The sequence below is a fragment of the Mustela putorius genome, unplaced genomic scaffold (genome assembly GCF_011764305.1).
Source record: "Mustela putorius furo isolate JIRA1106 unplaced genomic scaffold, ASM1176430v1.1 tig00003896_pilon_pilon_pilon, whole genome shotgun sequence".
Lineage (NCBI taxonomy): Eukaryota > Metazoa > Chordata > Mammalia > Carnivora > Mustelidae > Mustela > Mustela putorius.
In genome coordinates this window covers 656,154-800,332 of record NW_025422045.1, presented here as the reverse complement: position 1 = coordinate 800,332, position 144,179 = coordinate 656,154, and the positions used below count along the sequence as shown (strand labels likewise).

The 144,179-nt window shown below is 36.2% G+C and overlaps 2 protein-coding genes across 6 annotated transcripts; one reads left to right on the top strand and one right to left on the bottom strand.

The window, feature by feature from the left end:
- Positions 1–25,860: 25,860 nt before the first annotated feature.
- Positions 25,861–65,281, top strand: MNS1 (meiosis specific nuclear structural 1). Of its 3 annotated transcripts, XM_004779205.3 has the most exons (11): positions 25,861–25,967; positions 26,812–27,033; positions 39,652–39,779; positions 48,419–48,521; positions 50,819–51,048; positions 51,825–52,041; positions 52,143–52,250; positions 58,017–58,274; positions 62,759–62,884; positions 64,213–64,320; positions 64,437–65,281. In XM_004779205.3, the coding sequence occupies exons 1-10, from the start codon at positions 25,965–25,967 to the stop codon at positions 64,303–64,305; spliced, it is 1,488 nt and encodes a 495-aa protein (XP_004779262.1). In that variant the 5' UTR covers positions 25,861–25,964; the 3' UTR covers positions 64,306–64,320; positions 64,437–65,281. The 3 variants fall into 3 exon arrangements, with proteins under 3 accessions (XP_004779262.1, XP_004779261.1, XP_012904740.1); XM_004779204.3 differs by having other exon boundaries at positions 64,213–65,281; XM_013049286.2 differs by lacking the exon at positions 26,812–27,033 and having other exon boundaries at positions 25,871–25,967; positions 64,213–65,281.
- TEX9 (testis expressed 9) lies at positions 62,725–129,077 on the bottom strand. Of its 3 annotated transcripts, none has more exons than XM_004779201.3 (12): positions 128,910–129,077; positions 128,715–128,806; positions 121,503–121,566; positions 119,504–119,583; positions 113,854–113,899; positions 112,805–112,887; positions 110,957–111,135; positions 108,042–108,124; positions 107,457–107,630; positions 94,379–94,513; positions 65,966–66,100; positions 62,725–65,129 (listed from the first exon to the last, which is right to left on the bottom strand). In XM_004779201.3, the coding sequence occupies exons 1-12, from the start codon at positions 128,976–128,978 to the stop codon at positions 65,052–65,054; spliced, it is 1,218 nt and encodes a 405-aa protein (XP_004779258.1). In that variant the 5' UTR covers positions 128,979–129,077; the 3' UTR covers positions 62,725–65,051. The 3 variants fall into 3 exon arrangements, with proteins under 3 accessions (XP_004779258.1, XP_012904743.1, XP_012904744.1); XM_013049289.2 differs by having other exon boundaries at positions 62,725–64,685; XM_013049290.2 differs by lacking the exon at positions 94,379–94,513.
- Between the last annotated feature and the right edge of the window lie 15,102 nt (positions 129,078–144,179).

Here is a 144,179-nt window from a genome sequence, read left to right as displayed (position 1 = left end):
CCCTTCTTGCCCTTGTCTCCCCCCTCTCGTTTTACTTCTCATCAGGATTTGACACAGCTGACCATTTCATTCTTGGAAAATTCCTTTCACATCCAAGACATGATTTTCTTCCTGTCTTGCTGATGGCTCAGTTTATTCTGGTCATTCTGGCTTAAAATCCTCTTCCCAGTTTTAAAGTCAATGGTTCTCAGTCTTAGTTGCACATTAGAATCTCAGGAAGCTCTTTATTTTAATTTCTTTTAAAGATTTTAGTTGTCTGAGAGAGAGACTGCATAAGCGGGGAGAGTAGCAGGCTCCCTGCTAAGCAAGGAGTCTGATGCAGGACTCGATCCCAGAACCCTGGGATCATGACCTGAGCCCAAGGTAGATGCTTAACTGACTGAGCCACCCAGGCATCCCATGGGAAGCTTTTTAAAATCTCTTGATACAACTCAAGCTGTCCCACAAAACCAATTAAATTAGAATCTTTGATGGTGGGTCCAGGTTCAATATTAATTTAAAGCTCTCCTAATGATTCCAGTGTTGTAAACCACTGTTGGCAAGTATTAGTGTTCCATGGAGCTTCGTCTTAAATCTCTTCCTGTCTTTAGCTATACCCCTCATTGCATGGGTTTTAAGAGCATCTTTATTATGTTGACCTATACTTCTAGCTCCAACTTCTCCTCTGAACGATAAACGCACATGTATAACTGCCTATTCGAGATCTCCACTAGGAGGCAGACATCTCAGATTTAGCAGGTGCAAATGGAAATTTTGACTCTTGTCCACCCTTCCAAATCTATTCCTCCCCAGTATCCCCCATCTCAGTTGATAGTATCATCTGTCCTGTCGTTCTGGCAAAGACCACTTGGCAGCTATATTTGACTCCTTTGTTTCTTTCTCCCCTCCCCTCCCCCTCCATCAAATCCATCCCCCACCCCTCCCCACCCCCATCCCAACCCTCAGCCTGGTGTCCAATCCACCCCCCACCACCCCCCAATCCCGACGTCTGGTCCACCACAACCCCACCCCCACATCCAATTCACGAGCCCCCCCACCCCACATTGAATCCACCTCTATGACCTGCTAGTTTTATTTCTAGAATCCATTCTAGACCCAACAACTTTCCTCCACCTTTCTCAACCCCTCCCTTACAGTCTTTTCCTCATACAGCTCTTGAAGGGATCTTGGAGAACATACATCCTATCCTATTCCTTCATCCAGAAAAAGGTATCTTGTGGTTTCCTATGGCATTTAATACAAAATTCAAGCTCTTGACTTAGGCCTCCAAAGTTCTGCACGATGAGCTCCCTTCCTGCTACTCTTCCCTCTTTCTCATGCTCCCTTCATTTGCTCTGCTCCTGCTCCACACTATTCTTGCTGTTTGGCTAGGATGCTCTTCACCTAAGTCTTCCCATGGTTTGATGATGACCGTTCAACTTGTGCTCACATCTTACCTCTTCAGAAAGGTTTTTACTGACCTAGTCCCTTCAGGCAAAAAGATCACCGTGGTCCCCATCTGAACCTTGCTTTATTCTCTTATTAGCTGAAATGTTTACTTGTGTTCATGTCTCTGCTCTCCCCCCGCCCCCCGTAGAAAGCGGGGACCTTGTCTGTTTTGTTGCCAGTTTGTCTGCCGGCTCTCTGGCACTTGGTAGGTTCTCAATAATTATGTGTTGAATGAATTGTTAAATCCAGAATGGAAATTCAAACTGCTAGTGAAGCCGACTGTCCTAGCAGATCGTCACTGTGAGGCGGATGAAGTATCTCAGCATGCGGCATGATGAATTCAAGACTATTAACAAGTGTATTAGGGGAGTATCTGGCTTAGTCTTTGGGCAGACTGTCCCCTACCACCAACACCCCCCAAACTCCCCTTCTTCCTCTACTCATGGTATCTGAAATTCTCCCCTTGGCAATTTAGATTCATTGAATTGAAAGGTCTTCACCTTCTGTACAATTCTCTACTAAAAATCAAATACTTTCAGCATGTGTCTGTTGACTAAAAAGATACAGGAGAGAAGATTTTTTTGAGAGACCAGAGCAAGAGCCGAGGGGACGAAGCACAAAGGGAAGACAGAAGATTGTCATACTAAATTTTCTTCATGATGCCATAATGCCTCTGACTGTGCCCTTTGAGGAAACTGGTCATATAGAAAGCTGAATGGCTGTCTGCCTTAACAAGAAACTTACTGTTCTTATTTTGTTTCTGTTATTCTGTTGGGACTAGCAACCTCCTAATTTATTTCTCTCTGCCCTGTGTACTTCCATTCTCAATCCCCAGTGTAACTTCCTGAGTGTGGGGACTTGACAGTTTGGTAGTCTATCTCTAACGCTCTTCTCCCATCTGATTTGTCTTTCTAGCCTAGTAAATCAACTGGCTCGACCTAGAGACATAAGAAAGTAGTTCTGTACCGGGGATTTAAAAATACCTAAAAAATGTTATTAAATGCTGGTTAAAAACCTGTTTCCTGATTATAATACTTATATTTTTAATAACCTGTTAGGAACAATGAATTGGATTTCCCTAGTGCTAAAATTTGGGTTCTCTAAGAAGCAAACTCAGAGATGGAAACTAGCAGAGTATTCATTAGAAAGTAGGTATGCTTGGGATCAACAGTTTGGGAAGAGAAGGAGGTAGGCCTGGGTAGCCAAAAAAACTGAGCTCAGTGCAGTCTCAATGAAGGCCTCTGCTCACCCTTTGGGGAGCTCCTCAGAGGAGCTGAAATGGCTCTTTGCAGTCAATTCCCCTTGCAGTGAGGAGGCTAGGCTTTTGTACTCTCCCTTCAAACAGGCAGTGGATGCAAGCTGATCCTGGGTGAAGAAGGTTCTTTGTCCAAGGGCGACTTCTGGACCAGCCCTACCACTGAGCTCTGCCCACTGACTACCTGAAGACAGGTCTGGGCAACCCCACACAGAATCCATTGCACCTAGTGGTTTCATGTTGATGTCACTTTTTGGTTGCTAACATTCGTCTTAGAATCTATTGAAAGACAGTTGAATAAATTATGTACTGAGGGTCTCTACTGAATTGGCTCTACTACTGAGAAAGTTTTTCGTATCCACGCTGTGCTTCTGAAATACTGTAACTTTTTCCTAACATATGTTATAATGATATGTAGATAAGTTGTTGTTTGTTGATGCCATTCTTATTTAACATTCTGTGAAACATTCACAGGAAGCATCAGGGTCTGGGATTATTTCTTAGCCATCTGCAGTGGCCAGTCCGGCTGACTAGAAAGGTAAAATTCTACTCTCATTAATCCTGCATACTCCACTGAATCCAAGTCCCAGGAGTTTTCCTTAAAATAAATAAGCAAATAAACAAAATAAATCCCTCAGCCTGGACGATGTCAAAGGAACTAATTATTCAGGCTTCTCATTATAGTTTTGTCTATGTAAGGACTGTGGATTGGGGTCCTGAGTAAGCATAATTGAGAATTAATATGTTCTGTGCCTTAGAGGTGGGGAAATAAAACTGAAATGTCCCACAGGAGGAAAAAAAAAATCTTTATTGTGTAAGTGAGACAATAAGATCCATGATTGTAGACTTCATTGCTCAGGCCTAGCCAGCAGATACAAACAAAAGTATCCTTTTTCTATGGTGGTCTTTCACATGAACAAGATTGGTCTCTGAAATAGGACTAAATTACACCTTACCTTGTTCATCTCTCTGCAGAAAGTTGGACATGAAAGAACAAGGAAGTTATACTTAGTATATTCTGCATAGGTCTGAGCAAGCATTAAGCAAATAATTCTTACCAGAAATGATATCCTTCCTTACCAGAAATGATATCCTTGTCTGGGGCTCCAACATTGTGGTTGGGACCTGGAGTTGGTGCCAGTTGGCCCTTAGGCTCCTCTGTCTCTCTCTCCTCTACTTTTTCCAGCACCTGTGGTTGATGAGGGTCATCCACTGCTTCCTTGCACCTTCAGTTTATTGTTGAGGAGGCTATGTTCCATGTTGCATTTGGATGGCAATATAGTCCAATGGCTTGACATGTGACGCTCAAATCCTGGCTTCATCATTTAAGCTTTATCATTTTGGGCATCCCAAATTATCTTCTCTGGCCCTTAAAGTGGCTCTCCTCTAAATTAACAATGACCACAGTGCCTACTAGAGAAGAGTTTCTTACATATCCTACTCCTTTTCTAGTTGACTCTGTTCCATATTTACCCAACAAATGTTTATTGAATGCTCACTATGAGCGAGCTATCTAGTAAGTGAATATTGTAAGTGGAGGTAAAAGGAGGATAATTTAAGGTTAATAAGCAAATATCTTTAAATCTATCAAATATGTGTATGTTTTTTCTGCTTTGCATTCATGAGTCCAAAAGATCTCAACTCTGTTCCTTAGAGTTGGTACCACATCTCTACAGTGTTTTAGTAAAATTTGTACTATCTCTGACATGGTATCATGCATCCAGTTCACACATTTGTCAAGTGATGCTGAAAGATTGTTCTAGTTAGTAGTGGAGACAATTAATCCCAAGGGCAATGTGATCACCAATAATGTAGCTTCTCTTATTTGAAGAAAGCCAGTAACAGGTATGAACTCAGTCTGAATAAATGAAACAACTTGTGGAATTTTTTTTCCAGCCATCAAGATTTAAGAGACTTTGAGGAGTTAAACATTATTTCTTTAAAATGAAATGCGAGGAAGTCAAGATGAAATAGAAAAAGGGAAAGATGGAATAGTCAGAAAAGAGAAGTTAAAATGGAAATTGGTACCTCTCTGAAATTATAGCTATGTTGGTAAAAGCTTTGGTATCTTGTTCTACTATAAGTGAAGAGAGTTTCTAAAATATAAAAGTTTTGCTGAAGGTAGCAGGAAAGGTTAGCATCCAGTAGAAATTGAGAATAATCAAGGCTTAGTTAGGTATTTTATAATTTACATGTCATTCCTCTATTGGTCCTTCCAGCCTGCTTCATTTTACTTAATGAATCTCAATTTTTTTATTTTGGCTTTTACTGTGAAGGCTGTGAGAGAAGTGCCAGGGTCCCACCTCTGCCCTCCTGAGTCAGACCATCCAGTGAGTCGAGCTCATTCATCTATCCATTTTTTTTTTAATGTATAAAATAAACATAACATTGACCATCTTAACCACTTCTATGTGTACAGTTCTGTGGCATGAACTATATTCCAATTATTATGTAACCATCATCACCATCCACTTGCAGAAGTCTTTTCATCTTGAGGAACTGAAAATCTGTGCCTATTAGACAACAGCTTCCCACTCTTCCCACCTCCCCACAGGTTGCTCCCGGCAACCACAATTATACTTTGTATTTTATGATTTTGGCTACTCTAGGTACCTTATGTAAGTAGAATCATATAGTATTTGTCCCTTTGTGATGGGCTTATTTCTCTTAGCCAAATATCCTCAGGGTTCATCCATGTTGTGGCATTTATCAGTTTCATTCCTTTTTTAAGACTGAATAATATTCATTATATCTATATACCACATTTTGTTTATCCAGTCATTCATCAATGAGCACTTCTTCTACCTTTTGTTTTTTGTGAATAATGCTGCTATGAACTTGTGGTACAGATATCTCTTGAAGACCTTGTTTTTAATTATTTTGGGTATATGTGTAGAAGGGGATTGCTGGGTCATGTGGTAATTCTATTTTTAATTTTTTTTTAAAGATGTTATTTATTTACTTGAGAGAGAGACAGTGAGAGAGAGCATGAATGAGGAGAAGGTCAGAGGGAGAAGCAGACTCTCCCCATGGAGCTGGAAGCCTGATGCGGGACTCGATCCCGGGACTCCAGGATCATGACCTGAGCTGAAGGCAGTCGTCCAACCAACTGAGCCACCCAGGCGTCCCATCTATTTTTAATTTTTAAGAAAGCCCCAAACTCTTCCACAGTGGCTATACCATTTTACCTTCCCATCAAGAATGCACAAGGGTTCTGATTTTTCTGACTCCTGTATATCTTTGCCAACATTTGTTTTCTGGTTTGGATTTTTAACAAAAAATAGTAGTTATCATACTGAGTGTGAGGTGGTATCTCATTGTGGTTTTGATTTGCATTTCTCTAATAATGAGGGATGTTGAGCATTTTTTTCAAGTGCTTATTGGTCTTTTGTAATTCTTTTTTGGAGAAATGTCCATGTGAATACTTTACCCATTTTTAAAATTGGATGCTTGTTTTCTGTTAAATTGTAGAAGCTCTTTATATATTCTAGGTATTAACTCCTTATCAGATATGATTTGCAAATATGTTCTCCCATTCTCTAAGTTGTCTCTTCATTCTGTTTTGTCCTTTGCATAGAACATTTTAATTTTGATGTAGTCCAGTTTGTGTTTGTTTGTTTTTTCTTTTCTAGCCTGGGCTTTTAGTCTTCTTTCTAAGAAATCATTGTCAAATCCAGTGTCTTGAACATTTTACCCCTATGTTTTTCCATTTTGCACCTATGTTTTCTACAAAGAGCTTTATAGTTTTGGCTCTTAGGTTTAGGTCTTTGATTTATCTTGGATTAATTTTTGTATATGGAATATATGATGTAAGTTAAGGATACAACTTCAATCTTCAACATGTAGCAGTTGTACTTAAGTTCCAGAGATATTTCTGGTGTTTGTGAACCACTGTGTTATGTGATATCCAGTTATTTCACCCCTTCTCTAAATACTAGGTCAGTCATTTGTGGCCCAAAAAAACCTTAAAGGATCATGCACAGAGACAAATACTTGTACAAAGTTCACATATACTAACTAGATTATGCTCACTATTTAAAGTAATTTAAAATGTGAAATGACTGCAACCCACAATGATGTTATTTCCCTATTTTTTTCTTTTTTCACATCTATTGTTCCAGATAGCCCATACCCCCACCCCAAATCAAGCCTAGAAATAAGCACTTAAAAAGTGATTCTGAACTAGTTGCATAGCTGCATCTCTGGGGAAAAAATAATTAAGCCACCAATTGGGAGACATTTCTGTAACCTAGCCCACACCGTAGTCTCACAAATGAAGCTTCTTTAAAGATGAGCTCACAATCCAAAATTACAAATATTCAAGGAAATACTCATCGACCATGAGAGTTGGCAGAAAAATCTAATATACTTTATATAATATTATCAAATACACTGCATTTTGTTTAAACTTGTGATTTTAATTCCATCTTCTGTTCCTTTAAAAGAAAAATAAAGTATTTGCTATTTTAACACTGTAGGTTTTGATCAGTGTACCCAAGGTTAATTGAACAAGAAAGTATTCTATCTAGGTTACAGGCCCACCCATTCTACCCACTTCCACAAAACAACCAAATAAGAATATTATTAGAAATATAGCGATGGAAATTAACTGATTAATGAGGGGGAAAAAACCACTTTATCTCCAAATGTAGAAATAAACTGATAAAATTTAAATTTCCATTCAGGATAAAAATTCACAAACAAGGGAATAAAACACCTATATGATGAATTTCACTTTATAGTATGTAACCTTTATACTAGGCGTATACAGTATAATCTCATTCTATTAAAAATCTATACATATATATTCTTGTAGTTCACAAAGGTGTTAATCATAAGTTCTAATAGAAATATAATGTTCTTATATTCAGTTATCTATATATTCTCACTTTATACACTGCATATATAGTGATTTTGCAATAGTAGAAGTAAAACCAGGAAAAAAAAATTGTAGCAAACATCATGCTTACAGGTTAGATGTCAAACATTTAAGTCAAGGATGCCCCGTTAGTTCTTTAGTTCTATTTTATTTGAAGTTATAGTCAGTTCAAATAAAGGAAGTAAAAAGAAATGTTAAAGATTTATTTGAGAGAGAGAGAGAGAAAGAGAGCATGAGTAGGGGGAGAGGCAGAGGGAGGAGAAGCAGATTCCTTCCCAAGCACCAGAGGCTCAATCCAGGACTCCGAGATTATGACTTGAGCTTAAGTCAGACACTTAGCCAACCGAGCCATCCAGGCACCCAGGGGAATAAATTTTCTTAAACAGTATAAGGAAAAAGGGGTGCCTGGGTGACCCAGTGGGTTAAGTGTCTGCCTTCAGCTCAGGTCATGATCTCGGGGTCCTGGGATTAAGCCTCATGTCAGGTTCAGTGCTCAGTGGCGAGCTTGCTTCTCCCTCTCCCTCTACCCACCCCCTTATATTCTTGCTCTCCATGCTATTTCAAATAATCTTTTTTAAAATGGTATTAGGAAATAAAAAGATGTTTCTGAACATAGAAAAGTCAAGAGGATCTACAGATAAGTGATTACATTTTAAAATGGAATTCACCTAGACTGGTGGATATAAAGTCAATATACAAAAATAATTTTCATTTCTATAAAGCAGAAATAAACAAAATTAATAGTGAAAAAGACATGGTGCTGTACATCTATTTGCCACCCTAGATTCCCTCTTCACCTTTCTCTACACTGGTAGTACCTTGGGATACAGACTACAGTGACAGGCTCCCTTGCTCTCCTGCTTCTCATTCAGTTTGGCAGGTGGTGGTCCCAGCAGGAGATCCAAGCGGGGAGGAAAAGAGGATGGGGATTATATTACCTCATCTCTCTTCCTGTGGGGTTGTTCTTGGCTGGCTGTATCCCTCTATCAAAGGTCACAGGTCCCATCAGAGGGCCCTCTCCACATATCTATTTCAGTCTTTGCATTCTGGAAAATTGCCTTCTTCCCATACCTTTAAGTTTAGGAGTGGTAAGTGTTCTCTAACATTTCTGCCCCCAGGTACAGCAGAATCCCTGGTAGTTGGCTTAAACCCTGCCTACGTCTTTGTAAATGACCTAATGTGAGGATGTTTCCTACTGGGACCTTCAATGATATAAATATTGTTTATGACAGCAACAAAGAATTTAACTGGAAATAAAAAGAGGCAAAATTTTAAAGCTTAAGTAAAGGACATATTTAAAAAGCTATTGAGTTGTACCCTGTACATATAGGCATTGGTTTTTCTTCAAATTGATCCATAGACTTGATGAAATTCCAATCAAATTGCCAATAGTTTTTTTTTTTTCATGAGACTTGACAATGGAAGTCTAAAGTTATATAGAAGAATAGAGGGCAAAGAATAGCCAAGAAAAATTTGAAGAACAGTATATCAGGTAAAGTCTTGCTCTACCAGGTAGTGAGTATTACTGTAAACATGTAGTAATTAACACTAAAATTAGCACATTCTAGATCAATAGGGAAATATAATGGTACTGGGACAATGATTATTCATATGGACAAAATGATAATAAAATTATACACCTATCTCACATTATACAGAATGTATAAATCCCAGGTGAATTATAATTGGATCATGAAAAGCTTTATGATCTCACATTACTAAAAGAGTATTTAAATAAGGCCCCCAAAACTCCACATTAGATGTAATTGAAAAAAAATCCGATTAATCTGACTACATTGAGTTTTAAAATTCCATACATTAAAAGTCATTTTAGAGAAAGTAAGCATGTAAGCCATGGCTTGGAGAAAACAGTAGGTGTACATGTATGAGCATCGTGTGATCTCACAAACATGTGTATTGAAGAGCAATTTAGGAAGTATGGCTCAGTCTTGTTAAACATGCAAAATACCACATTTTTAGAGTATTAAAAGTATAAAGATAAGCATGGGAATGATAAATGCTATTAAATATAGAATAGTATTATCTCAGGGGGAGAAATGAGACCAGAATATGTACAGTGGTGCACAACAATAGCTTCCACAGTTTTTCTTATTTCAGTTTTCTTAGAGAAACGTGGGTGTTTATATTATTCTCTGAAGCTTTATGTGGGAGATATTACTGATCCAAAGGACATGACAAAAGAGTAAAAACTAGATTATCAGGAATCAAGTCCAATCAACCAAAAGTTGTGGGATTTAATTTTTAAAATCGAAGCTAGATACAAACTGTTATATTTAAGAAAAAAAATAGGAAAATAGCAGCATTGTTGAAATGAATAGGCATAAAAAAAAGTAAAATACTTCCTTATTAACTGGAAATCAAAACAGATTTGTTTTGGGGGGGGGGTAGAAAGTTAACCAAGAAAGATGTTTTTCTAGTAATAATTCAGTGTTGACCCAAGGTAAAGGCAATGCAGTAGGAAAACAAAAGTAAGAAAAACACAATGGGATTAGATGAAGTAGGTGTGGATACAACTAGAGTCCCTGATCCTTGAGCACTTCAGAAATTGGTAAAGAATTTCACAAAACCACTCGTATTCATTTTATAGAATTCTGGTAGAGTGCCTGCCAAGGTTCTGAACATAGAAAAAAATCAGCACAATGACAGTTTTTTAAATAGAAAAGAATGGCTTTTGTATTGTAATATGTCCATCAGGTCAAATTCCTTGCCCAGAAAGCTATTGAACCTTTTGTGAAAGCATTAATTTGCAAATCTTAAAAAATAATGTTGGACTTCAATTCTACATGAGTTGGCTAAGATTAAAATCTGTCAGTTGAATCTAATTTTCTTCTGTGATGGGTCTGTTAAAGGGCAGCGACAGTGTAATTAATTGCTCGAGGCTCAGAAACCCAATTAATCTCTAAGTTGACTTTTATTTCATAGAATGTTAGTGCTAGAAGAGGCCTCAAGGATTATCTAGCCCACCCTCTTCATTTTATAGAGGAAGAAACCAACATCAGGGAGGTCAAATAACTTGTTCAAGGTCAAAGATCCTGTCTGTCTTTGCCAGTACATCCTGTATGTAGGTTCAGAATTGCATCCTTTAAGCTTGTATGGGTTTCTTTGCATCAGATCATAAGATATTATTTGAACACAGGTTTCTCTTATTCCATAAAATGCCTGGGAACTCCTCTCATGGGTTTCTAAGCCTAAAAGTTTTTAAAATTTGGAGCCTGTTCCATAATGATTATACAGCCAAGGGAGAATGGGGGTGTGGGCAGTGTCCTAGTCTGCACATTCAACAGGGGATTTCTAGAAAGAGGAGCAGCCATGTGTGGACTTGTGGGAAACTAGGGGCCCCAGTTTGGCGGTGGGAGTGACCCCGAATGCTGGTGGTACCATGCAGGCTATGTCCTCTCTTAGGGATTGATGTGCCTGATTCTGAGATGTAAGTAGAAAAAGTGGGCGTGTGGAGTCTTTTTAGAGAAGACATCTGTAGAGTCACGAAGCTAACAAAGATGACACATGAGAAGATCAGGGACATGAGACAGCCGCTGTAACTGTGGGAAGCAGAGTGGCCCTCCACGTGTCAATGTAGTCATCATGGGGGTGCTCTGCTCCATCTCTCTTCCAGGGAAGCTGCTTCAAGGAAAGCCATGGTCCTAGAACCTCCAGTTGCTGCATATCAGGGTCTACAGCCCCATTTGTGCTGAGCCCATACTCTGCCAAAGCTGCTCCCAGACAGTGCAGAGCATGACCAGGGGATTAGAGTCGGGATTTTTTGACCCAACATGGGACATCCTTAATGGGAAGGCTTTGCTTGAGACTCCCCACTGGCCTGGCAGAGACTCCATCAATTGTGCTGCAGTTTGGGGCTCATCCTCTTTCCCTTTAAAGGTGTCAGACCAGTGTCTGTTCTGAAGGCTCTCCATGCCTACCTCTACTTCTCCCTCCCCTTTCTCCTTTATAGACCTTTCCCCAAGTAAACCTCTAGACCAGCCAGTTGGGTCTTGATCTGTATCACAGAAGACCCTACCTGATGCAGAGTATAGCAATCACCCTGGTTGATGTCCAGGAGGGATTAAAAAATTACTTGAGAAAAAAATTGGGATCCTGTTCTGCTGAGGGGTGGTTTAGTAGCTATAGTTTCTGTTTGGTCATTGTAGTTATCATTATTACAATTTCTTTTTTTTTTTTTTTAAAGATTATTTATTTATTTATTTGACAGAGAGAGATCACAAATAGGCAGACAGACAGACAGAGAGAGAGATGAGGAGAAGCAGGCTCCCTGCTGAGCAGAGAGCCCCATGCGGGACTCGATCCCAGGCCCCTGGGATCATGACCTGAGCCGAAGGCAGAGGCTTAACCCACTGAGCCACCCAGGCGCCCCATTATTACAATTTCTTAATTGTGCTCCTTCATGATGACATGACTTAGGATATATGTATTACAGTGAAATTTACTTCCAGGAGGGAAAATCCATGTTTCATAGACTCTAAGATATACTTTTTTACCCCATTTTCATCTTTCTGAAAAAAGACTTAAAATAGATAACTACGGGGCACCTGGGTGTCTCAGTGGGTTAAAGCCTCTGCCTTCGGCTCGGGTCATGATCCCAGGGTTCTGGGATCAAGCCCCGAGTTGGACTCTCTGTTTGGTGGGGAGCCTGCTTCCACTCTCTCTCTGCCTGCCTCTCTGCCTGCTTGTGATCTCTGTCTGTCAAATAAATAAATAAAATCTTAAGAAAAAAGAAAAGATAATTGCCACAGTTAAATTGAAGGTTTTTTTTTTTTTTAAGATTTTATTTATTTGACAGCAAGAAATCACAAGTAGGCAGAGAGGCAGTCAGAGAGGAAGAAACAGGCTCCCTGCTGAGCAGAGAGCCTGACTCGGAACTTGATCCCAGGACCCTGAGATCATGACTTGAGCCAAAGGCAGAGGCTTAACCCACTGAGCCACCCAGGCACCCCTTGAAGGGATTTTTTTTTTTTTATGATAAATAAAATACTGGGCATTCTACCATTTATGGTGTCTTAGATTCAATAAGAAACATTAGCTCAATTCAGGTCACCAGATGCCAGGTACTATTATAGATCCTAAAGGTCTAAGGAGCTAGATTATCCTTTGTGGGTTATTTTTTGGCTATTTCTTAGATTCATCTACTATGAAAGGAAAGAAAATCCTAAGGAATATATGATAGGTATACTGTGGGTAACTATTGTTATGTGTATATCACTGTAGAAATAACTAGAGATCCAAAGAGGCATAAAAAAATGTCAGGGAGGGGCGCCTGGGTGGTTGAGTCACTTAAGCATCTGATTCCTGGTTTTGGGTCAGGTCATGATGTCATGGTCATGAGATCAAGCCCAAAGTTGGGCTGCCTCTCAGTGGGGGGTCTGATTATTTTCCCTCCACCCAACCCCTGCTTGCACACACATATTTTCTCTCAAATTAAATAAATAAATATATTTTTTTAAAAAGTCAGAGGACACAAGAATATATGCTCTTGTCACTTCTGGCTCTATTTACTCTTTTCCTCTTTTTTTTTTTTTTTTTTGCAACTTTTACAACTGATGTTTCCTTACTGGAAACATTATAGGCCAGAGCTGACTTGTGGTCATTCTGTCATTCTCCCAGCAGTATCTTGTATAACGAGATCTATGTGTTCAACACCTTGAGTGTTGAGCCTCATGTTGATACGTGGTTAGAAATCCCAAGTGAAGGACCAGGCCAATTCAACAAGCTTATCAATGGTTTCCTGGGAAAGAGGTTATAAGTAAGGATCTGTGGTCTGGATTCCCCATGAATTTCTCTGCTTATCTAAAATTAGATTCTCTGGCACTGACTACTTTCAAGGTTAGATTGAAAAGATTATTTCCTTTCTTTCTCCATGTAGCCTTTATGCTTGGATCAGTTTCTCCTAGCATTCCCCATATTTCCAAAATCCTAGAAAAGAATAAATGGGGATCACATTGATATACTGCACCATAATTACTGGATTGCTGTAGTTTGTGGAAAATACTTCAAACATGTTAGATTCAGTGATTATTTGAAAAAAAAAAAAAAGATATTGTATGAAATGATGCCCTAGATATTGTGGAAAAAATTCCATAAAATGAGAAGTTTGCTGTAATTCAGAAGTTAGAGGCATCTCCCTGAGATTGGGAAAGAGAGGCAATGGGATTTAATTCAGTAGTTTTTAAACTTTTTTGACCTGGACCCATAGTTAGAAACACATTTCATATCATGATTCAATATTTTCTTCCTTCCATCCATCCTTCCTTCCTCCCATTTTTCTATCTTATTTGTGATCTACATTTTAAAAAATACTGGACTTGGGGCACCTGGGTGGCTCAGTGGGTTAAGCCGCTGCCTTTGGCTCAGGTCATGATCTCAGGGTCCTGGGATCCAGTCTCGTGTTGGGCTCTCTGCTCAGCAGGGAGCCTGCTTCCCGAGCGCCCCACCACCACCTCTGCCTGCCTCTCTGCCTACCTGTGATCTGTCAAATAAATAAATAAGCTTAAAAAAAAATACGGGACTTTATGAAAGACCATGAGCTGGGGAGGCCGACTTGATATGAAACGCTGTCCCACGACTGGCCCCTTCCATGAATCTGGCAAGTTGCTACTTTTTTTTTTTTTAAGATTTTTATTTATTTATTTGACAGAGAGAAATCACAAGTAGATGGAGAGGCAGAGAGAGAGAGAGAGGGAAGCAGGCTCCCTGCTGAGCAGAGAGCCCGATGCGGGGCTCGATCCCAGGACCCTGAGATCATGACCTGAGCCAAAGGCAGCGGCTTAACCCACCGAGCCACCCAGGCGCCCCAGTTGCTACTTTTGAATCTTATTTTCTTCATATGTAAAATGAACTGGTTTGTCTCGATGATTATATTACATATGAAGTGACTGGCATGTAGTAGATGTTCAGTAGATATAAGGCAGTAGGAAAATGCTTTCTAGATGTTTTGCACTGCATTTCCTTGTACCCATTGTCATCTGTCATCTCAAGGTAGGGTTGTTGCAGGATTTCTGGGCCATTCTTGTCTGTTATCTCTCTTAGTGAACTGATACAGCCTCTCTTTCTGTCTCGCTCCCCCCACCCTCCTCTCCTCTCTTCTTTCCTGTCTCCTTCTTCTTACCCATAATTCCTCTCTGTTTTCTGGCAACGACCAAGCAGGGCTGGGTCTTAAGACAGTGGAAATAGTCTTGCATCAATACTCCTCTGCCTTGCCTCATATGCTCACAGCCAGCGTGGGTTCTTTTGCTCTCCCTCCTCAGGGAGCTGCTGTCTTCATCTGCCATTCCTCCTGAAGGGTTATTGTGTGCCTCTTTCTCTCCAGTATCTGGCGTGGATGCTCAGGTTCTGAGTGCCCAGTCATTCTCCTTTCCTAGGAGGCTGCTCAGGCTCTCTGCAAATTATCTCTCCTGGGTCTGACCCACTAGCCTTCCAGACATACTCACATTTCTCTAGGTACATAGCTGATGTGCTATTATTTATTTAATCACTTCCTTATCATTGCATACTTGCATTACCCCCCCCTTTTGGGCTAAATTGGAAAATTCCACAATGAATAAAATAACTCATTTAGTGGTTTAAATTTTGGGTCTAATTAATTTTCCATTAGAAAAAAATGATACAAATACACCAAATTTGATCAAATTAGGTAGTTTTTCCAAAGTTAAGAAGTGAAAAAAGAACTTTCTAAAGGTAGCCCACATATATGTGTATTTATGTATTAATATGCACATACATATTGTATAAGATCAGAGATTTATAATTCAGAAAGAGACTCCTCCGTACTTTGCAATGAATTGAACATGGGCATCTTTGCTTTATCACTAACCAGATTACAGTGTCTCTACACCAAATGACAAATCCCTAGCAATTTGCTGTTGCATATCCTGTTTATATATACATGATATGTATGTGCCAATCCCTCATTTTAATACAAATTTATATCACTTTTCATTCATTTCTGTTCCTGTACCTGTTGTGTCTGAAACGTCTTTCTCTTATGCTTAGAATGTGGCAAAATGCACAAAAATGGGCAATTGAGGCAATTACCTATATGAAGATAATAATTTTTTTCAACTATGCGGTATTTTATTTTATTTTTTACGTAATTATTCTACTGAACATTGGGCTCAAACTCAGGACCCTGAGATCAAGAGTCACAGGTCCTACCAACGGAGTCAGCCAGGTGCCCCTGACCTACATGGTATTTTAAATAAAAGTGGCTTTCAAAAAAATTACCCAGATAAAATTTTATTCATATCCACAGTGAATATGCATTCCTACTGTGTAGTGTCACCCAACCTTGGAAATGCATGTATAACATGTCTATAGTTACTTTCCAAGGTCGCTTTGGAATTTACCAAGTCAGCTATTTCCTATAGAATTGGTGAGGATGAAAGTGCAAGGATGAAAAGCAAGAGAGCAGGGAAGGGGACCACTAATCTAGGTTTAAATGGGGTGACAAGTCATTTAACGATGTCCTTTTCCTCCCCCCGCCCCACAAACAGTATTTAGCGCTCGATTCTATCATCACCTTGTCAATGTGATTCCCAGATTATGGTGGCTAAAATATCCGGGAACAGATTTTACTGTCTCAATGAAACAATCAGATTCAACATATGGAAACTGGCTTATTCTGAATCAACCAGAAATAGTCACTTCCTAAGTGCGTATCACAGAGAGGAGAAAGTAAGAAAGGAAGTTATATACAATGAAACCATTAAATGCAGATTTGCCACAAGGCAAGATGGTAATGCTTGAACATTATGAAGTGTAGAAACTGCACAAGCACATTATATTTTAAACACTTCATCTACTTAACAAACTATGTACACTCTTCAACTAAATAAGATGAATTGAGATTCAAGAGGCAGCACCGTACTGGCAAATCTCATCCTAAAGGCATCCATTAATATAAATCAACAGTAGCAATTTGGTTTGATCATTTATTTGCAAGAATCATTAAGGTTTATTAGCATAATTATTCCCTGTGGGATTTCATGTCAAGGAAATGAAAAATGGCATTATCAATATTTAAAAGATAAGTGTGTAATGTTCAGAGTACTTAAACAGTCATCTGCAGGTGGTGTCCAGCTGCAGCAAATTAGATTAGATTTGGGCATTTTTCTGAATGAAAGAAAAATTGCTTTGTTTTAATTGCTTCATTTTTTAAAGTAATACAATTTTGTAAATTTCTATGTATGGTTAGAACTTACAGTGTATAGCTATAATGTGCCTTATTTCAGATCAGGAACTATGTTATGTTCAATCCTGTTATAACTATTATTAAGAAATATTAATCATATAACCCATCATCTATTATTATTATTATTATTGATTTTTAATTTTTAAATTTTTATTAACATATAATGTATTATTTGCTTTAGGGGTACAGGTCTGTGAGTCATCAGTCTTACACAATTCACAGCACTCACAAAGCACATACCCTCCCCAATGTCCATCACCCAGCCACCCTATCCCTCCCCTGAACCCCCCAGCAACCCTCAGTTTGTTTTCTGAGATTCAGTCTCTTATGGCTTCTCTCCCTCCCCGGTGCCATCTTGTTTCATTTTTCCCTCCCTTCTCACCATGGTCCCCTGCCCTCCCTCTTAAATTCCTCATATACGAGAGATCATATGATAGTTGTCTTTCTCTGATTAACTTACTTCGCTTAGCATAATACTTTCTAGTTCCATCCACGTCATTGCAAATGGCAAGATTTTGGGGTTTGTTTCTTTTTACCCACCATTTATTAGGAAAAGCTCTTTCCTTTTCATACACAAGACTTTTAGTCTAGACCTGTGGGTGAAAAGCTAAATTCCAAAGGGAAATAATGCTGAGAGGGCTTAAATCCTTCCTCAACAATAAAAAAGCATTTATGATAATGATTTATCAGGAAAAATAATCTTTAAATGTAATGATGGTTTTTTTTTAAAGCCATACAATGGAATATTATTTAGTGATAAAAATAAATGAGCTATCAAGCTGCAAAAACACATGTAGGAATCTTAAGTGCATAAACAAAGTGAAAGAAGTCAGTCTTCAAAGTCTGCATACTGTGTGATTTCAACTTTATGACTTCTGGAAAAGAAAAAAAAAAAAAAACCTGCAGAGATAGTGAAAAGATTAGTGGTTTCCAGGGGCTTGGGAGGGTGGAGGGAGAGATGAATAGATAGTCGGTCCACAGGTGATTCCCTCGCTCCACAGGTGATTTTTTTTTGAGCAATGTAACTATTCCGTGTGATACTGTAATGGTGAATACACAACACTGTGCATTTGTCAAAACCCATAGACCTGTATAAATAGAGGGATCTGGATGTCAACAATGGATTCAGTTAATGTATCAATATTGGTTCATCAGTTGTAATGAATGTACCACACCTGTGTGTGATGCTAATGACAGAGACTGTGTGAGTACGCGGGGGGCGGGGGGAGGACGCATGGAAATCACTGTCGTCTATCGACTTTTCTGTAAACCTAAAACTGTTCTAAAAAGAAAAGTTTACTTAAAAAATGTAGGCTATTTTTTCAGGTAAAATAGCTAATTGTTGCAGTTTATAAAATTTGTCTTCAATTTAGGTGAACATTCAGTCCAAAAATCTTTCTCCCTGACAGATCCCTTACTAAATCACATAAATTATTGTCGAATCTTTCCACAATGTGTGGGCTGGAAACAAGAAGATGTAACTAAAATTCCCTTTAGAAATAATGGTCCTATTGGGGAAGGTGTGTCCTACAGTGAGTGCTATGAAGTGTGTAAACCTGGTGATTCACAGGGCTAATAATACATTATATCTTAATAAAAAATTAAAAATTGAAAAAATAATGCTCCTCAGAGAAGCAAGAAATAATGGAAAGCACACATTTGCTAAAATACTTTCCAATGTTATGTGACATTTCCCAATTAGGAATTAGCAAATTCGGGGCACCTGGGTGGCTCAGTGGGTTAAGCCTCTGCCTTTGACTCAGGTCATGGTCCCAGGGTCCTGGGATCGAGTCCCACATTGGGCTCTCTGTTCAGCGGGGAGCCTGCTTCTCTGTCTCTCTCTGCCTACCTCTCTGCCTACTTGTGATCTCTATCAAATAAATAAATAAAATCTTTAAAAAAAAAAGGAATTAGCAAATTCTACTCTACTAAACCTGTTATACTCTGAACCTGTCCTCCTCATCTACCCTCACCCAAGGAAGCCCAACCTTTTGGGAAAGTGGTTATGTCTAGAAATGAGTAGCAGGCTGTCTGCTTTCTTCCTTCCAGGTCAATTCACACAGAACACCAAGAGGGAAAGGTTGTGCCTTCCGTTCCTCTCAGACAATATTGCCAATGAGTAGAGCGGGAGACATAATATTGATATGCAGCCATGTGATCAATCACCCAAGGACAGAGAGAGGAAGAAAAGGTTTGCAGCTCCCAGAAGTTCTTTCAAGGCTCAAGTTCACCTTTTCACCCATGATTCGTATTCTTTTCCTCACCATCTCAGTCTTTACCACTTAGAAATCTTCCTTAAACTCCTCACCAGAATTTCCTTCAACATGAATGTTGCAACAAAACAAAACAAAACCAACAAAAAAGCAACAACAAAAAACCCATGAGTGTTGCACATTTTAGCTTGTTTGTGTATGGCCCTACGTTTCATCACTGTTTTCTTCGTTAGTACACAGTGTTCTCATTATAACGCCATTACTTTAAGGTAGGGGGTCCCTTTGCCAGTGCAATAGGGCGGGCATTATGAGTATTCTTAGACCAAGAACTTGAACTCTACCAGTTCAGGCTCCTGTTAGTTTTTCCAACACCCCCCCCACCCCATCTCTTGTGATTAAAAGCATGCCAACCATTCCACAAAATTCTTTTGTCTCTCATCTCATAATTTTTGGTCATCTGTATGGTTTTACCTTAGTTTATTTCTACTGATTAAATGCAAAGCTTTTCCCTCTTCTGACACACTAGATTCCCTATCCGAATTATCCTTTTGAACATCCTAACACTCAAATACACTGCATTCTAAAAATATTGTCCATCCTTCAGTGTATATTTATTAAGCTATACTATGTTCAGGGCTCTGTGCTAGCCATATTTTGGTAAATTTAGATAATTATTAATGCACTTAAACTATTGCTTATGCATGTGTGTTGTTCTGAATTGTTAATTCTAAGTTTTAAGAAGCAAATGGGATTGATTTATTTAGCTGCCTAACTAAACAGATAATCTATATATTGATGAATGAAATACTTTGTGCATTTGATTAATGAAGTAGTCTTTACTTAAATATATTTCCCTGAAAAAATAAATATATTTGTGTTTTAGAAGTCCATTGCATATGAGAAAACTTATATTTAGTTACCAAGTAACTAAGCATTTAATGATCCGATCTGTACCCTGTTACTGTTTTTAAGACATTTATATTTATTGATCTGTGAGCAGTTCAGGTAAATAATATTAACCCGAATTTATGTATGCAACCAAAAAATCTGTCATTTGGTTGCTAAGCTGTCTATTGGATTGTGTTAGGCAAATAAGGGAAATGAAGAAATCCTAATGTGTCTACACTTTAGTGGAGTCTTTTTGGAGAATTCTCCCATTAAAATTTTACAGAAAGGTATGGAAATATTAGTAGCATATTAGTAAATATAGTGCACTGGCAGCTAGTTGACCATACTCAAAGTTGGCTGATCTGGTTCCCCTCAAAAAAGCTGCTCCAGTGATGTATGTCAGGCCTTGCATTCTTGCAGCCTTGTCTACATTTTTAATTCTAGAAGTATCTGAAAATACAAAAGGCATGCTCCTCCAATGTGGAAATGACGTGACTCTGGGAGCTATTACCATGTTCAATGGGTATTTTGGAAATCAAAACTGAGATTAAAAGTTGTGATAAGAAACTTATCTGTGATAAGAAACTGTGATAATGCTAGAAATTAGGAGGAAAATGTGAGAAAGGAAATCAGGTTTTCTACTCTACCTTCTAATCTATAAAATCAAATATTGATGTAAAAAAGGCAATTAATGCTACAAAAAGCTTTGTTTTTTTAAAAAATATTTTATTTATTTATTTGATAGAGCAAGCATAAGCAGGGGGAGAGGGAGAACAGACTCTCTGCTGAGCAGGGTGCCCCATTTGGGGCTTAATCCCAGGACCCTGGGATCATGACCTAAGCCAAAGGCAGATGCTTAACTGAGTCACCCAGGTGGCCCTGCTTTTCTTAATCATTTTCACCCATGAGATTAAACAGAGATGGTGGTTTGTTAGGAATTGCATTTAGCTAATAATAATAGAATCCTGAGTGAAGAAGAGGACACAGAGGCTTAGATAAATTAGGAACTTCCTCTTCTTTCACACAGTTTGAGGTCAGAGTCAGGCAGCCCAGGGCTGATACAGTAGCTCTGTGGTCATGAAGAACTGAGGCTCGTTCTACTTTTCTGTTCTGCCATCCAGAGCATGTGTTACCTCATCGACAAGACGACTGGTGGGGTTTCGGTCATCACACGCTCTTATTAAGGCAAAGACCCACACATGCAAAGGCCTTCTGGAAGGAAGAAGCTCAAAGAAGTCTACACATGCAAAGACCCACACATGCAAAGGCCTTCTGGAAGGAAGAAACTCAAAGAAGTCCATTTTGGCTGAAGTTTGAAGAAGAAACCTGAAGAGGTACACATACAAGCCTTTACAGCCCAGCTTAAGGGTTTTAGACTTTTTAAAAAACAGCAAGAAAACACAGTGAGTACTTACCATTAAGGAAAGTTTTTCCAATTTATGAGGCCCCACAACTAGTTTGCCGAAACCCACCTAACACTGAGACTGGACAAGAATAATGGAGAAGCCCCTCTTCCCACCATGCACCAAGAGCAGCCATCTCCTGTGGAGTTGGGGTGGGGAGCTGGACTGTGGAGAGAGACAGTCTCTGACATGCCAGGAACATAGGGAAGACCTTAAGCTGAAGGTGAACCAGGAACATTGAGAGAAGCCTTCTGGAAAACTAGCTCCAGCATAAGCACAAGATAACATGGAAGATATGTGAAGACAGCGGTGTACTGAAAATAACCATAGCAATACCAAGTTCAAATCCAGCTCGACTCCTGACTGCATGGGCTCAACCTCCTCCACTAATGTTACAGCAGGAGAATAGGGGTGTTTATTCCAGGCCTAAATACGCTGTACCTCAGTCTCTAGGTCTGGCATTCAATCCAACATTATGAAACCCATCAAAATTCAAGGAAAAAAAAAAACTAAAAAATGTGTAAAAGGGGCACCTGTGTGGCTCAACAGGTTAAGGGTCTGACTCTTGATTTCAACTCAGGTCATGATCTCAGGGTCATGAGATGGAGCCCCATGTCAGGCTGCATGAAGGTGGTATATACATATATATAGCACCTCTTCTATGTCCATTCATCTATGGATGGGCACTTGAGTTGCTTCTATACCTTCGCTATTGTAAATAATGTGCAATAAGCATAGGGGTGCCTATATCTTTTTAAATTGGTGTTTTGGTGGTGTTGTTGTTTTTAAGTAAAATACCCAGTAATAGAAGTCCTGGATTATATGATTATATGGTAATTCTATCTTTAATCTTTTTGAGAAAACTCCATACCATTTTCCATAGTGGCTGCACCAATTTGCATTCTGACCAGCAGTCCGTGAAGGTTCCTCCTTCTTCACATCCTCAACAACACTTGTTATTTCTTGTGTTTTTTTTTTTTTATTTTAGCCATTCTGACAGGTGTAAAGTGAAGATTTAAGCTTCCATGTTATGAAACTATAAAGAGAAGAGCAAATTAAACCTGGAGCAAACAGGAAAGAAAATAATGATGTTAAGAGGAGCAAACACTGGGATTGGAAGCAAACAAACAAACTATATACACATAACCAAAAGTTTGCTCTTTGAAAATATAAGTAAATTTGATAAAATTCTGGATGATGAAGAACGTCTTAAAAGTAATTTCTGGGTAGACCTTTCTCCTATGTGCATAACAGTAATATAATTTTAGTCATTTGTTCATTTAACAAATATTTATTTATCATATATGATATACTAAACACTACTCAGTGTTCAAAACAAAACAAATTGTTTCTGACAGCCCAGCCAGCAAAATTTTAGTTAAAGGCTACTTTATAAGAAGCTATATATAAATCATGTTTTTTGTGGAATTCTTGTTGAAATTTCTCGTCAAACAGGATTAAATGCTTTCAAAATGTTTTGCACTGTATCCATATGGTCAATTTGGCTTTTCTAGTAACTGGATTTATATGATCTGCCAAAATACAGAAGCTTGGACAATTACCATCCCCCCTTCCCAACACACAGTCCTCTTCTAATGTATTGATTCTAAGATGAAGTCCACAAACCCAATAGGATTATCTATTTACTACTAATTTCCTTGCATTTCAGTTTGGGAAGTGTCTCTTGACTTACATTCAAGCTCTCTGATTCTCTCCACAGTGTTGCCCATGTTCCTATAAGCCTGTGAAGTGCACCCTTCATTTGTTACATTGTTTCTTATTTTTAGAATTTCCTTTGGATTATTTCAGTTGCCATTTCCCTGCATACATTACCCATCTGTTGAACCTATTTTCCATCAGATCCTTTAACATATTAAGCATAGTGATTTTATATTACTGTTTAGTAATGCTCCAAATCTGTGTCATAGCTCAATCTAGTTCTGATGCTTATTTTGCTTTTCAGACTGAGTTTGTTCTTGCCTTTAGCCTTGCTGTTCTTTATTGAAAACTGGCTGTGGTATCTTGGGTTATTACCCAAGATTGAGGTAAATAGGGATGTGAGGGTTTTTATTCTGTGACTAGGAGTTGGGTTGTGTTTAATATTTGCTGTAGCTCTTCATTCCTGTAGCTTTTAATTCCTCTAGTGTTTTTGTTTTTGTCTTCTGTTGTCTTTGGGTTTCTTTTTTTTTTTTTTTTAGATTTTATTTATTTATTTGACAGAGAGAGAGAGATCACAAGTAGGCAGAGAGAGCAGGGGAAGCAGGTTCCCCGCTGAGCAGAGAGCCCCATTCGGACTCCATCCCAGGACCCTGAGATCATGACCTGAGCCGAAGGCAGAGGCTTAACCCACTGAGACACCCAAGCGCCCCTGTCTTTGGATTTCTCTAAGCATTCCTTGTTAGTGTGTGTTTGCGGTCCTTGCAGCTATCCTCAACTGTTATTATATGGGAACACTGATGGTGCAGTGGGAAAGTGTGGGAAGAAAAGTATTCTATCATTTTTTTTTAAGATTTTATTTATTTATTTGACAGACAGAGATCACAAGTAGGCAGAGAGGCAGGCAGAGAGAGAGAGGGAAGCAGGCTCCCCGCTGAGCAGAGAGCCCGATGTGGGGCTCAATCCCAGAACCCTGGGATCATGACCCGAGCCGAAGGCAGAGGCTTTAATCCACTGAGCCACCCAGGCGCCCCGTATTCTATCATTTTAACATTAAACTTCTTTTAGTGTCCTGTGACCTTCACAAGTGTTTCTTACCTCCCTCCTCTCTACTTACGAGAGACAGAAAGGCTGGAGGAGGCTGTGGTCAGAGAACTGTCCTTGCCCTGGGTGGGATATGGCTTTCCTAAAGTCTTTTCTTCTGGAAAGTAGGCCTTAATTAAGGAGAAGGCTCTGGATGTATTTGACAATAATTATTAATCTTATCCCCCTGCTAGAGCCACAAGAGATCTTCCTTTGTTTTTCATGGTGAGAACTTGCTGGAACTCCTGGAAACAAAAACCATAGAACTGTTGGTGCCTCCCAAGACTGCAGTCTCCAGTAGCTTCACTCACCCTATGCCCACCCAGTCTCCAGGAGTTCATCAAAATTACCATTCAAGCATTCGTCCATTATGGCTTCAGAGACTTCTGCTCTAAGTAAGTGGGTCTCGGATATGACTGACTCCCCTCATCTCTCCATATTTCAGGGTTGTGGTGTGTCCTGTGACCTCAGTTCTGTGATGACTCCAAGAAAAATCATTAGTTTTTCGTTTGTTCAGCTTCTTCCGGTAGTGAGGATGGAAGGGATAACTTCAAGTTTTTACATTTTGGAGCTAAAACTGGAAGCTCTCTTTATCTCTTTTAATCTTTAAGCAGACATATTGTTGCATATGGTGGACTTCAAATCAGGTAACACGAACTAAGTCAGGTTCTCACACTACCTTTAATTGTGGTGGTGGTGGTGTTTTTAAGATTTTATTTATTTATTTGACAGAGATCACAAGTAGGCAGAGAGGCAGGCAGAGACAGAGAGAGAGGAAGGGAAGCAGGCTCCCTGCTGAGCAGAGAACCCAAGGTGGGGCTGGATCCAAGGACCCTGAGATCATGACCTGAGCTGAAGGCAGAAGCTTTAATCCACTGAGTCACCCAGGTGCCCCTCTGTTGTTGTTTTTAAGGGATTTCTCTGTCCTCTCTAAAATGAATTTGTTTTACTAATTTCCCTGACCCATTCCTATTCTTTTTTTTTTTTTAAGATTTTATTTATTTATTTGACAGAGAGAGATTACAAGTAGGCAGAGAGGCAGGCAGAGAGAGAGAGAGAGAGAGAGAGAAGCAGGCTGCCTGCTGAGCAGAGAGCCTGATGCGGGACTCGATCCCAGGACCCTGAGATCATGACCTGAGCGGAAGGCAGCGGCTTAACCCACTGAGCCACCCAGGTGCTCCCATTCCTATTCTTAAATGCTTCCATTTCAAATGGACTTGAGCGTCTACCGGCCAATGAAATAAACTTGATCACTGCTGCCTCCATCTATCTGCTTTCTCACTGGCAGCTGGATCATGTGTTCCACGGCAGAGCGTCCCAGTGACCCATACATTTTACAGAGTTTACCAACATCTGTCGGGGGTTGAGGTGAAGGCGGCTGCAAGTACACGCTACCCAAAAAAAAAGCCTCCCAGTTACCTAGCTAGAGGGACGGTGACCGTGCCTCCTCCTGCTAGAGATGCAGCCAGCCCTCAACACGGGCAGAATGGGCATCGAGGGCACAGGATGTTCTGAGTAGAAAGTACTTTGGCACAATGTACTAGACAGGAGTTGGCGTATTTCTGTGTAAACCGTTTCCACAGACCTCCCCTTGACTCCCAACCCCACCCAAATCACAGAATTCAGCCGCTTGAGGGAAATCGCGAGCGCCCCTATGCACTGCAAAGTGCTTGCGCCAGGATCCGGGATCTGAACTTCCCGCCTGTCTCGGAGAGCTGGAGAGGTGGCCTCCTAGCCAGCCTCCCAAGAAGCTCAGTGCCGATTGGCTCTTGCTGCGCCCAATGGGAGACCGCACCCTGCGCAGGTGGGCCCTGCGCGCTCTGGGGAGGCGGCAGTTGCCAGGAAACCGCGTAAACACCGGAGCTCTCAGCCCGCAGTCGCTTTTGCAGCCAGCGGTGGTGGCGGCTGGATCCTCCGAGCGGGATTTTCCTCTGCCAAGATGGTGAGCCTGTCGGGGGTCTCGAAACTACTTGTTTATCTATTGATCTAATTGTAGTTTAGAGCCAGGCTGCATCTAAAAATAGGATTTGGAGTGCCTAATCCGAGAATTAAGTGGGAGAACTGGTTCAATTTGCTTTCAGAAGCCTCATGTGCTATTGTTTAAGCAACGCTCGCGGTGGCTTCCAGCCTTTTTCAAATTTTCCCCAGACTCTATTAGATCTGCCCGATGAAAATTTTGTTTGGCAACCCCCCACCTCCCCCCCCCTTTTTTTTTTTTTGCCATATTTCTGGAAATTTGGGAAAAGATTAAGAACCTTGAACAAATAAGTGGGAAAGAAAGTCCAGGAGAGAGCAGATGAATTAGGTAGCAGCAGATTGACCTGTTAAATCTGTATTAGGAAAACCTGACCGGCTTCTTTCTGAATGATACTTTCTGGCCAAGGGGTAAAGGAGGTGCGGGGGTGGGCGTAGCGGGGAATGAGGAGAGGAATTCCGCGTGTTGTGGTAAAGAGCTAGGTCTATAGAGCTCACCTGCGTGTCTTTGAATACTAGTACTGCTATTTATTTAAGCCGAGGAACCTTGGGTAAAGTTGCTTTTACTTTTCATGTCTCAACTATAAGATGGGGAATAATAAAAGTAATTTATTGATATATCAATTATGTTTATCTACCGTATGTACTTTTTTATTGTGTTACATTTCTCTGAATTTAGGAAGGAAGCCAAAGGACCTTTGTTTATTCTGTTATCTATTTTTGTGCCAGGGGCTTGCAGCGGTATACTTTTAAAAATTAGATATTGGGATACCAAAGTATGCGTACTTCCCCCCTCCACCCCCCCATTACAGGCTTCTAGAAGGCAAACTTTGAGCTTCAGTGAAAGGCATCAGAAACAAGTAGATACAAATTACTGCAAACAATTACATGTCCAGTCAGTAAGAAAGATACAAAATCAAATCAGGGACCAAATGGTACAGAATGAAAATGATGACCTCGTGGAGCGCAAGAGATTCCTCAGATTATTACAGGATGAACAATTTGAGTTGGATATGGAAGAGGCCATTCAAAAGGTACATTTTACTATTCATTGACATTTTTTTTCTTTGGAAATGGTGAAAACAGCTGCTGATGCTGGAATTGAGTAGATAATAAGATCAGGTAAAGGATGTCTCATCATAAGTCAGACCAATGTAGTGGTAAAGAGCTCGGTTTTTGGAGTTAGACTGTATGATTTTAAATCCTAGTACGGCTGTATGTAAGCGTGCTCTGGAGCCCTAGGTAAACTGACTTTACTTTAATGCCTCCTCTATAAAATGGCAATTATAATAGTATCCGCTTTGTAGGAGTTTTAATAATTAACGAGTTAGTACATGCAAAGCACTTGGAATTGTGCCTGTAACAGAGTAAGACTCAACATTTTTTTTGTTTTTTAATTTTTTCACAAACATGAAATCCATGATTACTGACTTCCACAGTTTTGTTCATATAAGTAAAATTCAATTACTTTCCATAAAATTCGAAAGACAAAAATTTAAGAGTACCTTTTTTGAATTTACTGAGATTAAACATGTACATTATTCAGTGGTAGAAAATGAACATGTATGTATTAGGTATGATTTACTTATTTTTGATTTTGAAATACTGCCTTGAAGAATTCAAGTACAGTATGTATATAATTCCTAAAATATGGAGATAATTTTTATGTGGAAGCTTCTAAATATTTTAAAGAATGAGTGTGGTAAAAAAGGGAAACCAATTAGAAATGAGTTCTCATAAATGAAAAAGTTTCTCTGATATTTCAGAATTTTTTGAGTTCCTGCTGATGTTCAACATTTTGTAGACTATTGTGAGGAATAGCAAAAGCAACTTTTTAAAAGTGGTATCCATTCCTCTGAGTTCGAAATTCATAAGGCTTAGACATGATTTTTCAACTCTGAGCAATAAGATCCTAGGGATTATATATTTTCCTCTTCTTTTTATTCTTATTTTTTCTTTAATTTTAAAGAAAATACCAGATACCATATCACCTCTTTCATGTATATTTCAGTATGCATCTTACAAAATAAAGATACTTTCTTACATAGTAGTAGAATAATGCCACTATCTCAACTACTAAAATTAACAGTAAATTCTAGGTATTATTTAATGCCATTCCATAATCAACTTTTTGTGATTGTGTCAAAATCTGTTTTAACAGTTGGTTTGTTTTAATCAGGATCTAAATAAGGTTCATACAGTATATTTGGTTGTTATGTCTGCTAGGTACCTCTTAATCTAAAACGGTCCTGCCCTCTTTTTTTTTTTTTTTTAAAGAATGGGAGAAAGAGGCTGGGGGGAGGGACAGAGGGAAGAGGTTAGAGAGAATCTTAAGCAGGCTCCATGCCTAGTGCAGAGCTGATATGGGGCTCTATCTCACAACCCTGAGATCATGACCTGAGCGGAAATGAAGAGTCAGATGCTTAACTGATTGAGCCACCCAGGCATCCCTATCCCGTTTTTTTTTTTAACTTCATGTTTCTAACTTGTTAAAGTAGGCCAGCTGTTTTTTGATATCCTATATTCTGAATTTGCCTGTTTGCTTTCTCCTTTGTTCATTTAATTTGTTTCCCTAATGTCTATATTTTTTTCAAAATGGAAGTTAATCCTAAAGGCATGATTAGATTTAGGTAGAACTTTCTGGCAATCACTCCATAGGTGATGCTATGCTTGATATTGTACCACATCTGCAGGCACATGATGTGTCTGCTTGGTCCACTTGTATTGATGCTAGTGTTGATAAATATGTACATTCTAGTACCTCTACTGAGGCATTCTGGTTCCTCTGTTGTAAAATTCCTGATGAACCTTTCACCTGTGGTTTCACCAATGAATCTTTCCTTTCATTAGGGGTTGCAAAACACTGATTTTTTCTAATTTTGTTATTCCTTTCACATTTGATTAGCTGAAATTCCTGTGTAAAGAACTTTCCCGCAACAACTAGGATTATTTGGTACCTGAAATATAGTTATTACTGGAAAGGGAGACATATACTTAACTTTCAGAGTTGGTGTTCTGGTCACTTCCATTGGTGTCTGTCAATGTTGTTTTTAAAAGTTTTCTTTAGTTTTTGACTTTTTCTTTTTGTAAAAAATCTTTATGGACTCATGGGTCTTTAATACTTGAATTAATTGCCTTTATTATTATTTTTGATGCTCAAATTGTCCCATCTTTGGCCAATGGATGCTTTTATTGGTTTTGTGACCTTTTAACAAGATTCCTTTAATCTATGATAGCTTCCTTCCTTTCTGTCAGAACAAAATGCCTGGGCTAGTGATGGTTAATTTTGTGTGTGGACTTTCACTGGGCCATGTGGTGGTCAGACAGATAGTTGGTCAAACATTATCCTGGGTGTTTTGGGATGAGATTAACATTTAAACTGGCACAGTGAGTAAAGCAGATTGTTCTCTCTAATGTGAGTGGGCCTCATCAGATCAGTTGAAGGCCTGAATAGAAAAAAATGGCTGAATAAAAGGAAATTGCTCCTTCCTCCTTCCTGACTGCCTTCTGATTGGGACTTCAGCTTTTTTCCTGCCTTCATACTTGAATTGAAGTATCAGCTTGTTTTGAATTTCAAGCCTGTCAGCCTTCAGATAGGAGCTACACCATTGGTTCTCTTATTTCTCAGGCTTTTCTCCTTAGACCGGAGCTAAACCACTCTCCTGGGTCTCAGGCTTTATGACTGACCCTTCAGATCTTGGGATCACTTGAGCTGACTAATTATCCCATTTATTTTTCTCCGGCTAATGCAAGGCTCATTTTGTGAATTTCTTGCTTCACACCTAGAGTCAGCCTTCATATCAAAGAGCTCTATTGTTTAGTGGAAATAATATTTAGAAACAATTTCTGAGATAAATTTAGATTTATAATGGAGTTGCAAAAAATTGTATAGAGAATTCCTGTATACCCTTTACCTGGTTTCCCTTTATGTTAAAATCTTACATAACCATAGAAGAATTATCAAAATGAAGAAATCAGCCTTGGTACAATATGTTTTATTATAGGATTTATTCAGATCTCTTCAGTTTTTCCCATTAACTTCTGTTTTCTGTTCCAAGAATACAAACTGCCTTTAGTTGCCTTGTCTCCTTACTCTCCTTATTCACCAATGAATCTTTCCTTTCATTAGGGGTTGCAAAACACTGATATTTCTAATTTTGTTATTCCTTTCACATTTGATTAGCTGAAATTCCTGTGTAAAGAACTTTCCCGCAACAACTAGGATTATTTGGTACCTGAAATATAGTTATTACTGGAAAGGGAGACCTATAAGTAAGAGTTTTTTACTTTTTCCTGTCTTTCATGACCTTGACAACTTTAAAGACTACAGTTCATTTATTGTATGAGTTTTCTGTGGCTGTTTAACAAATTACCACAAATCTAGTGGCTAAAAATGTTTATTACCCCACCAAAATCTAGACATGGTATGTCATTGGATTGACTGCTTCGCCTCACAGGGCTGAAATCCAGGTGTTGTCTAGAGTGCATTCTCCTGAAATCTTTTAAGCTTATTTAAGTTGGCAGAATTCATGTTCTCGTAGTTGTAAGACTGAGGCCCACATCTCTGAGAGATTGCTGACATTCCCTGCCACATGATCCTCTCCACAACATGGTAGTCTGCCTCTGGTTTTCCAGTTTTCTTCTTTGTGTTGATTTCTAGTTTATACCATTGTGGTTGGAAAAGGTGCTTGATATAATATCAATCTTGAATTTATTGAGACTTTTTTTTTGTGGGCTAACATGTGATCTATCCTGGAAAGTGTTCCATGTGTACTTGAGAAGAATGTGTATTCTGCTTTTGGATGAAATGTTCTGTATACATCTATTAGGTCCACTTGGTCTAAGTGTATCCCCCAATGTATTTAAGGCTGATGTTTCCTTACGGATTTTCTTATTTCTGTCAGATGATGTAAGTAAGGTGTTAAAGTTCCCTATCATTACTGTCATTTCTCCTCCTTTCAATGTATTAATATTTTCTTTATATATTTTGGTGGTCCTATACTGGGTACATATATACTTATGAACTTTATATCTTCTTGCTTTATTGACCCTTTTATCATTATGTAATGCCCTTCTTTGTCTTTTATTAGTCTTTGTTTTAAAGCTTATTGTGTTCGATATGAGTATAGCTATACCAGTTTTCCTTTCTTTTCCATGGATATTGTTTCCCTTGTGGTTTGTTCTTTCTTTAGTGTTGTGTTTAGATTCCTTTCTCGTTTTCTTTTATTTTCTGTAAGTTTTTGCTTTGTGGTTACCATGGGCTAATTATGTTTATAACATATGTAACATCCTATGAATAGAACAGTCTATTTCATCTTGATACCAAATGAAACTTGAACTCATCCAAAACTCTACGTTTCTACCACCTCCCCCAACATTTTATGTTTTTTTTAATTTTTTTTTAAAGATTTAATTTTTTATTTGACACAGAGAGAGAGAGATCACAACTAGGCAGAGTGGCAGGCAAAGAGAGAGAGAGAGGAGGAAGCAGGCTCCCCACTGAGCAGAGACCCCGACGTGGGGCTCGATCCCAGGACCCCGGGATCATGACTTAGCTGAAGGCAGAGGCTTTAAACCCACTGAGCCACCCAGGCGCCCCACATTTTAAGTTTTGATGTCACTTTTTACCCCTTATTTTATGTATCCTTTAATTATTGTAGTTTTAGTTTATTTTACTATTTTTGTCTTTTCATACTAGCTTTATAAGTTGATTTATCCACCACCTTCACTACATTTTTACCTTTCCAGAGAGATTTTTACTTTCATATGTTTTCTTATTGTTAATTAGTACCATTTCTTTTCCGCTTAAAAGGTCCCTTTAACATTTCTTGAAAAACCATTTAGTGGTGCTGAACTCCTTTAGAGTTTGCTTATCTGAAAAACTCCCTCTCCTTCACTTCTTGCTGGGTAGAGTATTCTTGGTTGGAAGTTTTTTCCTTTCAGCACTTTGAGTATGTCATGTCACTCCCTTCTGGCTCGCATAGATTTGTTGAACAATCTGCCTTGTGGGTTTTGTTTTGTTTTGTTTAATATATAACAGATGGCTTATATTGCTTTTAAGTTTTCTTTTTCACTTTTGACATTTTAATTATGATGTGTCTTGGTGTGGATTTCTTTGCATTCATTTTATTTGGAACTCTCTGGGCTTTCTAGACCTGGATGTCTGTCTCCTTCCCCAGGTTAGGTAAGTTTTCAGCCATTATTTCTTCAAATAAGTTTTCTCCCCCTTTCCTCTTTCATTTCTGTTGGGAACCCTGTAATACAAATACTATTTCACTTGACGTTGTCTCATAGATCTCTTACTTTATCTTCAGTTTTTTAGAATTCCTTTTTCTTTTTGCTGCTTTGTCTGGGTTAATTCCAGTGCTTTGTTTTCCATCTCTCTGAGCCGTTCTTCTGTTTTATCCAGGCTGCTATAGAATCCCCCAGTGTATTTTTCAGTTCAGTTAATATATCCTTTGGCTTTGATTTCTGTTTTATACTTTCTTTTATTTTATATCTCTTTGTTAAAGTTCTCACTGTTCATTCTTCTCCTGAGTTCACTGAGCATCATTATGCCTATTACTTTGTATTTTTTATCCAGTAAATTACTTATCTCTGTGTCATTAAGGTATTTTTCTGATGTTTTGTCTTATTCTTTCACTTGGAACATATTTCTCTGTTTCCGTGTATTGTTTGGCTGTGTTTGTTTCCCTGTATTAGGCAAAACAGCTACTTCTTTCAGTCCTGGAGAAGTGGACTTATGTAGGTGGTGAAACTTCTCATTCACCATTGATTAGTTCTTGGTTGTCTCTTGAACCTTTGTGATTGTCCAAATAGCCTGATTTATTCTTGATATCTCTCTGTTGTTGAGGGTGTGTCAAGACCTGCCAGTGTTCAAAGGAGGAGGAATCGTATTCAGCACCTAATTTCAGGCTGAATGGAAGCCAGACTCTCAGGCAGCAGCTTTTAATATATGCAAATATATGCAGTCTTATGGGGCCACAGCTGTAAACCCTGCTGGCCTCCAGGTCTAGAGACGGAGGTGTGCCCTGGGCAACAGTTGCAAAACTCAGGACTCCAGATGAGAATATAAGCTCCTTTCTGGGAGGTCTTGTTGAGCTGCAGTGAGCCAAGGGGAGGCGTGATCATAATGTCTCCCCACTTATGATCCCTGGGGGAGTGCCTGCATAGCTTTGGCTTGTGTGGGAAACCTGAAGCCTGTTTGTTAGGCTGGAACTCTAGGATAAGGCAGCCTTTTTCACAGGGAGACTAGGTGTGTCTTTCATTCTGAGGTCTGTGCAGTGCCCTGAGGGTGTTGGCCTGCCAAGTACTGTCTTTCTGATTGTTACAGTCCTTGGAGCTCAGAACTCCAGCCCCTCGACCCTGGTAGCCTGGTGAACAAGGGGCAACCCTGTTGTACTTGGCATGCTTCTGCCCCGAAAGTGGCACTCACCAGCTTCAGCAAGGCAGTGGAAAGATGCCTGGACTGCAGGTGTCTGAAGGCTTCAATGATTACTGCGGGAGAGCGCCCTGTATCTGTGCCTATACTGGCCCCAGGTTGGTGGCAGGAGAATGCCACGACTGCTCCTACTTGTCAGCCCCGGCCAGGGAGTTAGGGGATGGCTATGACTGCCTCCATTGTCTAGCCTGCCCCCACTGTCCAGCCTGGGGACAGCGCTGAGACCACTTGCTCTCAGCAGCCTCAGTAGGGGGTGGGACGGTGCAGTGCCTGTGCCCTCCTACTCTGGGGGGAGTGGTAGAGAGCACACAGAAGGAGTCTGTCTGCCTTGCGTCCATCCCTGCTAGAGCACCAACTGTCCCTTGCTTCTTGAGCAGATTCCCCCAGACCAGCAAATGAATTTCCTTTACATAAACAGCAGATGATTTTCAAATTGGTGCTTTTGTGCTTGATTCTGGGATGAGTGAGACTGCAAGTGGATCTTTAAAAGGAGATTCTCAGTTTCCCATAGTACTTTGGGTCCCTTGGATGTCAGCCCTCTTTGTTTTCTAAACCAGACATTTTTTGTGCAGCTCTGAAATGTTGGGGTGCCTAATGTAGGCAGCAACCCCCCACTCCTCTAGCAGAAGTGCTGGACTGGTGAGATCCCTCTCTACGTGTCTCCCTGCCTAGAGGAGGTGGGTTTTTTTGTTTTTGTTTTTGTTTTTGTTTTTTGCCAGGACCATGTCTCTGTCCCTTTACCCCTCTCCATGTGGTCTTTTAATCTTTTGTTGTAGGGAAGCAGTTCTTTGGTTTTCAGATCCTTTTCAGAAAGAAATTGTTAGAAGATGCAGGAGAGACATAAAGTGTCCCCCAAAGTGAGAAGGCACTTTGAGACTGAAAACGAAGTAGGCCACTCCATCCAGTTTATGCAGTTTGATTTGAGATAACTTACTGAAGGGGGATTTGGATGGAGGACTAGTCACAGCAACTGCATAGTTACTCTCTGCCAAATCCAGACCTTGGTCCATAAATTTTTTTAGAGCAAAGGGCACATAGAAGGGCACTGTAAGATCAAAGGGTCCACACACACCTCAGAGGGAGTATATGCATCTAATTGACAGCTAACTTTTAATTAGATCAGGTGGCCCCACCTGTTCATCAGAAAAGGGAAAGACTATGTTATCTCTAATAGATTCTTAGCCTTTGTGGACATTTCTAAGGTATGTATATTCATTTCCAAGAGGCCAGAACATGTAGCCCCAAGAGAGGTCATTGAGCAACCACGAAAGATGGAGGGCCAAAGATGGAGTATTGTCAGCCTTTCTACAGAAATGATCCATATGTAGCTGTAGATTTTGTGCATCCATGAGGGGAGATGAGTTCAGGATCTTCCTATGCTGCCATCTTGGACCCTCTGATTTTTAATACAGTTAATTTGACATATTGTGTGTTCTCTTATTCCCCCCACATCTAGTTTGTTTCTTTAAATTTTTTTGTGTTGAAATAATCACAAATTCTTGGAAAATTGCAACAACAGTATGGAGAGGTCCACTTGTGCCATTACACAGAAGCTTCCCCCAGTGGCTACATCTCGCATAACTGTAGTACAATATCAAACCTTAGAAAATGACAGTTGTACAATATGCGTGTATAGATTTGTCTGACTGCCATGTCATTCAAGATCCAGAACCAATCCATCACCACCAAGACCTCACTTCATGCTGCCCCACTGTAGTCATATACTTCCTTTAGCCCCCACTATGTCTGATTTGTTTTCCATCTGTATAATTTTTGTTCTTTCAAGACTGTTATATAAATGTAATCATGTGTGAACCCATATATGTGTGGAATTATATGTCTGTGACCTTTAGAGAAGGTTTCTTCCATTCAGCATAATGCTTTGGAGAGTCATCCAAGTTGTTGGATTTATCAATAGTTAATTCTTTTTTATTAGTGAATAGTAGTGCATGGTATGAATGTACTGGTTGATTTCTTTTTAAATTTGCATGTTATAAAATTATTCTCTTTGGTATATACTATGGATTTTGACAAATGAATAGATTTCAGTTTCTACCATCACAGTGTCATGCAAACAATTCTATCACCTCAAAAGTCCCCACATGCTGCTCCTTTGTAGTCAACCACTCACTTACCTCTTTCCCCAGTCCCTGGAAACCACTGATTTCTTTTTTGTCCCACTAGGTTCATCTTTTCCATAGTGTCATATTTTTGGAATTATGCAATATGTCACCTTTTGGGTCTCACTTCTTTCACTTAGCAAACCAAATGTAAGATTCCATGTTGTTGCATGAATTACTCCTTTTAGTGCTGAGTGGCATGGTCAGACTCTAATGTATTGGTGTACCAGTTGTTTATCCATCTGCCTGTTGAAAAAAATCTGTGTTGTTTCCAGTTTATGGCAACTGCAACTAAAGCTGCTATAAGCTTTTATTACAAACTTTAATATGAAAGCAAATTTTTATTTCTCTTGGCTAGATATCTGGGAATAGGATGGTTGGGTCATATGGTAGGTGTTTGCTTCATTTGGTGAGAAACTGCCAAACCATTTTGCAAAGGCGTTGCTTTATTTTGCATTTCCTCAAGTCATGTATGAGAACTCCAGCTGCTTTGTGTTATCACCAGTACTTGCAGTTGCTTTTTGTTAACTGAAATTATTATTTAGATAATTATGGAGTCATCTGCAGTTGTAAGAAATAATACAGAGAGTCCCAATATACCCTGTACTAATTTTCCTAATGGCACACCTTGCAAAGCTACAGTATAATATCAGAAGCAAGACATCAGCAATGTCACAGTCCACCCACCTTATTCAGATTTCCCTTTTAGTTGTGCTCATTTGTGTGTGTGTGTGTGTGTGTGTGTGTGTGTGTGTGTGTGTGTAGTTCTGTACAGTTTATCACATGTGAGGTTTGTATATCCAATGCCACAGTCAAGATCCGGGGGAGTTCCATGACAAGGATCCCTCATTTCGTCCTTTCATAAACATCATCATCTCTTTCTTGGATACACCTACCTCATCCCTGACTCTGGCAACCATTAATTTTGCCATTTCAAAAATGTTACCTGTATTACTCAACAATAACAGACCAAAAAAAATCCTTTAATGGGTAGATGATTTCAATAGCCATTTCTCCAAAGAAGACACACAAATGGACAATAAGCACAAAAAAAGATGCTCAACATCATTAGTCATTAGGGAGATGCAAATCAAAATCAGTTAGGTGCCCCTTCAGAACCATGAAGTTTGTGTGCACGTGTGCTCGCTTGCTTTCTCTCTCTCTTTCTCTATTTTTTTTTAAAGATTTTTAAAAATTTTATTTATTTATTTGATAGAGATCACAAGTAGGCAGAGAGGCAGGCAGAGAGAGAGGGGAAAGCAGGTGCCCTGCTGAGCAGAGAGCCTGATGCGGGGCTCGATCGCAGGACCCTGAGATCATGACCTGAGCTGAAGGCAGAGGTTTAACCCACTGAGCCACCCAGGCGCCCCATGCTATATATTTTTTTAAAAATTTAAAAAGGACATTAAATGTTGACGAAGAGGTAGAGAATCTGGAAGCCTTATACATTGCTGTGGAAATGGAAGATGCTGTGGTGGCTGTGGAAAGCTCTCGGGCAGTTCCTCAAAAAGTTAAATGTAATTGCTATGTGACCCAGCAATTCTGCTTCTAAACATACAGCCGAGACTACTGAAAACATGTTCACACAAGAACTTATACATAAATATTCAAAGCAATACTATTCACAGTAGCTGGAATTAGCTGTTGACCATGACGCAAGTGCCCATCAGCTGATGCCTAGACAGACCACATGTGTTCTAGCTATACAGTGAGTATCATACCGGCACAAAAGGGAATGACGTTCCCATACATGCTGCAACATGGTTGAACCTTGAAAAAGTTACACTTTTTAAGTGAAAGAAGCCACAGGCAAGATGGCCACAGATTGTATGATTTCATTTAAATGAAATATCTAGAATAGCAAATCCATAGAGACAGAAAGTAGATTAGTGGTTGCCAGGGGCTAGGAGGTAGGTGGACGGGTGAGTGACGGCCAACAGGTATGGAGTTTTTCTGGGGCTGAGGAAACCATGCTGTAATGTTAAAAACTTACACAAACACACACGCAAAATCCCACAAGTAGATGTTTATAGCAGCTTTATTCATAATTGCCCAAACTTGTAAACTACTAAGATGTCCTTTAGTAGACGAATGGATCACTAATCCAGACTATCGAATATTATCCTGTGCTAAAAGAATGCACCATCAAGCCATGAAAAGACATGGAGAAACCTTACATGTGTATTACTAAGTGAAGCAAACCTGAAAAGCCTTCAGACTGCATGATTACGACTATATACCAACCTGGAAAAGGCAAAATTCTAGGGATTGTAAAGAGATCAGAGGTTGTCAGGGATTTGGGGGAGGGAAGGATGAATAGGCAGGGCAGAGGATTTTTTAGGGCAGTGAAACTACTGTGTCCTTAAACGTTTCTCATACCCACAGAATATACCACCAAGTTAAACCTACTGTAAACCATGTACTTTGGGTGATTGTGTCAATGTAGGTTAGTTGATTTTAACAAATGTACCACTTGGTGGGGAATATTGATAGTGAGGCGGGGCAGAGAGAGAGAGAGAGAGAGAGAGAGTGAGAGAGAGAGAGTGTGTGTGTGTGTGTGTGTGTATGCGCGTGCACGCACGGGCGCAGCAGGTATATGGGAACTCTGTTAATTGTGCTCAGTTTTGTTGTGAACCCAAAGCTGCTCCAAAAATAGTCTGTTCAAAAAAAGTCCTGAAACTAGATAGTGATGATTGTTATGCAACACTGTGAATATACTAAAAAACCACTGAGTTATGAATTGTGAAAGGTGAATTTATGCTATGGGAATCAAAACTCAATTTTAAAATAAGGAACATGTTCCAAGAACATTATATAAATGGGATCAGACAATCTACAACCTTTTGGGATTGTTTTCACTCAGCTTAATTCCTAGGAATTCATCCAGGTTATTGCTAGTGTCAATACTTCATTCCCTGTTGTTGCTGAGTGCTCTCTGTGGTATGGAGGTACCACAGGTTATCTGCCTAGTCACCTGTTGAGGTATGTCTTTTTCCAGTATTGGCTGTTTTGAATGAATCTGCTGTAGACATTTGGGTACAGGATCTTAAATAAACATAAGTTTTCATTTCTCTGTGCTAAATGCGTGAGTGCAGTTATTGAGTCATATGGTAATTGCATGTTAGCTTTATAACAGACTACTGAACTGTTTTCCAGAGTGGGACTACCAATTTACATTCCCACCCAGGAATAGGTGAGAAATGCAGTTTCTCACCAACATTCGCCTTGCCACTATTTTTTATTTTAGCCATTCTAATAGGTCTGCGGTGGTCTATCATTTTAATTCGCAGTTCCGGATGGCTAATGATGTTGAACATCTTCTCATGTGCTTATTCTTTCTAAACACAGAATTTAGTTAAGCCTCTAGATCTTTCTACCACTTTACAGGAGATACAAAAGAGAAGCAAGTTGAATGGTATCCTGGGGAAACAGTCAAATTTAGGATGTTTTGGGACATTCTATGGGCTACATATACTAATTTCTACAACAAATCAATGGTTTGAGGAAAGAAGTATGTATATGGGACGACTGTTATGGAATGAAAGAGACATAAGAGAAATAATAGCTAGATGCAACATGTGGCACTTGTTTGGATTTTGATTTGAAAAAGCAAACAAAAAGTACCTTTGAGACAATTGGGAGAACTTGAAAACGGACAAGGCTTTAGACCTTACTAAGGAATTACTGTTTGGACATGGTAAAGGCATGGTTGTTACATAAAATGAAATTCTTTTCAGATAGAGATCAACACTGAATTGTTTACATGGTAATGACGTATCTAGCCTATGTTTTAAAATAGTCTAGCAGAAAAGAACAAAGGAAAAAATGAAATTGGAGTGGACAAGTAGAGAAAGAAGACTGGAAAATTATGATAGTTATTAAAAGTGAGTGATGGCTAGCTGAGCGTATATTTTAATATTCTTCTTACTATTGATTAAAATTTCCAGGGTAAAATGTTTAGAAAAGCACTTATTGAAATAGTGTTTTGTATTTTAAAATAAAACACAAATGTTTGTTGCTCTGAAGCTTTGATGAAAAACATCTGATTCTGGAGGACAAATAACTGAAGTTACTTTAAAAAAAAAATTCAGGCAGAAGAAAACAAAAGATTGAGGAAACTCCAGCTTGAACAAGAAGAAAAATTGGCTATGGAATTGGCGAAACTAAAACATCAAAGTCTAAAGGATGAAAAGATGAGGCAACAAGTAAGAGAAAACAGGTATCTTGGTTTATATAAATTTCATTTATTTTGTCTTTGCCTTTAAACTTTTATCTAATGAAAAAAATTTTTTTCTTTATGTCATTGCACTTTGTTAATATTTTGTCTGGAAATACTTTGTTTTAAATGCTATGTATATTCATTTGGGAAAAGAAGTCGTATTCAAAGAAGTGAAGTATTTAAGGTGAAAATAAATAGTAATTGTTTCTTTTTTTAAAATGACCTAAAAAATAGACTCATGAGGGGCACCTGAGTGGCTCAGTCATCTAAGCATCTGACTTCGGCTCAGGTTATCATCTCGGGGTCCTGGGATACAGCCCCACATCAAACTTCCAGCTCAACAGGGAGTCTACTTGTCTCTCCCCCCACCCCCCCGCCAACCCATGTGCTCATGCTCTCTTTCAAATAAATAAAATCTTTAAAAAAAATGATACATGAATCTTACTCTTAAGTGAAACCTTAGGGGATACATAATTTAATTTTCTACCCAGACATAAGTTTTCTACAGTATTTCTGGCAAGTGGATGGTTGGCTATGGCTCAATACCTCTAGTAATTGGGATAGAAACTTCTTTTTTAATTCAGGCCTCAATTTGAATAATCTTTTTTCCCATATTGTTTCAAAACTAATTTCCCTGTAACTTTCATGCATTTATTTCAGTTCTGCTCTGATGAAAATCATATTTAGTTCTTATTTAGGATATCCTTTCATATTTATGAATTCCCCAAATGTTTTCTTCTATAAGATAAATATCCTTCATTTGTTCCATATATAATATGATTTCAAGTTTCTTCACCATCTGGTTTTTCTCTGTAGATGTAATTTACACAATTATTGTTCTAAAATATTGCCCTCATAATTGTGTATAATGTTGCAAGATAGTGCTTTCTAGTAGTGGGACTGTTAACTACATTGTTCTAGAATATATTTCTTAATATTGCTTAGAATGGAATTGCTTTTTGAAGCAGGCATGCCACACTGTTGACTAAAACTCAGGGCTAACTAAATGCTCATTCTATAGTTATATAGTTGAATATATTAGAAATTTACTTTGATAATTGTTATGTATTATCTTACCTGAGCTGGACTTCCGTAGGATATTATATGACCTGTGGGTGAGCTTCAGGGATTTTGAGCTTCACTAAAGTATATTTATGTGTTTGACAAATGTACCCATTGTATTATAACTTTGATCACATTCTTTAAGGGATTACTAATATATTTTTTTTTAAAGATTTTATTTATTTATTTGGCAGACAGATCACAAGTAGGCAGAGAGGCAGGCAGAGAGAGGGAGAGGAGGAAGCAGAGAGCCCGATGCGGGGCTCGATCCCAGGACCCTGAGACGATGACCTGAGCTGATGACCTGAGCCGAAAGCAGAGGCTTTAACCCACTGAGCCACCCAGGCGCCCCAGGGATTACTAATATTTAAAGGGTTAAATATGAAGGCTTACGTCTTCATATTATTCTAGTTGCAAAGTGTCTTTTTGGACATTAAGTCTCTAATCATTGTTAGCTGTTCCTCATGGGTTTATGTTGTCTGGAGATGAAATAACTATTTCATCATGTATTTGTCTAATTCACTGATCTAAAAATTAAATAGAGGAATTTTCTACTTCTAGCAATTTTTAGACAAGGTGATTCAAATAAAGGCTTTTTCTGAGAACAGAATATCTGGAGAAAGTATAAAAGTAAGATCTGAGAGAGGAAGGAAACCAGAATGGTAAGCTTGGCATTTGTAGTTACATTTCCCCTGGAGGTTCTGCTGATTCCAAAAGGATGGCTGAGAGGTCAATAAGCATATTGCATATTGCAAGGTGTCCAACATCATTTTACAAGTTTTATGCTTAAGATTTGTACACTTTAGTGTATGTTTTACGTCACTAATACAGAATTCAATTAGATTTTATTAGATAGATACAGATGAAGAGATAATGTTAGTTAGTGGAAAATATCCAGAATAAAGCACAGAGAGACAAAAGGGTAGAAAGATAGAAAAGAAAACTTAAAAGAGGTAAGGTCTATGATGGAAAGTTCTAACAGATGTATAATTTTAGTTGTAGGAGTAGAAATAAAAGAGGATGATGCAGAAGCAGTGTTTGAAAAGACACTGGGCAAGAATTTCCAAATATGATAAAGGAAATAAAGCCACAGGTTAAAACACAAAAAATGACGAAAAGATACCTATACTCATCCTACTCAAACTTTTGAAAGGAAACAATAATGAGAATCACAAAAGCAGCCCCACAAAAGACGATTACCTTCACAGGAGCAGCAATCAGAAGTGTGACTGAATGTGAAAGCCAGCAGTGAAAACGAGAAGACCGGAGATTGAAAGGGCAAAGGAAAGTAATGGCCCATCTAGAATTCTGTATTTTGTGAAAATTTTCTTCAAACTTAAGGCAAAAGTCATTCAGTTGAGTACTTTTTCAAATAGAATATGCTGTTTCTAAGCAGTGTCAAGACTTCTAAGAGTTTTTCACTTTGTGCATAAGCCATGATAGAATTTTGACTGATACAGAAATGGACCATTATTCCAATTAGTGTTTTCATCTGTGGATTGGCAGGTCTAAATTCAAGAAAATGTTTACTGTGGTACTCAAAATATATCCTAAGTTATTGAAAGTCATTTATAGTAAGATTAAGCTCCTTAAATTAAAAGAAAGAATTTTTAAAACCCAGGGTCAATTTTGAAAGCTCATTGAAAATTTTTTTTTAAATAATTGAGTTTGAAAGTCACAAGATTATTTTGTTATTTGATTTTTGAACACATGATTTTTTTTTAATCCAAGAAAATATTTAAGACACTTGCTCACTGCTTTTAACTTGAAATGCTTTAACTCTCTATTTTTAGAAGTCTTTTTTTTTTTTTTAAGATTTTTAAATTATTTATTTGACAGAGATTACAAGTAGACAGAGAGAAGGGGAAGCAGGCTCCCTGCCCAGCAGAGAGCCCGATGCGGGGCTCGATCCCAGGACCCTGAAATCATGATCTGAGCCAAAGGCAGAGGCTTAACCCACTGAGCCACCCAGGTGCCTGAGAAGTCCTTTTTTTAATTAAAGCATGAATCAATTAATAATTACACATGTGATTAACAATTTTAGTCAATTATTTAAAATTATGATTAATTGTATAATTATAATTACACAATTTATAATTACATAATTGGCAACTGTACATTTATCACATTGTTAACACATAGTTTTACGAAAGGAAAGAAGTTTCTCATGTATAATTTGTATTTAAGTCCCTTATTAAATACATAACCAGTTCCTTGCTGATACCAGTACAATTAAAACAATCAAAGGTTTATAGCAACCTAGTGAATGCTGAATCAAGAAAAAGGCAACTTAGAAATGGTAGCAAAGTTTGTGGTATTATTTGTTTTACTTGTCTTTGCTTCTTCCCCTCCCAGCTCTGAGGCAGTCTAGAAGGCAGTAGTAGCTCATATTGTATCTATCCCTGGTTCTGGAGAGAGCAGAGCAGATCTTATTAGAAAATTATTGTATATGTATGTTTAACCTACTTGGGAGATGCCTGAAGGATTGACACAAGATGCCTATCTCTATTTCACATAACTCCTAACTCAGGCCAGAAAAGCATATTGTATCTCTGATAATATGTATCAGAATATGTAAGGGATCCCTACAATTTAACAGCAAAAGACAATGCAGTTCAAAAATATGCGAAGTACTTAGAGATTTATTCAAAGTAGACAGACAAAAACACTCAACATCCTCAGTCATTAGGGAAATTGCTAGGATAGCTGTAATAAAAATAATGGAAATTGGAACCCTTGGACATTGCTGGTAGGAATTTAAAATGGTGCAAGCACTGTGGAAAGCAGTTCAGCGATTTTCAAAAAGTTAAATATACAATTACCATATGATTTAGTAATTCCAGGCCTTGGTGGGTATCCACAAGGATTAAGTCTGAAAGCAGACTTAATCAGATATTTTTACACTAGTGTTTAATGCAGCATTATTCATTATTCATAATAGCCAAAAGGTGGGAACAATCCAAATGTCCATCAATAGATGAATAGATAATCTTTGATATAGATAATATCATTCAGTTTTGAAAAGGAATGATGTTCTGATACCTGCTACAATATGGTTGAACAATAAAAGCAATATGTTAAGGAAGTAAGCCAGACATAAGAGGATAAATACTGTATAATTCCACTTATGTGAAATACTAGTACAGGTAAATTTATAGAGACGAAAAAGTAGTTAGACGTTACCAAGAGTTAGGGAAAGGGAAGAATGGGGAGTTATTTACTTAAATGAGTACAGCATTTCTATTTAGAATGATGAAAATTTCTGGAAAGAGTGATAGATGGTTGTAGAATATTGTGAATGTAATTAACATCACTGAATTGTATACATAAAATAGTTAAAAATGGCAAATTTTTGTTTTGTGTATTTTACCACAATAGAAGTTATAGGATTAAAAAAAAAAGCTTATATGGTTTAGCTAAAACTGTTACTCAAGAGTCATTTATAATCTGAAATGACTACTAGAAATGAAGGCTCCCTCTGGAATTATTAGAAAATGAACAGCAAATTTCCATCTGGAAGGATTACAAAAGAATATAGAAGAACAATAAGAGCAGAAACAAATACAAGAGGGTGTAAACATAAAGTAGAATCAAAGCCAAGAATTGTGCCTTAAAAAGGCTAGTAAAATTGATAACCCTTTACAAGAATGATAAAGTAACAGAATTCATGAATAACCAATTTTTTTTTTAGAATGGATGATAGGATATCACTATAGATCATACAAAAATTTGCTAGATTATAGGATATTGTGAACAATTTGATACAAATATGGAAATTTAGATAAATTCATAAATAGAACATTTTACCAAACTGGCACAAGTTGTAACAGAAACCTAAATGTTTCTATAACTTTTAGACTTTTACATCGATAATTAACCTTGTTCACAAAGAAACCTATGTGGTTAGGTGGTTGATGAATTTTACCAAACACTCAATAACACCAGTCTCACATAGTTTTGCTGAATGGGAAAAGAGGGAACACTTCCCAATTGATTTTTAATCAGGTCAGTACCTGAATAGGGTTAAAAATTATAGACTAATTTTTCTCTTGAATTTAGCTATTGTAATTAGAAATTAGTATCAAATCCAGTGGCAAGTGAGAAAGATATTATTACATCTGACCAAATTTTAACTTATCCTAGGGAATCTAAAGTGGGTTTAACTAGAAAATCAATACATGCAATTCATCCCATTAACAGAATATCATAGAAAAACTATATGAGCAGAAAAAGCCAATTGATATAAATCAATTTTAAAAAATTTTAAAAAGGATTAGGAAATGAGGAATAAAATGGAGTTTACAATAACATCATACTTAATGGCAAATGTTAAACACTTTTTAAGAAGACAGGGATGCTTGCTATAATACCTTCAACTCATCTTTGTATGGACATCCTAGCCAGTGCAATAATGCAAGAAAAGTAAATGAAAGGTGTTAGGATTGGCAGTAAAGAAATAAAACTTTAATTATTCCTAGATGATATCACTGTGTATGTAGAAAATCCAAAAGAATCTATGTATAAATTATAAGTTCAGCAGTGTTTTTGGATGTGAAGTCAATATTTGTATTTCTTCATTAATTGTATTTCTATAGATTAACAATTAGAGAACAAAATTTTAAAAAATAATTTGTACAAGAGCATAAAAAATAAATACCTAATAAAAGAGGTATAAAACCTCAACACTGAGAGAAAACAAAAAAATAAACCATTATTGTAATTTTTTTTTTTTTTTTTTTTTTTTTTTTTTAGTTTATTTATTTGAGGGAGAGAAAGAGAGCATGAAAGGGGAGAGGTGAAAGGGAGAAACAGACTCCCTGCTGAGCAGGGACCCCCCCCCCATGTGGGGCTCCGTCCAGGGGATCCAGGATCATGACCGGAGCCAAAGGCAGTTGCTTAACCAACTGAGCCACCCATTCACCCCCAAAATAAACCATTATTAATAGCTTTTAAAACCTAAATAATTGGAAGGATATACCAGCTTAACTGAATTAAAAACTCAGTATTGGGAAAATGTCAATACTCATTCATAGATTCAGTATAGTCCTATTCAGAATTTCAGCCAGTATTGTTTATAGTGACACTTGAAGAGCTGATTCTAAAATGTACATAGAAATGCAAAGTACCAAGAATAACTAAGATGATCTTTAAGAAGACCAAAATTGGAGATTTATTCTCTAGGGTGTGAAAAATTATAAAGCTCCAATAATCATGATAATATTCTGTGGTTTTAGCACAGAATAAACAAATGGATCAATGGAATGGAATGGAGCCCATCTTCTCACCCAGAAAATTTAAACCCTAATGGCCTAAGGCATCCTTTATCTGTAGTGAATTAACTAACCTCCTATCAATCTAAAACAATGCCAACTATATACGGTCTATGAGAAAATTAATATACAGTTACTCAGTCTTCCATGGGGCTAATTTCTTTTAGGGAACCCCAGCTGAGGAAGGATGGGATATATTCAACAACGGATCCATGCATAGATGTACACTTGAACTTTATGACATTGCAGAGAACTGTCACTGTTCTGGTACTGCAGAGCAATCAGAAATGGAGAGTTTTATAAAATGGTACTGGATCAATTCAATAGCTATATGTACAAAAATGAACTTGATTTTCACCTCACACTACATACAAAAATCAATTCTTGAATGATTGTAGTCTAAAAGTCAATAGTGAAACAAAGTTTTGAGAGACTAATATAAGAAAATGCCTTTATGTCTGTGCAGTAGGCAACATTTCTTAAAACATGACACAGAAGTCATGGACAATGAAGAAAAAGATTGGTGTATTAGAATACTTCTCTTCATCTAAAGAAACTGAGAGTAAGTACAGACTGGAATGATACATTTGCAGTGCATAGAAGCAACGAAAGACTTATATCAAGAATTTATAAATAACTTTTATGCAGCAGTAAGAAGTAGACAATGTAGTCTAAAAACAGGCAAAAAAATATTGAACAATAACTTCACAGAAGATGTAGGAATGACTCAAACTTATGGGAAGGTCTCAGTTTTAGGAAAACAAATTAAAACCCTAATGATATATTACACACCCACAAGAGTGGTTAAAGCGAAAAAGAATGACAAGACTAAAGAGTGTTACTAGGATGTGTAGCAGTGTAAGCACTAGGAGTATGAAGCTGTGCAAAGCATTAGAAAGCTGGCATTTTCTACTGCATTGGAACACAGCCTACCCTGAAATTCAGATGTTTCACTTCTAGGTAAATATCCAATAGAAATGTGTGTACGTGTCCTTCAAACAAAAGTCACTTATTTGCATGTTAGTTTTTGGAATTTGATGGACTTTGCCTCAGAGAGGTAATTTTATAAATTTGTGATTGGGTTCATATGTTGGTTTACAGATACTAATACCTAATTCCAACAAAACCCCTTATAAATATATTGCAGTCTATTAGAGTAAAATATGTAGATTAACCTAGAAACTTAATCCTCATTTAAATTATTATTTTTTATGAAAGAAAGCGATCTTGTGTCATATACATTTATACCTACAACAGTAAGGGCAAGAAGGACACATCACAACACCAAGAATAGCTTACCCATGAAGACTGTCTCTTTGGAGGTATAGGGTACTTATAAGTTGTTTATAATTAGGTGAGTGCCTTTGTTCTAGAAAGAATTAAGATGTGTTTGGGGCATCTGGGTGGCTCAGCTCAGGCCATGATCTCAGGGTTGTGAGAGCAAGCCCTGCACTGGGCTCCAAGCTCAGTGCAGAGTCTGCTTCAGACTCTCTGTCCCTCTGCCTCCCCACAACTCTCTCTTTCTAAAATAAATAATACATTTTTTTTAAAAAAAGAATTAATTTGTGCATCCAAGTAACCATCTAAGGACCCTTCCAACTCAGAATTCTCATGTTCAGAATTCTGGCACATTGAGAAGTTATATATGGCAGATTGTTTTCCACTAAAGCTAGGGAAAGAATTCATTCAAAAGCAGTTTAGAGATTATCTGAGGGCAATCCTCATTTTTAACAGATAAGCAAACAGAGAATTGAAGCAAACTTGCCCATGGTCATTCCTCTTCATCATCATTATCAAAAAATATTCATAGAATGTTTATATTCTATATTCAATTCATAGAATGTTTACTCTGTAACAGGTACTTTTCTAAGCTTTTTATACACATTAACTAATTCCCATAGCTAACCCTTCTACGGGTAACAAAACCGAGGTATAAAATTTAAGTCATTTGCTGTAAAGCACTCCACTATAGTTCTTTTAGCTCAATAGCATTAGTGGCTGGACAGAAGTTTTAACCAATATCGATAAACCATCTTCTCTAAGTGACTCTGGCAAAAGGATTTTTAGTGATGATTATTGGAAATAAAAGGGTTGTTTTGTCTAGAAAATTAATTATAATACGTCACTTCATATGCATTCTGAGTTTTCTTTGGGTGAAGGGAGGAAAGGATATTGTTTTCAAGGTATTTAATAATATCTTTGACATTTAGGAAAAAAGTTCTTTTAAACTTCAGATCGAGACTTCTAAAATAGGAAGAAATATGGTCCTCAATTTTATATTTCTTTCTTTCTTTTTTTTTTTAACAGTATTGAGCTCAGAGAATTGGAGAAAAAATTAAAAGCCGCTTACATGAATAAAGAAAGGGCAGCCCAGATTGCAGAGAAGGATGCCATTAAATACGAGCAAATGGTAATCATGTTTCTGGTCATTATGTTTTCTGTATTTTTAGCTTCATTTAGGAAACCACAAATAGACCAATTTTGTGAAAATTGTTATATATGATAAGGAATTTACACTGCTAGTTTTCTTAAATACTTTTATACTTTTCAGATACTTAAGGAACTCCTAGATTATTTAATAGTGAGCCTTGTTTAATTTAATATTAGAACCTTTCAGAGACCCAAAGAATGAGGTTACTGTTTAGAATGGTTATACTCAGTCTGAGCATTCCTATGGTCTCACTGATTATTCTTTGACAAATCAATATAGTACAAATTGTTAGTGTGATCAATATATTTTAGAATGTTATTAAATTTTTTATGTGTTAAATGTTTTAAAAATTGAAGTGTTTCATAATTTTAGGCAGGAAACATGCCTGTTTTTTAAATATCTCCCTCTTCTTTTTCTATTTTTATCCTCCTTCTAACTCCTGACATACTGCCAAGTTAGGGCAAGATTTATTCTTGGGCAAAGGAGTTTCAGACACGCTTACCAGTGGTGTTATACAGTAAATATAGAATAGGGTTTACTGAGTTAATACTTCCAAGCAGGGTGCACACCATCATTTGATGGCTAGATGGTAGATGAAGAGGTCTGACTGTTGATTACATGGTTTTGTAAGTTCCTTCTGCTTGTTTCTCTATTATTTAGAGCATTTTGGTGGTAGAGTTCCTTCTCTCCTAGATCCCTTTCAAAGATATTATACAACTATTAAAGAGAAGAGGTAGGGTAAATGTTCTGGCTTTTAAAGTTGGTCTGAATATATTTTAGGCTAAAAAAAAAAGCTGCAGAAAAATCGAGTTGGACAATAATACATACCACAGACCATTTATTTAAACCTGTATGTGTACATCAGCCATGTGTGGATCTCAACACACATATATGTTCACATACACATACAATTAGAGGAATAATATCAAAATACTTAACCAGCGCCATGTGATAAAGTCATCTACTACGATGAGATGCTGGCCCCAGTGATCTGTGTGTGCGTGTGTGTTCGTGCGGGAGAAGTCGGGAGCTTTGCACGGCAGGCTCTCGACTGGCATCGCTTTTGGTGAGACAGGTTGTAGGAGAGCATGAGGAGACTTCATTTCCTAAGCCACATAGTTCTTTTCTAAGCTTGAAGAAATAAAGTAGAACATAAACAATGTACTCTTTGGCTAGTAGTTTGCAGTTTTACCCCAATACTTGAGGTTTATCAAAGCAACTGTACATTTTAATCTGACTCCTTAAAGAATTTTCTCCATTTTCTAAATAAAATTGGTTCATAAAGATTAAACTCAAATAGTCCTAGAACTTGACTATGTGTATGGCACCTACGGCAATGTGTACATAAATGTTTTTATCATTTCACATTTTTTTTTAAAGAACCTAGTACAGCATGTGGTAAGAAAATAGAAGCAGAGAAAGAGTTTTGGTCAAGTCCTATTAATAGTGTATTTGGTGTGAAGGCATCAGTTGGATCAGGAATAGCATTCAGCATTCATAGTTTAATCTGCTTCTTCTTGTCTGTTTGATGCTATTAACCATTCTAGTGTTTGGATTGTGATCATAATGGTAAAAGGTAACAAAAATTGCCTCAATATATTTAATTTACAATTTATTTGGTTACTGATTTCAAAATGCTCAAAATCAATAAGAGGTTTAACCTAGTTAAGAAGCAAGATTGTCTCCAACTCAGAGGGAATTGTCTTGAGTGAGTGAATTAAAAGCCACAGAAAACAGACACAGTAATATACAAGGCTCTTCTAAGTTAAAGTGATTATAAAGGGCATTTAATAAACGAGAGATGATGGACTTCAAGGGCCAGAGGCAAGAAGGAAAGTTTAGGTTGGGAAAATAAGAGTTGCTCAGAGCTGTTTAATAGCAGACCTCTATGAAAAAGAGTACCAACCTTGTTGTAAATGCACCTGATACACAATGACGTTAAGAATTGCCTATATGCTTTTAAATAAAAGAAAAAGGGGACTGCTGCTTTTTAAACATAGTATTGATTAGGTACTTCTAATTTTATTTGCTGTTTGTCAAATGTGGAGTTACTAGTTATCCTTTTCCTGTATTTCCTTGAGACCTACTTGAAGGAATGGGAAAGCCTCTTTAAGGTTTGACTCATCATTCAAACCCTTCAGGTGACAGTAACTTCCCTTAGATGAAAATGTTTTATGCAGTAGGCTTTATAATAATCCATTACATCTGTTTTGAAATATTCTATCATACTGTGCTCCCATTTGAAAATGGAAAGATGAATCTTGTTTTAATAACAGAAACGTGATGCTGAAATAGCCAAAACCATGATGGAGGAACACGAGAGAGCAGTAAAGGAAGAGAATGCTGCGGAAGACAAACGGAATCAAGTAAAAGCACAGTATTATCTTGACTTAGAGAAACAACTTGAAGAACAAGAGAAGAAAAAACAGGAAGCATATGAGCAGTTACTAAAAGAGAAACTCATGATTGATGAAATTGTTAGGAAAATTTATGAAGAAGATCAATTGTAAGTTTATCCCAGCTTTTTTCCATGTCTAAACATTGAGATTCGATTGATCTTAAGCCCGTTTTGAAGACATAAAGCAACTGAACAGTGCCTAGTACGTAGTAAGTCCTCAGTAAATGTTATAATCATATAAACTAGAACTCTTGTTTATCTTTGTAAGCATGACAGTTACCTGATAACAAATGTTTATTAAGTAACAAAATGATGAAACCTTTGTTTTTCTTAAATATGCACATATCGTGTCAGAGGACTTGTATTCTGATCATTTCTTGGCTAGACAGTGGAAGTGCAGGTTGTTGGCCTTTCTGAAGTGAGATGCATAAATAGTTTAGAGGAGAGGTATAAGTAGTATTTCACTCAGAAGATTCATACCTGTCATTATATTTAGTGGTACACAGTGGATACTCAAAATGTTTGTGGTATTAATGAATGAATAAACTGTAAGTAGAAAAGCTGTGGGGTGCCTAGTTGGCTCTGTCATTTAAGCATCTGACTCTTGATTTCGGTTCAGGTCATGATCTCAGGGTTGTGAGACTGACCCCATGTCAAGCTCCAGGCTCAGTGGGGGGTCTGCTTGAGATTCTCCTCCCTCTGTCCCTCGCTCTGTTCATCTGTGCGCACGTGCGCGGCGCGCTCTCTCTCTCTCTCTCTCAAATAAATAAATAGGTAAGTAAATAGAAAAGCTGTTTTTGCCCATGTTATTATCAACTGAAGGAAATGACACATTTTTCAATATTATTTCTATTACTATAAAACTACTCATTATTGCTTTTTAGGGAAAGACAGAAAAAGTTAGAAAAAATGAATGTAACTCGAAAGTATATAGAAGAGTTTCAGAAAGAGCAGGCTCTCTGGAGAAAGAAGAAACGTGAGGAGATGGAAGAAGAAAACAGAAAAATTATAGAATTCGCCAACATGCAGCAACAAAGAGAAGAAGATCGGATGGCAAAAGTTCAAGAAAATGAAGAGAAAAGACTACAGCTTCAGAACATGGTAATAAAATAGCCACTTCTTTAACACTAGAGAAATTCTGAAATACTTGTTTTAGAATTTGTTTCCTATTAACGTTTGTGTGTTTCTTTAAAATTTAATAGTTGACTCAGAAATTGGAAGAAATGCTGCGGCAACGTGAAGATTTGGAACAAGTGCGACAAGAATTATACGAGGAAGAGCAAGCTGAAATATATAGGATGAAACTAAGAGTAAGTTTTGGAAATGGAAAGAATGATTAACATAGAGCATATCACTTTGAGATGAAGCAGTAGAAAAATGGTAGATCTAAATCCAACTATATTGGTAATTATAGTATGTGTAAATAGTATAAACACTAAAATTAGGGGCACCTGGGTGGCTCAGTTGGTTAAGCGTCTGCCTTCAGCTCAGGTCATGATCTCCAAGCCCTGGGACCGAGCTCTGTATCAGGCTCTCTGCTCCCTGCTTCTCCCTCTCCTTCTGCTCCTTCCCCTGCTTATGCTTTCTCTCTCACTCTGTCTCCTTCTCTCTGTGAGATAAGTAAATAAAAGCTTTTAAAACAAAACAAACCACCACTAAAATTAGAAGAATTTTCAGGCTGGATAAAAAAGCTAGTCCTAGGCAGCAGTTAACAGCGTAAAAGGTGTGATTCAACTGTCTCCCCTGTGAGAAACACAATTTAAGTATGAAGACATATAGTTTAAAAACAGAAGGATGGGGAGAGATTTACTAATCACTAATCAAAAGCAAGTTAGGGTGGAAATCATGATGCCAATAGGATAAATTCATCTAGAGGCTGGAACAGCCCTAAAGGTGGCTGAGCCTAAATAAAGCTTCAAAATGGATGAAATAAAACTGAAAGGAGAAAGAGACAAATCTATAATTATAGTTGAAGATTTCAATATTCCTTCTTATTAGTGTATAGAATAGTCAGAAAACCACAGGAAACAGTGTTGAATAATATCGTATTCTGACCTCATGTCAGGATGATGTGCCAGTTTTCTAACTGAGTTGTTAGTTTATTGTAGAGTTTTGAGAGTTGTTTATGTTATTCTAGTTACTAGTCCTTTGTCAGGTTTGTAGGTTTACAAATTTTCTCTTATCTGTAGCTCGCCTTTTCATCTTCTTACAGGGTCTTTCTCCAAGCAAATTTTTTTGGTTTCTATGAGGTCCAGTTCACCAATTTCAATTTTTATAGATCATAATTTGACATCAATTCTAGGAAGTTTTTGTCTAAATCCTGACGAATTTTTTTTTCTAAAAGTTTTTACTCTTACATTTGTATCTGTGATCTGCTTTCAGTTAGTATTTCTTATAGGGTATGAAACTTGGGTCATGGTTTTTGCTTTTAGATGTTCCGTTGCCCCTACCAATTGTTGAAAAGATTTTCTATCTTACATCAAATTGCTTTTAGAACTTTATTGAAACAGTTAAGTATATTTGTATGGGTCTGTTCCTGGACCTCTGTTTTGCTCTATTGATCTATGTATCTATCCCTCCATCCATACCACACAGAATTGATTACTGTAGCTATAGTCTTCAAATTTACTTTAGCCTTTCCATATATATTTTAGAATAATCTTATCTCTATCTACAAAAATAGCCTTCTGGGATTTTGATAGGAATTGCATTAAATCTGAGTATCCATTTGGGGAGAATTGACATGTTCACAATGTTGAGTCTACCAGTCCATGAACATAATACGATTCCCATTTATATTATCTTTGAATAGTTTCCTCAGTGTTTTATAGTTTTTAGTATATAAATCCTGTATGTGCTTTATAGATTTATATTTAAATATTTCATTTTTTTGAGCAATTATAAATGGAATTTGTTTTAATTCCAGTATCCATGGACTCATTATTAGTGAATTAACTTTATATTGATCTTGTATCTCATAACCTTCCCGTATTCACTTAGTAACTTGTAGGAGTTTTTTTTTCCCCTACATAACCAGTCATGTTTTCTGCGAGTAGGGAGTCTTCTTTTTTCTTATCTTTATCTTTTTAATTTACTTTTCTTGCTTTATTGTACTAACTGAAACTTCTAGCTTTGTCTATCACTATGTTGAATAAGAGTGACGAAATAGACGTCAACTCTCTTTGTTGCCTATTTAAGGGGAAAGCATGCTGTTAACTGTACTTTGTTTTGTAGACAGATGTTCTTTATTAACTTAAAGTTAAACTTAAGTTAACTTAAAGTTCTCTTCTATCCCTATTTTTCTCAAGGTTTTTATCATGAAGGTTTTGTCAAATGCTTTTTCTACACTTATAGATAAGATCATGTGCTTTTTCTTCTTTATCCTGGTGGATTACATTGTTTTTTTTTTTTTGAATACTGAAACAGTCTTCATTCACTGGAATAAATCCCACTGGTATATAATTTTTAATGTATGGCTGGATTCTATTTTCTGATATTATGCTAAGGATTTTTTTCACTCATATTTATGAGGAATATTGGTTTTAAGTTTTCTGTTTTTATACTGGTGTCAGGATAATACGATATTCATAAAATAAAAAGGGAAGTTTTCCCTCCTCTCCTATCTTCTGGAAGATTGTATAAAATTGGTTTTAATTCTTCATTAAACATTTGGTAGTATTTTCCAATGAAACTATCTGGCCCCGGAGTTTTAAATTATTAATTCAATGTCCTTAATAGTTATAGGGCAATTCAAATGATCTTATTTCATATTTGGTTAGTATTAATGACTTGTGTTTAAGGAAGTTATCCATTTTCTCTAAGTTGTCAAACTTGTGTGTGTAGAATTGTTCATACAATTCCCTTATTATCCTTTGGATGTCTGCAGGGTCTCTAGTGGTATTCCATGTTTCATTTCTGATATTGGTAATGTGTTTCTATTTTATGGTCACTCTTTTGGTTTTTCAAGTTACTGACTTTTAATATCGGCTTTCATGAGGTATAACTAACATATACACTTGTAAGATATTTAAAGTATACAGTATATGGTGATTTGATAAAAGTTTACATTGGGAAATGATTCTCTCCATCTACTTAATTAATATCTATCATCTCACATGTTTATCTTTGTGTTGAGAGCATTTAAATTCTACTCTTGGCAAATTTTGTTATACAATACAGTGTTATTTTAACTATAGTCACTATGTTTTACATTAGCTCCTCAGAACTTATTCATCTTATAGCTGAACTCTGTACCCTTTTACCAACCTCTGCCTATTTTCCCTGCCCTCCAGTTTATTATTTTCTGTCTTATTATATACAAAAATTAACTGAAATGAATGAGACAAACAAAAAAACTGAAACTACAAAATCTCTAGAAGAAAACACTGCAGAAAGACCTTATAACCTTTAGAAGAGTGAAGATATTTTAGTAGTTTAAAAAGGCAAGACCCATAAAGGGTCTTTTCCATAAAGGAAAAAGTTGAATTGGGTTTCATCAAAACTAGTAACTTCCTAACACTTAGGAAAATGTAAATGTAAGCCACAGTCTGGGAAACAGTATTCCCTACATGTATCTTACAAAACCTTTTCTTGAGAACATAGAATGTTTATAACTCAATAATAGAATACAAAGAACCCAGTGTTTATTAATGAACAAGAAATCTGAACAAACATTTCATTAAACAAATATGAGTAGCCAATATACAATAAATTGTTAGCTTTTAGTATTATTTTTAATATTTTTCAGCTATATTAAAACAGATCATTTTAGATACTGTTTCATCAGTGAGGAGGAAACCAAAAACCACGTATTGATATAAAAACCAATTGCATATATATTCTTAATGACTAACTGCATAGAAGAAATGTAAAATATGTACATTTCTTTTTAAAAACAATGTAATCGATTTATATATATCTAGTATCAAGTTACCCAAAAAAGTTAAGGAACTAAAGTGTGGTGGAGTTGGTGGGGGCTGGGAGTTAACACCCTTGGGGTAATTCCTCAGCCAAGAGGGGATAGAAATTAAGGGATGAATGCTTCTTCCTGTCAGCCTTGTGGACACACCTGAAAGGTGCTCCATGCATTCCTCACAAGGTCTTGGCAGGATTAAGCCACAGTTGCCCGCATAGTAACCAGTTAACTGATGTACCCATGTGTTGGCTTTTCTTCCTTCTCTATTTCTCTCTGCTTTTCTCTCACTGATGCTTCCTGAGATCTTCTCTCATAAAATATGTATACACAAATATTTGTGTAAGGCTCTGCTTTCATAGGAGAACCCAGACCAAGATACCTCTAAAAGTTTCCAGACTCAGAGTAGTTTTACAGCAAATTATTTCAAACCTTCAGTAAATAGCTATTTCTTAAACCACATTATGGGTTGTAAAATTATGCAGTCCATATTACTTATATGTATAAAATCCTGATCCAAACAGATCTAAGAGTACAGGAACACTTTTCTAGTAGAAAAAAGCAGAATTGTGTTTTGTTTTGTTTTGCTAACACTTCCCTGATTTTTACCCAGATGTCTTTACCATTACTAAAATTTGTATGGGAGATGGGTCCCAGGAGATGTCATCAATTCATTTGATTCAATGTGTGTTTTCGGTGTATTAGGTATTATGATAAGCTCTGGAGGAATTCAAAGCTGAGACAGTATCTGCCTTCACTGAGCCTTCTGACTTCTATATCATACATGGCAGATGAACACAAACTATAATATCATAACACCGTGCCCAGTATCATAAACTAAAATAACAGATATGATACATAAAATTTTTTTAAAAATGCCCTCTAGAATTTATAGTTAGTGAGGAGATAGGGCACAGGCATATCAAATAAAATTAAATGTTGGGAAAATTGAATGGTATCAAAGGCCCAAAAGAGAATTCTAATTCCTAAAAGGAATTAGAGTGATTAGAAAAGACTTTCTGGAGGTGAGATCTGAACAGATTAGATAGAGGTAAGTGAGGACAAAGAGGTTGAATATTCAAGATAATGAACAGAGTTACCATCACTGATATTCCAGACTGATTCACTTAAAACCCACTCCTACCCTTTTTGTCTTACTTTATTATAAAGACTATAAAATTGAAAACACATTTCTCTTCTTTTAGCCATAATTCTTCATACGACCTACGTAATCTCCGGTTATCCTTGCACTTAAAGGTGTGAAGACAGAAGTAGGCGAAGTGAGGTTGCAAATCATACATAGAAGACTGGGTCGTTGGGAATAGTTTTGGTAGTTACCATCATGGAATTTGAGCCATGATGGTTAACTCTACAAAAAATAGATGGTAACCAAGATGGCAGCTGGTTCCCTGGCCCTCTATGCCATCTGCTGGCCTGTAGTAAATCCCTTATAGTTTGTGTTACATGTAAAACCCTGCTCACACAGCTGTTGTTAAGGCAGTATTTTGAATGCCTTGAGGATATGGCTTACCTCCTGGAAATTGTGTTAGAATTAGGCAAGGCTGGTTACAGTGGAGAAGGAATTAAAATTTATATCAGTCCTAATTGGATAACAATAAAGCAAAAATAGAATCTAGATGTTAGATGGATGGTCACTGTAAACATTTTTCAGTTATGTTTAAAATTTTTTATTAATAAAATGTTAGGAAAATTAAAGCTTGTAGGAAAAAACTTTAACTGTGCCAAGTAATTTTGAATTTTCCCAAAAAACTTGTGATTGTCATTTCTAGATTGCTATTCTGAAAAATATTTACCAGTGATTTGAACCACAGTTTCAGGCAAGATTCTAGAATGATTCATAGTGGGTAAATAATATTTCACAGATTTAATAACCTCAGGTGTGCAAAAAAGTTTTTATATCAGTTCCTTCCAAAATATATATAAATTAAAATTTAAAAAGAAAAGAAGGCAATCCATAGGTAACATGTCCTTTATCCAGTGAGTCTTAAAAGGATGGGGAAAAGTGTTATCTTGAAAAAATTAGTTTTTCAGTTTTATTTCTTATTTTAACACTGCACGCAACCAAACTCTATCCACCCTTTCTTTGTAAATCTGCTGTAAAGAAACAGTTACTGAATTAATATTTATATGGATTGTTGTTTAGGAGGAAGCAGAAGAGAAATTGAGAAAGCAAAGGGAGTTGAAGCAAGATTTTATAGAACAAATGGCCCTGAAGGAATTAGTACTCCAGGCTGCGAAAGAGGAAGAGGAGACCTTCAGAAAGGCTATGCTAGCTAAGCTTGCTGAGGATGATCGGATAGAACTGATGAATGCTCAGAAACAAAGAATGAAGCAACTAGAACACAGGAGGGCTGTGGAAAAACTCATTGAAGAGCGTCGCAACCAGTTCCTTGCAGACAAAGTAAGAAAGTGTTCTGTTTTTTTAATTATCACTGAACCAACAATCAGCTCATCTGTTCCTCCACTAAGCATTTAACTGAGACCCTTGCTGTTAGGTTCTCTGTTTACTAACATATGGTATAGACATTTTCTGACCAATCATTCCTTAATGCATCTAGAATATATTTATTGATGCTTTCCATTGTGCTAGACACTGGTTGGCTGGTGTTGAGAACATAAATACAACTAAGTCCATGATATCTATGAGTTTATGGTCTTGTATAAAAATATATAAAAGCAATCATTATAAAGATAGGCCATGTACATGTGATAATAATTATATAGGTATGGGCATCTTGGTATGGTAGAGGGGACACAGATCATGAATGCCCTGGATGCTATTTTAAGGAAAGTGTTCTTTATCCAGGTGGACCCACTGAAGAATTAAGTAGGCTACATGGTTAAGTTCTGCACTTGGAAAGATGACTTGAGTAGGGATATTGGGGTAGAGTGAGGGGAGTAAGACTGGAGACAAAGAGACCAGTTAGGACATTACTATGGTAAGTCAGTGAGAGGTGGGGAAAACCCATGCAAATGGAGAAAGGGGGAGATATGAGGGAGATAGCTTTGATGGGGCTTGGTGACTAGTTAGGTCTGGAGAGGTAAGAGCAGGATTATGGCTGCTGCTACTACTACTAAATAATACTACTGCTACCATCTTCAGTGAATGGGTGAGGTCCTGAAGAAAACAAAGAAAAATGGATTTCAAGGGGATATATAATTCCATTTTGTCCACATTAATTCTTAGGCCCCAGGGGGAGATTTCTTAGCTGGCAATGTAGATTTCAGAGTTGGAGAGGGAACTAGATTTGTGCCTTTGGACACATATGTTTCATTCATAAACCTGAAATAATACTTAAATAATCTGCTTCACTAGAGTGTTGAGCTATAAGAACCAAATAATATATAAGTACTCTGTAAGTACAAATAGCTCTAAATATGAAGAATACAGATTAGGCATATGGTAAATATTTGATTAATGGAAGTGGTAGCAGTTAACAATGGAAATTTATTGTTTACATACATCATTCACTATTCTAAGCTCATTATAAGCAAAGTGATAACTTTAAATTTTCAACCCTGTGAGTTAGGTATTATTCTACCCCCATTTTAAAGATGTGGAAACTAAGGCATAGAGAGATGACATATATATTGCTCAAGGTTTCACAGCAAGTAAGTAGCAGAGAAGGGATTAATAAAGTTACTTATGGTAATGAGGATCTCTTCCTGTATGGGTGGACAGGAAGAAATCTTGAGATATTCTTGTAATAACAGATACTGACCTGTTAGGCATGCTGCTGAGTGTTGGTGAAGGAAACAAAATAAAAATTAATTCTGGTAGCTTCTAGGGTAGTGCAAAAAATAGGGTACAAATTTGTAAAAGACTTGATTATATATAAAATTATACTAAGAGTACATTTCCTAAATGTACTATGTAAACATTTATAGAATTTGGTAGTTGTAATTTACTAATTGTGCAATATGGTTGACCCATGAACAGCACATGGGTGAGGGGTGCTGAACCATCCCCCTCACCCAGTCAAATATCCACAATTAACTTCTGACTCCCCCAAAACTTAATAACCTACTGAGGAACAGAAGCCTTACTGATAACATAAAGATTCAATTAGCACATATTTTATATATGTATTACATCCTACATTCTCAAAGTAAGCCAGAGAAAAGAAAATGTTATCAAGAAAATAATAAGAGAAAATACATTCACAGTACTATATTGTATTTATCGAAAAAAAAATTACTGGTAAGGGAACCTGTGCAGTTCAAACCTGTGTTATTCATGGGTCAACTGGACATTTCTGGCAGAACTATGTGGGTTTACCTGGAAATACATAAAAGATGAATAAAGGCAGAAGGCTATTCTAAGTTGGCAACATATGGAAATACCACAACCAGAAACTTGAATGATAGGCAGAGGAGTCTAGATAAGATACAATAGGAAACTGATGATCTTTAGCAAGAGGAGAAGGTAGTAATTCAAGAAAGAGGTGATGAGGACCTGGAATAGGTTCACAAAGCAATGGAAGCAAGAAAGGGAAGAGTTTAAATATTTTTAAAGTAAGATGAGACTGGTATAGCTTTTTTGGACCATGCAGGGTAGAGTGGAAGAGGGAGTCAAAATAACTCCCAAGGTTTTAAATATTAGAAACTCAAAGACTACCAAATGCTGTTGTGTTATGAGGTAGAACAAAAAAGATATAATACTTCAGTTTAAATCATGGTGTGTTTGAAATGAAAATGCAAATTGAAAATATTCTTAAGGCAGTTGACCCAGAAGAACAAAGCTTAGGTCAAATTTTCCTACAAATACATATCTCACATTAAGCAGCACAGAGGTTCAAGCTAAGATGATTCCTCCAAACAGTAAGAGGGCCAGTCAAGTCTTGGTGAACATTCTTACTTGATGGTAGGAGGAGGAGGAAGAAAACAATGACATGACCAAGAGATGGTTAGAAAGGCAAGAGAATCTGGATGGTGTATCACAGAAAACCAAGAGAGATCAGCTCTGTCTTTTGCCTGCTCCATGAAGTGTTAAGATACTTTGGCTCGCCTCTCTTCTTACTTAACGTCACACCATAGTTCTGTTGCCATATTTCCAGATGTCTAAATGACAAAGTTGGAAACAATTTGTCTTAATTTTCTTTAATGTAAATATTCCTAGTATGAAGCTGTGTGCTTCAAGTGTCTAAAATTGGGTCACATCCCAAGGCAAGGGTGGATTTTCATTATCATGGAACATGATAATCCTTTCCATTATAATCCTATGAGGCTCTAACTGATTTCTAGATTTTGAAGATATTCCTAAATAGGTATCTATAATACTGTCTAGCTTTTTAAGAAATCATATGTTTAGGCAGACAAAAATCTGAAACTCCCCAGGAAGCAGTTTCCTACTACCAGCTATTCAGAATTTGTCCTAAATGGACAACCTGGTTTCAGAGTTTTCTAAACTCTTTATCCTAGTTTAGTATAAAAATATTTATTAGGATATTTAATGTGTTTACCACATCCTAAGAAGAGAAATCTTGTATTATACCCAAATTAGAGACTATACATCATTGGACAAAAATTTAACAAGTGAGTTTTTCTCACAACATTATAGAACTTTCTTGTATCTCCTTTTTATAAGGAACACATCAGTTAGAATTAGGTTTGGCTACAGGTACAGAGACCAAATTTATGGTGTCTTAGTAGATAGTTTATTCTTTCTCATAAAAGTCTGTATGACCTATCTGCTTATATTCCGTTGGCAGAAACCAAGTCCTATTTTGACCACACCTGACTGTAAGGGAGCCTTAGAAATGTAGTCTTCAAAACAAACAAACAAAAAACAACTCAGGTGTAACAATTCCATGGCAGATTCTGTTACCCTATTTGATCTTAGAGGTAACATAAATAAGGGCCACTCAACTCTTTGATTCAAAAACAAGATGGATGAGAATGTCTTTTCTCAATTAGCTGTTATCAATGCTATGTCTGATTCTGTAATGCAGATAGTATTATAGTAGATGAAATACTTTCATGAGAAGCCATTACATGTTTAAGTGGCACTGGAAATGGCTGTGTCCTAGCATTCCCGTTTTTCTTCATTGGTAACTATGAAGAGTTATTAGGTTATGTAGAAGCTGGTCTCCCATTGTAGGAAAACAGACATATTCTTTTCTAGTTTACATGACTTTGATAAGGACTGGTCTGAAAAAATAATGAGCCTAGGAAACGATAGTTACTACAAAGACACGCTTAACATTAACATTACTTTAGGTGGGAATTCACCACTTCAGTGGTCTGCCTTTAGCACCCTACCCTTTCCAACAGGATTATTTGGGTATGGCTCCATAAGAGTTCTTTTAAGCCCTAAAACTTTTTGTTTTTTTTTTTTTTTAATTTATTTGACAGAGATCACAAGTAGGCAGAGAGGCAGGCAGAAAGAGTGAGGGAAGCAGGCTCCCTCCTGAGCAGAAAGCCTGATATAGGACTCGATTCCAGGACCCCGAAATCATGACCTGAGCTGAAGGCAAAGGTTTAACCTACTGAGCCAACCAGGTGCCTCCCTATTTTGTTTTATACAGTAAACTGCCTTCAGCACTGGGCATATGGTTAACATTATATAAATATCTGAATAAATTAGGAGATCCCTTCTTTGAAAATGTTTTCCTTGGTAATGAAGGTATATTGTCCTAGAAATATATACTTGCCTCCCTAAAAACCCAGTCATGACTACTGTTTTTGTAACTTTAAAAGATAGATGTTGTATATATTGTATATATAATAAATATAAGATATATCTATCTTCAGAATATGGTATATTCTGAAGTTAGTATCAAAAATAGTTCATCAATTTTGTCTAATTCATTATGAGAATAGGTTTAATGACTTCTTAAAAGATTAATGTATGCTGTGACAATAAAATTTTATTTACATTTCCAGCAACGTGAACTAGAAGAATGGCAGTTGCAGCAAAGAAGACAAGGATGTATTAATGCAATTATAGAAGAAGAAAGACTAAAACTTCTCAAAGAACATGCTACAAAATTACTAGGCTATCTCCCTAAAGTAAGTGAGATTTAACTCAAGGTATAATCTTCCTGACCTCCAATAGTGGGGAAAATTACATGGTAACTAGGATTTCAGAGAGTCTAGGTTTTGCTTACTTCTGGCTGTTCACAAAGCAGCAGTAGGATCTTAAGCAGCCATTGACATCTGTCTCTAAAATGAGAGAGTTGGTCTTGGCACATTCTTAGAAGCAGGTGCTAGATTTTCTGAATTTCAATTCTAGAAGTCTAAAACTAAACTACTTGAAATCAGTTGTGATACTTTGTACACTAAAGCTGATGACATACAGGAAAGTCTTGTAATTGGTAACACTGCTAACAGACACATGCTTGAAACAAGTCTGAGACAGATCTGCTATCTAATGGGAAGTTTTAAATAAGTACTAGGGAACCTGTTTTTGAAAGTACTTCCAAAAGATAAGATTTTCATGTATAAGTGAGATACATTCTGACTATAAATGAAGTAACAACTGAGTTTCATAAGCCATATAAACATCTGGATGCATGTAAATAAAATTTCCATCTTTTAAATTTAGAAATGTCATTCGATTTATTCATCTGAAAGAATCAAGTGCTTATTTTTTAGTGCAGTGCTAAGGAGGGAGAAAGGGGATTGAGTAATTATTGCTTGTCCAGAGGTTGTTACAGTCTAATTGGTTGATAGGATTAGTTTAGTCTTCTTTTTAAATTAATACATCACCTTATAAGTTCTGGAGAGTCTGGGATTTAGATATTTTTTAAAAGTAAATGTGGAGATGGGGAGAGCCTAACAAACCTGATATATCCCCAAATGACCTAAATTATTCTTTAGGTCCTTTAAATTATAGAAGCAAATACTTAAGAGGCTTTTACTGTATAGTATAAGGGAAAAGAAAAGTAAATAAAAGCATGGAGAATTTCAAAGGGCTTGGTTAAATGGTCTAATTCCAAACTTGGAGCCTTTCCTGCAAGACTGAAGGTTTGCTGATCAGCCACAGAATGGAGGCAAAAGCCAGTCTCATCCATGAGCCTGGCAAAGCTCAGTCTCTTCACCCTGACCTCTCTCATTCAGCCAATCCTAGCAGTCGTGACCTGCAGTAGTAAGGGAGAAGAGCCCAGATTCCTATTACAAATTCCTACACTGGAGCTGATAGATACGTCAGGAAATCAAAGAATATTCAGTATATATATATCAAATCATAATTTTAGAGAACAGTGATTTTTTTCATAAATGCATTAAATTACAATATCTTAGAGCTTTAACTTCATAAATTTGTAGTCTATATATTCGTTAGCATTTGGTGAACTACTCTAGCATTTGAAGTAACCCACAAAATATTTTTCTTGTAGGGAGTATTTAAAAAAGAGGATGATATCGATATGCTTGGTGAAGAGTTCAGGAAAGTATATCAGAAAAGGAGTGAAATTTGTGAAGAGAAATGACACCATCAAGATTAGGTAAAAACTAGATTGTTTTCACCACTAGATGTCATTGTAACTTTTGTTTTACAGTTAATCCTGAATCTTAAATCTACTTGGATTTTCTAAAGTGTCTCTACTTCATATTTTTTTAGCTACAAAATTAATTGCTCTTAGTCAAACTCGTTCTTGTACTGATAATTTGAAGATCTGAGTTATGTACCACATCACAACAGTCCATGTATATATAAGTACGTTACAGGCCAAACCCAGGAGACTAACTTCTTCATACTACTCCTGCTGCTCAGAACTTTTTCTGCATCTCCATTCGGACTACAGTTCCACTGGTATTTTAGGAACTTTACTTCCAGGATTTGGCCAGCCAAAGTATCTTTTTCTTTCTACTATAAGGAAAGAGAATAAGAGTGAGGAATTTCAAAGTGCTTTATTGTCAATGAAAACTTAAAAACAGAATTTCTATAACATAAACTTACCATTTATGAACTAGAGCTGAATCTCCAGTACTTTAATATAAAGTACTTTATATTAAATGGCAAGTGGGTCACAAGAAAGAAACAAAAGTTAAATTCCTATTATTTTACATATCAATTTTGTATCCCTTAAATCTGAACAGGGAATTCACTGGAATTACTTTGATTTCATTACCAAATGTCTTCATTACTTAGAGTAAAAATAGTGCATTAAAACTTAAAATAAAATATATATGGGTCATACAGTTAGACATACAAAGTCTATATAAAGTAGATAATTTATGAATTTCCCCATTCAAGTGCCTTCATAAATTCCTCTTCGGTGAAAGACAACATCTTGGCAGCTTCAATATGCATCTGTTTGTAACAAATCAATATTGTTTTAGTATTAAGCGTAGACCACAGAACAACAGGAAATTGATAAAAGTGTGTACATATATATGCTATCAAATTAATAAGGTCTGTTGGAATGTGTACTCAAATTCTAATAAACATGATATTTGAAATTACATTCAGTGGTCAGCTTGTAAAAACTTATTTTGTCCATGGTGGTTACTGAACCAACATGTTGAGAGAATAACAACATTTTAATTCCTTGGCAAAAAGGGAGTGTGGCAGAACCATGACTCCGTATCTTTTCACCACCATGTAACTTTGTGGACAGAAGGAAACAGTAGTTGGGATTCAATTTTCAGTCTTCCCTGTTTCAAGAGGCAAACTAATCCCCTAAGATAATAGTTATTCTTGTACGTACTTTCTTTAATTAAAGAGTATCCATACAGTATTTCTAGTCGCATTTGCAACATTACTAATATACTTGCATGAAAATATCCATTTGCTTGGATGACACATTGTATATAAATCTTATTATGTATGTTAATAGATAAAATTTTGTGCCTAGGGGCGCCTCGGGAGATTGAGGGATCTCTCGATCCCTCAGTGGGTTAGGGCCTCTGCCTTCGGCTCAGCTCGGGATCCTGGGGTCCTGGGATTGAGCCCCACATTGGGCTCTCTGCTCAGCAGGGAGCCTGTTCCCTCCTCTCTCTCTGTCAAATAAATTTTAAAAAAATCTTTAAAAAATTTTGTGCCTACGTGTGTCAAAAAACGTATCTAAAGTAGAAATAATAACTGTTTTAGTAGAGTGGCCCAAATAATACCTATGATTTAACTGTGTTTTTTAAGGACAGACTCACCTTCTGCCTTTTTAAAACATCAATTAATTTTAACTGTTTCTTGAACCCTATCATTAATTCTCCTTTTTGTTTTTCTAGCTTCTTGTTTTCTGATTTTAGTGCTTCAATTTTTTTGTGTTCTTCATTGGCTATATCCTGCAAAAAGAGAAGAAACTTCCATATAGTCTTCAGTCTTTACTGGAAAAAATTATTAAAAATATTGTCACATTAGTAATAAATATCTTTAACTGAAATATAAAAATTTTGCAAATTTTCTTTTTTGCATTACTGAATAACTAACATTGATAACTTAATGATCTCTCAAACATTTTAGAAATAATTCAGTTCTAATTCCAGTAATGCCAGTTTGTAGTAGACCAACTCTTCTGGGGTTAACAAAAACATATTTGAAGGTATAGATGAATAATCAGTAGTAAGCAGAAACTGGAGGTGATAATGCTCCTTGAAAAAAGGGAAATATACTGGCTGAAGTCCATAGTCAACTGGCTTTTTTTTTTTTTTTCTTCTATAGTCAGCTGGCTTCTGAGAGCACTTTCTACTTCATGGGTTCATAGGAGATGGACCTCGAGGAAAAAGTAGCAGTCTTACTGGTTTGAGAAATGAGAAAACAGGGTTGCCAGGGTGGCAGAAATTTTCAGTTGACAAATCCTAGAAAGAATGGAGCCCTCAAAATTTCCTCAAATCCCTGGTAGACACTTAAATACCCCAAATACCCCGTGGGCAGGGTGAGACCCCTAGGAACACATGAAAGGCAACAGCTATGGTCTAAAGAGCTGAGCAGAGAATTCAGCCACAGGCCTGACAAGGGAGAGAGAGTTTGTGATCTTAGCAAAAATTATCCAAATGAGCTCAGCATCAGTTTGGACAATGGAAAAGAAGGACAATGAACTTTGGTCATTAGAATTTAACAAAGTACAGGAAGACCTTATACTTAAATAAATGTTAAGCCTTTCATGCAAAATGGCAATGATACCAGGAGGAAATCTGAATCTACATACATATATAAAGTAACAGAAATAATAACATAAATATTAGTAGACTTCTTATTAAAATAAATCTCTTTAAAAGATAATTGATAGTGATGTCACGAAGATGGCAGACTACAAAGTTCCGGGCCCTTGTCCCCCAACAAACACACATGGACACACTGAAGACACTGTAGTGTTGTGAGCAGTATAGAAGCCAACTAAGCAGTAACAGCCAAGCAAACACCTAAAAAGCCATATTCAAAAATGATAGGCAATTTCATGGCATTTATGCTCACCCTTTTCCCCCTTACCCTCCTGGCATAATGGAAGGAAGCTTTTCAATTCGTGGAAAGAAGAGTAGAATTTGCCTGTAATGGTCTGACTTGTTTGGGGATTGCCTGAGGGACTGTCTCACCTGATTCAGAGCACTGATGGAATGGTGACACAGTTTATGTATCAGGCTGGAGGCTGCTGGAAGCAGTGGTGGGAACTGCTGCACATAGGGCCTACAGAGGGTCTGCATAACCATGAATGTCTAGGTACAAGAGATTATGGGCTGAGGAATAAAATGCAACATTGAAGGCCCAGAGAAGAAGCAGGGCTGAGACTCCTAGGAAGTTAAACATTTAAATGACAGGGTAAAGAGCTTTAAGACATACAGAAAACAAATCAAAACGGTAATGGGAAGTTCTTCCCCATCAGCAATAACTGGAAATGTAAATGAATTAAACTTCCCCTAGATTGTATTTAAAAAAATAAGATTGAACTGTATATTGTCTACAAGAGATATAAGGACATACATTGGAAAAATGAAAAAAGACACTGCATGCAAATGGTACCCAAAGGAGGACAGGGGGGTCTATAATAGTATCAGACAAAATAGACTATAAGTCAAAACAGTTATGAGAGACAAAAAGGCCATTATGTAATAAAATGCTTCATTCACCAAGAAATTACAACAATTGTATATTCACCAAACATCAGTTCCTAAATATATGAGGCAAACATTGACAGAACTGGTGGAGGAAAAAAAACCTCGGTGATTATAGTAGACTTCAATAGTAGACTATAGTATAGTAGACTAGTATAGTAGACTATAGTAGACTTCAATACCCCACCTATGGATATAAGAACAGTACATGAACAACCCAGCAGACCAACTGGGCCCAAAAGATGTATATAGTACATTCCACCCAACAAAAGCAAAATACACATTTTTCCTTTGTTTCACCCCTAAAGATTTATTTATTTGAGAGAGAATGTGAGCATGTGCAGGGGTGAAGGGCAGAGAGAGAGAGAGAGAGAAACCCAAGCAGACTGTGCTAAATGTGGAGCCCGACAGGGCTCAATCTCACCACCTTTAGACTATAACCTGAGCTGAAGCTGAAACCAAGAGTCAACACTCAACTGACTGTACCACCCAAGTGGCCCCAAATACACATTTTTCTTAAGTGTACATGGAACATTCTCCAAAACAGATCACAGGCCACAAAACAAGTCTTAGTAAATTCTAAAAGACTGAAGCCATACAAACTTTCTGTTCACACTAAATGAAACTCAAAATCAACATCAGAAGGAAAACTGGAAAATCTATAAATATGTGGGGATTAAGCAATATACTCTTAACCAATGTGTCAAAGAAGAAATCATAAGGGAAGTTAGAAATTATCTTCAGATAAATGACAACTAAAACACAATGTACCAAAACTTACAGGATATAGTGAAAGCAATGCTAATGTGAAAATGTATAGCTACAAATGTTTATGTTAAAAAAGAATAAAGATCTCAAATCATAACAACTAAAGAACTAAACTATAGAACTAAACCCAAAGCTAGCTGAAAGTAGGAAATACTAAAGATTAGATCAGAGATAAATAGAGAATAAAATAACAGTAGAGAAAAATCAATGAAACTAAGAGTTGGTTCTTTGAAAAGATTAACAAAATTTACTTTATCTAGGCAAAAAAAGATAGACTCAAATAACAGCAGAAATGAAAGGGGATATTAAAACTGACTTACAGAAATAAAATTGTAAATGGGACAGTAGACATTACAACTAAAACCACAGAAATAAAGAGGATAAGAGAATACTCTGAGCAATGATACACCAATAATTGGATAACCTAGATGAAGTAAATTCCTAGACACTACCAAACTACTAAAACTGAATGATGAAGAAATAGGAAATTAGTTCAGGCAATACAAATATGTAACTAGTTAGCAGACTGAAGGAGCACTCAAAAACCTCTCAGCAAGGAAATCCCCGAACCAGATGGCTTTACTGGAGAATTATACCAAATATTTTAAGAAAAATTAACACCAAGAAGAGTCCAAGATAGCAGAGGAGTAGGAGACTTTAATTTCATCCGGTCCCAGGAATTCAGTTAGGTAGCTATCAAATCATTCTGAACACCTGCAAACTCAATCAGAGATCAAAGAAAAGAGTAGCAGCCATTCTATGAACAGAAAAGTGACCAGTTTCTGGAAGGTAGGTGGTACAGAGAAGTGAGTATGAGGTGATATATGGGAAGACACACCATAGCGGGGAGGGAGCTTCCATCAGCTGGCTACTGGCAAGTAACAGAGCAGCGGAGCACAAAATCAGAACTTTTAGGAGTTAGAGCATAGGGTGCAGCCAGAAACCAGGGAGACAGGAGTGACTGACTGCTTTTCTCAAAGGGCTCACTGAGGAGTGGGATCCCAAGTTCTCAGCTTCTCTGGGGTCAGAGATTGGGAGGCCGCCATTTTCATTCTTGTCCCCTAAAGCTGAACTGAATGACCAGAGGAAAGTTGGAAAGAACTCAAATACATGGAGGCTAAAAAGCATCCCACTAAAGAACCAATGGGTCAATCAGGAAATTAAAGAACTTTAAAAATCATGGAAACAAATGAAAATGAGAACACAACTGTTCAAAACCTTTGGAATGCAGCAAAGGCAGTCCTAAGAGGGAAGTATATAGCACCACAAGTCTTTCTCAAGAAACCAAGTCTCAAATACAGAAGCTAAACTTATATCTAGAAGAGCTGAGATAGGACAGCAAATAAAGCCTAAACCCAGCAAGAGAAGAGAAATAATAAAGATCAGAGCAGAAATCAATGAAACAGAAACCAAAAGAACAGTAGAACAGATAAATGAAACTAAGAACTGGTTCTCTGAAAGAATAAGATTGATAAACCCCTGGTCAGACTTATCGAAAAGAGAAAGGACCCAAACAAAATCATGAATAAAAGAAGAAAGATCAAAACTAACAACAAAGAAATACGAACAATTCTAAGAACACATTATGAGCAACTATATGCCAGCAAATCAAACAATCTGAAAGAAATGGATGCATTACTAGAGACTTATAAACTACCAAAACTGAACCAAGAAGAAATAGAAAAGATGAACAGATCCATAACCAGTAAGGAAATTGAAGCAGTAATCAAAAATCTCCCCCCCCCCCACCAAAAAAAACAAGAGCCCAGGACCAGATGGCTTCCCTGGAGAGTTTCACCAAACATTTCAAGAAGGATTAACACCCATTCTTCTGAAGCTGTTCAAAAAATATAAATGGAAGAAAAACTTCCAAACTCTTTCTTTGAGGCATTACCTTGATCCGAAGACCAGACAAAGACCTCATCAGAAAGGAGAATTACAGACCAATGTCCCTGATGAACATGGATATAATAACTCTTACAAAATACTAGCCAAAAGGATCCAACAATACAGTCAAAGGATTATTCATCACGACCAAATGGGATTAATTCCAGGGCTATAAGGGTTCAACATCGGTAAATCAATGTGATACACTACATAAATAAAAGAAAGGACAAGAACCATATGATCCTCTCAATAGACACAGAAGAAGCATTTGAGAAAGTACAGCATCCTTTCTTGATTGAAACTTTTCACTGTGTAGGGATAGAGGGAACATACCTCAATACCATAAAAACCGTCTACGAAAAACCTACAGTACATATCATTCTCAATGGGGAAAAACTCAGAGCTTTTCCTGTAAGGTCAGAAACATGGCAGGGACGTCCAATATCACCACTGCTATTCAACAAGTACTAGAAGTCCTAGCCTCAGCAATCAGACAACAACAAGAAATAAAGGCATCTGAATCAGCAAAGAAGTAGTCAAACACTCTTAGCAGATGACATGATACTTTATGTGGATAACCCAAAAGATTCCACCCCCTAATTGCCAGAACTCATAAAGGAATTCATATGAAGTGTCAAGATATAAAATCAAGGGGCACCTGGGTGGCTCAGTGGGTTAAAGGCTCTGCCTTCGGCTCAGGTCATGATCCCAGGGTCCTGGGATTGAGCCCCACGTCGGGCTCTCTACTCAGCAGGGAACCTGCATTCCCTCCACTCCCACCTACCTCTCTACTTGTGATCTCTGTCAAATAAATAAAAATCTTTTTAAAAAAAAAGATATAAAATCAATGCACAGAAATCAGTTGCATTTCTATACACCAAGAATGAGACAGAAGAAAGAGAAATTGAGTCAATCTCATTTACAGCTGCACCCAAAGCCATGAGATTCCTAGAAATAAATTTAACCAAAGAGGCAAAGGATCTGTACCCAGAAAATTATAGAATACACATGAAAGTAATTGAGGAAGAAACAAAGAAATGGAAAAAAGTTCCATGCTCATGGAATAGAAGAACAAATATTGTTAAAATGTCTATGCTAGCTAGAGCAATCTACACAATGCAATCCTTATCAAAAAACCATCAACTTTTTTTCACAGAACTGTAATAAATAATCCTAAAATTTGGATGGAACCAGAAAAGACCCCAAATAGCCAAAGGAATGTTGAAAAAGAAAACCAAAGCTGGTGGCATCACAAATCTGGACTTCAAGCTCTATTACAAAGCTGTAATCATCAAGACAGTATGGTGCTGGCACAAAAACAGACATAGATCAATGGAATAGAATAATGAACCCAGAAATGGACCCTCAACTCTATGGTCAACTAATCTTCCACAAAGCAGGGAAGAACATCCAATGGAAAAAAGACAGTCTCTTCAACAAATGGTGATGGGAAAACTGGACAGCCACATGCAGGGATCTTTACTAAGAAAAAGCTTTTGCACAGCAAGGGGAACAATCAACAAAACAAGACAATTGGCAGGATCAGAGAGGGTATTTCCAAATGACTTATCAGATAAAGGGCTAGTATCCAAAATCTATAGAGAACTTAACAAACTCAACACCCAAAGTGCAAATAATCCAATCAAGAAATGGGCAGAAGACCTGAACAGACATTTCTTCAAAAAAGACATCCAAATGGCCAACAGACACATGAAAAAGTATACAACATCACTCGGCATCAGGGAAGTACAAATCAATACTACAGTGAGATACCACCTCACACCAGTTAGAATGACTAAAATTAAGTCGGGAAATGACAGATGTTGGCGAGGATGCAGAGAAAGGAGAACCGTCCTACACTGTTGGTGGGAATGCAAGCTGGTGCAGCCACTCTGGAGAACAGCATGGAGGTTCCTTGGAAAGTTGAAAAGAGAGCTACCCTACAACTCAGGAATTGCACTACTGGGTATTTATTTACCCCAAAGATATAAATGTAGTGATCCAAAGGGGCACCTGCACCCTAGTGTTTATACCAGCAATGTCCACAATAGCCAAACTATGGGAGGAGCCCAGCTATCCATTGACAGATGAATGGATAAAGATGAGACAGACAGACAGACAGACACACACACACACACACACACACACACACACAGGAATATTACGCAGCCATCAAAATATGAAATCTGGCCATTTGCAATGATGTGGATGGAACTAGAGGGTATTATGCTAAGTGAAATAATCAGAGAATGACACTTATCATATGATCTCACTGATATGTGGAATTTGAGAAACAAGGCAGAGGATCACAGGGGAAGAGAGGAAAAAATGAAACAAGATGAAACCAGAGAGGGAGATAAGTCATAACTGACTTTTATCTTAGGAAACAAACTGAGGATTGCTGGAGGGAGGGGAATGGAGAGATGGGGTGGCTGGGTGATGGATACTGGGGAAGGTATATGTTGTGGTGAACACTGAGTGTTGTTTGAGACTGATCAATCACAGAACCATAGCCCTGAAACAAATAATACATTATGTTAATTTAAAAAATGAAATAAAATTTATATTAAAAAATAAAGAAAAATTAACACCAATCATGTTCAAATTCTTATCCCAAACTGAAGAGACCAAAACTCATTCTGTGAAAGTCAGCATTAGTCCATTACCAAAGCCAGAGAAAAACATGAGAAAAAAACCTACAGAACAATATCCCTCAGAAATACTGATGTGAAAATCCCCAACAAAATAATAGCAAACTGAGTTCTGCAGTACATGCAAAGGTTTATACAGAACAACCAAGTGGGATATATTCCTGGAAGCAAGGATGGTTCAACATATGAAAATCAATCAACGTAACACTCCACATTAACAGAAGGAAGGGAAAAAAACACACTCACAATCCTCTCAATTGATGTAGAAATAGCATATGAGAAGATTTAACACATTTTCATGACAGAATGATACTACTTCAACATAATAAAAGCCATATAGGAAAAGCCCACAGCTAACAGACTCAGTGGTAAAAGACCGGAAGCTTTAGCTCTATGATCAGGAAGAACACAAGTTACCTCCTTTTGGATTGATTGATTGATTGGTTTGTTTGTTTGACACAGAGAGAGAAACCACAAATGGGCAGAGAGGCAGGCAGGGAGAGAGAGGGATGCAGGTTCCCTGCCAAGCAGAGAGCCCGATGCGGGGCTCAATTCCAGGACCCTGAGATCATGATTTGAGCTGAAGGCAGAGGTTTAATCCACTGAGCCACCCAGGCACCCCAAGTTACCTACTTTTGCCACGTTTATCCAACTTAGTCCAGAAGTCTTGGTCAGAGCAGCTAGGGAAGAAAAAGAATTAAAAGGCACCCACATAAAAAAAGAAGAAAGCTTATTTTTATTCACAGATAGCACATAAATGTAGAAAACCCTAAGGATTCCACAAGTAAACTGTAAGAATAAATTCATTTGGTAAAGCTGCAAGATACAGAATCAATTGATTCATAAGAATCAGTTATATTTTCATATACTAACAATGAACATTCTTAAAAAGTAATGACCATGAAAAAGAATAAAATACTTTAGAATAAACATAACTTAGGAGGTGGAAGACTTTTACACTGAAAAGTTCAAAACACTGCAGAAAATATTTAAACACAAATAAGTGGACAGAAATTCTGTGTTTGTGGATTGGAAAGACTTAATATTAGTTCTGATACCAATATTACCCAAAAGATAGTTATATATTAAACATAATCTCTATCAAAATTCCTATTGTGTTTTTTACAGAAATAGAAAGATCCACCCTAATATTCATATGGAATCTCAAAAGACCAGAAATAGGCAAACAATCCCAAAAACCAATAACAAATTTGGAGGTTTCACACTTCCTGATTTCAAAATTTATTACAAAGCTACAGTAATCAAAACAATATGATACCTTCATAAAATATAGACCAATGGAAAAGAAAGCCCAGAAATAAACATATGTACACAAGGACAAATAATTATTGGCAAGGGTATCTAGACATTCACTGGGAATAAACAGTGCTAGGAAACTTTATCTGCAAGCAAAATAATGAACCTATACTCCCTATATCATACCATATACAAAAATTAACTCAAACGCCTTGGTCTTCGGTCAAAGACCTAAATGTAAACTCCCAAATTATGGAACTGTTAGAAGAAAACACAGAGGACATGGTACATGATATTGGATTTGGTTGTGATTTCCTGGATAGGACACCAAAAGTACAGGAAACAAAAGGAAAAATAAACTGGACTTACATCACAGGACAAAATGAACAGAGAGAAAGCCAACCTATAGAATGGTTTGCAGATATTTGCAAATCATGTATCTGATAAAGGGTTAATATCCAGAATATGTAAAGAACTCCTCCAAATCAGTAATAGAGAACAGTCCACCAACTGTTTAAGTACACTGTATATTTTTTTAGGTATTTCTCTAAAGAAGATATATAAATGGCTTACTTCAAGCATATGAAAAGGTGATCAAATCACCAGTCATTAGGGAAATGCAAATCAAAATCACAGAGAGAATGATCTAATAAACACAAGGATGACTACTATTAAAAAAAACAAAACTCAAAACATGCACACACACACAAACAAAAAACAAGTACTGGTGAAAATACAGAGAAACTGGAACCCTAATGCACCATTGGTGAGGATGTAAAATGATGCAGTTGCTGCAGAAAAGCAGTATTTTTTTTCTTAAAAAATTAAAGATTTAATTTAATCTTATGATTAGAGCAATTCCACATGGTATGATCCAGCAGTTCCACATCTGGACATACACCCCAAATAACAGAAAGCAGGGTCTTAAAAAGATTAATTATATACTCATGCTCATAGCAGGATTATTCATAATAGCCAAAAGACAAGAGCAACCCAAGTATCCACAGACTAGTTGATAAACAAAATGTGGTATATACATACAGTGGAGTATATTCGGCCTTAAAAAGAATGAAATTCTGACACATGATACAACATGGATGAAAGTGGAGGACAGTATACTAAGTGAAATAAGCCCATCACAAAAAGAGAAACATTGTATGAATTCACTTTTATGAGGTACCTAGAGTGGTCAAAATAATAAAGATAGAAAGCGGAACAGTGGTTGTCAGGAGTGGGGAAGAAGGGAATGGGGAATTGCTATTTAATAGACACAGAGTTGCAATTTTTGTAAGATGAAAGAAGAGTTCTGGTGTTTGGCTGCATAACATTGTGCATGTGCGTAACACCATGAACTGTACATTTAAAATACAACAGGGTAAATTTTATGTGTACTATGCCAAAACTTTTTTTTTTTAATTTTAAAAGATAATTCTTTAAAGCAAAAACTAACCATATAGTGTGGAATTTGTGTATATGTAAAATGTATGACAACAGCCAAAATGGCAGAAAAGAGTAAATGGAATATACCACTAAAAGGTTCTTAAATTATTCATAAAGTGCTGTAATATTTCTTGAAGGTAGACAATGATAAAGAACTGTATGAGGAATGCTAAAATGTGCATAGAAAAGAGTTGAGAATACAGGAGATAAAATGGAATCATTAAAAGAATATCCAAAAGAAGGAGAGAGAGAAGAAAGGGAAAGAAAGAAAATATGCAAATAAACAGGAAGTTAACAGAATTAAACACAACCATATTAATAATCACATTAAATGTAATGTTCTAAATATCCCACTTGAAAAGTCAGAGACTGCATTAAACAAATGAATAAACAAGTAAGAAAATAAGTACTCAACTATACGCTGCCTACAAGATATAAAGGAGTTACAAGTAAAGGGATGGCAAAAGATAAACTAATGCTAACACTAATTAAAATAAAGCTTAAGTGCGTGCCTGGATGGCTCAGTTGGGAGAGCATGTGACTCTGAAACTAAGGGTTGTGAATTCAAGCCCCTTGCTGAGCATGGAGCTTACCATTAAAAAAAAAAAAAAAAAAAGCTAAAAAATGCTATAGTTACTTAATATCTAAGTATATATCACAACAAAGTCTACTATGAGGAATATAAAGTGTGTCACAATAATAAAGGGTTCAATTCAATATGAGGACATAACAATCTTAAATATAGACCTCCAAAGTATATGATGTAATAAAAACTGACAAACTGAAAAAGGGAAAATAAACAAATCCACAATTTTATTTGGAGATCAATATCCCTCTCAGTCACTGATGGAACAAGTAAACTAAAATATGTAAAGATACAGAAGATTTGAATGATACTATCAAGCAACTTGACATAATTGATATTTACTGAATGCTCCTCCCTACAAAGGCAGAATATACATTCTTTTCAAGGGCACTGGGAACATTTACCAATTTAAATCACATTCCAGGCCACAAAACGAATCTCTATAAATTTATAGTGGTTCAAATAAGAACAAATGGTCCAGGGAAGATTGAGTAGGAGGTCCCTAAACTAACCTGTCCTGCAGATACAACTAGATTACACTCACATCAGTACAGATAACCCAGAAAATGACCCAAAGACTGGCAGAACAAACTCCACAGAGAAAGCAGAGAAAAAGGCCACATCAAAAAGGGTGGGAAAGGTAGAGATGCAGTTAGAAGCTAAACCCCACAGGTCTGGCCACCAGGGGAAGAAAGACACACGCATGAAGGAGATGAGAAACAGGAGCCTGAATAAGGAAGACAAAGTCCCATGGCATTTGGCTGTGAAATCAGAGGGATCAAATTTCATGAGTTCTTACAACCAGTGGGTCTTTAAAGCCTGGAACTTTAAAAATTGGCAGGCTCAGCTATGGGAGAGCCCAGGGAACAAAAGGAAGTTGAGTCCCCACCCTTAAAGAGACAGCACAACAAACAGCACCAGAGATACAGCTTAGAAGCAGCAGTTTGAAAAACATCTGGGGGCACCTTAGTGGCTGAGTCAGTTATGTCGTCTACCTTCGGCTCAGGTCATGATCCCGAGTCCTGGGATAGAGTCTCACATCAGGTTCCTTGCTCAGCAGTGAGTCTGCTTCTCCCTCTGCCTCTGTGCTTCTCCCTAACTCATGCTCCCTCTCTCTTGCTCACTCACTCTAATAAAATAATAAAATGAAATTGTAAATTAAAAAAAGAAAAACAACTGGGAGAGTTAGTTACTAATTTCAGAATTCCCTGAGGAACTTCTCTAGGAACAAAGGAGTGGCAGGCTTCATATCCCTCCCCTGACCCCAAGCATTATCACATGGCTACCTGTGGGAATCAGCTCAGCATAAGTGTTCACTATCTAACTTGCTTACACTGTGCCCTGCCACCTCCAGCTATAAATGGATTCCCTTCCTTGCAGGTCCTCTCCCCCAGGAGAACAGTGCAAACTGCCAACACTGCATCTTCCAACCTCCCATGGAGGACACACATACTGGTAAAACTGCACCCCTCACCTGCCTGTCCCTCTCCAACTTGCAGAGCAACCCAACTGCCTAGTCTCCCCAGTAGCTGCACATCCCCTGTAGAAGAATACTAACATCATGTCATTAAAAGTACACACCCTGTCTACTACATTCAAGAGCAACAGAAATAGTTGAACTTTGTAACACACAAGAACAAAGAGTTGGGCAAAATGAGGAGACAGAGGAATATGTCCCAAATGAAACAATAGGACAAAATCACAGCAAGACCCCAAATGAAATGCAGATAAATATGCCTGACAAAGAATTTAGTAATGATCATAAAGATATTCACTGGATTTGAGAAGAGTGAAGGACATTAGTGAGATCCACAACACAGAGATAAAACAAGAACTGATTAGACATGAAGAAAAAAATAATTCAAATTTAAAATACTCTTGATGGAATAAATAACAGGCTAGAGGAAGCAGAGGAACAAATTAATGACCTGGAAGACAGAGTAATGGGAAGTAATCAAGTGGAGCAAAGGAGAGAAAAAAAAATATGCAAAATGAGAATAGACTTAGGGAACCCAGTGACTCCCCATGTATAACATTCTCATTATAGGGATCCAAAAGAAGAAAGAAAAAAGGAAGCAGAATATTTAATTAAATAAATAATAGCTGAAAACTTCCCTAAAGTGGGGAAGAAAACAGATATCCAGATCCTGGAGGTACAGATATTGCCCAACAAAACTGACCCAAGGAAGTCCATACCAAGACACACAATAATTAAAATGGGAAAAGTAGGGGCATCTGAGTGGCTCATTCAGTTAAGTATCTGCCTCCAGCTTGGGTCATGGTCCCAGGGTCCTGGGACTGAACCCTGCATCTGGCTCCCTGCTCAGTGGGGAAGTCTGCCTCTCCCACTCCATCTGCATCTCCCCCAACTCATCAGCTCTCTTTTTCTCTGAAATAAGTATGTAAAATCTTTTAAAAAATAAAATAAATGGCAAAACGTTGTGATAAAGAAAAAAACTTAAAAGCATCAAGAGAAAAGAAGATAGTTATATACAAGGGGAAAACCCCTAAGGCTATCAGTAGATTTTTCAACAGAAACTTAGGCCAGAGAGAATGGCATGATATATTCAAAGTGCTGAAAGGGAAATATGTGTAGCCAAGAATATTCAATCTAGTAAGACTCAGAACAGAAGGAGAGATAAAGAGTTTCTCAGACAAAAACTAAAAGAGTTCATAAGCACTAAACCAGCCCTACAAAAAATATTCAAAGGGACACCTTGAGTGGAAAGGAAAGACCATTTGTGAGAGTATGAAAAGTAGAAAACACAAAAACAATAAAATTAAGTGTATCTATAAAACTCAGTCAAGGGATTCACAACATGGAAGGATGTAAAATATAAAACAGGGTAGGAGAAAAGAATGGATTCAAATTTAAATGACCACCAACTTCATATAGACTGTTACATGCTGAAGATGTTATATACACACCTAATGGTAACCATAAACCTAAAAACATTAATAAGTATGCAAAGAATAAAGAGAAAGAAATCCAAGTGTATCACTAAAGAAAGTCAGAAAACCGTGGAAGAGAGCAAGACAAGAAAGAACCAGACAAGAACTACAAAAATAACCACAAAAAACAAGTAATAGAATGTTAACAAATACCTATCAATAATTACTCTGAATGCAAATGGCTTAACTGCTCCAAGTTAAACACAGGGTAACAAAATGGATAAGAAACAAAATCCATTTATATGCAGCCTATAAGAGACTTATTTTAGAACCAGATACCTCAGATGGAGAGCGAGGGGAGATGGATGAATGGAGAAACACTGACCATGCAAATGGGTGTCAAAAGAAAGCTGGGGTAATAGTACTTAAATTGGAAAAAATAGACTGTAAAACACTAACAAGACAAAGGACAATATATAATAATAAAGGGGACAATCCAACAAGAAGATACAATTATTTGTATTGGGTAAATATTTATATATCCAACATGGGAACACCCAAATAAATAAAACAGTTAATAACAAACACAAAGGACTAATCAATAGTGACACAATAATAGTAGGGAACTTCAACACTCCACTTATATCAATGGACAGATCATCTAAACAAAATCAACAAGGGAACAGTGGCTTTGAATGACACACTGGACCAAGTGACTTAACAGATACATTCAGAACATCCTAAAATAGCAGAATACATTCTTCTTGGGTCCCTGGGTGGCTCAGCTCAGATCATGATCCTGGAGTCCTGGGATCGAGTCCCACATCAGGCTCCCAGCTCCATGGGAAGTCTGCTTCTCCCTCTGATCTCCCCTCTCATGTGCTCTTACTCTGTCTCTGTCTCTTTCTCAAATAAATAAATAAAATCTTAAAAAAAATACATTCTTTTCAAGCACGTATGGAACATTCTACATTCTCAGAACAGAACAAATTTAGGTCACAAAACAAGTCTCAAGAAATTAAAAAAGATCAAAGTCATTCCATGCATCTTTTCTGACCACAGTCCTATGAAACTAGAAATCAACCACAAGAAAAAAATCTGGAAGGAGCATAAATACATGGAAGTTAAATAACATACTACTAAAAAATGAATGGGTCAACCAAGAAATCAAAGGAGAAATAAAAAATTACATGTAAACAAATGAAAATGAAATCACAATAGTCCTAAATCTTTGGGATGCAGCAAAAGCAGTTCTAAAAGGGAAGTTTATGGCAATACAGGCCTACCTCAAGAAATAAGAAAAATATCAAATAAACAACCTAACCTTACACCAAAAAAAAAAACTAGAAAGGAAGAACAAACAAAACCAAAAGCAGCAGAAGGAAGGAAATTATAAAGATTACATCAGAAATAAATGATACAGAAACTATAAAAACAATAGAACAGATCAATGACACCAGGAGCTGGTCCTTTGAAAAGATCAACGAAATGATAAACCTCAAGCCAGAATCACCAAAAAAAAAAAAAAAAAAAAAAAAAAAAAAAAAAAAAAAAGGAGAGAGAAAGGGAGAGAGAGAGGACGCAAACAAAATCACAAATGAAAAAGAAATAACAACCAACACCACATAAATACAAGGAATTTTAAGAGAATATTATGAAAAATTATATGCCAACAAATTGGATACCTGGAAGAAATAAAAAACTTCCTAGAAACCTATAACCTACCAAAATGAAACAGAAAGAAATAGAAAATTTGAACAGACTAATTACCAGCAATGAAATTGAATCAGTAATCAAAAAGTTCCCAACAAACCAAAGTCCAGGACCAGAGAACTTCACAGGAAAATTCTACCAAACCTTTAAGAAAAGAATTATTACCTATTCTTCTCAAACTACTCCAAAAATAGAAGAGGAAGAAAAACTTCCAAATTCATTCTGTAAGGTCAGCATTACTCTGATACCAACACCAGATAAAGATACCATGAAAACAAAACAAAACAAACAAAATAGCTGTAGACCAATATCTCTGATGAACACATATGCAAAAATCCTCAACAAAATATTAGCAAACCAAATCCAACAATCCATCAAAAAAAAGATCATTCATCACAATCAGTTGGGCTTTATCCCTGAGATGCAAAGGTGGATCAATATTTATGAATCAACCAACATGACAGATCACATTACTAAGAGAAAGGATACAAACCATATAATCATTTTAACAGATGCAGGAAAAAGCATTTGACAAAGTACAGCATCCATTCATGATAAAAAAACAACACCTCAACAAATTTAGGTTTAGAGGGAACATACCTAAACATAATAAAGACCTTGTATGAAATCCGACATCATACTCAATGGTGAAAAACAGAGCTTCTCCCCTAAGGTCAGAACCAAGACAAGGATGTCTACTCTTGTCACTCTTATTCACTATAGAACTGGAAGTTCTAGCCAGAGCAATCAGGTAACAAAAAGAAACAAAAGGCATCCAAATTGCTAGGAAAGAAATAAAACTTGCACTATGTGCAGATGACACAATACCTATATATAAAACCCTAAAAACTCCATCAAACAACTACTAGCTGGTAAGTGAATTAAGTAATGTCAAAGGATACAAAAATCAATGTACGGAAATCTGCTGCATTTCTATACACTAATAATGAAGCAGCAGAAAGACAAATTAAGAAAGCAATCTCATTTACAACTGCACCAAAAGCAATAAGATACCTAGGAGTAAACCTAAGCAAAGAGGTGAAATACCTATACTCTGAAAACTATGTAACACTGTTGGAAATAACTGAAGACAACAAAAAGAAATGGAAAGACACTCCCTGCTCATGGACTACAAAAAAATTGTTAAAATGTCAATACTACCAAAGCAATCTACAGATTTGATCCAATCCCTATCAAAATACCTCCAGCAAGGGCGCCTGGGTGACTCAGTTGGTTAAGCATCCAACTCTTAATTTTGACTCAGGTCATGATCTCAGGGTCATGAGATCCATCCCAGCTTCGGGAATCTACACTCATTCAAAGGGAGTCGGCTTGAGATTCTTTCCCTCTGCCCCTCCCCTGGCTCTCTCTCTCAAATAAATAAATAAATATTAAAAAGAAAAAATACCACCAGCATTTTCCACAGAACTAAAACAAACAATCCTAAAATCCATATGTAACCACAAAAGACCCCAAACAGCCAAAGTACTCCTGAAAAAGAAAAAAACAAAACTAGAGGTATCACAATTGAAGACTTCAAGGTACTAGCACAAAAATAGACAAACAGGTCAACAGAACAGAGAGCCCAGAAATAAACCCACAATTATATAGTCAACTAATCTTCAACAAAGAAGGAAACAATATGCAACGAGGTAAACACAGTCTCTTTAACAAGTAAAATTGGGAAAACTGGACAGGTACATGCAAAAGAATGAAACCTGAACTACTTTCTTATGCCATACACAAAAATAAATTCAAAATGGATAAAGGCCTGGGGCACCTGGGTGGCTCAGTGGGTTAAGCCTCTGCCTTCGGCTCAGGTCATGATCTCAGGGTTCTGGGATTGGCCCCCATGTCGGGCTCTCTGCTCAGTGGGGAGCCTGCTTCCCCCCACCCCCCACCCTTCTATACCTACTTGTGATCTCTCTCTCTCTTTCTCTATCAAATAAATAAATGAAATCTTTAAAAAAACAAAAAACAAAAATGGATAAAAGGCTTAAACTTGAGACCTAAAACCATAAAAATCCTAAAAGAGAGGACAGGCAGTAATTCTGACACTGTCTATAGCAACATTTTTAGAGATAGGACTCATGAGGCACAGGAAATAAAAGCAAAAATAAACTACTGCATAGTGAAGGAAACAAAATGCAAACTACTGAATGGGAGGAGATATTTGCAAATGACATATCCTATAAAGGGTTAGTATCCAAAATATATACAGAACTTCTACAATTCAAAACCCCAAAACCAAATGAGCAGAAGACATGAACAGACATTTCTCCAAAGAAGACATATACGTGGCCAACAGAACATAAAAAGATGCTCAATATCAATCATCATCCAGGAAATGCAAATCAAAGCCACAGGAGGTATCACCTCATACATGCCTGAATTGCTAAAATTAAAAAACACAAGAAACAAGTGTTGCTGAGGATGTGGTGAAGAAGGAATCCTTGTGCACTGCTGGTGAAAACGCAAACCGGTGCAGCCACTGTGGAAGACAGTATGAAGGTTCCTCAAACATTCTAAAACAGAAATACCATATGATTCAGTAATTCCACTACTCAGTATTTAAAGAATATAAAAAGAGTAATCCAAAAAGATATAGATGCATCTCCTTATTATAGCATTATTTAAAATAACCAAATATAGAAATAGCCCAGCTACCATCAACTGATGAAGGATAAAGAATAAGTGGTATAGGGGCACCTGGGTGGCACTGCTGGTTAAGCATCTAACTTCAGCTCAGGTCCTGATCCCAGGGTCCTGCAGTTGAGCCCCACATCAGGCTCCCTGCTTGGTGGGGAGCCTGCTTCCCCCTCTTTCTGCAGTTCCCCCACTTGTACTCACTGTCAGATAAGTAAATAAAGAGACAAATATCTTAAAAAAAAGAAAAGGTGGTATACACACACACACACACACACACACACACTGAAATTCATCCACAAAAAGAATGAAATCTTGCCATTTGCAACAATATGGATAGAGTTAAGAGAGTATAATGCTAAGTGAAATAAGTCAGTCAGAGAAAGACAAATACCACATGATTTCACTCATATGTGGAAAGTGAGAAACAAAATAAATGAACACGGGAAAAAAGAGAGAATGACTGAGAGAAAGAGAGAAACCAAGAGTTATCTATAGGGAAATGATGTTTTCTAGAGGGGAGGTGAGTAAGGCAATGGGTGAAATAAGTAATGAGGATTAAAAAACACTTTTCATGATGAGCACAGAGTAATGTATAGGATTGTTCAATCACTATATTGTATACTTATAACTAATATAACCCTGTATATTACTATGTTGGAATTTTTAAAAAATAAAAAAAAACAAATTTATTATATGTCCACTATGGAATTAATAGTAAGGCTCCAGTAAAACTGAATAGGAAAATATGATACAAATGACCAATATCAAGAATGAGGGAGAAAAGGAAACCCATGAGAATGTGGGAAGAACACTATAGATTCTACAGTTATTTAAAGGACAATAAGAGAATAACAAATAAGAAAAAAGTGAGACCATAAAAATAAATTTGACAACATAACACCACAAAAATAAATTTGACAACATAACACCATAAAAATAAATTTGACAACATAGATAAAATGGACAGATTCCTTGAAAGACTCAATAAGGTATAGTTAGTCTCTATATAAACTAGAAATCTGATGAAAAATATGCCACCAGGATCATATGTAGCCCACAAAACTTAAAATAGTTATTAGCTAGCACTTTATAAAAAAAAGTATGCCTACCTTTGGCCTATGTAGAATCTTAAGGATTCCAGAAAAAGTGACTTTAGCAAAGTTTCAAGAATAAATAAAACTCTATTTCTATCTTCTAGCAACAAATAATTGGAAATTGAAATTTTAAAAATTTATAAGAACATGAAGAAAGATTAAATACTAAGGACTAAGTTTGAAAAAAAAGATGCATGACCTGTATACTTTTCAGTATGTATGTATTTTTTTCAGTATTTATGTAGTTTTCACTACAAAAAAACTGCCTACTAAAAATGAAAAAGGCTTACAAAGTAGATAGGCTCTATTCATGATGTGAAAAACAAAGTATTGTTAAGGTGTCATTTTTTTTTCCCCCAAATTGATCCATAGATTCAGTGCAACTCCAAACAAAACTTCAACAGGATTTTTTGTAGAAATAGGCAAGGTGATTCTAAAATTTATATGAAAATGCACAGGACCTAAAAGAGCCAAAGCAATTTCTGGAAATAACAGAATCATACTACATGCTTTCAAGATTTTATTATAAAGATGTAATAATTAAGACTGTTGTTAGTGTAAAGAAAGACACAGACATCAATGGAACAGAAGAAAGATTCCAGAAATAGTGCCACATGTATCTCGGCAATTAATTTTCAACAAAGGTGTCAACGCAATTCAATGGTAAAAGATAGTCTTATCAAAAAATAGTGCCCCACATATGCCAATAATGACCCTTGACCCTTATATTATAAACAAAAATTCTAAAAGCTCTAGCTATGCAACTTCTATAACAATACGTAAGAGCAAATCTTAGTGACCTTAGATTGATTGGCAAGGAATTCTTTAACAGGACAAAAGAAGCACAAATTATAAAAGAAAAACAATAGATTAGGCTTTATCAAAATTTAAAACTTTACTCTTTAAAACAAATGTTACAAAAATAAAAGGAAAGGGATAAGGTACTTGCAAGGCATATATCTGATAAAAGACATGTAGTTAGAATACATAAAATTTTCATAATTCATTTATAATAACAAGTCAACTCAATTTTTACTCTTATAACTCACTTACAATAAGTCAACTCAATTTTTTAAAATGGACCAAACTAATAAAAACTAAGGAAAGGTGAATAAAATATACTCCTTTGTTAATAATGTTATTAATTCATTCATTAACCATATTAAATGTACCTGCTAATGTATATGTTAGTTTCAGAGGAAACTGTGTTTGGAGATTACAGAAATGTTCTGTACTAGCTTTCTAATTTAAATATTAATCTAAAACATTTTTTAAAGATTTTACTGTTATGTTATTCACCATAAAACATATTATTAGTTTTTGATGCAGTGTTTCAAAATTCAATGTTTATCTAAAAATTAAACTTCATTAAAAATTGTTTTAAATGAATAAAAAACTTGTTACAAATACTTCTCCAAATAAGATATCCAGACTCTGCTGAACCACCAATAAATCAAAGAAGAAATCAAAGGGGAAACAGTATCTTCAGACAAAAAAAATGAAAACACAAAATACAGAAACTTACAGGATATAGCAAAGCAGTTCTAACAGCGAAGTTCACAGCAATAAATGCCTACATTAAGATACAACAAGATCTCAAATAAACTAACTCTATGATTCAAAGAACCAGAAAAAGAAGAACACACTGAGCCCAAAGCTAACAGAAGGAAGGACAAGATTGGAGCAGAAATAAATGAAATAGAAATAGGAAAATAGAAAAGATGAACAAAACCAAGAGTTGTTTCTTTGAAAAGATAAAACTGAGAAACCTTTAGCTAGACTAATCAGGGAAAAAAGAGAGAAGTCCCCAAATCAGCAAAATTATAAATGACAAAGGAGACAACTGATATGACAGAAATACAAAGGATCATAAGAAACTACTGTGAATAACTATTTATCAACTGGATGAGCTAGATGAAATGGAGAACTTTTTTAGAAACATACCACCTACCAAGACTATATCAGGAAGAAATAGAAAATCTAAACAGATCAATTACTAGTAAGGAGATTGAATCAGTAATCAAAAATTTCCCAACAAGAGCAAAGCCCATGTCCAGATGGCTTCACTGGTGAACTTTACCAAATGTTTAAAGAATCATGCCAACCTTCTCAAACTCTTCCACAAAAATAAATAAGTAAATAAATAAAAATAAAAAAGGATTTATTTTATAAGGCCAGCATTATTCTGATACTAAAACCAGAAAAGCACACTATAAGAAAACTACATACTAACAATGTCTCTAATGAATACAGATGCAAAATTTCTCAATATAATACAGACCAAATTCAGTAGCACATAAAAGGATTATTCATCATGATCAAGTGGGTTTGAACCCAGGGATGTAAGGATAGTTCAACATAAACAAATCCATCAACGTGATACATCACAACAGAATGAAAGAAAAAAAGCACATGATCATCTCAATTAACACAGAAAAAGCATTTGACAAAATTCAACATTCATTCATGATTAAAAAAACTCTTAATATATTAGGTTTAGAAGGAATGTACCTTAACATATTATAGGCCAGATATATGATAAGCTGCAATAGCTAACATCATAGTTATGGTGAAAGGATAAAAGAGTTTCCTTTAAGACTAAGAACAAGGCAAGGGTGCCCGTTCTCACTACTCCTATTCAACAAAGTACCAGAAGCCCTACCCAGAGCAATCAGGCAGGAAAAAGAAATAAAAGCTACCAGAATTGGAAAGGAAGAAGTAAAGTTATCTCTATTTGCATATGACATGATTTTATATATAGCAGCGTTATTTATAATAGCCAAATTATGGAAGAAGCCTTGGTGTCCATTCATAAATGAATGGATAAAGGAGATATGCATGTACACATGATAGAGTATTATTCAGCCATAAAAAAGAACAAAATCTTGCCATTTGCAATCACATGGATAGAGCTAGAGAGTGTAACCCTAAGTGAAATAAGTCGGTCAGAGATAAACATCTTATGATTTCACTCATATGTGGAATTTAAGAAAAAAAAAAAAACCAAAACCAAAAAAAAAATGAGCAAAGGAGAAAAACAGAAATAAACCAAGAAACAGACTTAAAAAAATATTTTATTTATTTATTTGACAGAGATTTAGATCACAAGTAGGCAGAGAGGCAAGCAGGCAGAGAGAGGAGGAAGCAGACTGCCCACTGAACAGAGAGCCCGATGTGGGGCTTGATCCCAACACCCTGAGATCATGACCTGAGCCAAAGGCAGAGGTTTAACCCACTGAGCCATCCAGGCAGCCCCAAGAAACAGACTTTTAAGTACAGAGAACAAAGTAATGGTTATCAGAAGGGAAGTAGGTTGGGGGATGGGTAAAACAGGCAGTGGGGATTAGGGAGTACACTTGTGATGAGCTTCGGGTGATATATGGAATTACTGAATCACTATATTGTAACTATCACCTAGTAACTAGTATAACACTGAATGTTAATTACACAGAATTTAAAATAAAAAAGAAAGGGGAAAAAGAGAATCCTGAAGACTCCACCAAGGAACTGTTAGATGTAATCAATAAATTCAGTAAAGTTGTGGGATACAAAATTAACATTCAATCATTAGTAATGTTTATAAACACTAAAAAAAAATTATCTGAAAAAGAAATGATCTCATTTATAATATCATCAAAACCAATAAAACAGGAATAAACTAAACTGTACACATGTACAATGAAAACTGTAAGATACGAAGGAAATCAAAGATACAAATGCATGGAAAGGTATCCTGTATTCATGGATTTGAAGACTATTTTTAAAATTTCCATACTACCAAACAATCTATAGATTAAGTGCAATCTTCTCTACCAAGATTCCAATAGCACTTATTACAGAAATAAGCAAAACAATCCTAAAATTTATATAGAACCACAGAAGATTCCAAATAGTCAAAACACTCCCGGGGTGGGGGGGAGAACACAGTGGGAGGCATCTCACTTCCTGATTACAAGCTATAAAGCTGTAGTAATTAAAATAGCATGGTATTGGCATAAAAGCAGACACTTGGACCAGGAGAACAGAATCAAGGGCTCAGAAATTGACCCACACACGTACAGTCAACTAATAGCTCACAAGGGAGGAAGAACACTCAATGGGAAAAGGATAGTCTTCTCAATAAATGGTACTGGGGAAATTGAATACTCACATGTAAAAGAACGAAACTTGGTTCCTATCTTACACCACTCACAAAAATTAACTGGAAATGGATTAAAGATTTAAATGTAAGACCAGAAACTCCTACAAGAAAGTATAGGAAAACAACTCCTTGACATGGGTCTTGACTATTAGTTTTTGGATAGGACACAGTAACAAAATGAAAAACAAAGGGAACTGCATCAAACTAAAAAGCTTCTGCACAGCAAAAGAAATAATCAACAAAATGAAAACAGAATGGGAAAAAGTATTTGCAAACCATATAACTGATAAGGGGTTAACATTTAAAATATGTCCAGAAATCATACAACTCAATAGTAAAAATACTCCACAAATAATCCAATTTAAAAAATGGGCAAAGGACCTGAAGGTATTTTCCAAAGAAGATAAAATACAAATGGCTAACAGCTACATGAAAAGGTGCTCAACATCACTAATCTTCAGGGAAATGCACATTGAAACCACAATGAGAAATCACCTCATGCCAGTTTGAATGGCTATCATCAAAAAACAAGAGAAAACAAATGATGGAGAGGATGTGGAGAAAAGGGAATACTTGTGCACTGTTAGTGGGATTGTACATTGGTAAAACCACTATGGAAAACAGTTTAGAGGTTCCTCAAAAAATTTAAAATACAACTATCATATAATCCAGCAATTCCACCTCCGTGAATGTATCTACAGGAAATGAAAATACCACATCAAAGAGATACCTGCAACCCCATGCTCACGGCAGTATTATTTACAATAGCCAAGACATGGAAACAACCTAAGTATCCATCAATGGATGAATGGATAGAGATGTTGTGGTATTGGTGCAATATTATTCAGCCACAAAAAAAGAAATTCTGCCATTCTCAACATGGATAGACCTTGACGGCATTATGCTAAGTGAAGTTAAGTCAGACAAAGACAAATACTGTGTGGTCTTACTCATATTTAAAAAAATCTTTGGAAAAAGTATTCTAAAAAATGCATTAGAAAAACAGAAGCAGGGGATGGCAGGGGGCAGAAGGAGGGGATTGGAGAAAAGTGATCAAACGTTACAAACTTCCAGTTAAAACATAAAAAAGAACTAGAAATATAATGTGCAACATGGTAACTACACTTAACTGTTACATAGTACATTTCAAAGTTGTTAAGTAAGTAGATCCTAAGAATCCGCAATACCAGGGAAAAAAGCTTTTCTTATTTTTTTGTATCACTATGAGATGATGGATATCTTAGTGTGGTAATCATTTCACAATATACATAAATCAAATCATTATACTACACACCTTAAATTTATACAATGCTGTATACCAATTACATCTCAATAAAACTGGGGGGAAAAGAAGATATCAAGATAGCAAATAAGCACATGAAGATGTTCAGTATCATTCACTGGTCATTATGTAAAGTAACCACATAAGATACCATTAGTCACCCACTGGCACAGTAAAATGTCAAAGCCTGACTACATATATTTTTTTAAAGATTTTATTTATTTATTTGACAGACAGAAATCACAAGTAGGCAGAGAGGTAGGCAGAGAGAGAAGAGGAAGCAGGCTACCTGCCGAGCAGAGAGCCCGATGCGGGGCTCAATCCCAGGACCCTAGGATCATGACCCGAGCCGAAGGTAGAGGCTTTAACCCACTGAGCCACCCAGGCGCCCCAAAGCCTGACTATATTAAATGCTGGTGAAGATATGGACCAGCTAAAACTTTAATATGCCTGTGTGGGGAATATAAGTTGTTAGAGACATTTTGGGAAAACGGTTTGGCATGAATGTACATCTATAATAAAACCCAGACATTTAATTCTAGGTATTGACTCAAGAAAAATGAAAACAGATGGCTACACAAAGACTTACATGTGAATGTTCATGGCAGCTTTATATGTAATAGCAAAAACTGGCAAACAACACTAAGTCCATAGATAAGGTGGTATTGCTTGGTCTATTTATACCTTGTGTAAAATTATTAAAAGTGAACTACTGTCATATGCAACAATGGGATCAATCTCAAGATATCAAAAAATAACTCCATCTTCTTTCCTAACCTCTTCCACTGAATGGCAATATCTATCTGGTTCTGAAAATTAAAAATCAAAACATCCTCTTGAAAGCTTCCCTTTCCCACAATTCCATATCCAGTCATCACCATGTCCTAGTGATTTTTTCTCTTTGATGTATTTCGGTACTTATTTTCTTTCCATTTTTACCAATATCAGTTTAGGCCAAGCTACCTCATCATCTCTCATACTGCTATTCTTTTTTTTCCCCCCTAAGATTTTATTTATTTATTTATTTATTTATTTAACAGAGAGATCACAAGTAGGCAGAGAGGCAGGCAGAGAGAGGAAGGAAAGCAGGCTCCCTGCTGAGCAGAGAGCCCTGTGGAGCTCAATCCCAGGACTCTGAGATCATGGCCCAAGCTGAAGGCAGAGGCTTTAACCCACTGAGCCACCCAGGTGCCCCTCACACTGATATTCTTAACCAAAATCCATTCTTGCCTCCTTCCAGTGAATTCTCTACAGGATACAAAAATACTTTCCAGGTGCTCATATGATCACGGCATGGTCTCACCCAACTTTGTTCGAAATAACCATGCAGTGGCTTTGTACTATTCTTTTGACAAAAGCCAAAATGCTTAACACCGTCTAAAGGATCTAAAAGGTTTGGCCTCTACTTGGCAATACTCCCTTCACTTCCATCCCCTACTTTCATGACCTTGTCTTTTTTTTCCTGCCACAGAGCCACACTTCCTGCCGCATTTTTTACACGAGATTCCTTTTGTCCATAATCTCTTCCGAGCATATAACTTGTTAATATTATTCAGATCTTAGTTTAAAATTGCATTTTTAAAAAAGCATTCCTTGAATGAACGGTTGCCCCTCACTTTTGCTTGAATTGTCTAAATAACACATAGCTTCTCCACTACAAAATGCATGATTACACAGACCACATTAATTAATTTATTTTTTAATCACCTTTATATCTCCAACCTCTAGTAAAGATCTGGCAGGTACCTAGAAGGCCCTCATAAATATTTCTTAATGAATTAAGGAAGAATTAGAAATTATCTATTCCTAAAGAAAGTGACATGGGCTTGGTGACATATTTTAAATGGACCTCAACCAAACCATATAATCAAATGCCCTGTTTTTAAGAAGAATTCCAATTAAAGCATCACATAGTTGTCTTTCCACATTCCTTCCTGCAGCATGCTTCAGAAGCAATTACTATGTTCAAGGCACTAAGACACAGCAGTGAATGAGGCAGTCAGGGTACCTACACTCATGCAGCATCTGGTTAACTTGACTTTTTGTTTCAAGAGTTACTCTTACTCTAAGGCCAAGTTACTTAATTCCTAACCTCTGTGGAGAATATTATCATTTTAAAAAATAAATCCTTAATTTTCTAAACACTGTGAGGCAATCTTACTCTATTTTAAGGAAGACTTACTTTTTCTTAAGCATACAGACATGAATAATTTTAATTATCTACCTAATTATGTCTGATTAGAATGAGAAGCAAGGCACAAAGAATGAAAATAGAAAAAAGTATACTTCCTCACAAAAAACTTATATACAAAGTAGACTATAAGGAAAAACTTATAGCATATCCCCAAAACATCTTTTAAAGACAGAAATTAGAAATGAAGCAAAATAATTGAAAAATTAAAAACTGAAGACTCGCAGACATACTTTTTCAGAAATCTGAAATAAGTTACATCTAAGAACTCTGATCTCAAAACGTCCACTTGATTGCAAATAGTTACACAAAATGTTCTCCCACTATGTTTAAACTGATCATCCATAATGCAGACTTGGGATCAGAAATTTGTCTTGAACATATTTGTTTTTACAGTGTTGATGATTTTAAACTAAGTAATGAGGACTTGGTATGTGAATTTGTAAAACAGTTGATTAGGATTATTGTTGTCATGGAAACAAATTTTTCCTTCTACTTCTCTAAAGTGTGTGCTAAAACAGAGATCACATCTACAACCAAGAATTAGCAAATTCTGACATATACGTGGTTATTCCATTTGATCTTCTTCAAAATCCCTTCAGAGTGAACCAAACTGGAAGTACTATTCCAATAGCATGCTAGTTATTGGCAAGTTATAAAGATGACTTCCGAACTTGTTCATTTAGTAAGTTCTATTAATAAACTCCCATCATGCCATCATTGATGTCTCTTGAACATGAACACAATCTGATCGCTCAACATAAACTATCTCACAGAAGAGATCACAAAACTCTGTAGTCTCTGTAACATTTTTGCATTTGTTAAATGTTGGAGGATTTATCAAGTTCAGTTTATTTCTATGTCCTTTTAAGTGTTATTAGTTTAATTCGAAATGTATCATTTGTGTATGTAATGAAGGTGGCTCCTAACTTCAACATCCAAGCCACTGTTAAATTATTCAATATAATATACAATAAGGGGGAGATTCCAATGGAGCATCACTTTGAGGTTGACACAGAACCAAAAACTAATAGCCAAAGTTTATAGAGTATACAAAATGTTTTCATACACAATGATCCTTAAGCCTTCATTTATTCAACAGATATTTCAGGAACCGAGTGCTAATTCTATGCCGATCACTGACTAGATATTGGGATACCATAGTGTTCCTTACAACTATGTAACAGTGAATATTAAATGTCATCTCAGAACCAGTGGCTTCAGCATCACCCGGGGAACTAGTTAAAATGGGCCTCACCCCCGGATCTATTAAATCTGAAACTCTGGGGTTGGGGCCCAGCAACCTATGTTTTAACAAGCCTTCCAGGTAATTCTGATACTTACTCAAGTTTGAGAACCACCTCCCTATAAAGTAGTCCTTTGCATTCTATATTAGAAAAGTGGGGCTCAGAGAAGGAAAAAGACTTGAGATACCAAAGAGACTTTTTCCTACCATTTATCCCTAGAGGTTAGAAAAATGTCTGGCATGTCATATGGGCACAAAATAAAAATTTGTTGGATGAATAAATGACTGAATCCTCCAAAGAGTTGGGCTATCACCCAGTTATGCTAATAGACCAAGCAATATAATCTTAACTTTTGAAGATACACATATCAATAATGAATGCACATGTTCTGAAAAAAGAAATGTTCACCATGACATCAAAAATTATAACTTAAAGGGGCGCCTGGGTGGCTCAGGGGGTTAAGCCTCTGCCTTTGGCTCAGGTGATGATCCCAGGGTTCTGGGATCGAGCCCCGCATGGGGCTCTCTGCTCAAGCAGGGAGCCTGCTTCCCCCTCTCTCTCTGCCTGCCTCTCTGCCTACTTGTGATCTGTGTCTGTCAAATAAATAAAAAAAAATCTTTAAAAAAAAATTATAACTTAAAAACTGTATTTTTTACTCTTGCATAAAAGAAGGTACCAAAGGTGACCACTACCAAAACTATTCAATATTTCCATACCTTATTATTTTGCCTTGATTTACTTAACTCCAATTTATACTTTTCTGCCTCTTCTAGAGCTCTGTTCAACCGAACTTCTGTAGCACTTTGGTTACTGGCAGCCTGTTTTTGTTGTCTTCTTTTACTCTCTAATTCCTGTATGGTAAAAGATATATGGAACATTTATAAATATATCATAAGTTCCCTCTATTATTCTACAACATTTTCCGTTTCCATATTCCTTGCTTTCTCCCAAATTTTATACACACATATACCAAAGGCTAGGGTCTGAGCACTGAATGACAGAGGTCTCAGGAAATTCTTACCCTGAATTGGTGTTAGAAAGATATATCCTTAAAGACATAGTCATGAATTAGGCTTTCAAATTACTTTTTGTTTAGAATTTTCTATCTCTTTTTATATAGTATAGAGGTCCTCTATATTTATTTTATAAGCAACTCTTTGTCACTATAGTTCTTCCTTTGGGAACCTCCCCCAAAACAGCTATGTAAGGCACGAACTCTATTAAATACTGTGCTTGTATAAACCTAACAAAGTATATCATGTAAGAAATATTTGTTAAAAACAGAGCATTCTACATTAGCCTTAAACGGAAAATCCCAACTCTGAGCAAAAACAATAGACCTTATGGATTCATGTTCTATGTCTTGGGGTAGGTTTAGACTTGCATTTCTGTAAATATTCTAAGAGATGCTATTGCAGAGAATCTACAGAACAAACATGAATATGTAGGATAAACTCCAAACTCTACCATAATCTGGCACTATTATCTCATCTCCTGCAAGGTGTTACCTTCAGATATATCTCCCAAATAGCTATGATGTTTCTTGCCTCTGAACCTTTGCTTATCTCATGCTCTTCCTTCTGCCCTGATCCCTCCTCCCTGCTCCTCATTTTAACCTAGCCAACATCCATCCATCCTTTAAGACTCAACAAGGGGTGTACAGGAAGGTTTTACCTCCTCCAAGAAGCCTTCCCTCATTCTACTCCCAGGGTAGATTAGGTACCCTTTTTTCAGAGCTTCCACAACACCTTAACACACATATGTCACAGTACCTGCTGTGCAGAACTGAAACTATCAGTTTACTTCATTTCCCCCACAATTAATATAAGCTCACTGAGGACAGAAACGGTCTTAATTTCTGTATTCCTGGAACTTCAGTGGCATAGAAGAGGCACTAATGACATATTTATTCACCTGAATTTTTTTTGTAATATTTAACTCACTCTTCTTTGCATCCCCTACAGTGCCTAGTACAGAGCCTTATATACAACAGATATTCAATAAATATCATGGAATTGAAATGATGCAGTTAAAAATACAGTTGTCTGTTTTCTTCTTCTATAATTTTTTTTTTTTCCTCCTGGCTGTATCACTGTGTTTTATTTGAAAACTGATCTCCCTGGCCCTAAGTAATTAAGGGCAAAACAAAACAAAACACAACAAAACACATGCTGCTCTTTATGTGGGTTTTTAAACAAATCAAACTGTGTATGAATACCATCTGCTATCACCAGCCTTCTTCACAGCTTTGTGGGTGGTAGCTACAGTAAGAGCAAGCTTGATTTATCTCACTGTTCACACGGAAAAGGCAGAGATTCTCATTAGCTACAAAGTCCACAGTTCTAGCTGCCTCATTTTAGCCTCCACCCATAAGAATAGGAAAATAAATCTTTGCCCTTCTCTTTCCTGCTGGTGACTTTGTAACCTACTTCGTAGAAAAATGAAAACCATCCAACACCACATTATGTTCTTCTATCCATTAATCAACATGGCCCCCTTCTTGGGAGAAGTGAAAAAGAAAAAAGATAAGCATTAGAAAAGTAAAATACAAAATAAAGTATTCCCATATGAGCAAACCCACTAAGGAAAGGGAAAACCTCACCAAAAAACTTGAAAACATTTCTGTTTTCAATCACACTCAAGTACTTTTTACAAAGCGCAAACAAGATACCAATATTTTTTATGAGAGAGGTTATAAACTGAAAATAATAAAGTAAATCTATTGTTAACAAAAAAAATTAAGCAGTCTACGTGTTGTTAGAGAAAACTTTTAGGAAAGATTTCAAGCCCTGAATTTTAAATTAGCTTTAAAAGAAAAATCTAGATCGCCTAAAGAAATTAAAATCTCACTTTAAAACTTAAATCCTATGAGATGCAATGAGAAATAACTTGCCATTCTCTCTTAACTTTCAAAGCATTCATAAGGAACTGTGAGAAGGCAAGAACAGACAGAGCTATGTATCAGTAGCCACAGCACTGACAAAATGATAGCAAACGCTTTAAGAGTAACACAAATTGCCACAGTAATTCAGAAGAGGAATAACCAGATGAGAACAAATAAGTGATCGGAAATTCTAGAAATAAGTGGCTAAGGTACAAAAAGCAATAAACTTGGACTCAGAGAACCTATGAGCTGTGGTAGACAGTTTCTGCATCTGAAATTGGTAGTAATGAGATCTATACCTAATTACTTATTCATATTTATCGAGGATTTACTATGTGCCAGGTACCATTCTACATGAACGATGGGCACACAAAATTAAGAATTTATATAAAACGGGCGCCTGGGTGGCTCAGTGGGTTAAGCCGCTGCCTTCGGCTCAGGTCATGATCTCAGGGTCCAGGGATCGAGGCCCGCATCGGGCTCTCTGCTCAGCAGGGAGCCTGCTTCCCTCTCTCTCTCTCTGCCTGCCTCTCCATCTACTTGTGATTTCTGTCAAATAAATAAATAAAATCTTAAAAAAAAAGAATATATATAATAGATAATTAAGTAGTACACCATGAAATGTAAGCTGGGGGAGAAGGGAATAAAGAACAGGGGAGAGGTGCAGATCTATGTAATAAAAACATATGACTACACACAACTATCATATGTATGTGATAGCAATTTGTAAACTATATAATATTAATCAAAGATAAGGGCCACTAATATCATGGCTTTGCAGGATACATATAATAAAAAATTTAAAAGCTTTCTTTGCAAGATAAAGACCTGAAGAAATTAACAAAATGCTTTTGAGGAGTTTTGCTACAGAAACAAAAAAGAACAAAAGCATCTTTAGGAAATGATACAAACCTCAATTTTAACTGGAGTGAAAGATAAAAAGAGAGCAGACTTTGTGTGTGTGAGTTACTAATGATAAGCATTGTGTGACATAACCCATGGTTAGAGAAACTTGTGGAATGTACCTACTGACTTTAATTTGACCAAAAACAAAACAAAACAAAACAAAACAAATCAGAGATTAAGGATTCTACCCATTATGAAACAGTAAGAACCTAACATAAAACCACATTGTAAACAACCAAAAAAATAGTCAAAACATGTAAAATAACTATTTAGAGATAAAGGAAGATAATAGGATTATGAATCCTGAGAGAAGAGAAATAAATGGAGTAGTCCTACAATCATCCCAGCGCTCTGCCTGGAGGCAATATCCACACTGTGGGTATGAGGAGGAGAAAAGAGCCAAGTCTGCCAAGCTGAGGAAATAGCGATGGAAGCTGGAGAAGACTGAGGCAGCTGGAATTCTAAGAAGAGTTCAAAGGAGGAGGAACTCCATTAGGAGAGAGCTTTAGGAATCTACACAGGATATCCTTAGTATACTGAGAACTAGGTCTCACCTAGTGACTACTCTAGACACACCCAAGCCAAACTTAAAAACAGGCCTCAATGGGACTAAACTGGCAAAAAAAATGACTTGTTTTCAAAGAGCACATTAAACACAGATACTCAACAATACAATATTCACAATGTCTAGTATCCTGTATAAAATCACTAACTAAACCAAGCAGCAGAAAAATGTGATTGATATCCAGAAGAAATATTCAACAGAAGCAAATCCATAAATGAGAAATACAATGGATCCAGCAGACAAGACAGTCAAAACAGCTATTTTAATTATATATATTAATATAATGAGGACATAAATTAAGAATATAAAAAAGAATCAAATGGAACTTCTACAGATGAATACTATATCAAAATGAACACTTCACTTGGTTAAGAGTATACTACCCACTGCAAAGAAAAGATCAGTAAGGGTGCCTGGGTGGCTCAGCGGCTTAAAGCCTCTGCCTTTGGCTCAGGTCATGATCCCAGGGTCCTGGGACGGAGACCCGCGTGGGGCTCTCTGGCCTCTCTGCCTGCTTGTGATCTCTGTGTCAAATAAATAAATAAATAAATAAAATCTTTAAAAAAAAAAAAAAGATCAGTGGACTACTAAGGACAGCAATAGAAATTATTCAAATAAAAAATATAAAGAAAAAAGAGCTAAGAACATCAGTGACCTAATGTCACTGATATATTATCAGTGGGATAATATCAAGTATTCTAACAAAAGTATAGCTTAAGTTACAGATTGGGGGAGGGAAAGACAGGGTACAGAAAAAATACTGCAAGAAATAATGGTCAAAATTTTCCAAATTTGATGAACACTTATAAACCCACAGATTCAAAAAGTTCAACAAACTTCAAGCAGAATAAACACTTTCTACACAAAACTGAGAAAACACATCATTATGAAATTGCTGGAAACAAGTAACAAAGAGAATGTCTTAAAAACAAAGATAAAAGACATAAAAATGGAAGGGTAGGAAGAAAAGAATTACTGTGAACTTTCTGTCAGAAATGACATAACCCAGAGGACAATGGGATGATATCTTTAAAATACTAAAAGAAGACAAACTTTGAATTGATAATTCTGTATCTAGTAGAAAATATCCTTTAAAAATTTAAGGGGACCCAAACACACACAATTGCATCTGAAACTGGTGAATGATGCTACCAATGAAGGAAACTGAGTGTAGGGTCCACAGGACCTCTATTTTTGCAGCTTTTGTGAATCTGTAATTTTCAAAATAAAAAAAAATTAATAAGGAACAGTCTTTTTTCAAAGAAACAAAAACAAGGAATCAGTGACTAGCAAACTGGCACTACAAGGATTGAATGGGTAGTTATTTCAAGCAGGCATATAGAAAAACAGATCTAAAGAATGAAGAATACCAGAAATGGCAAATATAAAAGGCATTTCATATGTTAAGCTCTTTAAAATATAACTATTTAAAGAAATATTGGGGTAAGACCTCAATGTGAGGCAGGAATCCACCAAAACCCTTGAGAAGAACACAGGCAGCAACCTCTTTGACCTCAGCTACAGCAACTTCTTCCTAGAAACATCGCCAAAGGTCAGGGAACAAGGGCAAAAATGAACCACTGGGACTTCATCAAGATCAAAAGATTTTGCACAGCAAAGGAAACAGTCAACAAAATCAAAACACAACCGCCAGAATGGGAAAAGATATTTGCAAATGATATATCAGATAAATTCCAAAATCTATAAAGAACTTATCAAACTCAACACCCAAGAAGAAATAATCCAACCAAGAAATGCACATACTTGTGGAACATAAGAAATAACATGGAGGACATTAGGAGAAGGAAAGGAAAAGTGAATTGGGGGAATCGGAGCAGGAGATGAACCATGAGAAACAAACTGAGGGTTTTAAAGGGGAGGAGTTTGGGGGATGAGTGATCCTGGTGGTGGGTATTAAGGAGGGCACGTATGCATGGAGCACTGGGTGTTGTACATAAACAACGCATCTTGGAACACTGCATCAAAAACTAAGATACATCATTAAAAATAATGATGTATTTTATGGTGCCAAAAATAACACATAGACACACACACAAAGAAATGCACAGAAGACATGAACAGACATTTCTGCAAAGATGACAACCAAATGGCCAACAGACACATGAAAAAGTACTCAATATCACTAGGCATCAGGGAAAAACAAATCAAAACCACTGTGAGATACCACCTCACACCAGTAAGAATGGCTAAAATTAACAAGCCAGGAAATAACAGGTGTTGTCGAGGATGCAGAGAAAGGAGAACCTTCCTACATTGTTAGTGGGAATGCAAGCTGGTGCAGCCACTCTGAAAAACAGTATGGAGGTTCCTTAAGAAATTGAAAATAGAGCTACCCTATGACCCAGCAATTGCACTACTGGGCATTTACCCCAAAGATACAAATGTAGTGATCTGAAGGGGCATGCACCCCAATATCTATAGCAGCAATGTCCACAATAGCCAAACTATGGAAAGAGCCTAGATGTCCATCAACAAATGAATGGATAATGATGTGGTATATATATATACAATGGAATACCATCAAAAAACTGAAATCTTGCCATTTGCAATGACATGGATGTAACTAGAGAGTATTATGCTAAGTGAAATTAGTCAGTCAGAGAAAGACAATTATCATATGATCTCTCTGATATGAGGAATTTGAGAGGCAGGGCAGGTGTGGGGAGAAGGGAGGGAAAAATGAAACAAGGTGGAACTAGGGAGGTAGACAAACCATGAGACTCTTAATCTCGGGAAATAAACTGAGAGTTGCTGGAGGGGAGGGTTAGGGAGGGATAAGGTGGCTGGGAGATGGACACTGGGGAGGGTATGTGCTATGGTGAGTGCTGTGAACTGTTTAAGACTGATGATTCACAGACCTGTACCCCTGAAGCAAATAATACATTATAATGTTAATAAAAAAATAAAAAATAAAATAAAAATAAAATAAATACAAATTTTAAAAAACAGAATACTAACCCTGAAGTCAGGTTGAATTTACAGCCATAATATCTATCTTTGGATTTGGTTTTATGTTTTTACCCTTGATTTATGTGCATGCCTTCCTCAGCATCCCATATCTCAAGCAACATAAATGTATTAAAGTAATGAATTGAGAAAAAAAAAGTAAAAGCATAAAGGAAAAGAGGCAGAAACAAAATATACTGTTGTGAGGGTCTTATATGTGAAAGAATATAACATGATTTGAAGGTAGACTGTGATATGGTAAGTATGCTTTTTGTGTTTTATATAATTTATGCATGTAAATATGTTTTATGTTTTTTGAGTTAAATATATCATAAAAATATAAGAGACATAGCCAACAGTGGAGAAAAAAATGAAATACTAAAAAAATATTCAATTCAGAATCGGAAAAAAGTAACAAAGAACAGTTAGAAAAAAACAAGAAACAAACAGCAAGATGATACATTTAAATAAGAACATCAAAAATTGCATTAATGTGATTGGTCTAAAAACATGCCAATAAGAGAGAGAGACCATCAAAGTAGATGAAAAACCAACACCCAATTTATACACTGGCTAAAATAAACCCATTGTCAATATAAAGGCAGATGAAGAGTAGAAAGTTGGAAAAAGATATACCAAGCAAACATGAAGCACAATAAAGCTGGAATTCCTACACTGATATCGGACAAAGCAAGCAGATTCTGGAACAAGGAATGTTATTAGAGATTTTTAAAAAAGTATTTTGTAATTATAAAGACGTGTTAATCAAAAACACTATAATCCCAAATGTGCAGGCATTCAAAACAGAGACTAAAAATACATCTGAAAGAGAAATAGACAAATCCACAATTCTTGTCAGAGATTATAGCACCAGCACCTACCTCTCTAAATAACTGACAGAACACTTGAACAACACTATCAACATATTTGCCCTAATATTTATAGAACACTCCATCCAACACAGCATACTATATATTCTTTTCAAATTACATGAAGTATTCACCAAAAGAGGCCAAATGCTGGCCTGTAAAACTGGTGAAGACAAATTTTAAAAGAATGAAATCATAAAATGTAGGTTCTCATACCACAGAATTAAATTAGAAATTAACAGAAAGACATGAAAAATCCCCAATTATTTAGAAATTTAAAAATGTACTTCTAAATAATCTAAAAGTTCAAGAAAAATCATGAAGAAAATTAGAAAACACTCTGAACTTAATAAAAATAAAAAAGACAACATCAAAATTTATGGAATACAGATAAAGCAGCACTTAGAGGAAAATTTATAGCTTTAAAATGCTTATGTAAGAAGAAAAGTAGAAAATCAGTTGTCTAAACTTCTGTCTTAAGAATCCTGAAACAAGGGGCACCTGGGTGGCTCAGTGGATTGAGCCTCTGCCTTTGGCTCAGGTCATGATCTCAGGGTCCTAGGATCGAGTCCTGCATCAGGCACTCTGCTCGGCGGGGAGCCTGCTTCCTTCTCTCTCTCTCTCTGCCTACTTGTGATCTCTGTCTGTCAAATAAATAAATAAAATCTTAAAAAAAAAAAAATTCTGAAATTAAATTAATCCCAAATAAGAATTAAGGAAATGCTAAAGGGTAGAAATCAATGAAATAGAAAACTGACAAAAAGAGCCCAGAAAAGTCAATGAAGCTAAATGCTAACTCATAGAAAAGAGAAATTATTAATATCAAGAGTGAGATAGGTGTCATTAGAACAGATAACACAGGCATTATAAATATAATAAGGGAATATTAAGGACAAATGTATACCAATAAATTTGATAACTAAAATGAGATGGAAAAATTTCTTAAGAAACACAAATTGCCAAAACTAACTCAAACAGTAATAAAAAATCAAAATAGACTCATCCACTAAATAAACTGATCATTAGAATCCTTCCAAAAAGAAAACTCCACTCCACATGGTTTTATTGAATGATCACGTGTATCAAACTATAGATCAATGAACATATAAATCAATGTAGCAGAATAGTCTAGAAATAGACTCACATATATGTTCAATTCATTTTCTACACAGGTGCCATGGTAATTAAATTGAGAAAGACTAGTATTGTCAACAAATGCTGATTGTATGAAAAATACAATAAATTTTGATCTTTATTCTCATGCCATATAAATAAAATTAACTTAAAATAGATTACAGATTTATTCATGTACTATATATATGTATACAAACACACACACATACATAAAGGCTAAAACCATAAAGCTCCTGTAAGAATACATGAAGATTTTCTCTCATGGGGTGGGCAAAGATTTCTTGAATAAGATGAAAAAAGCACAAACTAGAAATAAAGTAAAATAAAATATTGGAGTTCATCAAAATTTAAAACTCTTTTGAAAAACACTGTCAAGAAAATAAAAAAAAGCCAAGTATGATTGGAAGAAACTATTCACTATATATATTCTAGCAGAAGAGTTATAGAAGGAAATATAATTAAGTCCTACCTCAACTCAATACATTTTTAAATGGGCAAAAGGTTTGAACAGACAAAAGAAGATATATGCATGGCCAATATGCATATGAAAAGATGCTCAAGACCAATAGTTATAAAGGAAATACAAATTAAAATAATAATGACATACTAATCTAGCTAAAATGGTTTAATGGTAAAAATTGAAAAGACTGACAATACCAAGTGCTAATGAAGACACAGACTAACTGGAACTCTCATATATTGCTGATGGGAATGAAGAATGGTACAATTACTTTGGAAGAGTTTAGCAGTTTTTTATTAAGTTAAACATATACTTTCCGTTATACCCAGAAATCAGGAGTGATGTTGGATGTCCCTGTACAAAAACATGTATCTATATAAAAATTTGTATATGAAAATTCATAGTGGCTTTATTTCTAATAGTCCAAAGTTAAAAACAGCTCAAATGCCTACCAAAAAATAAAGTACATCTATAAACAAACACTACTCAGTAATATAAGGGAATGAACCACAAAATATGCAACGTTAACGAATATCAAAATCATTAGGCTGAACAAAAGAAGCCAGCCATAAAAAAGTATATACTTATGATTCCATCTAAATGAAGTTCTAGAACAGGGAAAACTAGTCTGTAATGAAGGAATGCAGATCACTGGTTGCGCCATGGTTGGAGGTTGCAGAATTAGGGGAAGGGAGACAAAGGAAATTTTGGGGAAGTGATAGAAATTCTATCTTGATTGCAGTGGTGGTTATAAGGATACACTATTTTGTCAAAGCTCAATGAACTGTACAATTAAAACAAGTATATTTAATTGTATTTATTTCTCAGAAAAGTTTTAACTGAAAAACAAAATTCAAGGCTGAAATAAAATGTTTTCTGTTTTTACGTTTTAGAAATAACTCCACCTGTTAGTGTAATATGTATAGTAATTTTTCAGATAGTTGGCTTTTATAGGTTTATAGAAGTAGTTTCATCAAACTCAAGCTCTGTTTTGCATTTCTATCAATTGTACATTGAGGTTTGTTTTTAGAGATATATAGTGAGCAGAATTAGCAAAAAAAAAAAAAAAAAAAAAGATTCATTCTTGAGTTCCACACAACCCATGAGAGTTGTTAGACCTCTCTTCCTGGTAGGTAGATAAGGATTCAGATGAGAAGTTCAGAGCTAATGAAAGTCATAAAAATCTTCAGATAGTCAATGTATCATAACAGCTTAGAATGCTCACTGAATCAAAGGTTTCAAATATTTAACTCTAAACAGCCTGTGTGTTTAAGACACTTAATTTTGAGAGCCTGGAGAAAGAGTCTACATGATTTGTAGGAAGAACAGAGACTTTGGAGTCAGACGAACATGGTTTGAATCTTATTCTGCCACTACCTGTATGACCCTGGGCACTTTGTTTCACCTCTCAGACTCAGTTTCTTTTCTGTAAAATGTTTTGCCTGACACATAGTACTAAAAAAAAAAAAAAAAGTTAGTTTCTTTTCTGCCCACACAAAGGTAGAGTTATAATCAATGTAGTCTTTTGGGAACATTAATCTATCGCTAGAGTACAAGATACAATGGGTAAGGAAAAAAGAGAGGACATAAAATAACCAGTGAGGAGGATTCAGAAACAAGATAATAGCCTGAATCAAGAAGGGACAATGGAAATTGAAAAGAAAAAATAAATGCAAAACATTTGAAGAATGCATAGGTTGGATATAAAGGCCAGGAACAAGAAGAGAAAGATGTAGGTAAGGTTTCAAGATTATGTTAAATGGCAATGATGAGATGACCAGAAACTTGGTAGCATGTTGACAAATGATAAAGTATCATAAAAAATAAAAACAATGGTTTCCCAGATACAACAATTTTTTCCTTAGAACACTTGTCTATATTTTTTAGACCGACATATGAACCACATAATATGAATCACATATGTAATTTTAAATTTTCTAGCAGATACTTTAAAAAGAAACAAGTAAAATTTTAATACTATACTTCACTTATCCCAATATATCCAAAATATTTTAGTATGTAATCAATATAAAAATACTTTTTTTATTCTTCATTAAGACTTCAAAGTCTGATATTTACTTGAAACTTACAGCATGCTACAATTTGGACTAGTCACATACAGTGTGCTACCAACTTGCACAGTACTGATACACTATTAGATACTATAATTATTTGATTTCCAGATATATAGGTACTCAAAATGTGGTATATCCATCAATGTTACACTATTCAGTAATGAAAAGGAATAAACTACAACATGGATTACCTCAACTGCCTTATACAAGTGAAAAAAACAGACTCAAAAGCCTGTTGATTCTATGTGATTCTATTCACATTACATGCTGGAAAAGACCAAAATGTAAGAACAAAAACCAGATCAGAGGTTGCTTTGGACTGGAAGTAGGAGGAAGACTTGACTAAATTCACAAGGGAATTCTTAGGGATGGTGGAACTGTTCTGTATCTCAATTATGGTGACAGTTAAATAACTATTTGTTGAGACTCACAGAACTGTATACTTAAAATGGGTGATTTACTATACACAAATTTTATCTCAATAAAGCCAATGTTAAGAAATTTATTATCAGAGATAATGCTAATTATACAAGACCAAAATGGTCAGAAACATACTTTTTCATGAACATGCTAAAGAAAAATACAGTAACGACGGCAAAATTTCTTACTCCTTAAGTCTCTTATATGGTATTTTTATCATAAGTCTTACAAAGTAATACTGTACAGTATGTTTTGTTTTTATTATCTCAATGGTACATTAATATAAGTTTTTTAATGAGACAGCTTATTTAAAATATATTATCCAGTTAGATTTGACACCAAAAGCACAAACAACCGAAGAAAAATTAGATACACTAGATTTCAAAATTTAAAAATTTTGTGCTTCAAAGGACACTGTAAAGAAAATGAAGAGACAACCCTAATAATAGGAGAGGTATTTAGAAATCATATATGTGATAAGAGACTTGTATTTAAAATATATTAAAAAACATTTACTACTCAGTAATTTAAAAATTCCAATTTAAACAGTGGGCAGAGAATTTGATCAGACATTCTCCAAAGAAGATATACAAATGGCCAATAAACATATGAAAAGATGCTCAATATCTTTAGTTATCAGAGAAATGCAAATCAAAATGATTCAACCACCTCACATGGGCTATAACCAAAAAGATAATCTAACATGTGTTAGTAAGAATGTATAGAAAATGGAATCCTTGCACACTACTGGTGGAAATGTACAAATCATACAGCTAGTTGGAAAATAGTCAACAATTTTTCAAAAGGTTAAAAACAGGGTTACTATATGATTCAATGATTCTACTCTAAGGTATATACCCAAGACAAATGAAAACATATGTCCACACAAAAACTTGTATGTTAATGTTCACAGAAGCATTATTCAAAATAGCCAAAAAGTGGAAATGACAGAAATGTCCATCAACTGATAAACAGATGCTTTATATCCATATAAGGGAATATTACTTTATAAAAAAGAATGAAGTATTGATATGTACTACGACATGGGTGAACCTCAAAAACATTCTTAAAAGATGTCAGTCACAAAATACCTCATATCGTATGATTCTACACATAGCATGTCCACGTGTCCAAAAGAGGCAAATCTACCAACAGAAAACAGATTAGAAGTTGCCTAGAGCCGGAGGGGACTGAGAGAAGACTGGGGGGTACAGTGGCAAAAGGGTATGGAGTGTCTTTTTTGGGGTGATGAAAATGTTCTAAGACTCATCATGGTGACAGCTACATAGTCCTTGAATATATTAGAAGCCACCGACTGTATATTTCAAAAAGGTGATTCATACTGCATGTGAACTGTATTTCAATAAAGCTATTAAAAATATTCTTATAGGTGAAAGACTTTTTAGTAAATATTAACAAAATAACTGAACAAAAGTGGTGCCCACACAAACATGTAACTTCAATGTTTTATAGTATATTTAACATTAGGTCCAGAAAGCAAGCAAAATTATTACCTTTTCTACTGAAGACAGCTGTTGCTGTAATCCATCACATTTTTTATTCAGCTCTTCAAAAAGAGTTTTATATTTTTCTGTTTGAGACTGTTGCAAATTAATTGTTCGTTGCTGTCTCACACGATCTTCTTCAAAGTTTTTTATTTGAGACTTTAAATCCTGAATTTCATTTTCCTATATGTAGGAAATTATAGATTATATGAAAAAATGCAAAAGGTTTGGTATCACAACATAAAGCAGAAAACAAAATGGAGCGTCATATGATTTGAGATATTTATATACATTCCACAAAGAAAAACAAACTACATTCCATTTTCATCCTCAAAAACGGAAGTCAGATGTTTTATTTTTATTTAATAGCTTACATTTGTAAATCTTATACAGAAAATTCTAACTGCTAACAAGTATTTAACTCTAGCTCAGAGAAAAATTCAACATCTCAAAATAGAATAAAATTCAGTATTTACATACAATTAATTCAAAATTTAACTGTAAATTACATCTCAATGAATACATTTTAAAAATAATTGAAACTGCTCCTAAAAATCTTTGAATATTAGAGAATTTATTTTGAGAGGTTTTTACCTTTTTATTGCATTCATATACAACATTATCCAATTCTTCCTGCATAACACGGAGTTTGGCCTTTAGAAATCTGTTCTGGGCTTCTGCAGATTTAAATAATTACATTTATTGTCTTTCACTGAATTTAAGATCAATTGCAAGACAGACCATTATTTTATGAGGAAAAACTGTGGAAGATGGGGAATTTATCAGGAGATCCCTCTCTGCGAACACTAAAGACACTAAACACCCATACTATAAAGATAAATGAAAAACAAATCCACCCAACAGAGAGGAACTGTTCACATCTCAGCCTGAAACTGAGTAAAGAAAGAAAAAAACAACCAAAAACTCTCCTGAGAATCTGAACCACAATCCAGTACTCACATTAAGTCTGCAGATTCAATGTGTACTTTACCAACATGATTCAAAATACCTCAGTCAGAATTTAAAGGGGTTTCAGGCTGGTAATGTCCCTAGGTGTTTGGCAGAAACAAATATAAAACCTCTCTAGCAAAACTCAACTTCAATCTCAGCCATTGGGATTACAAAATACCAGTGACCACAACACATATCCCGATTTCACAGAAGTTAAAATGTAGTCTATGTGCTTAAGAAGCAAAGAAATACCTTACTGCTGAAGCTTTCTCCCACAGTCCCTAAGATCTACCTTTGGTATTTCATTGCTACCTAAAAATCTTTATTCAGTGATATCAGCAATAAATCTTTGATATTTCCAGAACTATATAAGTAAATAAAGTGAAAAATGAACTCAAAACTCACTCCATAATTCATTTGATTATTTATCTAAAAAATATCTATTAAGTCTCTGTAATGTCCCAGGCATAGTAGGGAAAAGACAAGCTTTGCCTTCATGGATCTTATCCTGAACAAACACTCTGAATTGTCTCTGAAGAGTCATTAGGATATATCCCAACAGAGCACAAAACATCTCCATACACACTTCCCACTCCAAAGCTCTTCTTACTAAATGCTCCCAGTGTTACCATGGAGCTAATTAATGGTGACTGGCTCTAACCTACCTAGACCTCTTTAGTCTCAAATCTCCCCTCAAGCCTCTCATGTACAGGATAGAAGGGAAATGATACATTTAAAAATGTGTAGTTTGCAGTAGCAGGTCTGCAAAGGAGGAAGGAGGAAGAATGGGAGAGCATGACTTGACCATCTCTTTCTCTCCCTCAACTAACCTCAGTGTCACAAAGGAGCTGAACGCTCTCACCTCTGCAGGCCCAGAGCATTAACTTCCCATGCCCATCTCCCTCTGACTTTAGTCCTAGAGAGCAGCATGTGCTACTAAGCTACTTTTGATCTTTTCCTCTTGCCTATATAGCTATTCAGGCAATCATATGGAGTAAGAGAAAACTCCCCCAGAAGGGGCGATACCTTGGCCAAATAGTCTGGAAAGGGAAGGCAGGGAGGCAAAGTGGCCAAGAGATGCTTCAGCAATAAAAAGGAAGTAGCAATTTAAGGTAGTTTGTACTGGTTCTATGTATCTAAAAGCAGGAATAATTCTAACAGGGCCATGGGTGACTGTGTCCTGAAGAACAGTCAAGGTGTGACCACTGTGTCCTTGAAGGCGTCTTGACAGAGACATAAAGGCAACTTCCTGCTTCACTTAACTTCTCTTCTGAAAAGTACCCCCAGAAAGCTTAGATAAGTCAGTAAATGTAATAAATTCATAAATAAGTTGCTCATTTATGACTAGCATGTAGCAAAATAATCATTACACATATAAATTGTTATGGTTTTCACAGAATCAACAGAATTTTAAAGATAATCTTATGACTATCTCATACAAACTGCTATATTTTGAAATGAGGAAACTGCTATTATAGAGAGGCTAAGTGACTTGAAGTCACAAATATAGTTCAGTACTAACCATGTTCAAATACAGGTAATTGTCTTATTCTGTTTATAAACACATGGGTAGCTCCTCACAAAATCAACAGTTCTAGAGGCATTACTGGTAACTAAATTCTGTTTTTAGATGATCTAAACTTAGTATTATTTTTCAAAGTGATATGCAGAGAATGAGTTTATAAGAAAGAAAATTACATTTACTAGAAAACTAATGTGATTATTTTAACTGATGCCACATCAACCATTCATTTATCCTTTGAACATGCAGTAAGTAAAATATAATATCAATAAATGAAAGAAATTCAAAGAAATACTGGATTTAAAAAATTATTTTAATGTGGGGCGCCTGGGTGACTCAGTTGGTTAAGCATCTCTTGACTCTGGCCATGATCTCAGAGTTGTGAGATGGAGCCCTGCGTTGGGATCTGCACTGGGCATGAAGCTTGCTTAAGATTCTCTCTCTCCTTCTCTTTTTGCCCCCCCCCAAATTATTTTAATGTTTTAATGATAAGCTATGGGGCATGTTAACCTTAGTTGCAATGTTATTAATGAAACTGATACCATATAGCCTTTTTTGTTTTTTTTTTTAAAGATTTATTAAGGTGGGCAGGGCCAGGGAGAGAGAAAGAGTCTCAAGCAGACTCCCCTATGAGTGTGGAATCTAACACAGGGCTCAATCCCAGCGCCCTGAGATCATGCCCTGAGCTGAAATCAAGAGTTGGTTCTTAACCAACTGAGCCATCCAGGCACCCTCCATATAGTCTTTTTCATTTTTACTTTTTATAATGGAAAATGTCAAACATATGTAAAAGTAGAGAGATTATATCAAAGAAAAAACCACTTTCCCATCACCCATATTCAACAATTATCGACTCAAAACCAATTTTATTTCACCTATAATTCCACTCAGTCTTCCTACCATCATGTCCCACTAGAGGATTTTTTAAACAAATGCAAGTTATCACAATACATTTTTTAAATGCAAAAAAAAATTGATCCTAAATACCTTTTTCTAAGTAACTGTGATATAAGGATAAAAAGAAAAGAAAGCTTACCTATTCCAATGTCGTTACTAACACCACAAAAAATATCATCATCTATACAATCAGGCAAACCTTCTTCCTCGAGTTGCCCTTCAATTTTGCTAATTGTTTTTGCAAGAGAAAAGTCTGAGAAATCCTCTGGAATAGCAACATCATTGGCAGTCTGTACATCAGAGTATTTCAACTTTATACTATAAATAAACACACACATATATGTACACATTCATATATTATATACAATGTCAATATATAAAGGAGATAGGACTTTTTTATTCAAATAACAAAGCAGATCAGAATTATTAATTTTAAACTTATGATAAAATCTATAATTGACACCTTCAAGGATGATATTATAAAAGACTTACTTGACTTTCAATTTTTATGAATCACACAGCTAACAGAGTTAGAGAAGGCTTATGAAGCCAGTTTGTCTAGACATTGCCTCCAAACAAGTAAACGTTAAAACTCAAGAGTGCTGAACTTAGCCTCCCAGGTCAAATCCATACTGTCGCTTTTATATTACACGCTGCTCAAGAATAACTACATAAATTGACATTGCTTCTAGCCATCATTCTGCAAACACTAAATAATACCTCTTAAGAAAAAAATTAGAGTGAACAGCTATTAGCTCAATCAAAATCAACTCATTTTTTCCACCTAAAGAAACATAGCCCAACCAGAATCAAAGCCAACAAAAAAATTAGATTAGATTTTTTAAAAGATTTTATTTATTTATTTGACAGACAGAGATCACAAGTAGGCAGAAAGGCAAGCAGAGAAAGAGAGAGAGGAGGAAGCAGGCTCCCTGCTGAGCAGACAACCTGAAGCGGGGCTCGATCCCAGGACCCTGAGATCATGGCCAGAGCCAAAGGCAGAGGCTTAACCCACTGAGCCACCCAGGTGCCCCTAGATTTGATTTTCTTAACAAGGAAAGAAATATGAAATAAAAGTCACTAGTAAAGGCATTAAGGAGTGGGCCAGCCCTAATCCATTAAGTTTATGGTTCTGAAAACCTTATTTTTAGCTTTTTACTTAAAGCCTAACTTACTTTTACAACATAAGCAAGGCCTTCAGAATTTTGTTCAGAAAAACAATCTTTTATTTAAAAAGTAATTTTGAAGTCTGAAAATAAGATAAGCAGTTCTGTTAGTTCTCTTTTCTTCTATTTTAGATTTATTTTCTCTTAATAATTGCTTCATTCTTTTTTCCTTCTTTTATTCAAAAAACAAAAAAGTTATTTAGCCAATTAAAAGACACAAACATTAACAAAGAGTTTTCTAGGAGTATAATGTAAATTATCATTTTGGGTAAGTTACACATTTAATAAAAAGAAGCTGGTTGGTATAATACATGGCATGTGTGACCTTCCTTTTTTAGGTCTCCTATTCTAAAGAGCATCTTGGTCCCCTTTACAACTTAAAATACTAAGAACAGTCTTGAATTATTTCTCACCAAAAACAACAGAATGTAAATTACAATGATACGATAGTCTTACTTAGAGCACACTAGATCATTCTGTATGTCAATATATGCAATAATGTACAGTGTTCTATTAAAAGCTCATAAAAGTACACTTGTCAGAGAAGGACACCTATGTTCTAGTCTAAGTTGTAAGAAAATATTTAACACTTAAAATTTTGAAATGTGGTGATTTTGCTTAAGAGAAAAACATGAAACATTTAGTAACTGTTATAAGACATTTCTGAGTAGAACATGTTTTAAATTATTCAATGCAGATAAGATAAACACAGTGTAAGGTATAAAAAGATCTGGAGAAACCAATAGAGCTTAATAATTAAAATGATGGTACTGTGAATCATCAAACTAAAAAAGGAAAATAATTTTAAAACTGTACTATACCTTGAATTTGTTTTTCTTCCTTTATTTGCAGAGCGCAGTTTGTTTGGAACCTTGTTTACTGCATCAACATTTTTGGTCTTTGGCTACATCAAAAGAATTAAATTACTGATTAATTAGATTCTAATCATTTGTCATGAAAAGCAATTTTGTAATATACAGAACTGTGAGTTTACTACACAGAAGAATTGCTATTTTCACGTTATTAATCAAATTATATTTTAAAGAATCCCAGAAATGTATAGCTGGAAAAGACCTAGATATCACTAGCACTAACAGATTCAATGATAAGGAAAATGAGCCTCCAAAATTCAAGGATATTCAGCTAGCTAGTGAACATTACACTGGATGTTCTGGCTCACAGAATTTAGTTCTCCTCACTGATCATTTCCCAGATTGACCCGCACATATACCATTCCGTTGGCCTAGATCCCAGCAGGTGGGGAACTTGTAGATCCCAATTTGCCTAGCACCTGCAAGAGTGTTCTATCTATGCACTGTAAATATCTAAATGAATAAATAAACCTCTCAAATTACCACCTTTGTATAGAAATACTTTTCTTTTTTGGGTGGTGTATGTGGTAAATTTGGGCTTCAGAGAGAAAACTAAAAATGCTTAGGTTACAGATTCATTTTAATTAGAATTTTTTCCAATATATATCCAAACTGTTCAGTGAAAGTATGAGGCAAAAAAAAGCATTCAAATTTATTTTATGAGCAACATGAAGGCATCTAAGTATCAAGGCTTATACTCTATTTCTATAGTCATACTCCTCCGTTTTATTCTAAGAAAAGTCTAAAAAATAACCTAAACTCTACAGAATGTAATTATATTTATAGAAAGTTTAATTTTTTAAAAACATTTTATTTATTTATTTGAGAGCCCACAAGCAGGTGGAGCAGGAGGTAGAGAAAGAGGGAGAAGCAGGCTCCCCACTGAGCAGAGAGCCCAGCACAGGGCTTGATCCCAGGATGCTGGATCATGACCTGAGCTGAAGGCAGAGGCTTAACCAACTGAGCTACCCAGGTGCCTCAAAAGTTTGATTTCATACCTTAGTTTCTGAATGCAGATGAACTATCTCTTCAGACAACAGATCTCTACAGACCAAAAATAAACATTATACATTAATAATAGATGTTACTAAACAGAGACACAATAAAATTCAACAGTAATTATATCTAAAAGGGAAAACAGATAATTGGCAAGTAGACATTTCTATGATTCTAGTTATGCACATGTCAACTAATTTTGATAAGTGTCACAAACAAAAGTTTTTGGTTAAATAATTCACTTTTGAGAAGATATACTATGAGTATTTTTGTAGGGAAATAGAGCACAGATTTTAACAAATAAAAATCATAAGGAGTGATTATTGGTAACCCACAGGGATTATTGATTTTACAAAATGATTCACTACAAGGCTTTTAGTGTGAGCTCATCCAATGTTATCCTTTGAAATGTATTTAAGTACGTGGTCACTGTCTGTTTTCCCCATTACACTGTGAACTCCATGAGGGTAGGAATCATGTCTGCCTTGTTTGCTCTATGCCTAGTACTTGGCATGGTACCTAGCATATGAGCTCTTAAACGGTCACTGGGTATTTGTTAAATGCATGAATAAATGTATCTAAAATATAACTCATTTTTTTAACATTTCACATTCCTTTTTTATTGAAGTGTAATTGACATACAATAGCCTATTAGTTTCAGGTGTATGTCATAGTGATTCAGTATTTTTATATATTACAAAATGGTCCCCACAACAAGTCTAGTTACCATCTCTTACCACATAAAGCTGTTATAGTATTACTGACTACATTCACTGGACTGTACATTACATTGCCATGACTAACTCATTACTGGAAGTTTGACCTCTAAAATACACTCCTTTTTGTGCAGTTTTCAAAATATGTTTTTATTTAAAACAAAGAGTGTTTATGGGGTCTTGCACTTTATGGCCCGTGGGCTGAATCCACCCACAACCATTCATTTCACATTCATTTTCTCACTGTAACAGCAAAGTTGAGTAGTTATGACAAAGACTGTAAAGCCCACAAATACAAAAATATTTATTATCTGGCTCTTTATTGGAAGAGTTTGCCTACACCTGATCAATTGTCTTGACTATCCCTATTACCTGTATTAGCATTTTTGAAAATCTACCATGTTACTATCTATTGTTGCTGTTAAAAACCAAAAAACCAAAACCAAAACAAAACCAAACAAACAAAAAAACTCCATCATATCCCCTGAGAATTCATAACCATAATAAGGACACAAAAACAAAATTACTTCCCATCATATGCCACCTACTCAACTAGTAATACATAAGTTATTTCAATATTAAACACAAACAGATACTTAGAGAGTATCATATACAACATTTTAAAGAACTAGAAATAGCTCTGGAAAGAAAAAAAGGCGGCTTTCAAAATACCTTAAAATTACAGACTTAATCATTCTCACATACGACATTAAAATGTTACCAAATCTCTGCTCAGCAGGGACCCTGCTACCCCCTCTCTGCCGGCCTCTCTGCCTACTTGTGATCTCTCTGTCAAATAAATAAATTTTTAAAAATAAAATAGAAAAATAAAGTTACCAACTTTTCTACAAATTTTAAGTGTCCTCTTTAATGGCCTTCATATCAAATTAATATTTGCCACTTCCTTACTTTTCTGCATCTTCCACCTCCCATCCCCGATACACATATGTATCAGCCAAAAGACATTTAACGGTTATCAGTCTCCCTCAGGGTTAGGAGAGTGACATTATTTTGTCAGTGTAGTTCCATGAATAATGAACTAAAACACTGTATTCTACCTATTTTTGTTACACTTCTCCAGGAAAGGTTTGTGTGTAACATAGCAAATGATTTGTGTGGTAAATCTTGCTTCCAGCAGACTGAAGGATATGTATGTTATGCTATTAGGAAACGAGATTCTGGTTTCCTGACCATATTGTTTGGCAGAGTAACCTTGAATGTTGAAGATTTATTATAATATATACTGCCTGACCACCATCATTTACACAAATGATTGTTCTAAGCTAAAATGGATTGCCTCTTTACAGAATTACCTCCATCTTCAGCAACTTCCAACTAATAGTCAAGGGGCATGTTTCACGTGGTAAAAGCCAGCTGTTCAAATAGTAGCATTTCTTTAAAAAGCCACCTGATCAAGGTAAACAGAGGTGTCATCACCACTCTGCACTTAAGGAAAATTTAGTGAAAGGAAACCAACAGATTTATTTTTATACTTGTGAAATCAGTCTCTCACTTGCTTCAATAGAATCTAGAGATTAACTGTTGTTACCATCATTTCAGTCTTTCACTTTACTTGATAAAATGTGTGCCTAATCTTTGTAATCCAAATTTTGGAATCTTAATAATTGCTAAACATCATTTGTCATAAAATATCAGAAAGCATTACATGTAATAAGGATATGTAGTTTCATGTGTATAATGATATAAAAAATTTTAAATACACTCTTTTTAGATTTATAGTTCTATACATGTTTTTAACGATTTATTCATTTTTAGAGAGCAAAAGAGGACGTAGGTAGGGGGAGGGGCAGGGGAACAGAAACTTTCAAGCAGACTCCCCACTGAGCAAGGAGCCAGATGAGGGGCTCAATCCCATAAGCCAAGAGATCATGACTGAGCAGAAACCAAGAGGACATGCAACCGACTGAACTACCCAGGCACCTCTACAGTTCTACAGATTTTTTTTAAGGTTTTATTTATTTGTCAGAGAGAGTGAGAGAGACAAAGACAGAGGGAACACAAGCAAGGGGAGTGGCAGGCAGGGGGAGAAGCAGGCTTCCCAGTTGAGCAAGGAGTCCAATGTGGAACTTGATCCCAGGACCTGGGATCATGACCTGAGCCGAAGGCAGGCACTTAACCCACTGAGCCATCCAGGCGTCCCAAACAATTCTGTAAATTTTAACAAATTTTATGGTCATGCAGCCACCACAGCAACCAAGACAGAGAATATTTCCATCATCTCCAAAAGTTCCGTTGTGACCCTTTGTAATTTCCTCCCCTCCATCACACACAGCCACTAATCAGATTCCGTTCCTATAGTTTTACCTTTTCCAGAATGTCAAATAAATGGAATACAGGGGGGAAAAGAGAGGCAACCCAACCAGAGAATAGACTTCTAACGCTAGAGAACATACTAATGGTTATTGGAGAGGAGGAAGGCAGGGGGATGGACTAAATGGGTGATGAGTATTAAGGAGGGCACTTGTGGTGAGCACTGAATGTTGTATATGTGATGAATCACTGAATTCTACACCTGAAATTAATATTACACTGTATGCTAACTGGATCTTAAATAAAAGCTCAAAAAACAAAACAACCCTTGAAAATAATGGAATCACACAGTACACATATGTTTTAATCTGTGTTCTTTCACTTAGCTTCCATGTTGTCACTGCATCAGTAGGTCACTGCTTTTTACTGCCAAGTAGTTCCATTGCATGGATATACCATAATCTGCTTATCCTATCTGTTCACCACTTGATAGCTGAGCTATTGCCAGTTTTTGGCAATTATGCATAAAAGTGCTATAAACATTCGCATACAGGTTTTCACTTGGACATGTGTCTTCACTTCCCTTGGGTAAATACCTAAAAGGGAACTGCTGGATCATATGCAGTACTTTTAAGTAAATAATGTCCCAATATTTCAAGTATGAGCTAAATACACTGCTGCTTAAGTAACACATTCCTTTTTTGTTTGTAAGCCCCGTAAGGTGTTAAACGTTCTATCCTGTTACAGCCTGCTTCTTCATCTTAGAAGACTGGGAGGACCTACAGCTGTTTTGAGATTTAAACAGTCACAGTTTCAGTCTATCATTCAAAGTTTATTAGTGGGCACAACTCCCCCCAAAATTAGTGGATTTCACATCTGATTCTGGTCAGTTCCATGTGCCATTACTCTAGCCACAGTTCCTTCCAAGACTATATTTCTTTATACTGAACATCTCACCCACTTTAATAATGGCTTACTTTGAGATTGTGAGGCTTCTATGGGGAGACTATACCTTTAGGCAGAGCTTTGCCCGGAGCCATTTTATCAAATTGGAAGTTTCACTAGGTGCCATTCAAAATGATCCTTGCCCTGAAGAACCTTAATCCATTATAAAGTTTTATTAATAGCATGAAGACCACATCTCTAGTCTCATCTTTGCTTCAAGGCTGAGCTTTAATAGACTTTTGTTCCTCAAAGACTTTCTCAATTTTATCTCGTAATTTTTTTGGTCGAAAAGCAGATAATCCTACAAAGCAACGGTAATCAAGACCACGTGGTACTGGCATAAGAACAGATATATAGATTAATGGAATAGAATTGGGAGTCCACAAATAAAACCACATGCCTCTGGCCAGCTAACTTCTGAAAGACTGGCAAGAGCATTCTGTGGGGAAAGAATACAACTAATAATAACAGCACATCCTACTCATATTCTGTTTTCCAACCTCTTTCTCTGAGAGCACAAGTTCATTTGACATCTGTCCTGCCTTTACCAAAGGTGGCAGTTTTACTAAACCCATTGTCTTGACATTAATAGTGCTTCTCTACCTTTCCTGCCTCCAGGATCAGTTTCCTTGCTGGCTACAACCTAACTACAAAACAAAAGCCACACTTTCCAAGTTTTTGTCATATGGCACCTGATTCTCAATACCAGTTGCTCTATTATTAGGATAAGTAGGAAATCAACCCCCAAATTTTGGTGGCAGTAAAGAGGGATAGAGAGCCCTTTTTTCCCCATAAGTTCCACATGGTCACCCAGAGACTAGGCTGGGAGGTTTCATCAACTACATTTTCACTGATCATGGCTGAGAAAGAGTCAGCTGGAGGTTCAAAATACAACTCCTATCTGCTGGCTTGGAAGAGAATAATCTGACTTTAGCTCATAGTAAGAGACTTAGAATGTAGACTAAACACCATTGCCTATGCTGTAGGATTTTATAGTAATATTCACACAGATCCTTTGTTTTCCTAAATACATCTTGATACCCTATTTTTTGGGAAGGTTTTATTAATTTATCAGAGAGACAGCCCAAGGAGGGGGCAGTGGCAGGCAGAGGGAGAAGCAGGCTCCCTGTCGAGCAAGTAGCCCAATGTGGGACTCAATTCCAAGACCCAAGGATCATGACCTGGGCCGAAGGCAGACACTTAACTGATTGAGCCACCCAGGCATCTTGACTCCTTTTTTTTGACATACCTGAAGTTCACATGAAATTCAAGGAAAAAAAGATCTATTTTATTTTTACTAACATTTTAATCTAATTTTCATATGAAATTTTAAAAGAAAGGTAGTATACTATTTAAGAACAGGTTCAGAAATCTTTACCAACTATGGTTTGCATCTCGGTGAAATCACATATAATCTATATATCCTTGGGCAAGCTACTGAGCTTTGCTAAGCTCCAATTACCTCATTTGTAAGATGAAGACAATAATATTTGTATCAAAATAATACTTCGAGGACTAAATGACATAAAGTAGGTAAAGGGTTTACATCATGTCTGGTTCATATAAGCCTCGATTCTATTAGTATATTATATATTACATTATTTTTCATTAGTATATTATATATTACATAGATTTCTAATACATGCAAAAAAGACTTTACATGACAAAAGATCCACATACATCATCCAAAAATGGTGTTTTGAGAATTTAAGTTACTTACCTTAAACTGCAATTCTCTTCCTTTTCATAGGATTTAATTTGTGTTGAAACCGGCCTTGATTGTACTTCTTGGTGATCTCTCTAGTTAAATGAATAAAGATAAATAATATAGAGAGAAACCACAAAACCAGGATATTGTCAAGTCCCTTTCTGATCATTAATCATTTCAGAGTTGTCCACAGCTTCCATGAAATCAAGGCGTAGAACTCAAATGCTATGTATGGTATGAGTATAAGGTCTGTAACAATGTAGTTTCACCTTTCATTCATTCTGGATTCAGAAAGTCAATTCTAAGGGAAAAATGTATCAATGCCTTTATCTGATCTTATCAACCTCCTGCTTGCCCACTACATCAGTCTTCCAATTTGTGTTAACACACAAAGGAAATTAGACTCACAAGAAATTAGAGCATAAGTTCATTTAATGGGTGGAAAAACTTGTCTTAAATTGGGCAAAGCTCAATTTTTTTTTTTTTTAAAGAGAGAGAGAATGCACTTGGGTGGGGGCAGAGGGGGAGGAGCAGAGGGAGAGAGAGAATCTTAAGGACGCTCCACACCCAGTGCAGAGGCCAACCCAGGGCTCGATCTCACAACCCTGACATTATGACCTGAGTAGAAATCAAGAGTCAGGTGCTTAACTGACTGAGCCACCCATGCCCCAGAGAGCATCAATGTGAAGACCATGAAGCACTAAAGCACCAAGAGCACTAAGAGTGAAAGCTTTTGGCAATGATACTGAAGTGAACTAAAGTGAAAATGAGTGAACAAAAATTCAATGCAGCAAAGTTATATCCATTAGCTTCCGTGGGGCAGGAATGTCCTCTCCCTTTACCCCACACTTCCCAGGCTTCTACCCTACTCTTTTAGGAAGTGGAAAGGGAATCATCCTTATTAGAGGATTCTCGGAGCAGAATGTATAATGAGTCCTTCATTCTCCTCTAACACTGGGTTTGTTAATTATTTTCCTGCTCTTTGACACTGGCAAAAACTAAAAGATATAATAAAAATTTATTATTTATTCTATTTTTATTTTTTATTTTTATTAACATATATTGTATTATTTGCCCCAGGGATACAGGTCTGTGAATCATTAGGCTTACACATTTCACAGGACTCATCATAGCACATATCCTTCCCAATGTAAAAATTTATTTTTAATAAAATATTTGATTATAAATGAAACTAGCAAATCTGTAACCATTATCTATATTACCTGAAATATTCTTATTACAAAACTAACAAATAATGATGGATCTGTAAAAGGCATTAAAACAAATTTTTGCCTATTTTTCACTACCACCTCCAAGGAGGATGGGTGGAGAATTTAAAAGAAAAAAATATAATTTTTTAGGGTAAAAAAGTAAAAATTGAAAAAAGTTTGAAAACAGCTACTTTCTTTGTCTAAGGAATACTACTATAGCCTATCAATAAATAATGGGAATGCTAATTCTTAAATTGCTGCTTAAAGTTGGAACAACCAATCTGGCAGCCAGAATGGGGCAAAATATACTGACTTTGTCTAGTGATATAACTTCACTACATTTTTTTCTAACTATAAATCTGACTAGTCTAGCCCTAAAAATTTGAATTAAATCCAACTGCAGAATTTAAGAAACAAATTATCATGAGTATTAGTGATAATTGTTATCCTTTATTCAACTTTTGTCCTGAGCCCATTTTATGTCTAACCTTACTGAATTACCAGCATTTATTCTATACATCTACTCTCAAATATTAATTTTAAAGTAGTGGGAAAGATTATTAAATATCAATGTTCTTACTAATTAGATGGTTGGGACATCTAAATGGAAAACACTTTTTCAGTGGCTTTTAGGAAATGTGTGCATATCAGAAACACAAGTGCATATATGCATCTATTCATATATTCATATTCAATCTGTGATAATTCATTGACCTAAAAATTTATGCTTTGGGCACTTTAGAAAGTTAAAAAAAAACTAGCACTCGTAGGAAATAAATAATAATCGCGCATTCACTTACTATTACTTCCTCAGCTTGTCGAACCAGATCAGCTGTTTTTGCCTCTAATTCTGCATTCAAGCGCCTAAAAGCAAAAAATAATTTAGTATTTGAGATATACTGAAGATTCTAACAAAAATAAAAGTAATTAAATTTCAATAACTACACTTTAACTGATCGAGAAATGCCAAAACATTCACATGACCTTTTTACTCTAAAATTACCATTACTATTAGAACACTTACCTCCAACTCATGATCTTTTGTGGTAGAAATTCAAACACTAACTCTTGGTCTCTGGCCCTCACTTCAAGTGTAATGATTTATTTGGGTAGAATAAATTGGATAGGTTGAATTCAGTTCCACCATTCATCTTCATGGGATTAACTCCAAATGGGGGCAGGAATGAGGCAGGATGGGGGAGAGGCCTACTTTGGTGTGGGGGTGTTGCTGCAACTGGGGAGGTAAATCTGGGGTTTAGTGAGCAGGGCTAATGTGGCCCACATCTCAGTTACTTCAGTATCAGCTTCAGAAACAAAGGTGCTTGTTTGAACCACCACCTGCCACTCCTTTTCCTCCCCTCTATCTATTTGGAAGCTGGCAAAGAACAGGAGTACTATATGGCCCAACTTGAATGGAAGAATGGCAGTATCACTAAAGGAAATGGTTTTTAAAGATAAAATTGCTCATAATCCTATCACCATCATCTAAATGTTCCTATTTTTCATATCCCTTCTAATTTTCACCTATACTATGTTTTCCCATACTAATATAGAAGGAATTGTTTAGCTCTGCATAATCTATAATCCATGCATTAAACAGCTAAACAATATTGTAATGAGTTGCACTTAATATAATGTACTCAACTGTTCCTACTGTCAAAGTCCTTTTTTCACTTTTAAAGGTTAACATGATAGTAAACATCTTCAACAGCATAAAACTTTTGAGTTTTACTCATAGCTCACATTTCTAGACCATCTAGGCTCTTTTGAAATTATATGAAAGGAACACGTAGAGCAATTTTTAAAACATCTTGTTTTACTTAAATAGGTGAGTCAGAAATAACAAAAATCACTGACAATCCCCACTCCCAGGGGGAAAAAAAAGTAACACTATATCCCTTCTTAAAACAGCCTAATGTTCTAAGAAATATTTTACATCTTAGGATGAGTTAATCAAAAGAAAAATATTTAATAAAGACTTGAAGTTGCAGTTAATATGCCATTACTTTATTTTTCGTATTCCCTTAACAAGAATCACAAGAACTTAAATAGAAGCTTCTGGTCAATACAGTATTCTGAGGTGACACAGAACACTATTCTGCTTCAAACCAATGGACGTGTTGGATAAAATGTAATGTAGGAAATACTGCTAATCTCCAGCTCAGGCAAGGGAAATACCCTGGCACTAAAAATAAAGCAGCAACTCAAAGTGAGAGCAGTAAACAGGAACAGAAGCCAAAAGTATCTAACAGCTAAAAACTGATGCATGTGTGGGAGTCATGAAAGGCTACACCTGTGAAACACAGACTACAAAAACACCCCTAACCTTAGGTAAACGGAAATGAAACTGGAGCCTTGGGTGGAAAAGACTCTTGTGAGCAAACACAGCAAATTCATTTACTCAGATGGTATAGAGACCCTATGCCAAATTTTAGTACAGAAAGCCACACCAAAACCACACCACACCAAAACTCTGATTACAAAAGAACACTGAATTTAGAAAAGAACCAAACAGAATTACATAAATGAAAAACATAATCATTGCACTTAAAAACTCAAACTCAATGGATACACTGAACAATACCATGAACTGGAAAGGAAATGAGTGAGAAGACAGGAGAAAATTCACCTAAAGGAGATAGAGAAACAAAAAGATAAGAAAATAAAAGAGGTTAACATGCATTGAAGAGAGACTATAGGACAAAGACAGATGTCTAATTACCTAATAGAAGTTGCAGAAGGAAATTCCATAGAAAGGGAATGTCAATAATGAATACTGAGAGTTTTCTTAAATTGAGGAAAGATATGAATCTCAAGTAGAATTAAGAAAACAGGGCGCCTGGCTGGCCCAGTTGGTAGAGCATGTGACTCTTGATTTTGGGATTGTAGGTATGAGCCCCGCACTGCACGTAGAGATTACTTAGAAATTACATCTTTAAAAAAAGAGAGAGAGAAAGAAAGAAAACAAGCCCACACCTGTATACATCATAGTGAAATTGCAGAGCTTCAATGACAAAAATAATCTTCAAGTTACCGAAGGAATTATTATAAAAGAACCAAGAAAAATAGTCTACTGGCATTATGTTCTAAAAACCTAAGATGGTTTTTCAACATCTCTAGATTCCAATGGACAAATAAGTGTTATCTTTAATGGACTGGGGAGGAAGAAAACAGACCATTTAAAATCCTATGTGCAGCAGGGTACCTGCGTGGCTCAGTGGGATAAAATCCTATGTGCAGCAAAACTCATTGAAAAATAAATGTCATGTAACAAAATTTTCAGAAAAGAGCAGACTCAAAAGTAATGAAGGGTCTATACTTCAGGAAGGAAGAAGCTGAACCTGCAAAAAAAATCATGATGAGGAAAGAAACCTGAAAATATGATAAATCCAAATTAGTACATAATATAAAAATGTTAATGATAACCTGGATAAACAGGAAGTAAATCATTACCTAACCTAACAGATGGGAAAACCAAGTTCAAGTATTTTAAGAGCCTTCCAAACCAGAAAAAGAAAAATAAAAATATAGCAAAAATTCCATCAATCCAACAGAAAACAGAAAAAATAAAGAAAAGCGGTAGTAAAAAGAAAACACAAAAAATAAGATTGCTCAAATAACTTCAAATTAATAACCCAATAATATAAATAAACTCACCTATCAGAAGGCAGAAATGATTAGACAGGACATAAAAAGGATGCTGTTAAAGCTAAATGACATAAGAAGCTTGTAAATAAAGGAATAAAAAAAATGGCTGTGAATAGTAAGGAAAAGAAGAATTCATCTAAAAGATTTAAGTAAATCAAGCAATATAGCATCCAAGCAAAAATGGACACAATTATAAGGAGAATTTTTTAAACTACAGTTATAGTTTATTTTAATTCACCTCTAATAGGAATCAGCAGAGCTAGCAGGGAAAAAGGTGAGGATACTGATGTTATGGACAGCCAAATTAATTGGCTTGAGCTAAGAGATTCATCAAATAGTAAATATCCTTCCTATGAAGAATACGTGAACATTTACAAAAGTTGACTATGTACTGCTCACAAGTTTCAATATATTTTTAAAAATCAGTAGTAAATAATTCTCTGATCATAGTGCAATTAAAAATAAATTTAGAATAACAAAAATAAAACAAGCAAATACCCAATATGCTTGGGAACTAACAAAACTCCTAAATAACCACAACGAAAATCATAAATTATTTAAAACTAAATAACCACAAAAGAAATACATATCAAAACAGCTCCTGAAATACAAATAAGCTGTAGTTGGAGAGAAATTTACAGAAATTAAATGTATTTATTAAAAAATAAGAAAAAACTAAAAAACAAAATAAAAGTAAACTAAATATAAATTAGAACTAAACTAAAAAGTAAAAAAAAAAATCCACCATAATTAGAAGAGCTAAAGCCCAATGAAGTTTTAAAAAACTACATAGATTAGCAACAAAATCAAAAGCTAGTTCTCTGAAAAGACCAATAAAATAAACCTTCCAGCAAGATGGATAAAAAGACAAAAGTAAATAATACTGGAAAGCTTCAAAAAGATGTGTATAAGATTACAGACAAGACTTAAAACTTATAAGGTATACACACACACACACACACACAGGAATATTATTCAGTCATAAAAAAAGAATGAAATCTTGCCCTTTGCAAGATCTGGATGGAGCTAGACAGTATTGTGCTAAGTGAAATTAAGTCAGTTAGAGAAAGACAAATATCACATGATTTCTCTCATATGTGGAATTTAAGAAACAAAACAAATAAGCAAACAGGAGAAAAAGAGAGAAAGAGAAACCAAGAAACAGATTCTTAACCAGAGGGGAGGGCGTGGGAGGATGGGTGAAACAGGTGATGGGGATGAAGAAGTACAATTGTTGTGATGAGCACCAGGTGATATATGGAATTGATGAATCACTATATTGTGAACCTGAAATGAATATAACACTGTATGCTAACTATACTGGAATTTCAAAAAGCATTAACTATTATTAAAATGAAAAAAATTAGCATATTAGAGCATATTTATGCTATTACCTTTTAAAACCTACATGAAGTGGACATTTTTCTAGAAAACTATCAAATAACCAAAATTTATTCTGGAAGCACTAGTACATTTAAACAAATGAATAATCTTTAATGAAACTGAATTGATAGGCAAAAAAAATTCTATCAAAAAAATACATCATACTCAATTTCACAATTTTAACCAAAATGTAGATGATCCCTGGTTACAAAACGCTTCCAAGAACAGAAAAAATAAAAAAGGAAAACTATTCGGTTATTTCATGCGGCTAGGAGAATAATCAGAAGGAAAAGAACAAGATAGAAGTATAAGGCCAATCTCACTTTTGTTCAAAGATGCGAAAAACCTATATAAAGTTATAGCAATCAAATCCAGCAGTCTTTAAAGAAAAATTAAAAATCTGCTTAGTAGTTCAATATATTAAAACATTAAATGTGTGTGTGTGTGTGTGTGTTTGTGTGTGTGTGTTTGTGTGTGTGTGTGAGGGACAGGGCATTTAATCACCTAAATTAATTTGGGAAAAAAGTTTTGATGAGATTTAACATTCATTCAAAATAGGAATTAAAGGAAATAATGTCCTTGTAAATTGTAAATGTAATTGTAAATGTAATTGGCATTTATGGGCATGGGCTATAGGGAGGGGTGGGGCTTGCCCTATCAGCTATCAGGACATTTAAAACAGATGTCACATAGTCTTATTGTTTAGCTTTCAGGTTTTAGAACATAGGCATGAAACATGGAAAACCTACTGACTTGAGCCATCAGCATATTCTGTAATCTATCCTTTCAGTGATTATTTCCTCCAAATATTCGACAAGAGCTGATTATAGAAGATTTTGGATTGGGATTCCCAAGAAGTGCTGTGTTCTGCTGAATGAAGACATCCCATATATGCTTACTACCAAGAACATATGGCTTAATACTCTCTTATTAACTCATTTCTGCCTACAAGAATGGCCAGACATTTTACTCTTCTGCATGGCACAGAAGTAGTCTACAGTTTCAGGCTGAGCCTGGGAGCTCCTCTGTTCATATATGCCTCAGATCTGCACACCCCAGTAAAGATAAAAGAACAAGTAACAACTGGCCACCTTTACCACAAAATGATTTCTGCTGAAATAGAATAGATTCTGTAGATGTCTTTAAGATGATTTTAAGCAGGACCATAACAACACACCAGAGCCAGGTGCAAAATATACCCTTAAGTAAATTGATTTAACCTAACCAGTGCAGGCATTTGGTGCTATCTGGTATATGGTAAAGAAAATAACCTTTTTTGGTTGGGCAAGCTAATTCAGACCTGAGCAAGGACAAGAGATCAGTTGCTTAGATACACTTTTGAGCTCATTTTATTAAAAAGACTCATTTAATTAAGTAGAGGAGAATGATTATCTTCCTATTTGCGATGGCAAATTAACAATTGCCTAGTTTATCAAAAGACAGTACAGTTCCATTTTAACTTTAAATATGCTTTAGTTTTATAAAATAAGATAAAAGCAGAGAGGGAAGCAAAGCATAAGAGATTCTTAAATACAGAGAACAAACAGGTTTGCTGGAGGGGACGGGCTAGGTGGGGGGATGGGCACTAAGGAGGGCACTTGTTGAGATGAGCATTGGGTGTTACGTGTAAGTGATGAATCACTAAATTCTATTCCTGAAAGCAATACTACACTGTATGTTAACTAACTTGAATTTAAAAAAGAGTAAACTGGTCACCTGTTTAGTGCCCAGTTTAGTGGTTCAGTGGGTTAAAGCCTCTGCTCAGGTCATGATCCGGGAGTCCTCAGCTTGAGCCCCGCATCTGGCTCTCTGCTCCGCAGGGAGCCTGCTTCCTCCTCTCTCTCTGCCTGCCTACCTGTGTCTAACAAATAAATAAATAAAATCTTTTAAAATAATTTAAAAAATAAAAATAAAAAAGAGTAAATTGGTCAGAAAATAAAAATAAATATGCTTTAAGTATAGATCATGTGGTAACTTTATGTTAAACAATATGAAGTAGTGCTACAATGTTTCTCAAATTTTAATTTAAATTAGGTAAATTATAAAGAAAATGAGTTGTTAAAATAAGGGTATTTTATAAGGGTATATGCAATGACAATAGACTTGGCCTCTGACTTGAAGAATTTACAGACCAGTGGAGGAAACAGACAAAAAGTACACTAACAAATTAATGTGTAACCATTATGCTAACTGCAAAGAATATGAAGTCAGTAAAAAAAGAGTAACTAGAAAGCTTAACATAATTCAGGAAGACCACGCTTAGCATTACAGGTGGAAGGCTGGAGTATGACTGCCCTCAAGGGAAAAGCCTGAGAAACTCAGAAGGCCTCTGAGGCAAAAAAAAGAGAGGGCACCAGATCAAACAAGACACAGGAGTCAGATCTAACCGACTTACTAAAGTGCAGCAGGGAACCACTGCAAAGTTTCAGGCAAAAAACTGACTTGATCAAATTAAATGATTACCTTGGTTTCTGTGCGAAAACTGTGGGATGAAGAGGGAAATAGTCCAAGAACGAAAGCACGTGTTGTCAGAATAGGTGTAATTACACTGAGAGACGAGAAGGAAAGGACAGCCTCCTACCACCACCAATGTGGAGAGAACGGGAATGCCAACCGCACGGAGGAGGAGTACGCTTTCAGTTTAGAAACCAAGCCTAGGAGAAAGTCACAAAATTAAACTTCCAAGAGCTCCCAATTAAATGGGTTTTCTTGAACTGGAAACTATTTGGCAATTCCTGCTAGCCAAATCACCTCTAGCAGTATCATTTTGCTGATGAACACGTTTACTTGGGCTAAATTTTCACCCCTTTCAAACACCTAGGAAGTGAGCCAAGAAGAGATGAAGACGAGCGAACAGGATGTTGAAAGGAGAACGAACAGTGAGGGATCCCAAATACCCAGTCAGTCACCACGAAAGTACTTGTAAGCAACCTCATTTGGGTAAAAGAAAGAAGGAAAAACTGAACGGCCTAATTTCTTACTTATATTCTTCCTCCCTGGCTAGGAGGTCCCGTCCAGACGCTGCAGGTTGCTGAACGCGCGGCGGGAGCGGAGCGCCTGAAACGCTCCGTCTCTGTAAAAGAGAAAGAGACTTTCAGACCCGAATTTAAATGAGGTCCCGCGTTCTCTGGCCGGCTAAGAAGCTGGTCGCTACCCCGGAGTCTGTTTGAACTGACCCGAGGACCAACACTTCGCCCCGCCATCTTTCGGGACCACGGACGCTGTAACCGAGGCAACGAGCGCATCTTCCCGCGAGATTTATCACATCCCGGACAGCACAGCGCCTTGAGCGCAGACTCCAAACTCTCCTGGGCTCTCGGCGGAGAGCCGCTCGAGGATGGGGTGGGGCCTGGGGGCAGGGGAGTGGGCGGACCGCGGGACTGTGGGCGGAAAGGGCGACCGCACCTGTGCACTGCCCCAGTAACCAGAGAAGCCTCCCCGGTGCTTCCGCTTGGAAATTCTTAAAGCTGGGGTTGGAAAGGTTTCAACCAAGGCAGGCAGATTCGTTTCTAAAACTCTGTAAGAAGCTAGCTAGTAAAGCCTCTACTCTTGTGCTTTTCCAAATATATTGACCACTTCGACCTCCATCTGTTGTTGCTGTTGTTGTTTAAACGAACTCTTCGTTGGAATTCTAAGTTTTAATTTCTCACATTTATTTATAGCATGATTAAGGGCTCGGTCTCTCAAATCAGTCATCCTAAGTTCAGGTTGTAGGACCTAACAAGGTCCTGGCTCTGCCACTTACTAGTTGTTTAGTCTTGGGAAAATCACTCTGTATCTTGGCTACTTCACCTACAGTATGGGGGTAAGAATAGTGGCCATCTCATAGAGTTACTAGGAGAAGTGAATTCATGATTAGGATTGTGGCTGAAACACAGTAAGTGGTTAAATTTCCCAGCTCTTTTGGGATAAAATTTTGAGAGCTCAGAAGTAAACCTTCACATTTAGGGTGTTAGCCTTAAAAGATAAGACTGTTTTATTTTAGGAAAAATGGGTTTATTTGGGAATAGCAGAGAACTGCAATCTGGAACAAGTAAACTGAAGCAGAACTATAGGCCAAGTCCACGGAACAAAAGCGAGAACTGCTCTCATACAGGAAAGGGGGATGTTGAGAAAGCTATTACAAACAACAGTCCATTGACATAAACTGGGAGTTTGCAGTATAATGGCTTTCCATTGGCTGAGCAGTGACAGCCTCTTATTGGCTGGGCTGTTGCCAAAGTATGAGGAACACCCTTCCTCCTACTGGGATAGTAAAGAATATCCACGTGCAAGTAGGCCTCTTCCTGTTGGAATTTGAGAGCTCCCCCTACTGGTCTCCTGACTCCATTCTAAACAAAGTTTCCTTTTATTAATTTTCACAAAAGTTAACATTTGGCAAGGGTGCCAAGACCATTCAGTGGGAGAAAGAATAATGTCAACCAATGGCACTGGGATGAGTGGATATGCACATGAGAAAGAATGAAATTAGACCCCTACCTCACAATGGGTATAACAACTGGCACAAATTGGATCAAAGACCTAATCTTAGATAATACTATAAAACTCTTCAAAGAAACCATGGGTGAAAATCTTCATCTCCTTGAATTAAGAAATGCTCTCTTGGGCGCCTGGGTGGCTCAGTGGGTTGGGCCACAGCCTTCGGCTCGGGTCATGATCTCGGGGTCCTGGGATCAAGTCCCGCATCGGGCTCTCTGCTTGGCGGGGAGCCTGCTTCCCTCTCTCTCTCTCTGCCTGCCTCTCCGTCTACTTGTGATTTCTCTCTGTCAAATAAATAAATAAAATCTTTAAAAAAAAAAAAAAGAAATGCTCTCTTAGCTATAACACCAAAACCAAGCCACAAAAGAAAAATCAATAAACATAATCAAATCAAATACATTTTGTTTCAAAGGATACCATAAATAAAGTGAAAGATGAACAATAACAAGAGTTGGGAGAAATTCAAACCCTCATACACTGTTGGTGGGAATATAAAATCGTGGAACCACTGCAGAAAACGGCCTGGCAGTTGCTCTTAGAGTTACCATATGATCTAGCAACCTACTTCTACGTATATACCCAAGAAAAATGAAAACATACACCTTCACAGAAAGTTGCGCACAAATATTTATATAGAAGCATTATTCAGAATAGCCAAATGGTAACCCAAATGATCATAAACTGATTAATGGGCAAATAAGAGTGATATAATCATAGAATGAAATACTATTCAGCACCAAAAAGGAATAAAGTACTGATACATACTACAATATGAACATTGAAAACATGAAGTGTGAAAGAAGCAATTCACAAAAGACCAAATATTATATTATTCCATTCCAATATAACCACCTATTACAAGAAATGTCCAGAATAGAAAAATACATACAGACAAAAAGTAGATTACTGGTTGCCTAATTTGAAAGATGATGGGGGATTGGCTAAGATATTGCAAGGTTTTTTGGTGGGGGTAATGTAAATGGACTAAAATTGATTGTGATGATGGTTGCACAACCTTTTGACTATATTAAAATCCAATGAGTAGTACACTTTATATGGGTGAATGGTAGGTACGTGAAATACATCAAGTTGTTAAAACATTAAAAAAATTATTTTTTTCTAAAAGATTTTATTCATTTATTTATTTGACAGGCAGAGATCATAAGCAAGCAGAGAGGCAGACAGAGAAAGAGAGGTGGAAGCAGGATCCCCACTCAGCAGGGAGTCCAACGCGGGGCTCGATCCCAGGACCCCGGGACCACGACCTGATCCGAAGGCAGAGGCCTCAATCCACTGAGCCACCCAGGCGCCCTCCCCAGAAACAAGTTATTAAAAGGAAAAGTTAAAGGGATGGACAAGAGTACACCATACCAATGCTAGTCAAAGGAAAGTTGGAGTAGCTGTATTAATTTCAAGCAAAGCCGACTTCAGAACAAGGAAAATTATCAGCAACAAAAAAAAAGCATTACATAAAGAGTTTAACACCGCATGGAGACATAACAATCCTTAATATATGTGCACCAAACAATTTAGTGTTAAAATGCATGAGGCAAAACCTAAAAAGACTGCAGAGTTAAAGATAAACCCACTAATATATTTGGGGATTTTGGTACCCTTTTTCAATAATAGAGAATTTAAAAAGGGAGAAAATCAGTAAGGATATAATTGTCCCAAATAGCACTATCCATCATCTTGATCTGATTGACATTTAGAGAATACTCCCTCCAACAAGAGCAGAATACACATTCTCCTCAAAGTCACAGAAAACATTTACCAAAATAGACCACATTCTGGACCATAAAATGCATATTAATAAATTCAATAGAATTTATATCAGTTTCCTTTGGCTGCTGTAACAAAGTATTGCAAACTGGGTGGCTTAACACAGGAGAAATTTATTATCTCACAGTTCTAGAGGACAGAAGTCCAAAAAGGTGTTGGCAGGGCCAGTGCTCCTTTTGAAAACCATAGGGGAGAATCCTTCCTTGACTCTTCCCAGCTTCTGGTGGTTGCTGTCACTTCTCGGCATTCTTTGGGTTGCAGGTGTGACACTTTAATCTCTGCCTCTGTAATCACAGTGTTCTCCCCAAGTGTCTCTATCTTCATGTGGCATTTCTTCTCATAAAGACTGTAGTCATACTGGCTAAGGACACTGTCTCATGTCAATCTCAGTAGTGATGTTAGCCTACCAGTAGTGATGCTATTGGCTAGGAATGCCTGGGGACACTACCTACGCTTGTCACAAGCCCGTACAGATATGGGAAGTGTGGTTTAGGACTTCAGCATATCTTTTGAGGGGACACAATTCAATCTGTAACAGGATCTTACCAACTATGTTCTCAGCCCACAATAGAATTAAACTAGAAATCAATAACAGAAAAGTAACTGAAAAATCTCAAAATATTTGAAGATGAAATGCATACTTCTAAATAATACATGAGTCAAAGAAGCCTCAAGAGAAATTTTAAAAAATATTTTGAACTAGATGAAAAGGAAAATATAACTTATTAAAATTTGTTGGATACAGCAAAAACAGTGCTTAGAATACTTAGCATTAAGTGCATATATTAGAGAAGAAGAAAAACCTAAAATTGGCAATGAAAGTTTCCACCTCAGGCAGTGAAAGAAAGAAGAGCAATTTAAGCTTAAAGAGAAAAAAAAAAGAAATAAAAATTAGAACAGAAATCAATGGAACTGAAAACAGGAAAACAATAGAGAAAATCTCAGAAACCAAAAATCTGGTTCTTGGAAAAATTAACAAAATCAATAAACTTCTAGCCATGCTAACCAAAGAAAAAGAAAGAAGACATAAAATTACCTATTCTGTGTCATTTTATGTGATGGTCAGTCAGGTATGACCACAAGCAGAGACACAGGAGAGAAACAGGAGGCATAGTATACCACATAGAACTACATAGGAAAGCCTCAGGTGGTAAGAAGATAGAAAATACAGGCAAGGGGAAAACCTAGCTAGATATTGGGGTTTCTACAGAAAAGGCAAGGCAGTTTAGGATTGGCTAGTTTCAATAATTTTAGCAGGCTTTGGGTCATAGAGGCTGTCCCTATTTTGTGGAATCTGGTACCGGGACAATTAAGGCAGAGGAATAGTCCCTCCTGGGGTGTACAGTACAGGTAAAGGAGATATGACTCTGGATTGGTTAATTTGCATACCAAAGTCATGCTCCTGGCTGAGCCCTTTGGTGTCTCTGAGAATTGGCTAGCCCCGGAAGAGACAGACTCTCACCAGGCAGAAAGATTTTTTTAAGATGTCAAAATGTCATAATCCACAGAAAATTTAAAAATATAAGCAATACAATACCAGAATCAGAAATGGAAGAGGGGTCACCATTATCCCAGGAACATGAAAAGTATAATGAAAGCATACTATAAACCACTCTGTACCCAGAGACTTGATAAATTAGATGAAATGGACCAATTCCTTGAAAGGTGCAACTACCAGAATTCACACAGGGAGAAATGGATAATCTGAATAGTCAAGGACTGAGTCAATAACTGAGAAAGAGCACCAGGCACAGATGGTTTGATTGGTGAATTCTACCAAATCTTTAAAGAAGAATTGGTACCAATTCTCCACAATGTCTTCTAGAAAATAGAAATAGAGGGAACACTTCTAAATTCATTCTCTTAGTCCAGCATTACCTTAATAATGAAAGTAGTTTAACACATTATAAGAGAAAACAATGCACTGATATCTCTCATGAACATAGATGCAAAAATTTTCAACAAATATTAGCGAATAGAATCCAATAATGTACAAAAAGAATTAAACAACACAACCAAGTAGGGGATTTATTCTAGGTATACAATAATGATTCAACACTCTAAAACTGATGAGATTCAGCACATAAAGACAATAAAGAAGAAAAAAAATCATATGATCATAAATATTGATGCAGCAAAAGCTTTTGAGAAAATCGAACAACTTTTAGGGTAGGAAATTTCTCAGCAAAAATTCTTGGAGGAAAACAACCTCCCTCAACTTGGTAAAGCATATCTACAAAAAAACCTACAGCTAACATCATACTCAATGGTGAGAAACTGAATAGTTCCCCTAAGATCAGGAATAAGGACATCCTCTCTCACCATTCTTATATATCATAGCTAAAGTCCTAGCTGGTAATAAGACAAGAAAAGGACATAAAAGTTATACATTGGGAAGGAATAAATAAAATGTCTTTGTTCAAAGATGGTATAAGTATCTATGGGGAAAATTCCAAAGAATCAGCAAACAAACTTCCTGCAATTAATAAAACTTTTAAACAAAATGTGATATATATATATATACACAGAGAAATTTGGATCCATACTTTAACATGGATGAACTCTGAAAACATGTGAGGTGAAACAAAGCAGACACAGAAGGAGAAATATTAAATGATTCTAACTTATATGGGATACCTAGAATAGGCAAATTCAGAGACAGAATATGGACTAGAGATTAATGGGGAATGGGAAGAGAGGGACTGGGTCCCTCTTATTTTTTAATGGGACAGAGTTTCTGTTTAGGATGATGAAAAAGTTCTGAAAGTGGATAATAGTGACAATTGTACAACATTATGAATGTACCTAATGCCACCTGATGATATATGTAAAAAATAGTCTATAATATATATAATTTATATATATTTATAATATATACAATTTTATATATTTATTATATATAATTTTATATATTATAATTTATATATGTTATAAATATATATTTTTATGTCATATATAATGGCACACAAAAATATATATAATTTTATGTCTCATATATAATGGTACACATAAAAATAGTTAAAATGGTAAATTTTATGTCATATATAAATATGTATATATATATATATAATTTTTTAAACCACAATAAAAAATTTCCAGTTGAGGGGCATCCTGCAAAATACCTGATCAGTACTTCTCAAAACTATCCAGGTCTTCCATAACAAAGAAGGCTTAAGAAACGGTCACAACCATGAGGAGCCTCTGGAGACATGACAACAAAATGTGAAGTGGTATTCCATATAGAATCCTGGGACAGAAAATGAATTAGGTAAAAAACAACACAGAAATCTGGATAAACTATGGACTTTAGTTCATAATAATGTGTCAAAAATGGTTGATTAGATCTAACAAGTGTACCATACTTGTGTAAGATGTTAATAATACAGTAAACTGGGTTCAGGGTATATGGAAACTCCCTATACTAAATTCTCAATTTTTCCTTAAACCTAAATCTCTTCTAAAAAATAAACCATATTAAAAAAAAAAACAAGCTAAAAGAGACTTCTTTAGCAGAATTGTGAGCTAGATCATCTGGCACACCCTCAACCTGTACAACCACCAGATTCTGTCAAACAAACAAACAAATATATGCATTGCTCAGTCTGCAAAGGTAAGGAAAATTTCTGTGTCCTCCTGACATATCTCAGTCCAGCTCTTTGGCCCCTCAAATACACAAAACTGACTCTGCAGATAGGCAGTTAAGAATAAAACAGACTACCTAAGAAAATGCACATAAAAGAACTGTGCTCAGAAAACAGGGTTTAGCTCAACAGTAATATGGAGGAGCTGAATCTGAGACCCTTGCTGTAAGCTACCAAACTAGCTGATAAAGGCTAAAATAGTTCCACATTGGTAATGGACCTAGGCTCCCAGCAGAATCAAACACAAAACCTCTTCAGAGAAAATATCTCTAATTAAGCCCAGGTTCTTGGATTAAGATCAAGAAAATGTGAATGCACCATCAGAAATCACCAGGCATAAAGGAAGCAGGTCACCATGAGTAAGAAATCAAAAGAAATAATAAATATAACCCCTGAGAAACCCCCAAGAAAGTGAGATATCAAAATTTTTATCATATGTGAAATACAGGATATCTATTTAGAAATTTTTTTAAAAAATAAAGGATAAGTTACAGTGATGAGCAAGCATGAAGGACTATCGGGAATGATCAAGCAGATGTGACAAATAATCCTATGAAGTTTCACACAGTAAACATGTATTTGTTGAAATAAAAACACTCAGTGGATGGGTTGAATGTCACACATTACGCAGATAATTTGTTAACTGTATAATATCTAAGAAAACTATCCAGAATGAATAGACAATAATGACACAGTAGATAAGAGAAATGTTAAACAATTATAGAAATTAGGCTGAGAAGATCTGACATATAAATAATCAGATTTTAAATGCTGAGAAGCAATATTACAAAAGTTATTTGCTCAGAACTTTTGAGAATTTAAGAAAGACAGGAATGTATAGATTCAAGAAGCACAGACTATCACAAGGAGGATGAAATTAAAAATCTATTCTCAGGGGCGCCTGGGTGGCTCAGTGGGTTAAGCTTCTGCCTTCGACTCAGGTCATGATCTCAGGGTCCTGGGATAAACCCCCCGCACTGGCTCTCTGCTCAGTGGGGAGCCTGCTTCCCCTTCTCTTTCTGCCTGCCTATGTCTACTTGTGATATCTGTGTGTGTGTGTGTGTGTGTGTGTGTGTCAAATAAATAAATAAAATCTTTAAAAATCTATTCTTAGACCTGTTATAAAATCCAAAAGATTTTTTTAAAGGATCTTTAAAGCATCCAGAGAGAAAAAAGACAACCTACAAAGAAGGAATTAGACTGAAAGCGGGTATTTTAATAGAAATGGTGGAACCCAGAAGACAGTAAAATAATGAGTGAAATCCCAGAATAGTAAGCCTCATTATAATGAGAATTGGATGGCGTACTGATGGATGACTAATCACCAATTAATCATTAATGATTGGCTGCCTTCTCTCTAGCCCCCATTTTCAAACGGGGTGGGATAAACTTTTATCTTCTGAGTGGAGAAGATAGAGGATGTGGAAAGAGAAAGAAAGAGGATGTAAAGGCTGGAGAGAAATAGTAAGCATGCTGTGTCAGGACACAAAGGAGAGGGTGAGTCCTTCATTGCCTGTATTCTTCTAGACCATTCTCCTTTGATTAGACTGAAGAGAATATAGGGCCACAGCTACATCGGAGATTACTACAAATGACTATAAATGCTGTCACTGTCCTGCAAGTTCTAGCCAGTGAGATGGGATCCAGAACTGGCACCACCACCACCAAGCTGGTGTTTATTTTGAATCAGACAGCCACCTCCAAGTAGTGCGGAACCACAATCAGGATAAGCAAAGATTCTGGGGCGCCTGGGTGGCTCAGTAGGTTAAGTGTCCACCTTCCGCTCAGGTCATGTTCCCAAGGTCCTGGGATCCAGCCCAGCATAGGACTCCCTGCTCAGCAGGGTGCCTGCTTCTCCCTCTCCCTCTGCCTGCAGCTCTCCCTACTTGTGCTCCCGCACTCCCTCTCTCTCTGTCAAATAAATGCATACATAGATAAATAAATAAAATCTTGGGGAAAAAAGGAGGAGCAAAGATTTTAATTGTAAACCAGACCACTAAAACTTCTAGTCAACCAACCAGACAGACTCAGGTGACTCATTTCTCAAGTTTCCACAATAAGCCCTCTCTTCTTTTTACACAGTTAGAAATTTTCATCTTCATCAATCATATTCTGAGAGGATTTAATTGTATCTTCAAAGTGATAAAAAAGAACTTCCGTCTAGACCTGTGCACTCACTACTAATACTACACTGCAGGAGTGAGGGGGAAATGGAGACATTTTCAGATAAATAACACCAGAGAGATTCACCACCCACATACACATACTAAAGGAACTTCTAAAAGATGTGCTTCAGGAAGAAAGAAAATCATACCAGAACACTTTGAGATGCCAGAAGAATAGTAAGCATATAAAATGGTAGACATGTAGTAGGTCTAAAATAAATAATGTCTCTAAAATTCCCATTAATACTAATGTCTAATTTGTGGAGTTTTTTTTTAAAGGAAGACTAAACATTGCATTCTCATCAAACTAGAAATAAAAAGGAACTTCTTCAACTGATAAAGAGCATCTCAAAAAAATATATATCTAACTTCATATTTAATGATAAAAAAGCAAAGGCTTTCCCCCTAATATGAGGAATAAGACAAGAATTTCCATTCTTACCACTCATTCATAATCATACTGGAGAACTGAAGCTCCCAACCTGTGCAATAAGGTAAATTAATCCATCTGTTTCAGAAAGGAGAGAATAAAATTGTCTCTATTCACAGATGACACGATTATCTATTTGAAAAACTCCAAATAAGCTACACACAAAAAAGTCCATGGAACGATTTAGAGATGTTAGCAAAGCTGTAAGATATACAAAAACTAACTGTAGTTGTAAATACTAACAATGAACAGTTGGAAATTGAATTTTGAAATGCAGTATTATTTACAATAGCACCAAAAGAACGTGAAATGCTTAAGTATAAATCTATGTGTGCAAAATCCATATGCTGAAAACTGCAAAACCCTGGTGAAAGATACCAAAGAATAACAAATAAAGGTAAAGATATTCTTTTTTTTTAATGTAAAGATATTCTAAATTCATGGATTAGGAGACTCAATATTAGGAATATACCAGTTCTTTCCAATCAACATCCTAGCAAGATTTTTGTCGAAATTAACAAATTGATTATAAAATTTGTATGAAATGACAAAGAAACTACACTAGCCAAAAGTTTTTTTTTAATTTTTTAAAAAATTTTTTGTGTTCCAAAATTCATTGTTTATGCACCACACCCAGTGCTCCATGCAATACGTGCCCTCCGTAATACCCACCGCCAGGCTCAACCGTTTTGAGAAAGAACAGCAATGTTGGAGGACTCACAATACCTGACATTAAGACCACAGTGACATTAAGATCACTGTGGTCTTAAGACTGTGGTCTTAATGTCAGGTAATGTCCTACCTTAATGTCAATGTAGTACTGGGGGTGAAAAAACTAGACATATAGACCAATGGAACAGGAAAGAGAGCCCAAGAGCAGACCAACAGATTTTAATAAAAGTACAAGGGCACTAAATGGAGAAGTAATATTTTTTTAAAAAGTATTCCTGGAGTAATTATAAATCCATATAATAGAGTTAACTTTGATTTTTCCTTCATACCCTCTAAGAAACAATTTGAATGTGACTTATAAATTTCAACCAATAGTTACCATATAACACAACAATCTAGATAATTAACCAAGACAAATGAAAAACATATCAAACACAAAAGACTAAATACTATATAATTCCTTTAATATTAAATTCTGCAAAAAGCAAACCATAGTGACTGAAAGCAAATGAATGCTGCCTGAAATTGGAGTTGGGAGGAAGGCATTGACTGGAAAGGGCCACAAGGTACTTTTAATTGTTGGAAATGTTCCTAACTGTGGTGGTGGATACATAGCTATAGATAATGCCCAAACGCATTAAGCTACACAAATTGGTGAATTTTATTGTGTGTAAATTATTTCTCAATAAAACTGTGGGGGGAGAAAGATTGGTTAAGATATTCCAAAAAACTCCTCCAATTTGGTTTGACTTATTGGAATTACTTTTCATCTAAGAGTCATCAATGTCCACGCTTCTCCATATAGTATTATCTCCATATAATATCATCACAGTGTGGGGTATGCAGCATTTATTAAGAGTGGTCCACTATTTTGTCCAGAATTTTCTTTCATGCCTCTGACACCCATTCTGCAACTTTAAAAATTTATTTTTTATTTTTTATTAACATATAACGTATTATTAGCCCCCGGGGTAGGTCTGTGAATCGCCAGGTATACACACTTGACAGCACTCACCATAGCACATACCCTCCCCAATGTCCATATCCCAACCACCCTTTCTCCACCCCCCTAATTCTACATCTTTTAATATGAATGGTAATTATAAGCAAACCTTTTTTGTTTCTGCTGGTAATCTGACTTTAACTACAAGATGCCTTTTTTTTTTTAAGATTTTATTTATTTATTTGACAGATAGAAATCACAAGTAGGCAGAGAGGCAGGCAGAGAGAGAGGAGGAAGCAGGCTCCCCGCTGAGCAGAGAGCTGGATGTGGGGCTCCATCCCAGGACCCTGGGATCATGACCTGAGCCGTAGGCAGAGGCTTTAATCCACTGAGCCACCCAGGTGCCCCTACAAGATGCCTTCTGACTTCAGATACATTAAAAAGTGAAAAAAGGAGGACGTTTTGGAATTTAAATGTGGAGAAGCAAACAAAGTTTAAGTCTTGGTGAAACAAACCTTTTATTATTACGTAATAATCTATCTTCAATAATGCTTTCTAGTCAATTTTATCTAGTAGTATAGCTAACTTGACTATTTTTTGATTAGTCACTTTCCAGGTCTATTTTTTACTTTTCGAGCTCAGCCCACCTTTTACAATTCACGGGCTCTAGAAAGCCAAAGTTGGTGTTCCGCAGAGTCCAGGATGCTGGATGGGAGGGAGGTTAGATACCCCACAGAACAGTAGCGGCACCTTTAAGAAAAGACTTGTTTGTAAATATAGGAAAGACACCCCCTAAGAGCCCCCAGAAATACTTGAAGGACATTGCAGAGTGGGTACTATCTTCTGTAAGCAGGTGCAGCAAAAGCCAGAGACATCTGATTAGTAATGAAGGAATAACTCCTATATCTGACCCCAACAAACCTAACTCAGGATTCAAATATGCCAAGTGTATAAATGGTATTTAAAGCTAGGAAAGATTCCACTAAAATGAAAAGGAAAACAAAAACAAAACCCAACAACAACAACAACAACAACAAACGATTCCACTAAAATGTTTATGGAAATTGAGTATCTTAAAAAAAAAGTCTGTATTTTCTAACTCACTACAAAGAACACATATTACTTTTACAATATTTAGAATTCTAACGGTGAAACAAACATGGGGTTACTCATCTGAAATGCCATGGAAAAACTGAGCAATAGGCAGACTGAGAAGAGGCCTCTGGATTTGGCCAGACAGAAGCGACTGGCCTCAGGAAGGGTATTTACAGTGAAGTGGAAGAATTAGAAGCCACTTTAGAAGGGAATGAGTGGAAGGCAATTACTGCCAACAGCATGCTGGAGGAGCCTGGTGCCAAAGGATGGTTGTATTCTTCTCTTGAATCTGAAAACCCAAAGCTTAGGCCTGACCAACTGAATTGATTTGTCCAGCTTTCTTCATCTATGCCGCTTTAATTTGTACCACATCATCTCTGTTAGAATTTTTCTCCACTTTTTATTAGATTTTCTTTTAAATAAGTAACTTTAGTCACCATTTCAATCATGGTCAAAAACTTCTTTTAATAATTATTTGATCCCCTTTCTATTAAGGTGAATTATAAAGAAGCTGTTATTCATGATTTCTAAGGCATAGATTGTATCTTTCAAAAGCGCCTTTTATTAATTTAGAGTGCTGATGTGATTTTATATTTTATATTTTCCCCAGGAGTGCTATATTGAGCAATAATTGCTGGTTTCATTTTTTTCATTAAAAATATCCAGAGCTCAACATTTCTTTTTGGCATCCTTAGGATGTGACTGTTCATTTTTCAACAGACTTTCTTTAAGGTAAACAACCAGAATGAAAAACAGCATGAACATTAATTTCATTAAAATAAGCTTATATATTCTGAATCCTTCTCAACAAACAATAAAATTTTATTTCAAACAATAAAATAAATCAAATATACATTAAAATGTATAAAGTAGTTACAAGTGGATAATAAAGAAACAAGGCCAGTCTAGTCAAGACAAGAGGAGGATTACACAACCAGTTTAGTCTTAATTTATCTCTTCTTGGTTATAAGTTTACTAGAAAGGCTTTAAATGTGCTTTCCAGCTTGTTATCAAAGAACTTTATAACATACATTCATATAGGGAATTTCCACTTTTTCTTCACCTATAGAAAAAGCTACTGTTACTAAAATAGGGATTATCTTTTTAATATTTTATGATAAATATAAATGTCTAAGCTGTTTGTTGAAATAATTTGCCTTAAAATTATTATCAGAAAAAATATTTTTTAATTTAAGCTTTAAGGAACAGACTAATCTAATGCTATATAATAATCACTGCTGAACAGTCAACTTCTTGTAAGAGTCATGTTTAAAAAAAAATTAAAAGAATCAAAAAAATTAAAAGAATCAAAAAAAATCTTTCCATCTCACTAGGGTCCCTAAACATGTTATATAATCTATTTTGGGAGGGAGATATAATTTCTGGATGTTTCTCCTCAACAGACTGACAACTGGCAGCAAGCAACAAGACACAGCCACACCCCTTATTCTCTGTTTCATAGTTTTCAGCAGCTGTCCCCTACCTTCAAATATTGTGTAATTCAGGTGAGATTAAGTCAGACAAGAGTGTGTTAAATCCATAACTTTTCCTGAGAAAAAGCAGAGCATTACCAGTATTTATTAAAAATCTTCTTTATGTGAATGTTTATATGCAATAATTAGATCTCGTTGCAAAGTTGCACCATACTTTGATATGTCATCCCTCATGTGACAGAGATCTCCTCAAGTCCTTCCCTGAAAAAACCAATCTTCTGGTGCTTTTCAGTAATACTTGCTTTCTACTAAGTGATTAGACTCAGCTACAAGTCAAGTCACGGATGGCACACACCGTCTCTCCCCGTGTCACTTTTAAATGGGATGTACTTTGTGATAAATTTTTCAAATAAACAGTGCTTGTGATTTATTCTACTTTGGATGGAACTTGAAAAGTCACAACTAGTCCCTCTATAATTCAATTCTGCAATTATTTGAGAAAAAAATTAGGAATGTTTAGATGGTCAATGTAGCTACCACATCTGCTTTGAAATAATGTCTCACAGTAATGAAAATGTGTAAAATATAGCATTTTGCTACGGAAACATTGTGAAAACAAACAGGAATTTAAAGGGTGTTGTGAGATTAGGATCTTTATACAATAAAGTTAATCACTTTGAGTGTGACCTGAATAAATATTTGTAGTTGATTCAATAGTATGGAGCTAATAAGTACATAGGGATACATAAAAGTCTTATGGGGATGGGTAGGAGTAAGCTAATGGGAATTTAGTTAAATGTATGCATGAAGCAAAAACAACTTGGAAATTGTGTCTAAGATATCATTATTATTAGCTAGAACAGAATGCCAATCTACTTAAAATAAAGTATTTTTAAAATTCAGATGAAATTATACTACAGAATCATATTATTTTAGGGCAGTACATAATCTGGTATAGGCCCCTCATTCTACAGTAATAAGGAAATCAATCTCTAGAAAGATTTAAAAATTCATTCAAGGTTATGTGGCTCATAAGCAGTAGATTTGGGATTAAAGCTAGGTTTTATGACCCAACCCCATTTCTGTTTTTACTACAAAAAAATTTTTTTTTAATTTTTTATTTTTTATAAACATATATTTTTATCCCCAGGGGTACAGGTCTGTGAATCACCAGGTTTACACACTTCACAGCACTCACCAAATCAAATACCCTCCCCAATGTCCATAATCCCACCCCCTTCTCCCAAACCCCCTCCCCCCGGCAACCCTCAGTTTGTTTTGTGAGATTAAGAGTCACTTATGGTTTGTCTCCCTCCCAATCCCATCTTGTTTCATTTATTCTTCTTCTACCCACTTAAGCCTCCATGTTGCATCACCACTTCCTCATATCAGGGAGATCATATGATAGTTGTCTTTCTCTGCTTGACTTATTTCGCTAAGCATGATACGCTCTAGTTCCATCCATGTTGTCGCAAATGGCAAGATTTCATTAGAGTAGTATTTTAATTTTATAACCAAGATAATCATGTATTTTCTCTAACATGCTTCACAATCAAAATTTCACCCTTAGAAATGATAAAAATACAAAGTTTAAGGGGGAAAAAACCCCTATTCTTATGTTATGTGTATAGCCAAAAAAAAAAAAAAAAAAAAAAGTGTACCAATAAAATACCTGCCATTTCAGGGGTTAAAACCAGGCTGGATAGGAAAATCCGTTACATATAAAGCTGTGTGTTAGCAGTTCATAAAATGTTTAAAATGATGTTGGAGGAAATGAGACTGAAAAATTGTAGAAGTTAAGACAAC

Bases quoted from the DNA above. Each gene is read 5' to 3' on its own strand.
- TEX9 (XM_004779201.3), bottom strand. From the start codon at position 128,978: ATGCGCTCGTTGCCTCGGTTACAGCGTCCGTGGTCCCGAAAGATGGCG. The intron at 119,584-121,502 runs GTAAGTGAATGC...TCATTTAACTAG, and splicing joins GACAAGCTGAGGAAGTAATA to AGAGATCACCAAGAAGTACA. The intron at 107,631-108,041 runs GTAAAAACCTCT...TCCTACATATAG, and splicing joins TATATGAATGCAATAAAAAG to GAAAATGAAATTCAGGATTT.
- MNS1 (XM_004779205.3), top strand. The intron at 39,780-48,418 runs GTATCTTGGTTT...TTTTTTTAACAG, and splicing joins CAACAAGTAAGAGAAAACAG to TATTGAGCTCAGAGAATTGG. The intron at 62,885-64,212 runs GTAAGTGAGATT...TTTTTCTTGTAG, and splicing joins TACTAGGCTATCTCCCTAAA to GGAGTATTTAAAAAAGAGGA.